At 36.6% G+C, this 144179-nt stretch overlaps 1 protein-coding gene across 4 annotated transcripts; it reads left to right on the forward strand.

Annotated features, from left to right (window-relative positions):
- Window positions 1–16255: 16255 nt before the first annotated feature.
- NCKAP1 (NCK associated protein 1) lies at window positions 16256–112420 on the forward strand (the record flags this gene model as incomplete). 4 transcript variants are annotated; one of them, XM_079710828.1, is made up of 32 exons in its annotated part: window positions 16256–16363; window positions 31494–31511; window positions 32562–32672; window positions 51014–51106; window positions 51302–51358; window positions 52089–52231; window positions 52319–52409; window positions 55029–55166; window positions 55983–56031; window positions 59845–60001; window positions 62998–63054; window positions 65275–65371; window positions 65751–65857; window positions 66589–66721; window positions 69140–69221; window positions 71401–71459; window positions 77733–77878; window positions 79971–80103; window positions 84514–84633; window positions 85276–85415; window positions 86277–86408; window positions 88720–88938; window positions 89127–89257; window positions 89488–89585; window positions 97232–97325; window positions 102840–102922; window positions 103374–103454; window positions 105688–105781; window positions 108257–108373; window positions 108961–109070; window positions 110173–110262; window positions 111504–112420. In XM_079710828.1, the coding sequence occupies 32 exons, from the start codon at window positions 16256–16258 to the stop codon at window positions 111618–111620; spliced, it is 3405 nt and encodes a 1134-aa protein (XP_079566954.1). In that variant the 3' UTR covers window positions 111621–112420. The 4 variants fall into 4 exon arrangements, with proteins under 4 accessions (XP_079566954.1, XP_079566956.1, XP_079566953.1 ...); XM_079710830.1 differs by having other exon boundaries at window positions 51020–51106; XM_079710827.1 differs by lacking the exon at window positions 31494–31511.
- Between the last annotated feature and the right edge of the window lie 31759 nt (window positions 112421–144179).

The following is a 144179-nucleotide window of genomic DNA, read 5'->3' on the forward strand; positions in this document are numbered from 1 at the left end:
ACGGATGATGTGCTGTTTTATAGTTGTATTTTTTTGTACTTTTTAGCAATTATAAAGTATTTGTTTACAAATCAAATATGTTAAAATAGCTGTCTTGGGGGAAAAAAGCAAAAACATATACTGATTTTGTTTATTTGATGTACATTTCTTATGTTTCTATAAAACAAGTCAAGGTGCATGGCTTCCTTTAAATATACTTCTAAATACATATGCTCTAATTAGCCTTGAAAAAAATTAACTCTGTTATAAGAAAAGAAACACAAATGATGTTGTGTAGCTTCAAAGCTAAATGTGGCTAAATCATCAGTGTATTAAATTCCTCGAATGGTTGAGGAAACAAGATTATTATTGTTATTATTCTAGCTCTAGTCATTATTACACTACTGAATTTAGTGCTTCATGTTGCACCCTATACACAATGAAACCTTTGAAATTTCCAAGAAAAGTAAAAAAAACTCCAAATTATGGAGAAAAAAAGGTTTTTTATTGGCTACTGTAATTATTCAAAATAATCTCTATCATGATGTTTTGTATTAGATTTAAAATGATGGGGGAAGGCAGGTAACCAACAGAACTGGCCTAATGGTTGCAGGTATTGAAGCTGGATGATGGATACATGGGGGGGTTGGGGGTGTTTGAAAATTGAAAACATTCACTATAAAAAATAAATAAATAAATAAAAAAAAAACTTTTAATCAAAACATATGCCTTTGTAATCCCCTGAAACTGGTCAGTCTCTCAGGAATTTAAGCATCTTAAAAAATATATTTATTGGGCTTCCCTGGTGGCACAGCGGTTGAGAATCTGCCTGCCAATGCAGGGGACACGGGTTCAAGCCCTGGTCCGGGAAGATCCCACATGCCACGGAGCAACTAAGTCCGTGTACCACAACTGCTGAGCCTGTGCTCTAGAGCCTGAGAGCTACAACTACTGAGCCCGCCTGCCACAACTACTGAAGCCTGCGTGCCTAGAGCCTGTGCTCTGCAACAAGAGAAGCCACCACAATGAGAAGCCCGTGCACCACAACAAAGAGTAGTCCCCACTTGCCACAACTAGAGAAAGCCTGCGTGCAGCAACGAAGACCCAACGCAGCCAAAAATAAATAAATAAATTTATTTTTTTAATATATATATTTATTGAAGGAAAAGAAAAGGCAAAAAAAGGAAAGGAAACAAAAGGAAAAAAAAAAAGAAATGACATAGCCAAAAAGATGAAGACAGAAAAACACTAGGCAAATAATTTTGCCTAGTATTATTGAAAGCTTTGGAAAAGTAACTCAAGAAACTTTCTGTAATATACTCTGGGGTTTTTTTAATGTTTTTATTTTTATATTTCCACTTGAAAGAGTAGTGATATCTAAGAAGTATATTCACACTGTTTATTTTACAAGTTAAATATGTTATTAGTCTTTAAGCTTGGTTTAGACTACAATGTTCTTAAAAAGCAATTTTTATATCATTATACAATATTACTTATTAAAATGTCTAGAATTTACAGATTCTTCCATCACTAGAGATCAGCACTACATGGAATTTTATTATTATTATATTACAAAAAGAGAGGAACAATGTAACTTCAGTGTGCATGTGTGCCTGGGCTCATGTGCATCTATGTGTATATATGGCTATTTATGTCTTCGTAACATAGAAGACTCTAACTGGAAAGCTATAGAGTCATGTAACATGTGCTCATCTCCATGGTAACCATTTCTAAGACAAATGCACTTCTGAACAATGGTCCCAAAATAATCTATTACCCATTTTTGTAGATTTCCATCATAGCAGCAAAAAATAATTTTGAAAAACTTTGTTCCATTTCTAACCAACAAAAAGAGAGACAACAAACATATAACCAAAACCGCAGAGAAAATATGTTTAAGTGTAATGACAATTTCTGTCGGGAAGTTATTCTTTCTGCCAGGAAGTTACTCAAGATTTCATTTGGTCTGATTTTCATTTTATGGATTATCTATACTTACTGCTTCTCTTGCAACGTTTTGGCTTCCTACATTTGAGCCATTTATCCTTTCTGAAATTGCTGTGCTATAAAAAGAAAAGGAAGAACTGATCTCCCAGGTCTATTTAGCTCTCAAATTTTACGATTTTCTGATTTCTCTACTCAATTTGAACCATTATGAGAACATGAGCTCAGGAAATAAAAATAATTGAAACCTAAGTCAGGCGATCTTTTCCCCTTACTAGGTTAGATAAAGGAGAGTTTTTAAACTACCATAATGACTGGATTGCCATTCCTACAAATCCTAAATATTTGTCTTGTTTTTCCTATGAAAATTGGCTACATTTTCTTTGCATTAGAATATCTTAACTTTCTAAAATGAGGACAGATTGAAAGGGGTTCTTACATGGGGGAAAACAACTTCTGTAGCTTTAAAGATGCTCGTTTTGCACTCACACCTCCACATCTCCTCTGATGGAGTTTCAGAGTCAAAACCCTCCAAGGAATTGAGAGAATCACGATGATCCTCGGATGGGCTGGGCCAGAGCCTGTGCCAATGGACAGAAAGGTAAAAAGCAGGAGTTGGTTCTACCCAACCCTTTTCAGTTCCAGGGAAATGGAAAGCTGACTCCCTGAGTTTTGGTATCTCTACTACTTCCCCTCCCATCACAACCTCCACTGACATTAAATTCTCTATGCTCCAAGATTTAGAGGAAGAGGGAGGACGCAGGTGTCCTAAACCGTTATTCAAGCAGCTTTAGGCAGAATTATGGCACCATACATTTCCTTTAAGAGCAGTCCTTACTTTAAGCCCAACTCTACATGTAAATTCCTTTTAAACTGCTTCCTGCCTTTGGAGTTCCACATCTACTCCCACAGCATTCTTGAATGCTGACTCTCCTTAGCGAAGGGAAACTTCCTCTTCTTCTTATCAGGGAAGACAGACTCCTTACAGCACAAACTGGCCAGACCACCATGAATATCATTGTCATTTTTTCCCTTAGCAAATATACTAAGTTCTCTTCTGTCTTACCCTCAGTATGAAGCTGCTTCCTGACCAAATCCATGCAAAGGAAAAAGAGGGACTGGAGAATTTGCATTTACCTTTTGATATAAGTACATTTTAAAAGCAGCTCTTTGTGGTCAGTGCGGCTACATTTTTGGGCTAAACTGAAGGATGATGGGGATTTTAAAAAGATAGAGCAACACCATGGAATGCCTATGAAAGGGAGAGTTTTGACAATGGCCTTTTCAGTCTATGAAAGGGATGGATTTGGCATTGGCTAACCATAGAAGATACGAAGAATCCAGAGTGCAAACTTCATTTTGGTCCCCAGAGGTTAGTGGATTTTAGGCTTCAAAAGTCCAACTCTATCAGCCATTGTCCAAAGTCCAAGTGGCTCTTAAAGCTGCTGTGCCTGCCTTGTCCTGACCCCTTGTTAGACTACCAAGGTTTCAGGTTCCCTTATTTGAAGGCCTATTTGTCTGAATAACTTAATCTTGGATTACGACCTTTAAAGGGGACTGAAAGATAGTTTAGTATTTCACTCACTTTCTCCCTTCTGCTGTAGAATCTGAGCTGAGGAAAAGTATCACTATAATACCTTGAGTACCAAGAGCTTATTGTGTTACTCATATCACATCAAGTTGGTGATGTACTTGGTTTCGGTATAGGGTCTACTCTACCTATAAAGACATACCTTTCAGTTCTCAAAAGCTAATAGAAGACCAAGAACTTTTATCAAAAGCCCCAGCTAGCAGGAGATATACAACAGGTTTTGGTTAAGACATGGATATCCATGTTTTCTTTCATTGACATGAAATTGCTTAGAATTTTCTTGGTGTGGATGTTCTATAACTCCTGTAACTATTCCTTACCATGAGAATTTAGGTTGTGTCTCATCTATTTTATTATAAAAATATCCTTATGCACAATTTTTTTATTTAGGATTTTTTTTCCTTAGGGAATATTTCAGGAGCTGAATATATTAGTATGTATTCATATTTAGAAGGCATGGATATTTTGAATGTTCTTTATACATATGCCCAAATTAATCTTCAAAGGGGTTACAGCGCTGTATGAAAGTGCTCTTTTCACTACAAAAGCAGTTTAGTTTTAAACTTATTTTTTCTTGTTTTCCAAAGCATGGAGTCTTGCTGCTCTAAATTTTAGAGACTTCTTTTTTTCGCACATTGTAAATTCATGAAGAAAATACAGTTTGGATTTTTGTATCTTATAGAGAGAAAAAGGCACTTGATATCACAAACAATACAAAATTATAAAGACTAATATTTCTCTATTTTATTACAGCTTTTTTCTTACAATGGATCTTAGGCTTAATTTAAAATTTAATAAACAAAAATTAAATGAAGAGTATATTAATCAAGCTTTTCAATATAATAAGTTAAATATCCCAAAGCTATAGCCAATACTGCCAGCAAAAATACTCTTCTATGATTCTTTGAAAATAAAAAAAGGATAAACTATTCTTAGACAGAATCAATCAAAATGATTTTGTAATTTTTCTTGTCAATTAGTGCAAATATCTAGTAAATGTTTAATACTAGCTGAAAAAGGTTTTAATAAATAAAACACTATGATTCTGAAAATTATCTAATCTTTTAAAAATTGTTTCTGTTTACACCGACATACCAGTCAGAGAGCTTTTTACATAATCAAATTCCCATAATCAAAGTTGCCTGAGAGCAAAATATATGAAACCAGCACTGGGTGAGTATTACTGTAGACAGGACAGGTAGCACAATGCCTGGTGGCTTCATGCCTGCCAGTCTTCAAAGAATTGTGAATCACCTAGAAGAAAAAAATGTGATTGTTCAGTAGGTGGTTTATCTTTCTCTCCTTCAATCCAGTGACTCAGCACAATGAATGCACTGAGTGCATTCTTCATTTGCTTCTCGAAGAAATCAAGATTTAGGAAGCCCAACTCATACAGTGGTGTATCACATGCTATTAGCTTAGCTTCAGTTTGATAGAGAGATATGTATTTAACTGATCTTAATAAGTTTGACCACTTGGTTTGGCTATTGCTAATATGTCACTTTGATATTTATTCTTACAGTCTCCTCTTTTAAAAATGTTTCTAAAAATTACCATCAAGCACCATGAAAATAAAATTAACTTCTGTTAAGAATTCTGTTAATAAGTCCAGTTCCTTTCTGAAGGAACAATTGTTGTCTTTTTAAAATAATTCAAAATGATCTCTTCCAAGAGTTTCTAAATATTTATCATTTATATTATTTATATTCTAATTATATATTATTTATTGCATAAATAAAAGAATTCTAGTTTTGTTTACAGACATATTAAAACCCTTTACTGTCAAGTTTAGGAAAATGTTAAGTGTCAAAGCTGAGTAATGAGTACATGGGACGTCATTATACTCTTTATTCTTTTTATGTTTGAAACAATTTGTAACAAAAAGTTAAAATAAAAAAAATCTTCCCACTAAAGGTAGGAACACCTCTTGAAATAAAAGAGACATAAAAGAAAAAGAAATCTTTCACATAAATTAAACTAATCTGTCTCCTATGGAGGGAAGAAAAAAAACCCTTAATCTTAGTTTTTTGATTATCTTTTTCACATGATCTCATTCCACAAAGAATTTGAGCCACCTCACCTAACTCTGATAATTGTAGTCAAGTACACTGTTTTGTGTCAAACAGTTATTTAGTGTTAAATGATGGTGGTAGTATTTACTATATATTTACTTTCTGCCTACCTGAAAAAGCAATAGCAGTATGAAACTTAGGGCATATCGTACAGTGTAAAGGGGGAAGTTGCCACTAGGCATCGAGGTCAAGAGAGGGGACATTTCACTAACAAGAGTACATTGTCAACATTCAAAGACATATAAATGTCTAGGTATTTGAAAACCTAACCAATACTGGATTTTCTTAGAATTTATTGTTTTTTGCATTTTTGTGATCCTTTCATATATCCTATGTCCCTTTCTTCTTCATGTTAAGTTTTACTTGTTATGAGTCCAGTATGAATAGAGTGTACCAGCAACAGAATTCCAAATGTGCTGCTTTATACAAAGCAGCTTTGAAAGCTGAAAAGCTGGCTGGCTCTGCTTTAGCACCAGACTTCTGAGACTAAATTTATAATTTTTCTGCAGTCATTCTGAGGCAGACTAACTATGGCTTATGTAATGTGCAGAAGCCATAGAATCCCTTTAAAGTACTGTATGTTTCATTAAGGAGGCAGCCAACCCTGAATTACACATAGCAGTAAGAGAAAGGGCTACGTAGGCAAATGATAACTTGCATGTAATTCAAAAATTTAGTGCTAAATAGCAGTTTCCTTTGCACTAAACTGTTTAGTCAAGGTATTCAATTGAAAATAAAACAACTTGGGTTGCATGCTTTCGGTTCTCTTTCCTACCTTCTGTTGGAGGTGACAAAGGTCTGGCAGCCAGACGGAGGCAGATAAAGAGGGAACTTGAGTAATCTAACTATGGTGGGATATTTTGTCCTGATAGAATGTAGATTACAAAGTCTACCCTATCACTTCTGTGGAAAGATTTCCATAGAGTCGGTTGTAATGCATTGAACTGATCAGGAAAGAGATACTTTTTGCATCTCTGGATTATGGTCTAAAAATTTGTTTTTCAACATCTATGTCAGGTTAAACCTGGACATTTAACACATGATTACTTTGGCTATACAGTTGCTCCTACTGTACCTTTTTGGATGGACACATTACAATCCAGAATGGTTCTGAATCTTGTGTCTATGGGTCTTTATACTGGCTTTAGTGAGATCATGAACTCTTTAAAATTGCACTAAAATTTTGTATAATTTTATGGATAGGATGCCTAGTTTTAGTAGACTTATATAAGGTCCATGAGCCAAAGCTAATTAGGAACTTTAGTTAGAACCAAGAATTAATTTGGCCTGTAAAGACCAGCATGTAAGGAAAAAATGATTGCAGCTTTGCTTTTGTTTCTGCTTCAACTCCTTGGGGGAAATGAGTAAAGATGAGTTGTTCGCTTCATTCCTTTCTTCTGATTCAATTCAAGAGCTTTAAGTCTATAACACCCTCTCTTAAAACAAGAGAGTGAGCTAGGCTAACTTTGTTATTTCCAGAATTGATTGACTACCAACCTTCCCTTCTGGTGTTTGGAAGTACTGTAGTTTGTAAACTAGTGGTTGCATTTTTAGCTAATCTATTAGATAACAGAATGACTACCATTTTTAAAGCTAATATATTAGATAACATAAATATTTTCTATTTAAATCGACTTACAAATATCAAACCATTCTATAATTAAAAGCTGACACAAGAAATTATTTATACGTATATGCTAAAGTTTGTGGGTTTTTTTTTTTTTTGGGTACGTGGGCCTCTCACTGTTGTGGCCTCTCCTGTTGCGGAGCACAGGCTCCAGATGCGCAGGCTCAGCGGCCATGGTTCAAGAGTCCAGCCACTCCACAGCATATGGGATCCTGCCCGACCGGGGCACGAACCCATGTACCCCGCATCGCCAGGCAGACTCTCAACCACTGCACCACCAGGGAAGCCCTAAAGTTTGTTTTAACATGCTCCTAATATTGTAAATGTGGAATCTATGATACGAAATAAGTAAAAAATTTGATACTAGCTGGGAAACATGGCTTTCCTCTCTTCACAAACTGAAAGTTAACTGTTCATCCTATCATTTCAAATACAGCACAAATAAAGACCATTGGGAATGGGAGAAATACACAAAGTAATAGTGGAAAATTTGAATAAATTCTGATTCTACAGTTTTGTTGGGAAAAGAGTAATCAGTTGAACTAATTAGAAATAATGGAAGAAATGGTAAAAATGTAACATGCAAATAATCTGGGTGGGACAGTGAATGTTCATAGTTTTAAAGCAGAGAAACAGTAGCAGTTTCGTATGATGGTGGTTAAGTAACACTGGATTTGAATTTAAGTGGGAATAGAAAGTTGAATTTAAGTATCAGTGAACACTTGACTTATTGTAAACATTTAGACTTCAGTGATGTTTTAATGGAGGGAAATCATCTTATAATGCATTTATAATATTTTAGCATAATGTATATTTTATAATAAGAAATTATTTAATGTCCCTAACATTTGCACATAATCAACACTTAGAAGCTTAATGATTATGCTGTGTGTCTAACATTTTCAGAAATTATTACTTTGAAATAGAATTTGTCAAGCAAAGCAATGTTAATATAATTAGGTAGGTTTTAAAATTTTTTTGGTTAAGTGCTAAAATACAGAGTTAGCTGTATTTTTCCCTAACCACTACTCTCAACTCCTTTGCCACTCTCGCTCTCCATGGCACTCAACTAAAAAAAGAAAAATCTACAACCCTCCATCTCTTTTGTGCCATGTACCAATGTAGAAAATCACACAACTGGGCAGACTGAGGCAGTAATAATAATCACCATAATAGTAGTAACAACAAACATTTATACTCACTGAATTACACAAGGTACAGTCTTAAAAATTATCCCATACATTCCTCAAACAATCTAGTGAGATAAGTACAATCATTTCCATTTAAGGTGAAAAACTGAGGTTTAGAGTGCTTTGGTCACATATCCAAGGTCCACTGTAAGTGGCAAAACCAGGATTCAGACCCTGTCAGTCTGACCCCAGAGCCTAGGCTTTTTTCTTTTAACCATTTAAATATATGACATCAAACTCAAATGAACATTCAACAGTTTCTGACACATGACATCCTGTTTAGGCTGATGAACTATTTCTAATTTATTGAGAAATACAAGATATGAGAAAACTTTCTGATCTTCCACAAACCAATTCTATTGACCTACATCAGTGTACACATCAAGTGGTTAATAGCCTGAGCTCCTCCCTTTACCAGTTGTGACCTTAGGTATAACTTCCTCATCTGTTTAATAGGAATGATATAGTGTTCCTATTTCAGAGTTTGTTATGAAGATAAAAACACATTAATACATGTAAGACACTTGGAACAGAGCATGACACATTGCAAGTACTCAATAAATGTTAGCTAGTGTCATTATCCTGTCTTTTCCTGAAACACCCGGTCAACATTAGTTTGGCTGTTTATCATCTGCTTCCCCTTCATCTCTTTCCTTCCTGTTCTGTCAAGGCTTCTGTACCTTTGATTATGCTTTCTCTCTGTACTGAGTTATAATTCTCTCCCTCTCTACAGGATAATCTGACAACTACTACTGAAAATAGATGAAGGACCCTCCCTTGACCCCTCCAGCTATTGCCCTAGTCTCTGGTTCCCTTCACACTCCTGTTCAGTCTTATTTGCTGACTACTCTTCTTGTATCTGATTCCTAAAAGTCAGAGTTCTTCAGGGCTTTGGACTAGGCCCTAGTTTCCTTTTTAAAATACTCTCTCCAAAAGTGATCTCATCTATTCCCTTGATTCCAAATACCACCCACTTTCTGATGATCCTAAATTTACATCTCTAGTCTAGAGCTCTTCTTGGAGGTCCAGTTCAGTATGTTCAATATTCTTCCCAATTTTTGAAAAACTGTTCATCTTTAAGGTAGACTAAACGTAAAATATAAATGAATTTTATGTTCAGCTGGAAGTTGGTTATCATCATAGGCTTAGCCTGTATTCTAACTCAAGTTTTGTTCTACCATTGTTTTTGCCAATTTTACATGTAGCATTCTAATATTTTAAAAATACTTAAGATCAAACTCCAAAGACCAACCAATAAGTGTAGGTATACACTGATACGTCATCTACTATTTAGGTATAAGTCTAAGCACAATAAATTTCTTTAAAAAACCCCAAAACTCACAAGTCCTTTGTACTGAGAAAAGAACCAAGAAAGTTTAAAACCAATCATAAACTGAAATTGTTCATTACATTAGAGTTTTTCCACAGAAAAACTGAAGTTCTTTGAGTGACTTTAAAAGGAAAGATAAATCTATCTTCAGTTTGCAGAGCAGAAGCAAATAAACATGTGTGAAGTGCATTATCAAGATCTGGCAGGCTGTAAGATGAATTTCATTGGATGTGAATGGTCAAGATCAAGGCTGTAATGAATTTTTCATTGTTTTCTTTTTGAACTTTTTGGATCAGTTCTATTTCTGGCATGTCTTCTGCTGACTACTGGAGACATCTTATGTTTCATTTAGACCTGTCTTGGTTACTCCTTTGCAATACCAAGTTGCAATCTCTGGCTAAGCCTTAACTCCTTATTCATTTACTACAGATACTGGGATACTGTTGCTCCATCTTTTCCCTATTCATTTTCTTAATCATTTTTAGTTGAGTAAATTTTCATACCCTGTGGTCTTTGGATATGTAGGAGAACAGAAGTTTAAGCATGGATTTAGCATATACCTTACTGTCTATCCTTTTTATGACCACAGTTAAACTACAGTGAAATCTCCTATTATCCTTTTTGACAGTTCTTCACCCAAAGTCGGTTCCTCTGTCTTCGGTACGGTCCAACTCTATGCAGTCTTTATTTTTTGTTTTATTTATGTATTTATGTATTTATTTATTTATTCATTCATTCATTCATTTCTTTTTGGCTGCTTTGGGTCTTCGTTGCTGTGCGCGGGCTTTCTCTAGTTGCGGCGAGCGGGGCTACTCTTCGTTGCGGTGCGTGGGCTTCTCGTGGTGGCTTCTCTTGTTGCGGAGCACGGGCTCTAGGCACGCAGCCTTCAGTAGTTGTGGGAAGTGGGCTCAGTAGTTGTGGCTTGCAGGCTCTAGAGCACAGGGTCAGTAGTTGTGGCACATGGGCTTAGTTGCTCCGCGGCATGTGGGATCTTCCCAGACCAGGGATCAAACCCGTGTCCCCTGCATTGGCAGGTGGATTCTTAACCACTGCACCACCAGGGAAGTCCATGCAGTCTTTAAAACAAGTTAAAAAGTAAAAATTCCAGGCTTCCCTGGTGGCGCAGTGGTTGAGGGTCCGCCTGCCGATGCAGGGGACGCGGGTTGGTGCCCCGGTCTGGGAGGATCCCACATGCCGCGGAGCGGCTGGGCCTGTGAGCCATGGCCGCTGAGCCTGCGCGTCCGGAGCCTGTGCTCCGCAATGGGAGAGGCCACAACAGTGAGAGGCCCGCGTACCGCAAAAAAAAAGTAAAAATTCCTTGCAACACTCCATTAATTTTCTTGTTTACATATGCCTGATCGTTTTCCCCACAGCCTGACCCATTTTTTGCTTTCTGCACTCAGTTTTGTCAGAAGGTAGCAGTTTCACAAAAGGAGGGGATGGAGGACAGACAAAACCAATATATGTCTACGATGCTATTTCTAGGCTATTTCTCAGAGAAACTTCGTCCTACTTTTCTAGTCATACATAGCTACCTGGTTTGAAGTCTGATGTGAGGAAAAATGTTGCATTTGTCTTTAAGAATTAGTGGAGAGAAAGAAAAAAAATTAGTGGAACATTAACTTTGGCAGGAGATATCCTAATCAAAGGGCTTTACCCTAAGAACCCAGGAAGAAGCTCTTCCTCAATCTTTCTTTCTTTTTGTCTTAAATAGGGAAGCAACAGAAGGCTGGGTGATTTAAAAAGGCAAACTGAAATATACTTCATGATTAGCAAAAAGTGTTACAGAAATAATTCCCATTCTAGTTTCTGAAGGAGGCAAAGCTAAAGAAAACCACCTAAAAGACTGGTATAACAGTCTGGGAAAAATATGGCAGAGTCTAGCTGTTAACTGAAGAAAATTTAATGAAGGGACTGTTTATGAAGGTCTAGGCAGAGTTAAGGAACTCTAGCAGAAACTAAGAATCATGTTCACTGATGCACGCCAAATTTATGCCATCCAACTTGTTGTCAGTTACATCACAGTGGTTAAGAATATGCCTGAACTTTGGAGTTAGACTGATAAAGAATCTAGTACCAGATTTATCACTTTCTATGAGTGTGACCTTCAGTAATTAAAAACAAAAAAACTGTATTTCAGTTTCCTCACCTACAAAATGAGGATAATAATAGCTCAAAGGATTGTTGAGAGAAGTGATGAGAAAATGTAGCTCAAATAGTAGCACCTGACACAGTGCAAAAACACTTAGTCAATATTAAATCTGATTATTAGTCCTTGTTTTATTCCTAGTAGTGATACTATAATGTTGACCTCAAAAACTGTTATCATTTAGGATAAGGTTTGGCTGTGAGTAATTTTTTAAAAAAGTCCCAGATAAAAGAAGCTTAAATAAAACTTTCTCTTTCAAACAAAATCCAGATGTAGAAAGGGCAGGTTTAGTATGGTAGTTCTGCTCTAAGAAGCCCACTTATACTTTCTATTTCTATGTTCTGCCATCCTTAGTGAGTGGCCAGTCTTCATAGCCTAAGATAGTGGTCATTGCATCCTTGTTTCATGTGGAAGAATGAAGTAAGAAGGGAAGACTGGCAAAAAGAGATCACAGCAGTCTCTTAAGGAAGGTTCCTGAAAGCTTACATCCTAATGGCCAGAACATTAGTCATATGGCCATACTAGGCTGCAAGGGAGACTGGGAGATGTAGTCTTTATTCTATGGAAGAAAGATAAATATACTGAAGGATAATTAGGAATCCTTGTCACAGTCAGCAACTATTTCAAATTTTCTTTATTAACCTCAAGTTCCCAAAAGTTACCTTTAGTTCTCCCATTTTTTTTGGATATTTCTTCTTCTCCATTGAATTTTTTTCTCCTGCTTTAGCAATCATAGGCCTACATATTTTCTGTTCTACCTCCAGCTTTATTTCCCATTGTTTCTTTCATGTACGTAATGAGCATTCCTATTACTTTCCTGCACTTTTTAAAAATCATTTTACATTTATTAAAGTTGAACCTTCTGCTTAGAATGTCCTTTTCTATAAGTTTTAAAGTCCAAGACTTACTTCTCATTCAAAGCCCAAATGTACGTTTTAGAATAACTCTTAGGAACTTCAGGAACTTCAGGTTGGAACTCGTCTCCCTAGGTTTCCCTTGTAGCCCTGTATCTCAGGCCTTACATATATTTCTATTCTCACCGAGAATGTGAGCTCAAGATTAAAATCTATATCTTATACAGTTTTATATCTCCTCCTAGAACAATAGCACTTTGTACAATTTAAGTATTTATTGTTCAATCAAACACATAAGTTTGATTATTATATAGAACAGAAAAATATTCTTTAAATCCATCCAGGATTGTTACTATGAATGATTGAACGTTTTCCAATTAGGATTTTCAAATGTTTACTTTCCTTAGAGTGGGTACCATTATACTTCTCTCAATAAAAAAATAAATTTTCAAACATAGATTTATAACTTTTAGTCAGATTTATTAAGATATACTTTATGTACAGTAAAATTCACATTTTTAAAGGTATACTGGTCTATGCTAGCTAACTTTCTATGATTACTACAAATATGAAGCTATCATCTACTTTCTAAATCTCTCTGAAGGCTTATGTTCTGAGACAAACGGCAGAAATCTCTTAACTGAAGAGAAACTATTTGAAAATCTTTAGTACCAAAGGAACTGTGAAGAGAGTGCTTTATATGATGAGGGAAATAAAATCTTCAATCATGCTTTTTAAAACTTACTTTCCTAATGTCTTTTTTTTAACTTTCCTAATCACTCTTAAAATATTATGCTTTTCCAGAAAACTATAGCAGGAAAAAAATCTACAAGAGGGGGCAATTCTTTTAATAACTTTATAGACTGATTCACATGGTGTGAAAACTGAGAGGAAATATAAAATGACACATACTAATTACACTTGCCATAAAATCATACATGCATGGCAAAATATATGATTATTACCTTAGCACTGACAGTATAGTTTATACTACACATATAGTCAAACTTCCAAAGGGTTGGCTCTTAATAACAAAATGCTTTTTGATGGAAAATGTAGAGAAATGCAAGAATTGTGAATACTTCATCTAGACCTAATATCTTTTACTCGAATAGACATGTTCCATTCAACCTAGGGCCAATATGTCTAAATGTTGGTTATAATAAAAATTCAATAATGGGACTAGAATCCACAGAGTTCTCCCTCTATTGGGTACTCTGAGTTATAAGCAGCTACAAATGTTCAAGTTCATACGGAAACATGACAGTGGCTTTTCTTGAGTGATAGTTGCGTTCAAATTTAATATGGCACCATTTTCTTGTTTTCTATACAACAGTTTTGAAAAAGTAGAAAATGATATAACCTTTCTTTGGTGTGATTCTGTAATTCTGTCTCTGGTTAAATTTGTCTGTGGTCCCTGAAAAGAGCACATCTTTACTCTCCAAGCCCCTCCCTGGACCCTGTCCTTCCCAGGTCTGCTCTCACTATCTCAGGCTCCAGACTCTTACCTCCTCTAAATTAATATTTAAACTATCAGGTTGGAATGTAACCAGATAAATTAATCCCCCCAACGTGCTAATGACTAATAATAGCTCAACAGGTGATTTCTCTGAGGTGTTTGCATTAAAAACCTTCATTCTAATTAAGTTCTGTGTACAGGATTCCAAGCACAAAGGCAGGTAGGACTTTTTGGTGGACTTAGGACTCTATTTAAAGCTTCTTAAATCAAATTCAGTCCGTCTACTGCCTTTCTCTCCTTGGCATATTAAAACGAAGATTTCTGTAGGAACTGTACGTATACTAGCTTAAAAAATGTTTCAAAAGATATTCGTCAAAGGGCTTCGGGGCTTCCCTGGTGGCGCAGTGGTGGAGAGTCTGCCTGCCGATGTAGGAAACACGAGTTCGTGCCCCGGTCCGGGAAGATCCCACATGCTGCGGATCGGCTGGGCCGGTGAGCCATGGCCACTGAGCCTGCGCGTCCGGAGCCTGTGCTCCGCAACGGGAGAGGCCACAACAGTGAGAGGCCCGCCTACCGCAAAAGAAAAAAAAAAATATTCGTCACAATTTTCTCTCCCTAAAGTGTTTTGATCAATGCAATGATATTTACTCTTACAATGTCGTTTATTGAGGGTGGCAGAATATTTTGTCATTCACTTAAAATTAATGAAGATAATATTATAAAAGATTAATATATCAGAGGAAATTAGGGCGGAAAAAACCATCAGAACAGCTTGACTCCTCTTTGCTGGAATTCCTCACCCCAGTCAACGACATAAATCCTTAATTTTGCTCACTTTTGGAACCACATCTAATATATTTGACCAGAGGGAGTAGCTTTCGGGTGTGACTGGGAGGAAATTGATCAGGAAAAAGAAAAGAAAGAGAGATGGAAAAGTAGAATGTTGCCAAGAAGGGGTGGGATTTGGGGTGGAGGCCAGAAAATAAAATGGGACCGTTCCTTCATTCATTGAACAAACATTTATTTCTGCCTCCCACATGCCAGAGCCTCTTCTACTGGCGTCTTCTCCGGAAGGGTGATCCTCGTTGACAAATTCCAGATTCTGATTATCTCAGGAACTTGAGCTGCCCTCACTTCCGACCTCCTCTCTCACGAACTGCCTTGAGGCGGGGGAGTCAGGATGGGATGGGGAGGGAAAGAGAGGCGAGGCCCGCCTCGCAGAGCACATCTGCTGTGTTCAGCCGGGAACGTCTGTCAAGCAGTGGGAGAGAGAAGAGCATGGAGCCACCAGCCCACTCTCGGGAGAAACTCGCCAGAAAAACACCCGCCCTACCCCCGCCCCACTCCTCCCCGCGGGCTTCTGCTGGTTTCTTTAGGGAGGTGGTGCGGAAAGTCAACTTTTGGGAACTTGAAGGAGAGGGCTGTGTGGCGAACAGAGAAACGTGACCTCATCAGGTTCCGGCTTAGACTCCCCTGCCGGGATCAGGGGCAGTGGGCGGGCCAGGCCGGGTCGAGACGGGTGTGGGGCCGAGGCCGCGTCCCGAGCGGCTGCAGCAGCGGGGCCGGGCGGGGCGGGCGAGGGCCGGGCGGGGCGGGCGAGGGCCCCCAGGCGCAGTTCCCTGTCCGGCCTCGCGGGGGCGCCGGCGCGGTCGATCAGGTGACCGAGCGCTCGTCCCGGGCTGCGGGAAGCGGCCTCGTTCTCAGCCGCCGGAGACGCCGCCGCCGCCGCCACACCTAGTGGAGGAGCCCGGGAAGGCGGCGCGGTGGGGGCTGGGGCGGAGAGCGCCGGGGGTGGGGACGGAAGGGCGGCGGGTGGAAGGCAGGAGGTTGCCGAGGCGCGGGCTGCTGAGGGGAAAGGGACCCCGAGGCGTCCGCCGCGGCTCGCTCTGTCACCGGCGCGGGTTAAAGGCTCGAGGGCCATGGGCGCGCTCCCCTGAGGCGGAGGTCGCGGGCGGGAGGGGAGGAGGCCCGACAGAGGTAGCTGCGGAGGCCGCGGGCCGGTGACTGGGCGCGAGGCGGCCGGCGGCGGCGGCAGCACCACCACCACCACCACCACCACCATGTCGCGCTCCGTGCTGCAGCCCAGTCAGCAGAAGCTGGCGGAGAAGCTCACCATCCTCAACGACCGGGGCGTCGGCATGCTCACCCGCCTCTACAACATCAAGAAGGTGCGCACGGGCCGGCGAGGCCGCGGTGGGGGCGGCGGGTGGGCTGAGGAGGGATGGAGAGCGGGGGAGGCCCGGGTGGTGGGGGCGGCGGGCGGCGCCCGGGACAGAAATCACCTCCTCGCGGCTGCAGGCCCGGCCGGGGTCGCCGGGATGCGCCGCGGCCTAATGCGGAGTCCCGGCGCCTCTCCTGCTGGCTCGCGGGCCGGCCAGGGTCGGAGAGGAGCCATTTCCTCGCTCCCAGCGGCCAGATCCGGCAGGCCCGGCGCGGGGTGAGGGGCGCCGCCGCCGCTGGCGCCCCCTCCTCGGCGCCCCGGCTTCTGGAACGGGCTCTACGGGAAAGAGAGGAGGGTGGGTGGGCGAGAGTCTAGGAGGGGGATAGGAAAACTTGGGTGTTCCATAACTGAGGCCGGGTGGTAGGAACCTGGCGGAGATGGAAGCAGTTTTCTGTTTTGGGTTTTTAAGTGTGGGAATGTGGGAAGGGAATGGCTAATCAGGATGAACCCCGCATCCCCAACACTTTTGCCATTTTATTTTAGATTGCCAAATAAAAGACATTTGAGAGCGTGTTGACGATTTGGAATTATTTCATTTTGAAGGTGGAGAGGAGGGGGAAGTGAGGGTGGAACCAGTTTTCTCCTGAAATACTTCTGGGTTGTGAGTCACTAGAACAGGAATAACAGCCTTCTCTCCCTTCCCTCTTTACTCCTCCTCATCTTAGTTTTTCCAACCATGTCTGGTAATACCAAAACATCATTTCTTAAAGTTCGGCGTCTATACAAAATAAAAACTGTGAATATGTTGCTATTACTGCTGATTTTATAGCGTATTCTGATAATTTGAGTAGATCTAGCTAATAGGCCCATTGAAAGTCTTTACGTGGCTTCAGCAGATTAAGGAATGAGGGGCTGAGTTGGAGTTAAGAAAAATAGATGTAAAGATAGAACAAATATTAATTTATCTTAGGAAAGAAAGACCAAAATCCTCTTTCTTTTAAGACAAACTTAAAGTTTTAAATAATTTGATAAAGAGAAAGTTAAGATTTTTTGTGACAACCTAGATCCTGACAGTTTCCAATGTGTATTTGATGTTATATCTTCGTAATTATTTTTGTTGGCTTTTTATGGCATCTTGAAGGTTTCCTTTTAGTTTAATCATAGCAGTAGAGTTGTAGCCCTTGTGAATTAGGACTTCTGAAGAAAGAATATTTTTAAAAACTTCATATCATGGGGTTCAGTGTAAAACTGACTTATTTGAACAATTTGATGTAGACACTGAATTCTAAAGGAGAAAACTGTCCTGGCATAATAGTGGTAACTTTTGTGTAAAGATAGCTATGTTCCAGTCGCTTACCTGGATGTGAGGATTGGTTGACTTTAAACACAGTGCAATCGGGGTAGTAACTGCAACATGCCTGTTCACTTTGTTACATTTTATGTGGCAGGAGCTCAGGGTCATTGTAAAGAAGCCCTCTGCATTTACCAAAGAGCCTTGGTTGTAAATTTATGTAAATTAGGAATAATTTAATTTTAGATAGTATTACTTATAGGTTGTATTGACCTGAACTTTTTTGTGAAATTATGCTCCTTAACAAACTTGGAAATTGGTTCCTATATGCCCTTTGTGCAAAAAACGAGCAAGTCAAACATTACTAAAAGTTTCTAGACATGTGGTATTGTGGTTAAAGGAAATGGTTATGATGGTTTCCAGAAGAGGAAGTGAGAGTAACATCAAAAGTGATTTGGGTATTTGGGCAAAATACCTTTTTTTTTAAAGCATTCATTGAACATTTTTGTGGCATAAATACAATCAAACTTTATATATTTCATCTTCATAAATGAAATAAGGTTGGACTAAATTCTAAGCATTTGAATGCTTATAATTCCAGTTCACTGCCTTTTCTCAAAAGCGTATTTTTTTTTCACTTCCTGTTTTGAGAAACTCCAGGCTCTTGTATTATTAAACTAGTAAAATTTAAAATGAGTTGAATGTGATCATTATATCCAAGTGGCTAATATTTTGAATTATTGAAATGTTATATTTCAGCACTTAACGCATTTATAATTTCTTGAGAAATATTTTTCTACCTTCCTTGATTGTGAGTTCTCTCTGGGTGGGGACAGTGTTACTTATTTTTGAATTACTGGTACTTAGGGTCCTACCTGGTCCATGAGGCCTTCAGTTAGGACTTGTTGAAAAGGATGAATACATTATAGTATATTTTATATATATGCAACATATATATGAATATGTGTATAATCTTGCTCTAATTTTAATAATAATAGCTTTTGCTCTGCTCTCCTTGTGTGATTTTGCATACAAATACATCAGATGGATTTTGAATCTTTTGCCCTGTATAGAGTTGTCTGTAAAGGCTGGCATAGCTTCCTGGCTGGCTAGGATTGAAACATTTGTTCAAAAATCTTGCCAAAAAAATGAGTGAGATGTGTTTACCATGTGTTTATAAGGTTCCTGCTGTTTACATTTTTATGACAGTATAAACCACATAATCTTTTCAATCTGTATCTCTTATACCTCAAAAAAAAAAACTTCTACCGCATAATACGTGCCTGCCAGTTATTATCACATTTTTATTAATGCACGTGTGCATTAGATTGTCTATCAGATCTGATTGCTCTGTTTCAATTGAAAGTCTGCAATGGCAATATTTTAGTGAGCATACACAGTGAAAAATACTTCAGTGACCTAGGTAAAATAACTTTTTAAGTTACTGTAATCAAGAGTAATAGGCTTTAATGCTTATTAGGGGAATGTAACATGGTTTCTGGAAAATGTTTTGCTTTTTTAAATAAAATTTCATCAATTGAAAAATTTTTGAGATCCTTATATGTACAGGTTATGAAAATTTTAAGGAATTTGTAGTCTAATCAGGGATGTAAGGACACATAAAGGAGGATTTTAGGGAAAAGAGGTGAAGGTGGTAGGTAGTTTCACATTTAAATTTATTTATTGCATAATTCCTTAATATTTTTAAAATTAAAAATATGTCTTCCCTTTTATGGACCTAATAATGCTACTCACTTATATAGTGATTTTTAACATTTTCAGGCTACTTTTATATCTGCTACTATGGCATGGCAGGCAGTGTGGTGGTGGTGGAAATAAAGTGTACTGGGCCAGGAGTTAGGAGACCTGCCTTCCAATGTTTCAGTCTGTCTCTGAGAGATTTGTAATATTGGGTAGGTGTCTTGACTTCCCTGAGCTTCATTTTTCCTCATCTGTAAAATGGGGGAAAATTAACTGTGAAAGGAACACTGAAGTTTGTTCCAGCTCTGATTATGTTATCTTTACAAGTAGACGTTAAGGCCTATTTTAAACAGTAACTGAGCTCAGTTTAGTTTTCCTTAATATAGGGATGGTAATGTGTGCTCTGCCTACTTCACAGAATTGTTTTTGTGAAGATAAAAGATAATAACAATGTGAAAACAGTTTAAAACTTCTCTGAATCTAAGATAGTATTTATTTAGGAGTCTCAGTAACTTTTTGGGGCAACATTTGTTTCTCTGAAATTTTACTGCTGCTTAGCAAACACATATGCCGAAATTCCAACAGAAGACATTTTAGCTGACCTTAAAAATATTTTTTTCTTGTTTACTCTTTCTTGTTTTTTCTATTTTTTCCTACACCATCACCAACATGAACTTGATAACAACTGATAACAAAAGGTATCAGTTAATACTTTCATATTTTTCATCTTGTTAGATTATTGCTTCAATTTTAAAGGATAGAAAAGACCTACCCAACTATTGCAAACTTCTTTTTAATGGAGTATTTTTGCAGGTTTCAGTGTACTTTTACTTCTTTATTTGAGGAGTACTTTTTTCCCCACAGTCTTCTCCCCGTGATTTTGGATGAATTTATTTCATGAGGAAAGAAATTAATAGAATAGCAGTGTAAAATTGCAAGTCTTTAGCTGGTATCTACTTATCTAATGGAGGAAAAAAAAATGTATGTGAAGGATGCAGTCGAAGTAAAGCAAGGGGAATCAGATTTAGTCTTCCCTTTCAGTGTTACGTTTCTCTTCATTTAGGGCCTTATTTTCTGTGTTGGTTGATCAGGAGCAGAAGCATGTTCCAAAGATTGGGATTCTGGCAAGTTGTAGACTAATAAACATTGTTAGTATGCATAAGATTTTTTTCCCCAGGGAGATTTCATTATCAAGATCCTTAAACGTGTTAAGAAGAAAACAGTCTCTTCATAAATCTGTATTTAAATAATATATATTTACAGAAACAAATCCTACTACATCTGTTTGTAACTTTCAAGGAAGCTGCTTGTAAAAATGAAGATTTGATCATTCTGTTTCTCGTTATGCTGGATGGTAGGCTGAGGGTTAAGGTCACTGAAAAATTGCATAGGAAAAAAAATTATTTTTTTAAGTGGCAGTGGTAGATTATCCATCTTGTGTTTCCTTTGTGGAATTGTTAGATAACTTAAATATTAATTTTTTTTAATGATTATAAAAGGAATACATGTTTATTGTCGAAAACTCAAACATGACTTCAAAAATTCTCTGCCTGCTCATCTCCCACTTTTAAAAATAAGCTGTATATAGTTAAACAATTTTCTGTACAAATGCTGACATATGTGCATGCATATTTTGTATTATGATTAAATTAGGTTCTTTCCAAAAATAAAATTGAAGAAGCAGCATGGTACGGTTTATATATCAATGAAATTAGGGTTCTTAATCTATTGCTTGTATACTTATATTTTAAGAAAATTACAAGGATGGACATATTTAGCTAGCTACATCCAATATGTTAAAAATGAGGGGAGCCAGATGAGAAAGTGTGTCAGTGTTGAAAATTCTTGTCCTTAACTGAATAGGATGATTAAAAATTTAATTTATATTCTTTGATAATTTACTAGCAGTGTTACTGTTAAGTAAAATTCTAACAATAATTTCAGATCACGTGCAGTAGATGTACATTTTATGTGTTAGAACTAAATAGTTTTATCTCTTTATTGTTCAACAGAAATAATGTGTAATAAAAGTAATGCTAGCTGCTATTTATTGAGACTCTATTATATGCTGAATTAAAAAAAATTTTTTTTCTTCATAGATCTGTGATGTAGGTACCTATTCTATAGATAAAGCAATTGCATTTGGAGAATTAAATTTGCCCAATTCTTACTCTAAAAAATAAGAATTGGAGTGGCACCTTTCTTTCTTAACCCCTAAGTTTGAGCTCTTAATTTATTTTTGCCATTAGATTTATAGTCATTAGTGAAATTTTCGTGGTAGACATAATTAGATTTTGAACACACAATAACCTTAAAGAAATATACAGTTATATTACAGAAATAATTTTCCTCTTGGACTACTTTTATATGAACTTTGTACGGATTTGTTATGAAAAGATCATTGAGCTCATAATTATCAGTATACCAGTGATTATTAAAGACTTCTGTTTAGCTTCGTAATGTATTAAAATGAGAAATAGTTTAGAATTAGGAAATTTAAAATTCAGTTTATTAGCATTTTTGAGGACATGTATTTTGTATTTACATTTCATATCATATGCATTTTTCCTTTGTGATTATTTCTAATATTTAGTTCATGACATATTAAAATATACAAACTGAAAGGACTGACCATACAAGTAATACTAAGAAAACTAACAGGAAATTTTGCTTTAAACTGGGGGTAGAATATATATAAAGCAGGAAGGAAGGTGTAAACTCAAAGAAACAGTGAAATAGCATTTATCTTCCTTAATTTTAAGGACGCATACAGTCATTTCCTCACTGAAGATATTGTCTTTAATTTTGAGATTTTAAATATACTTTTTTCATTTTACATTTTGATTTCTGAAGTCAAATGGTAACAGTTTTTTCATTGAAAAACCCTGCATGAATTATAAGAAATGCAATTAAGAAAGTGTAACCAGTAAGCGTGTTTCTTTCTGTCTTGGAGTTTACAAAAATAGCAGTATTCTTTTCTATTCCCAAGGCATGTTTCTCTGTTGACTGTTTTTAATATTGTCTTTATTAGTAAATGTAGTAAAATCTTCTTAATTTTGATCCTATTAGGAGTTTGCAGTACTGTAATTATTAGATTTTGATTTACTTAATCTGACAGTGATGAGAGAATCTCCTACTTAATCATTTTGTCACATACTATTGTACTGAAATGTTTTACTTAAATAAGTTAATAAGCTCTTGAATTGTTAGTTTGTCTATGTTGTTCAACTCCACTTGCAGTGATATAAACATCTTCTTGAGAATTGAATGGTAATTAGTAACTTTTATTTGAATCTTTAACATTTTTAATAGTGAATTTTGGAATATATATAATGGGTTAAAGGTTTCGAAGGAATCTCTTGTTTTAAGTAAAAGAGCCTGCCTGTACTGGAAAATACTTTCTTATTGCGTAGTTGATTATTTTAGATATTTGACAGTAATAAACCCGTGTCTTTATTTTATAAGTCACATGAACTATTCTTTTAGTCAGTACCAAAAACTGGGAGTTTCCTTTTCATTCATTCATTTACTCTTCATTTATTGAATGTCTTCCTGGACACTGAGGAACAGATAAATTAAGAAATTAAGATACAGTTTCCAATGCCAAGAAATTCATATTGTAGTGGGTGAGAGAGATGTATAGATAACTAACTAAAATGCAGTGTTTAAGTGTGGTTGTGGGTGTCTTGAGAAGGGAGTTAAAGATTCCTGTCTGGGAGAGATGGGAACAAGAGTTAGTGACTTTTGTGCTTGGTTTTGAAGTATGAATAGAAACTTTAGCTGGGCAGTGACAAGGAGTAGCCAGCCAGTCATTATTCAAGATTTCAGACATTTTTTCTATATACATTGGAGTATGTGAAGATACAAAATATAAAGTTATAAAATCCCCTAGTAATATCTAATGTCCTTCTTGCTGGCATATAGCCTCTAAACTTCTCTGTTATTTTCCCATACTTGTAGCATATTCTGTGGGTTGAGAGGGTTACATTCTAGGTAAAGCTCTGATCCTTTTTTTTTTTTTTTTTTTACTTTGGACTAGTTGTTTAGTCTTTCTGAACTAGGGTTTCTTTATTTAGAAATTGAGGGGGACCAGTGGTTCTTAGTCAGGGATACACGATACAATCATTTTAGAAGGTTTTTAAAAATACATACATCTGGGTCATGACCCAAACCTACTGAATAAGAAAAAGCCCCTGAAGTGGTTCTGATGTTAAGAACCACTAAAATAAGTAAAGTCTAACTTCTTAATACTTCTGATTTCTTTTTCTGATAATCGTTTGCTATAATGATTTAATTTTGTTTTTTGGGGATAACTAAATTTCTATAATGCTAAGCTGCATGTAGACCCTGTACTAGCAAAACCATCTATAGGGTACTTATTTGCTCTCAGCTTCTCTTATGCTTCAAGTTATATTTTTTGGTTTTCTAAGCCATATTAGTCTTATTGATTCTAATTCTTGCAATCTTAGATAGATATTTCAGTTTTCCCACATTTGTGGAATACTCTTTAATTAGCCTTATAAGGTTGAGAATTAAATGAGTTAATTCACATAAAGTGCTAGTATAGTGCCTGGCACAAGAGTAAGAAGTGAATAAATGTTAGCTATTCTATTTCTGGGGCTTGAAACATAGTGGACATTTACTAAGTGTTCATTTTTTTTCCTATTAATCAAGCTCAAGACCACCTTTAGGAAACATTTCTTAATTATTCCTTTTTACTGTCTGATATTATAGTTTGATATCTACTTACTGCTAATACAAAATAACTATTTGAACTTCAGAAGTATGTTTCTCAGCAGTCCTTTAAAGAGCAACTTCTTTAGAGTAGTAAAAATGTGACCACATATAACACTTTTAAAAGACTATAACAGAATGCCTTTGTTTTATAAACTGAAATGTTTCTGTATATGAGAAGCTGAAAAATGTTTGAGAACAACAAGGACATAGACATCTTCTTGAGAATTGAATGGTAATTGGTAACTTTTATTTGAGTCATTAAAATGTTTAACAATGAATTTTGAAATATATAATGCATTGAAATATTTCTTAAGTTTATGGTTTTCCCAGAACCTGTGCTTAGGAAACAGTAATCATAATTTATATACCTTTAAATCTGCTACTGTTGACTCTAATTAAGAGGTAATGTATAAAATTACATTAATTTTAAAGCATTTCTAATAATTTCAGTATACTTTCCTATCAAGCTTCTTAATCCAAACTGTAGAAGTGGGTTACTTTTTTTTCCTTCCTTTTTTTTTTTTTCACCTACCCCAGCTCAAGGGGGAAATTAAAAGCAGATTGGTTGGCCAAAATATAGGTGATACGAATGAGGGGAAAAAATGGAAAATTAATCAGTAATGATAGAATTTGAAGCTTGTTTTGGTCTTGATTTTCCAATACTTACTGACTGGAAAATTTCACACCGTATTTCATTATTTTTAAAATTAGAAAATAAAAGAATTATATACAAGTTCCTTTTACGGTCCATGATCTTATTGGGTGATGTCCATTTTTCCTCTAGGCATTAATTTCAATTTGCTGAAGACTCAAGGGAGAATCTTTGTCCCTTTATGCCTTCAATTTTGCAAAACCTGCTTTAAAACAGGTTTATTATTTCTTGTTTATTGAGTAAAAGTTAAATTCCTCTTTCTAGCATAAATTGGTCACATTTTGTATTTTTCTCCTCTTTCGTGATATGATTCAGATGAGGCTGATTTCTTTCCTCTGCTCTCAAAAATAGCATTCTCACTCTGATCCCTGGGATTTTGTTCATGGTCTTTTCAATTAAGTTATTGTATTAAAAGAAACCATTTTGTTCTATAGTATTTTGGCAAAGGAATGTGTTTTATTGCTGAGTTAGACTAGAAATTAAAAAATAAAATTTATTGAAATCATCGGAATTTTCCTTTAATAGTGATTACTCCAAGAAAAGTTTTGAGCAGCTGAGGTATTGAAAGAATGGAACTATTTTTTTTTTTTTTTTTTTTTTTTTTTTTTTTTTTTTTTTTTTTTGTGGTACGCGGGCCTCTTACTGTTGTGGCCTCTCCCATTGCGGAGCACAGGCTCCGGACGCGCAGGCTCAGCGGCCATGGCTCACGGGCCCAGCCGCTCCGCGGCATGTGGGATCTTCCCAGACCGGGGCACGAACCCGCTTCCCCTGCATCGGCAGGCGGACTCTCAACCACTGCGCCACCAGGGAAGCCCTGGAACTATTTTTATATACATTTTTTGGAGCATATATTTTTATTTTTTTAATTTATGTATTTTTAATTAATTTTATTGTAGTTGATTTACAATATTGTGTTAGTTTCTGCTGTACAGCAAAGTGGATCAGTTTTACATACACATATATCCACTCTTTTTTAGATTCTTTTCCCATATAGGTTATTACAGAGTATTGAGTAAAGTTCCCTGTGCTATACAGTAGGTTCTTCTTAATTATTTATTTTATATATAGTCGTGTGTATATGTCAATCCCAGTCTCCCAATTTATCCCTCCCTCCCTTCCCCCTTGGTAACCATAACTTTGTTTTCTACATCTGTGACTTTATTTCTGTTTTGTAAATAGGCTCATTTGTACCATTTTTTTAGATTCCACATATAAGCGATATCATATGATATTTGATATCATATGATATGATATCATATCTTTGTCTTACTTCACTCAGTATGACAGTCTCTAGGTCCATCCATTTGCCACTGCAAATGGCATTATTTTGTTCTTTTTTATGACTGAGTAATATTCCATCGTATATATGTACCACTTCTTTATCCATTCCTCTGTTGATGGACATTTAGGTTGCTTCCATGTCCTGGCTATGGTGAATAGTGCTGCAGTGAACATTGCGGTGTTCACCAAATTATGGTTTTCTCCGGATATATGCGCAGGAGTGGGATTGCTAGATCATATGGTAGTTCTGTTTTTAGTTTTTTAAGGAACCTCCATACTGTTCTCCATAGTGGCTGTACCAATTGATATTCCCACCAACAGTGTAGGAGGGTTCCCTTTTCTCCACACCCTCTCCAGCATTTATTGTTTGTAGATTTTTATTTTTTTTTTTTTGCGGTACGCGGGCCTCTCACTGCTGTGGCCTCTCCCGTTGCGGAGATGCGCAGGCTCTGGACGCGCAGGCTCAGCGGCCATGGCTCACAGGCCCAGCCACTCTGCGGCATGTGGGATCTTCCTGGACCGGGGCACGAACCCGTGGCCCCTGCATCGGCAGGCGGACTCTCAACCACTGCGCCACCAGGAAAGCCCTGTTTGTAGGTTTTTTGATGATGACCATTCTCACCAGTGTGAGGTGATACCTCATTGTAGTTTTGATTTGCATTTCTCTAATAATTAGTGATGTTCTGCATCTTTTCCTGTGCTTTTTGGCCGTCTGTATGTCTTCTTTGGAGAAATGTCTATTTTGATCTTCTACACATTTTTTGATTGGGTTTTGTTTTTTTGATATTGAGCTGGGAGCATATGTTTTTATTTTTATTTATTTATTTTTTAATTAATTAATTAATTAATCTATCTATTTATATCTTTGGCTGTGTTGGGTCTTCTTTACTGCACATGGGCTTTCTCTTGTTGAGGCAAGCAGTGCACTGCTGTGCACAGCCTTCTCATTGCAGTGACTTCTCTTGTTGCGGAGCGCGGGCTCTAGGCATGCAGGCTTCAGTAGTTGCAGCACGCGGGCTCAGCAGTTGCAGCATGTGGGCTTCAGTAGTTGCGGCATGCAGGCTCAGTAGTTGTGGCACACGGGCTTAGTTGCTCCGCAGCATGTGGGATCTTCCTGGACCAGGGCTCGAACCTGTGTCCCCTGCATTGGCAGGCGGATCCTTAACCACTGCGCCTCGAGGGAAGCCCATGGGAGCATATGTTTTTACTTATTTATTTATATTATTATTATTATTTAAATTTTTATTTTTTGGCCATGTTGGGTCTTCATTGCTGTGCGTGGGCTTTCTCTAGTTGCGGCAAGCAGGGACTGCTCTTCGTTGTGGTGCATGGGCTTCTTATTGTGGTGGCTTCTCTTGTTGCGGAGCACGGGCTCTAGGTGTGCGGCTTCAGTAGTTGTGGCGCGTGGGCTCAGTAGTTGTGGCGCACGGGCTTAGTTGCTCTGCGGCATGTGGGATCTTCCCGGACCAGGGCTTGAACCCGTGTCTCCTGCATTGGCAGGCAGATTCTTAACCACTGTGCCACCAGGGAAGTTGGAGCATATGTTTTTAAGTAAGTGTTTTTAGTGTTTTGGAATCTTTGGGTACTCAAAGTTAGTAACTGTAAAACCCTGAGCAAGTCACTGAATTTCGGATGCTCTTTTCCTCTCTGTTGAGTTATGGTTTAGATAATTTCTAAACAAAGGTGTTTTGCACACAACAGCTGCCCAGTAAATGTTCCTTTTATTCTCTACTCTTGTGTCTTTATTGTTTTCCTTTTTAATGATTGTTGCTTAATCTCTTATGAATAGAGAGAGGACTATTTCTATCTATATATTTTTTTAACATTGTGGTAAGGCAGTTCTTGAAAAAATACGTAACATTAACCATATGAAGTTAAGCTGTGGTACGTAATCTATATTGAGACAATCTAAGGAAAGGCCTTGGGAAGGAATTTTGATGGTAGATTGGCAGAAAGATTTGTTTTAAAGTCATACTTAAAATTACATAAAGTCTGATTTTGAGGTTTCTAATCAAAGATGTTTATTTTGTGCCCCTAATAAAATATTACGTGGTTTCCTGAAACATCTTTGTTCTTTATTTTGGGTAATAACGTTATATTTGTGTTTTGTGAAAAAACGAATTAGGAAATACTGAATTGACAATACTGGCATTGAACTGGTTAAATGGAAAATGTTATTTTGATAATTGGGAACTCGCTATAGATATCCAGGTGTTTTGAAAAGTTTTACTTAAAAAAATAGAAGATAATTGTTTAAAACTTGTAAGTACTTGTGTGCCAGGCACCTGAAATAAGCACTTTATGTGCATTTTGTCTTTTAAAAATCTGAACAGTCTACCCTATGAAGTAGGTAATAATAGTATCTTCAGTTTATGGGTTAGAGTACTGAGGCTTAGGTTAAGCAACTTGCCTAAGGTCATGTGGACTGTGATCCACTTAGAGACAAGAGTTGTTAATTATTATGTTTAACAGTATTTCCTTTAACACTTGTGTAATTTTATCTGCCACTTTAGTCTTAACTTTGTTGAATTTAAAGATAATTAGAATATTCATGGGAAATAAAGTTCCAATTCTGAAAACTGGAAACTTAAGTATATAAATATTTAAATTTGCTTTAGATCTTCTGGGATTTTAAATTATAGTATTTTATGCATTATGAAATCATGCTGAGTCAAGATAAAGTAAAACGTAAGGTTTTAGTGTGGTGCTTTTTAAAAAAAATCTGTAGTTCAGATATAGTTTCCTTTTTGTCTGGTGAAATAGCCCTTTTAGCCAATTATGCAAAAAAACCTTTGATTGTAGGACTATTAAGATTCAGGGGTTTAGACACAGTTTTGCCCTCTACTCACCTTTTCTTTTTTTCGGGGGGAGGCAGGGGCGGTGGTTTGCAGGTTAGAAGTACTCAAGAGCTTTATTTAACTGAATTGGTAATTTGTTAAACCTTTTGATTCAATCTTTTTGGTAGTGTTTCTGGAATGTATTAGTCTAGAATGTATTGATAACTAAATATAGTAGTCTATATCATTTTCTTAAATGTGGTATTTCAAAGGGCGATACTTTTAAGAATGAAAGATTAATTTTGTGTAATATTGCTATTGCAGTAGGATAGGGTTTTAGGTGTATCAAGTGCAGGCTGTGTTCTTAAAATATAAGTTGTTATCTTATGATTCCTTTGTCCTCAATGTCATCAAAATGAAATTTTTGAGTTAGAGTGGGAAAGAAGATTAATCTTTATAAAATGAGACATCTGGTTAGTTGGAATTTTGCTGTACTCTTTCAGTATAGTAGGACATTCTTCTTAACTGAATTATTCAGTATGGCTCTTTGCCAAGATGTACTTACCAAGATGACCTTAGGCAAGTTGCTTAACCTAAGCCTCAGTACTCTGACCCATAAACTGAGGATACTGTTATTACCTAGGTACTTTTAGTTAGGTTTTATTTTTTTCTTGCACTTTTTTTTTGTTTGTTTTGGCCTGAGTATTTGCAAGTGTCTGTGTGGGTGTTAAGTAAATAAATCAAGTAGGTTGATTTCAGAAAAAAATAAAATGTGCCTAGTACTTCTGTATAGTGTCTATTAATCTTATATTTTTTATTGGCATTTTTTGAGTGCTTGTGGTATACCAGATACCTTTAAGAATTCTGCTCATGTACACACATACAGACACTCATGTAATGGGCTTAAAACCTTTTTGGCTACATTGTAATTATTATCACCTAATTAACAGTTGAAGAACCTGAGGCACAGAAAATCACTTGGTTACGTTACAGTTAGGAGCCAGGATTTGAACATGGACAGCCTATATCCATGTTTTTAACTACTAGTCTAATCTTTTTCTATAAGTAAAGCAAATTTAGTATGTTTAGACTTGGAGTATATAAAGAAATCAGTGATTGGGGGAAGGAGTTGTAGTCATTATTACTAGTTCTGTATACTCTGATAAAGACTATTCTGTGGTTACTATTCATATGAGACTTTTACTTAGGTAATTATAATTATAGCTATTGTTAACAGTTAACAATAGAGCACTATGTGCCAGTCCTTTTGCTAAATACTGTACATGGCTTATCTATCTCTCTTTTAATCCTCATAATTAACTCTATGAGGTAAGTACTGATTTCCCCATTTACACGTGAAGAAACTGAGATTAGGAGATGTTATGTAATATAGTCAAGGTTCGATGGCTAGTAAGTGATGAAAATTGAAATTCAGCGAGTCTTATTCCAGAGTCTGTATTCTTAATCTTTATGGCATACTGCCTCCCAGTGTAGTTTGTTTAGTTATGGCTCACTGAGTAGTGTGGAAAAAGGTAAATTAATTCCAAGGAAAGACGATATAACCATTTATTTTTCCACTGAAATGAAATTCCATTCTTTATGTTTTCAGTGTAATAAGGAAGAGCCATTCATATATAGATATACGTTTAATTACTTGATTACATTCTTATATAATAAAATTTGTGATCTTTGGAAATGGGTATGATAGTCTATCATATTTTCATTTGTTGATTGCACTAATATTGTTAGGATGGATAACTGAATTTTTAAGTAATTAGAGTATGAAAGATAATACATATCATTTAAAAAGAATTTGGAATCACTTTGGGATTCTGCACTGCCTCAGGCATGTTTATGAAACTTGCTTTTCATTTTATCATTGATATAAGGAAATGCTAATATGTAACTATTTCTATTGGGACAAATTCTTAGTTATGTGGTTCTTAGTCATTCTTTATAGTATAATATTTTGGGGGAAGTAGATTAATTGGAAGATTAATTTATGAGAAATAATATTTTAAGCAAATGATAGTCTACTCTGAGGAAAAGTCAGATATATTTTAATATTTATGATGTTGAAATGGAATTTACAAAATAGCCTCTTATCGGTGTGGTTAAGGATTACAAAGTTCTAAATTTCTTACCTAATTATGTTTGAGAATTAAGATAATTCTTATTGCATTCCTATTTCCATTTGGAAAATATAGGAATGTTTGCATTGATTTTTATACTTTGGCTTGGAAAGGAGTTAGTTGATATTTGAAAAATAGCTTTAATTTGAGCTGAAGTGCAAAAGTCATCCAATAACGATTTATTTTTATTCTTGGCTACCGTTTCTTTTTAAGGTATGTAAAATTTCACTGATGGTTTTGCTCCTGTTTTTATAGTTGCATGTAGTTTTTATTTTTACTTCTAGTATTATTTTAAGTGGATTTAGAAGGAGCACCAAGAAACTGACATGGTTGTACACCTACACAGTAGTATTTAAATATATATAAATAATATAAACTCTATAAATCTATTGTATACTAAAACTTGCTACTTAAAATACCTTTAAAATTATAGCACCATATAGTTCTCATCTTGTTTTGTTATTCATAGTCTGCAGTGCATAAGTTCTCTACTGAAACGTATGTCATAGTTGGACAATCATTGTTTACAAGTAATTTTCTCTCTTTTTATTACAATGCTTCCCCAGCAAGGACAAGTTTGGAAGGTTTGCAAAGCTTTTCACCTTCCCTCTGCCCGCTTGCCCGCTTTCAGATCAGTTTCATGTTTCATAACTTCTCTTTCTGCAATCCACAACATAGCCATAGTAAATGATGAAAAAACATTAAATTGCAAAACTGTATTTCTTCACACATAATAGTTAACTTTTCAAAGGACACATCCTCTTTAAAGTGCAATAAAAAGAAGTTAAGAATGTTATAATTTTAGTAATTCCCTAAGAAATAGCATCTCACTAGAAAGCAGTTAATTAAATGCCACAGAATGAAACTGAACAGTATTGAAGATTATTCTGTATTGCTAATAGTTCAGATAAAAAGTTCTTTCTAATAATAATACCTTACACTTGTACAATGCTTTACAGTTCACTAGAGAGAATGCTGTACTGCTGATGTGGTCAAAATGTAAACATTTCCATTTGTTCTGTATTTAAGAGATATAGAATAGGTGTAGATTTCATTGTTTGAAGTGCTGCTGGTATGATGGAAAAAAATGTTGTAACTCAGATGTTCGGAGGAACAGGCAACACAGCTTTAGTGCTGTAAAGACAATTTTAGCAGCTTCCAGTTCTTTTGAACTAGGGCTCTTGTATTAAAATGTTTCAGGTGAATGAGGAAAACATTTTGGAAGAGACATTTAAACATAAGCTTTTATTATATAACACGTAGAAAGAAACATTTCCAGTACTCTACTGAATATTTAATTTTGTAATATTTTAATAGCTTCAAATGAATACAATACTACCTCAAACCAAGAATTTTTTTTTCTTTTTCTTTTTCTTTAGGTTTGAGCTTTTTCCTTCACTGCTGTTCTGCACTAACTGCTTTGAAACTTTCCATGCATTTTTTTCAGTAGAAGAACATCTCTGTACTGTCTCCCATTGCATATTTCAGCTGTGACAATCCCTGCACTTTGCCTATTCATTTTGTCACCTGCTCACCAAAAACAAATATCTCCTTAATTTCTGATTACAGATTTGCTATTATTCCGTGGTTTTAGAAGAAGGATGCATTTCACTTTTATTACTGTTGTTTTATAGGCTTGTGGAGACCCCAAGGCAAAACCATCCTACCTTATTGACAAAAACCTGGAATCTGCTGTGAAATTCATAGTCAGAAAATTCCCTGCTGTAGAAACCCGCAACAACAATGTAAGTCATTTAAATTTTTATATTACTTGATTTTAGCCATCTATAGTGGAAGTAGTGGTCAGTATAATGCTTGAAGTAGCTGTTATTTATCTACTTTATATTTAGACATACAAATTGCATACATTGATTAAGGGCTTTTAGAGATAATCTTATCTCTGAAACTGGAAAAAATGAGCTACGTTGCCATTTTATTATAGAAAACATATGATCTTAATTTCTTATATGCACTTATTACCTTTCAAATTGCAACAAAGAGTAAGGTAATAGATACATGTGTATTTCAAATATTTGCATGACTAGTTGGGGAGTTTTTTCTTATAGTCATAGACTTAACTTTGTCTTGAAGTTAGAAAATGTCTTCATAGGGCTTGTATTGTTTTTAGTAATTAACTGTTTAGCTTTTAAATGTATTTGTTTCTCTAGTTTTTTTTATAATTGAGAAAAACATTTTTGAAAAATAATATAACAAGCTGATGGTGTTAGGAACTTTATTATCCCATATTACTTTTCTCAGATGGGAAAATTTTTCATAGTACTCTTTTGAAATATTTAGTCTTCCCAATATGTTCACATATCTTTTGGTAATGCAATAACTGCTCTGAATAACTAATTTTAGGAAATTGGGGTTATTTTTCACCTTGCTATGGCCTTTTCATTTAAATTTTGTTGACTTGGAATCTTTCTGCATGTCTTCTCTTTTTCCTTTATTTTTTTCTTTGATGGTCTTATGTTATAATTCTTGCTATCTCTTTTCCTTAATGTACAAACTTAGTCTAGAAATTTCCTCTTACATGTGATTTCCCTACTTTTAAGAAGCTCTGCTTAAGAAATATTTTGTCATCTTTTGGTTTCCTCAAATCATGTATGTTCATTGAAGATTTGTATTAGCCTGTTGATTCATCTTTCACTTAAAAATATTTTAATGTAGAGGAAAAATACCAGTCACAATTAACAAAATACATCTGATAAAGTGCTTTTTAAAGAATTAATTTTAAAAAGTTTTTATGTTTTTTGTGAGTATGGGTTAATAGAAGTCTTTCTTTGTTTCACAGAAGATTGTGTTTTATCATTGGTGTATTAAGGTATCACAATTAGTTCCTGATTGCAAGTGAGTGATTCAAAGCACACATCCTTAAGAACACTGTTATTTGTGTGGAGAACTCTTTTTTAGTTATTGACATTAATTAGCTAACTCATCTGAGAGATTATATACTCACTCTAAATTAAAAAGATTTTATAATAAAATCTGTCTTACATTTAATTTCATATATGCTTCTCTTTCTCATGGCTCAAAATCTCTGTGATATGAGCTCTTCAGAGAATCTTTTCAGTTTAATTTATATACATATATATGTAAATTTTTGAGTGAGAATGAGCATTTTCTTAGAAAATTAGCGAGAACTGATTAAATATATATTCACTGTTTCATAGCAGTAAAATTTTTTGTTAAAGAATAAATGGAGAATCTTTGTTCTTGATTTGCTGGGCAAGCTGTTTACAATAATGCTGTTGGGGTTTTTTTTGCTTGTTTGTTTTTTAATAGTTTTACTTACCTTTTCAACTTTTGCAGTACAAAATTGATTTTTTAAATAACAGCTTTATTGCAATTTGATTTACATAGCATGCAGTTCACCCATTTAAAGTATACAATTCAGTGGTTTTTAGTATCTCCACACAGTTGTGCATCCAATGCCACAATCAATTTTAGAACATTTTCATCATCCCCCAAAGAAAGCCCAGACCCAATAGCAGTCACTCCTGCCAACATCCACACTCCCCTGCCCCCAGCCCTAGGCAAACATGAATCTGCTTTCTGTACGCCTGCCTATCCTGGAGATTTTATATAGAGTCAAATAACATGTCTTTTTTGACTGGCTTCTTTCACTTAGTGTAATGTTTTCAGTCTATTCAAGTTGTAGCACATATCAGTACTTCATTTCTTTTTATTGCCAAAAAATATTCCATTGTGTGGGTATATCACATTTTATTTATCCATTCATCACTTGATGGATGCTTGAGTTGTTTCTGCTTTTTTGACTATTATGAATAATGCTGCTATGAATATTTGTGTAAAAGTTATGTGGACATGTTTTTTATTTCTCTTGGATATATACCTAGGAGTGGATTTGCTGGGTCATGTGATAATTCTATGTTTAACCTATAAAATCAATTATACAGCGTTGCTGAATGTTATGACTACTTGTAGAATGTACACTGGTTGTTTTGTTTGCAAAACCTGAATTCTGTCATATGGTCTTTACAACTATTCTATGTAATGCTATTCTTTTTTTTTTTTTTTTTTAACCTGCTGAAGCACTGCGTAGTTTTTGAGTATTTGGGAAGTTTTGTGATCTTAGTTTTGATTTGGGCCTGCTAAAATCCTTTGAGAAGTTCCTAGCCAGTTTAGGTTAGGAAATGAGAAGTGAGGAGTTTAGTTTTATTGTTATTTTTAATTCTAGAGAAATAGTTAATAGAAGCTTAAGGACAGGTAATGACAGTAGCATCTTGTATTGATAGGAGCTTGCAGATTTCTGGCTACTAAAGCACACTGAAGAAATGGTATTGATATCACAGTTGGTTTTTTTCTTTCTTATTCCTTACTCTTTTCTTATTCTTTGGGCCACTGTATAAATATGTGCTTCAGAGCATGCTTACTTTATCTCAGGGATCAAGAAGATTACTGGTTATCACTTTTTTGTTTTGATGTATGTTATACAAGCACCACTTGTCCCCAATTTCAGAAAAGGCAGTCACGAAAATTAAGATTGTTTCAGTGAAAAATTCAGCAAAATTTTTGCTTTCAAGTTTCTAAAATAGATTCTTACAAAAAAGCCAGTCTTATTTTGTAGCCAAAAAGTTGTTGATTTTTGATTGTTTGTTTAGTAACTGCTCCTGCTTCCAGCTCCTCTATACTTTTAAATCCAGTAGAAGTTGGGAGCACTTAGACATCTAGTATACAACGAAGGAAGGCAGTGCCAACTAATAGCAGAATTGGTTACTAACATGGCTTCAGTAAGTGATGATGTTGGACTCTGTCGAGTCACTTTTACTGTCTTGCTTAGGCCCCTTTGTGACCAGTTATAAACTTAAAAACTTTTCCCCCCAATTCTGGACTTAGGGAGAGTCTATACCAAGGAATGTGATTCTGCTTTTTTCCTGGGTCATGGTGTTGAACTAAATGCCCTATAAGCTTCAAAGCAGGTTGATTAAGTAAAATTCATATGAATAAAAGCCATCCAGTTTTATAATTATAACAGACACTTAATTGAGTGTCTAATATGTGCCAGGCTATATATTTTAATAGACTTTATAGATTTTCTTATTTAGTTTAGATTAAGGAAAGCATTTCTGAGCTGAGAGAGTATCTAGTTTGTCTATAACATGATATCTTCCGTTATTTTGAAAGTGTAACTGTCAAATGGATTTATGATTTGTTTCTCATAGGTTTCTTATGAGCATATAGAGGGAAATCTGTTATTTCCCTGGATGGAGAAAATAGTAGAAACTCCTCATTTTATAGACAGGTAAAAATTGTTTTGCCCAAGAAATCCTAAAAGCTAATGTTCAGGTGTATGTTAAAACTTTTCTTAAGACATTTTTTTTTCTAAAATTTAAAAAACTTAATCTCCCTCCCCCTTTCTTCCTATGTTGTATTTACATCGAAAAGCTAGTTTGTGTTTTTAAAACAGTAAAAGTATCTGGCACAAAAGTGTCATTATGGGATTTTCCTCTTTATTGTCCATTTTAGTACAAAATTTTGGACTTGATTCCCAAATTAAGGGGGAAATGATATAAATTACTCTCCTGTATATGTTAAATTAGATCTTAACGCCCTAAGAATGAAGACATTGTGAGTAGAGTGGCACAATAATAATATAGGGATTCTGGACTTAGATACAGGCCATTATTGAAATAATTTGAAATTAAGCTTTCAGACTTAGAGGAATATTTTGTGTTATAGATATTGTTTATTTCCTCTTTCAAGGAGCACAGTATTACAAGATACTATGTAATAAATTATATTTTTTATTTAAGTAGCTTACAAATGTCACTCAAGGCAAGACAAAATAAAGCAACTCTAAAGGTGTCGTCATTGCAGTAAGGTTTGTTCAGAGATACAGCATTAGAGTCTGTTTTTAGACACCATTTTATCCCTAGTGCTTGGCAGATAAGAGGCACTAAATAATGATGAGTGAATGAACCTAACTGATATGATTTAATTTAGCTAGCTTTCATTTATTCAAACATTGTCTTAGAACTATGTCAGGATTCAAACTTACCAGCACTTTTTAAAAAAACTTCATTATGTTATTAGCTATAAAAATAATTGTACTTTTTATTTTTAGTAGAGTCCCAGCTTCCTGAAAACATAAATGTGTTCTGGGGGTGGGGTGGTGGTATTGGGGATGAGGATGGGGAGGCTCTTGACACATGCACTGTGGTTTAGTCAGGAGTTAGAAGGAAAGGCTAAGAAAACTTACTCGTTCCTAGTCTCTAAATGGGCATTACTTGTCTTATCATGGCTTCCATTATGATGGTAGTATACTGGTTAAGAGGATGGACAACAAACCAGAATTTGAATTTTGGTCTTTCCACTTAGCTGAATAATTTTGGACAGATCATTCAACATCTTAAGGTCTCTTTGTGCTTATCTCTAAAGTGGTGATAGGGACTTTCCTGGTGGACAGTGGTTAAGAATCTGCCTCCCAATGCAGGGGACACGGGTTCGAGTCCTGGTTCAAGAAGATCCCACATGCCACAGAGCAACTAAGCCCGTGCGCCAGAATGACTGACCTTGCACTCTAGAGCCTGTGAGCCACAACTACTGAGCCCACATGCCACAACTACTAAAGCCCGTGTGCCTAGAGCCCGTGCTCTGCAACAAGAGAAGCCACCGCAATGAGAAGCCTGTGCACCGCAACAAAGAGTAGCCTCCGCTCACCGCAACTAGAGAAAGCCCGCCTGCAGCAACGAAGACCCAATGCAGCCAAAAATTAAATAAATAAATTGATTAATTTAATTTAATTTAAAAATAGATAAAATAATAAATAAATAAATGGTGATAATTCCAATCTTAAGAAGCAGTTTAATATCTCCTAAAGCACTTAGCAGATTTGTGTAACAAATTGCTTTTGAAAAATGGAAGCTGTTATTTATATTACTTCTCTGACTTTTGGTCTACTTTACTGGCTTTTCTTCTAGCAGCTTTTTCAATGTGGGTATTTCTAAATGACCTTTTTTTTTCACACCCTGCAGTATATATGTATGAAAACATTTTACTTCCATGGCTTCAACAAAGTAATATACTATCAACTAAGTAATATACTAGATACTATACTATCTAGTAATATACTATCTGTAGTTACCCTTTGGACAGCTCCACAAGCTAAATACTAAACATTGTATCCAGTGTTGAATGCATGATTATCCTCCATTTTGTTTCTCTTCCGTGTTCTGTTTTGAGCCATCACCATTCACTTGGTTACCTAAACTAGAACCTTCGGAAACCCCTTTAACTTCTTTTATATAAATTTATTTTATTTTATTTATGTATTTTTGGCTGCATTGGGTCTTCGTTGCTGTGCGTGGGCTTTCTCTAGTTGCGGCAAGTGGGGGCTACTCTTCATTGCAGTGCGTGGGCTTCTCATTTCAGTGGCTTCTCTTGTTGCGGAGCACGGGCTCTAGGCATGCGGCCTCAGTAGTTGTGGCGTGTGGGCACAGTTGCTCTGCAGCATGTGGGATCTTCCCGGACCAGGGCTTGAACCCGTGTCCCCTGCATTGGCAGGTGGATTCTTTTTTTTTTTTTTTTTTTTTTTTTGCGGTACACGGGCCTCTCACTATTGTGGCCTCTCCCGTTGCGGAGCACAGGCTCTGGACGCACAGGCCCAGCGGCCATGGCTCACGGGCCCAGCCGCTCCGCGGCACATGGGATCTTCCCAGACCGGGGCACGGACCCGTGTCCCCTGCATTGGCAGGCGGACTCTCAACCACTGCGCCACCAGGGAAGCCCCAGCAGGTGGATTCTTAACCACTGCGCCACCAGCGAAGCCCTGTAACAGAGTTTTGATGATGTACTTTTGTGAAGAAGTATGTGTGTGTATCCTAATGGCAACTTTAAGAAATATTGGTTTTGACCAATTAAACTTTACCAAAATTCAAAGAATTTTAATACAGTGAGGACTAACTTGTATCAATATTCTTTTAAAAATGTATCTTCAACATTTAGTTAATATCTCTTCTACATGTAATAGTCTTTAATTCTGGCTTGAATAAAGAAAGTAAATATAAGAATGAACCCCTCATTAGAAGAAACAACTAAGCCTTGCTTTGATATATTTGAAAAGTATTTGAAATAGGTCAAGTGATGTCAGGGAATTGCATCAGCACTAATGACCTACCTAAACTGGTTTAAATCTTTTTATTTTTATTTTTAATTTTTACCATGCTAACATGAATACATGATAATGAATCGAATAGTCTAGAAGAATTTAGGATGAAAAGTGAGTGTATGTAATCCTACCCCACTCTCTCCCACCCTGGTCATATTTCTCAGGGGGAACTTCTGCTTTTAGTATATCTGGAGGTTACCTCCAGAACTATAAGGAATAGGCTAATTCTTTTATATATTCATTTGCCAACTTTAGACAGGATCTATTAATTCTTTGCTACAAAATATGAAGATTTAGCTCATTAAGTTTCTTCCCCTCATTTACCCTCTCCCCTCTTCCTGATGTTTGATAGTTTTTTTGTTAACATTTTTGGATCATTGGTTACTTCCTTTTTAAACTTTAAATAGTATAGTTCTTTATATTTGTACTCTTACCCTTGGTCATTTATACTTTTATGTTGTCAAAATTGTTAATGCTTTCCTTTGGTTCTGTAATCATGAAGTGTTCTGAGATTGAATTATATGCTGATTCTAAAAATTAAAATTAATAAAGACCTGAGTGTTCGGTTTGCATTGCTGCACTCCATTATCACGCTTTGCACTTTCTTATAAGTCCAAATAATATAATATGTTTACATTATATGTATTTTCATATACGTAATATCATATATTTATTATTAAAGTGAAATAGATTCTCTCTTCCAGAATATTTCACAGTTAAATTTGTTACATAGATACATTGACTTTCTTGAATTAGTTAAATGCCTTTATAGAATTTTAAAATTTATCCAGTCTAATAATCGTACCACCTTTCTGTAAGCTTTTTTTTTTTTTTCTGGAGCCCACTTTCCTCTAACCCTCTGTCTTCTAACTTCCCTCTGGACAATTTGCATAAGCCTGCTGCATAGCTCTCATCCTGGGATGTATTTCTCTTTATTGTCCTGAGTGTAATGGTTTTCACCTGAACTTTCACACTGAGTTTCATAGAGTTTGGAAATCCCCTGAAATTGTGTACGGAGTTCTTGTGTGAATGTAGTTTTCAGCTTTTGTCATGTTCCCAAGGGTGGTTCTTATGATCCCAAAACACATCTGTTTTAAAATCACCTTATGTTGTGAATCTTGCCCACTCTATATTCTAATCATACTAAACTGCAGTAATACCTTCTTCAGCTCAAGGATGCTGTCAGTTTTTCTGCAAATGAAATGGCCAATGAGCATTATACTGGGGTTTCATAGCATAGTCCCCAAGGAGATGCATTCCTGCCATTTGTAATCATTTATCCATTTTCTTCAAATTTCCTGAAGTTATATCTTGCCAGTTTTTCAGCTATCTTCCAAACGTTGTTAGCCAATCCGTTTGGCTGCAATGGTGATAATGATTTCCTTCATAATAGCAAAGGATGTTACCAGTACCTAATCACCTGTTGATCTTTAGGTTTTGTTTTCTTGGTCATTTCTTTGAAGGGGCCTTTAGCCATTTTTAACCTGGTATCCTTTTGAGTACCTTTGACATGGTATCTTATTATTGTTTTTCATGACCAGTCTGGTTTTACCTGTTGTCAAATCAAAAGTTATTTGCCCAGATCCAAAATTGAAGACAGCGAAAGAAACTATAAGGGAATGAATAACAGATGTTGTAAAATACTTATTTTCTTTTGTTCTTCCTAGCACTCACTCATCTTGGCTAAAAATGTTTTAAATACGTACAGTAATGGTCTTTGGCCAAGAACATATAGGATAGTATACTGTGTTAGTCCTCATTGTCTGGTGTAGGATAGAATGTAGAAAATGGGGAAATAGATTTAATTGCTTTATTTTTTAAAGAAATATTTTATTTTGGGAGAGTATACGCTTTCATGGCCATTCTTTCTCTTGCCTCTGGGTCTTTTGTTTATGCTGTTTTTACTATCTAGAACAATCTTTCTCTCCCATATTCTTTCACTAGGATAATTTCTACTTGTCTTTCAGGTCTATCCTTAGATGTCACCATTCCAGAGAAGCTTTTTCTAACTCTTTCAAATTAGGTTAAATGCTGCTTGTGTATGTTCTCATAGTCCTCTCTATTATTCATTTATTTATTTAAAACATTTACTGGGTGCCTTCTGTTAGCTAAGTCCTGTTCTGGGAGAGGGAATCCAGCAGTAAATAAACAAGTCACTGGGCTTTGTAGAGCTTACATTCTGCTGGACAGAGATAAACCAAAAAAACCCCCAAACAAACAAAAAAACACATAATGCCATATAGAGTTGAGTTCTAAAAAGAACAAAGAGTGATAGTGGGAAGATGCCAATTTACTTGACCTGGGGAAGGCCTTACTGAAGAGGAGGCAGTATAGCAAAAGATTTAAAGATAGGAGGGAGTGAGGTGAGCTGGGGGTGGAGCCTTCTGTGCTGAGGGAGCAGCAGTGGCAAAGGCTCAGGCAGGAGCATGCCTGTCTTGTTCATGGAACAGGAAGTAGACCATTATGAATAGAACAGAGTGGTTGGGGAAAGGGGCTGGGAGATAGTGGTAGGAGATGAGGACAGTGATTGAAGGGGTAGACAGATGAGATACGGCTTCCTAGGACATAGTAAGGACTTTGGCTAATTACTCTTGAGTTGAGATGTTATTGGATAAGAGTGGTAGAGGAATGAAATGATATACCTATGATCACTGTGGTTGCTGGGTTGAGAAATAGTCTACAGGGGAACAGAAGTAAAAACAAACTGGTTAGGAAATTTGCAGTCATTGAGAGGAGAGCTGATAGTCGCTTGGTCTAGGGTGGTAGAGGTGAGAAATGTTCAGATTCTGGATGTTTTGAAGACAGAGCCTACGGTATTTGCCAATGTATTGGGTATGGGATATATAAGACAGTGAGAAATTTAAGACCCCAAGGTTTTTGGATTGAGGAAATATCAAGATTTACTGGAGTGAAGAAGCAAGAGGAACTGGTTTGGGGTGGGAGTATAGAAGGGATAGTACTCAGTAGCTTGATATTAGATATGTTAAGTTTGAGAGACCTACTAGAAGTCTGAGTGGAGATGTTGAGTAGCCAATTGTATATATAAGCCTAGGGCTCAGGCTAGCATTAAGCTGGGAATCAAGTTGAAGAGGAATTATTGAGAGAGAGGAGAAGGAGTGGAATAATCACTGAGGAGAGTGGGAGAGTGTATTGATGGTGAAAATGGCATAATGTTGCTACTCAGTTATATTTAATGATCGTGAATTCAGGTTGAGATGGAGTCAGCATAGACATAGGCTTTCTCCTGCTGTGGGTTTTATCAGGTAATTATGATAGAGGGAAAGAGGGACAAGGGAGTAATATAATGATGGACCAAAAGAGGAAACCGAACAGGAGAGGGTGTGTTTCAATAAAAAGTTAGTAGGGTGAATGAATAGGAGCTCCCTCCAAGCTCAAAGAATTGATGAAGGTAGGGTATTAAGAGGGTATTAGAGATACCAAGTGGGAAGTATTCTTCCATTGATGCCACTTCACGTTATCTCCAAATCTCCCAAGAACAACGGATGTCCAAAAAGGCCAGAAAGAAGTCAAGACAGCTTAAGCATAAACTTTATTCCTCTTTACAGGCCTACTGATTGAGGCAATTTAATATGAGCCACCACTCTCTGTCAGTATGTAATCAATTAACAAAAATAATCCCTGAGTGCTCTCTGAGTTTTAGGCCCTCCTTTAATTTTCCCCATCTTGTTTCTCATCTTCACCACCCTTAGAAGCTCTGACCTTTCTTGTTATGGTCTTTCTCATACTATTTTGTGTGTGGGTTTTTAAAAATTTTTTATAAACCTCTTTCATGTTATTACAAATTGGTGAGGGTCTTTGTCTTGAAGGGAAGGTGGGAATTAATCATTGTAGTTTTTCACCATCTTTGAACCTTACACTTAGAAGTTAGTGTGGTGTAACCAGATTCTAAAACTGGATATTTATCTAAAAAAAGTGAGAGTTACCTGTATATCTAGATATACAGTCCTCACTAGATTGTATGCTCATTTAGGGGCAGGGTCATCATTTTATTCATAGTTTTATCCCCAGCTCTTCCAACAGTGTCTGACAATATAATATCAGGTTGGGGTATTTGTTGACTAAATGAATAATATAATTGTTAACTAAATAATTGTTAACTAAATGAATGAATAATATTATTACAGTAACTTGTCTCTTTTTAGAGGTTACTTTTCATATCACAAGCCTCTCTGAATCACATCTGGGAGCTAGGAAGCAATACCACTAGTAGGAATCTGCTCAAGAAAAATGGAAGTACATTACATGTCCACACATAGATATGTTTATAGCAGCATTCATTGTTCATAATAACTTAAAACTGGAAATAATTCAAATGCCCATCAACTGATAAATAAAGTAAATTGGTAATGTATGCATTTAATGGAGTACTATTTAGCAATTAAAAGAAACAAGCTACCAATACACGTTATAGCATGGATGAACTCCAGAAACATTAGGCTAAATGAAAGAAGCTAGATGTCGAAAGCTTATATATTATTTGATTTCATTTTATAGGGAGTGTCTGGAAAAAGCAAATTTATCGAGGCAGAAAGCAGATCAGTAATTATTAGGGATGGGGGTAAGAATGGGATTAACTGTAAATAGGCACAAGGGAACTTTTTGGGATAATGGAAATGTTCTAAAACTGGGTAGGGTTGGTGGTTGCACAACTCTGTACATTTACTAAAATTATTTAATTGTTCACTTACGATGAATGAATTTTATGGTATATAAATTATACCTCAGTAAACCTGTAAAAAACCAATGATTTTGAGCAACCAGAAATGGTAGTTTATAAAAAATGAAGTTTATTCAGAAATAAGCTTTTTGGTTCTCACTGTGCCCAAGCTTGTTGAGTTTGCTTAGGTAAAATTGTTAACACGTATATTTTCTAATGCATTGTACCTTAAAGGGTATTCTCATCATGAGCAAATGGTAATTGATAGGAAGAGAAATAAAAACTTTAAAAAGTAAAAAGTATAGCCAGCAAGGACTGTTTAATGTTGGCATGTTACCTTGCACATGTCAGTAGCACCTGAGGCCATCTTGACATAATTAGCTCAGTATAATTGATTACAATTATGATATCTAATCAGTAAGAAAAGCCTGACTTATTTCTCTGTACCCAGGTTGTGAAAGCAAGCTAATCACATATCTGAAAGACTTTTAAAAAATATTATTAAAATTGAGTGTAAAGGGACTAATAACTTCATTTACATTTTCATTCATAATGGAAAATGGTACCATTATATGAGGTAAATTATATTTTCGTTAACACAGTGTGATATCTTTCATACAAAGATGTTAGATCTGACCGACCACACTATACTGGGGCATATATTTAGTGCTTTTCTGATACTAATGATAAAATTAGTTTCATCAGTTTGCATGAATTTAACCATCTTGTGACCAGAAATCTTAAACTTCCAAGATTTTTCCTGGTGCAAGTTAATGTGCTCAGGTGGTGAAATAGAGATTATTTTAATTTCTTTTATTGAACTTTATATTAATCTTTGTTTCAGTTACCGAGTGCTGCATAACAGACCACCCCAAATCTTAATGGACTTAAAACAACAACAACTTATTTCATATTCTGGGGTTGATTGGGCAGTTCCTCTGCTGGTCTCACCAGCCTTAGGTCACAGCTGCGTTCATCTGGTGGGTGGTTGGGGCATGGGGCCTGTTGGGATAGAGGATGTGGAACCTTTCTTTCTGTGGGATATGTTAGCTTTCTCACACATGACACTTTAGGACAGTGTTCCAAAAAAGAACAAAATGTGAAGCTATAAGGCCTTGTAAGTTAAGAGTATCATTTCTGCTGCTTTCTCTTGGTCAAAGCAAATCACAAGGCCAGCTGAGATTGTAAGGGTGGGAAAATAAACTACATCTCTTGATGAGAGGAACAGTAAAGTCCTATTGCAAAGAGGCATGCATAAAACCTTTAATTTTTTTTTTTTGCCTTTCTGTTCTTTAAAAAACAAAACTCTTTGCTTTTCAGAATTAATTTAAACAGATGACAACAATATAAACTTGAAAAAGATCACTTTAGTATATAAAATGATGAGGTTGAATTAGAGTTCTTAGAAGCTTCAATCTGTGAGATTGATGAAGCTACAATTAAATAGAAGTATTTTCTGAGAAGAAAATAGCCTTAGCTTTGCTTATCCCTATACTACTTTTGTCATGGTGTGGCAACTTGAATTTTAAAGTGTATTGAAGAGGTGTTTTGTACTTTGAAATCTGATTGACCTGGATTAACAACTTACCCTTTTCTAGTCTGTTTCTATATCTGGAAAATGAGGATAAAAATATACCATGACTGGGAAGATGAAAAAAATTCTGGAGATAGGTGGGGTGATGGTTGCACAGCAATGCAGATATATTTGTACGTGTGAACTGCACACTTATAAAATATGGCTATAATGGTAGACTTTGTTATGTTTTACCATAATTTAAAAAATGAACCTTGCAAAGTTGTCATGAGGATTTAGTTGAGTAACAAATATGAAACATTCAGTAATGCTTATTTACTAGGCAAGTGTTAGGATAACTTTCCCTAAAATTTATTTTCTACCTTTTGCTCAGAAAAATGCATTTATGAAATATTGAATGCCAATAGAATCATTTGTATATAATAAAATGAAAGTTCGACAAGGTCCCATGAAACTTTTTTAAAATGACTAATCTTTGTGTTAATTTGGATTTTCATATAATCTTAGGAGATTTGCTTATATTTGATATGAATATGTCATTCTCTTTAAATGTTTCTCATTTCTTATCCTGTAAGGACATAATGAAGTATTTTATCCAACAGGGATTTATTCAAGGGACTAAATCACCACTCTGTGTTAGGATACATAAACTCATTTGAGACATGAATTGATACCTGATATTGCATTCATTGATAATTAGTACAATTTAAAAGTTGATTCTATGACTTATGTTGAGAAACTTGAAGATCATTTATTTATTCATTTAAAGTGCATCTACTGTGTGCTAGTATTCTAGACCTTGGATACAATAGCATGAAATAATACAAACCTCCTTGCCTCTGTGGAATTTCAATTCAAATTAGGATGTTAGACAACAAACAACTAAAGTGAATAAATATGTACTTTTATTTGGAGATAAGTGGCAGGAAGAAATAGAAAGCAGGATGAGGAGTAAGAGAGTAACGTGGGTGAGAAGACTATTTTAGGTAAGTGCACAACAATGGCTTCTCTGAAGAGAAGTGAAGTGAAGGACTGAGCTATGTGAAGAAGTAGAGAAGAGCATTCCAGACATGATAAAGAGCAAGTGCAAAGGCTCAGAGGTGGGACCAACCTTGGTGAATTTATTTGATGAACATAGCACGCAAACCAATATGACAACTACTGAGAGAGGCTGGAGGAGCATGAGGGGAGATGAAGTTGTAGAGACAGGCAGGGGTCCTATTCAGATTTTATTCTGAGACATTGGTAAGGACTTTGTATTTTAAGTGTTATGGGAAACTATTAAAACTTTTTTAAAACCCTTTATTTTGAAATAATATTAGACTAAAACAAAAATAATACAGTGAGTTCACGTATACTCTTCACCCAGTGTTAACATCTTGTATAACCTTCATTGGAATCATCTCTTCAGGGTAGTGTGTTACCTTATAATGTCCACTCTCCTGCTGCTATATGGAGAAGACTGAAGAGGCAAGAGCAGAAGTACAGAGATCAGTTAGGAGGCTTCCATACTATAGTTAGTATTCCACATGAGTGTTGATGAGTAGAGTGGTGGCTGGGCAGTTCCTTAAAAGAGGTTTACACAAATAGCCTCTCAGCACTCTTATTTTAAAAAGCCTGGTTTAGGGACTTCCCTGGTGGCACAGTGGTTGGGAATCCGCCTGCCAATGCAGGGGACACGGGTTCAAGTCCTGGTCCGGGAGGATCCCACATGCCGTGGAGCAACTAAGCCCATGTGCCACAACTACTGAGCCTGCAAGCCACAACTACTGAGCCCTTGCACTGCAACTACTGAAGCCCCCGGGCCTACAGCCCGTGCTCAGCAACAAGAGAAGCCACCACAATGAGAAGCCCGCGCACCGCAACAAAGAGTAGCCCCTGCTCGCTGCAACTAGGGAAAGCCTTCATGCAGCAATGAAGACCCAATTTAGCCCCCCCAAAATAAATAAATAAATAATAATAAAATTAAATAAAAAAGAAAGAAAAGCCTGATTTAGAATATCATACTAAGAAATTGAACAAAGCCTTCCCTGAACCAAACTTGGTTGTTTTTTAAGAGGAACACAATACTAGCATAGTTTAGGTCAAGAAAAATAATTTATTATGCATAAGCAGTTTCGATGATGAAAGACTATTTGAAATGGGTGAGTAAAGGACTTCAGCCACTTTCCTTTATGTTGAAAATCTGAGTTAGCTCTCTTAGTCATTGGTTCCTTATTGTAATTTGCTAGTATCTTTTCTTTGAAAGAATGAAAGCTAGTAAATACTAAATTTCAATCAGTTTTTTAGATACTTATATTTTGTGTAGAAAATGCTTAATTGTACAAAGATTAATTACCAAGAACTTTCATTGCAAAGATATCTTATTTTGTGATCTGCATGGCTATTTATCCTGTTTATTTTGTTTCTACACATTTTACTTAAATTTTAAGAATAATGATCCGCAGTTAGAAGCTTTAATGAAAGCATTGTACAGGTATTTTGCTCATATAGTTAACCCCTGTATCCATTATATGCTTTTAAAGTGTTAGCGAATATTGATAGAATCATTTCTCAAAATTGTACTTTTCTAATGTTCTGTTCTGTAGCATCAAACAATCTATTACTGATCTATATTCTTAAACCATTTCCTACTTTTTATTTACTATAAAACAAAGAGATAATGGGGAAAAAAACTTGCTCTGGATGTTGAACCTAGAAGTTAAATACTTTTTGGTAGTGTCTGCTCTACTTCACTTTAAAAACTAAAATGGAGCATTTTTTTGCAGCTGAAGCCCAGGAGTTGTAGACACTTTTATTCTTTGTTGTTATAGTTGAACTTTCATGCAGAGCTTTATAGAATTTATTTTCATTAAATAGGGAACATAGTTGTAACTATTTGTAGAGACGTTGAGGGGATTTTGTGAAATACTTGTATGTTATTTGGAGCACTGCCTGACAAAGAGAGCATGCTCAGTTAATATCAGGTCTTATTAGAAGCACTGTGAGTAGTATTGGGATTATTTAAAACAGCTTTATTCTTGCTTATTTTGGAGAAGTGGTCTGTGAGCATCTTCTGTTATTCACTTAATATTTAATGAGCAGCTTCTGGGTGCCAGGCACTGTAAAGTGTTCTCATATATATTATCTTGGCTAAACTGCCCATATCAGCTCCCATTTTGATAATGGGGGTATTAGCCATGATTTCACAGTAAGAGGTGGGTGTCACTTGCTAAAACATGTCATCTGACACTGACATATAAAGGTCTTTTAAAATTGTCCTGATCACTCATCTGATAGATGTTTATATTGTGTACTTCTTTATGTGCAGAGCTGTTTGATATGGGCTGTAGAGTTTGTTACACTGTCTCATAGTGTTGGAGGTAACTGATATAAGGTAGAAAGTGATATTATTAGAAATTATACACATTTAGAGTAGGGAGGTGTTATTTGCATTGAGGGAAAAAGTTCAGTCAGGGATGTTTTCTTGAAAGTCAACATTTAAATTGAGTAGTTTAGGCGTAGTAGGATTTGGACACACATGAGTGGTGGAATTTGGACATCTCAAGAGAGGAAACAGTAAAGAAAACATGAGATGTGTATAGAAAATAGTGAATAGTTTGTTTTGGCTACTGTGTATAGTGTGTGAATGGATGTAGGGGAAATTTAGATTGGAAACGTAAATTAGGACCAAATTATGTACGGTCTTAAAAACTTGAGTAGTTATTTTGAACTCAGATATCCTTTAGTTCAGTCAATTTGTTTTAGCCAGTGTAGAGGCTAGTTACATACAATTTGGGGGGAAATAAAATTGAATGAGAAATTGAGACCATAATGAGACTTTACTATTAAAAAGGAATATGGGGGGCATGTGGAATGGTAGAAAGAACACTTTATTAGGAGCATGGATATGAAATTTCTAATCCTGGCCTTGTCATATTAAGTAGTTATATAACCTTGGGAAGATTCTTTTAAGTTCTGTGAGCATTAGCTTCTTAATATGCAAAATGAGAATTTGTATAAAAGATCCTTAAGGCCCATAATAAGGTGGTGACTGTGTCATTTTTTGTCCAAACTAGGACACTGAAATTGAAAGGAGGCACTATTAATAATTAACCCAGTAGCAACCAAATTATACTTTTGCTTTTTATCCTATTATATTATGAGTTTACTTTCACCTGTTACCTTGCAAAGTTCAAATTTAAAGTACTGAAAAGTAGGGGAAAGGATTAAGACATCAATTGTAAATGTTTAATGTTATTGAACAAGGTAAAGGTAGTATAATCTGAGGAAACAGAATCATTTAAAAAGGTGTCTGCTTGATGTTGTGAGTGGTAATGATTAAAAGTGTGCATATAAATATAGAATTGTTTTGAAACATATATTGTTCAAAATAAAGTCAACTACTCCCACAGATAAAGCTAGAACAGTTACATACATCACTATAAGTATATATCTCAGTTTGCCTGGTATACAGGGGAAGTAGAGATACTTCGTTTACGCTTTTTTACATGTCCTCAGGGACTGCCGTGTCTAGGGCGCTTTATAATAGTTGGGTCTACCAGAATGCTGTGCTTGCTGTTTTTTAAATAGTCTTCTAATAGTTTTTTTAATCTCCTGATGTTATGCTCACTATTATAAATTTTCTGACATCATAATGGTTCAATACAATTATGTGTAGAGGCACCTCTCCCCCAACACTCCTGTGTAGGTATAAGTAAGAACTGATTGAGGGCCTCAAAACTGTATGGGCTTTGATAGCAAGTTTGATATTTTGAATCACTTTCTCATATTTTTTGGTTTTCTCATGTTCTAGGTGAATTATTTTATATTTAATGTGCATTCAGATCACCTGGGTATCTTGTTAAACGGCAGATTCTGATTTGGTAGGTTTGAGGTGGGCCTGAGATTCTGCTCTTCTAACAGAAGTGGAAGATGTGGAGTTTCTATTCTATAGACTACATTCAGAGTATCACATAGGTTCTAGATGTTTTTCTGGAATTCTGGCAGACTTATGATATATGATGTTAAATATGGCTGGATTCTTTCAGAAATTATATTACTCGTTGTTTTAAAGAGAAAACTTAGGACTTTTATAAATTTAATAATACAGTTGATTGAAATAATATTTGTTTTTTGTATTCACATTTCCTCCTTCATATGTTTACCAGTGTCTTAACTCTAGTTTTGCTTCTTTCTCATTTCTTTTTTGTTGTTTTGGTTTTTGCTTTTCTTTAATGTATTATTGTGTTTTGTGGATCTGGTCAGGGAACCGTTACTGTATTTTATGTTTGTATCTACATTTTATTTTGCATGCGTAACGTGGCTTTGCCTGGATGTTCTTTTTGGTAAGTTCCAAATTTATAAAGCATATTGTTTTTTGTAGTGTAAATTATAATGTTTTTCACCTTCTTTTCTCCCACTTCTAGTAATGTGGTCATGCTCTTGAGTTGTTTTTAGTTTTTTTAAAGAGTTCATTTGATAATTATTTTTTCCTAACACTTTCCGATTTTCCTTAATAGTAGTGCAGTTTGGTACTAATCTGCTTTGATTCGTTTTATAGCCTCACAATGTCAGTTGCTGGTCACTATTAGCAGTTGCTGTCTCAAGTATTTTGGTTTTTTAAAAGAGCCTTAATCATCTAGAAATATTGTCCTAAAAGCTTGTGCTTCCATTTAGCAATCATAAAAGAAGATAGTTTGTAGTAAAACTAAATAATTTTGTTCTCAGTAAACAATGCATTCTAATTTTGTTTTCACAGCAACAGCTTGCACAACTACAGAAAGAAAAATCAGAGATTCTGAAAAATCTGGCATTATATTACTTCACATTTGTAGATGTTATGGAATTTAAGGTATGTATTTTAATGTATAGAATTTAACATTTCAGAGATAGATTGATATTTGTTAATCATATAAATTGTTCTGTCACTTGTAGATAATTAGAATTCTTCTAGAACAAAAATTCAAAATACATTTTATTTGTGTGTGTTTTCTGAATTTAGTAGTATTCATATAGGTAAAAGGTTTAAATAAACTTTTATTTTCAGGACCATGTTTGTGAATTGCTGAATACTATTGATGTTTGCCAAGTCTTCTTTGATATTGTAAGTATTATTTTCAGAAAAATTTCCAATTCTTCTGTCTGTTTCTAGTAGAACTAAGGGAATCAAATGCTTTTCTTTAGAGAAAATTTAAATGATTAGTATATAAAGTTTCAGCATTGTTAATTTGGCTCATATTTTTTAAAGTAAGGAGTTATACTGTATTTTTGCTTGTTTATTTGATTGTCATTGAATATAAATCTTATACATATTCGGAAATAGTTGTTAATTTTAGTATTTATTTTAATAGGCCCAATTTTAAAAGGTTACACAAGTAATCCTTTTCTCTATAAAAAGCATACTTGATAAAAATCTTTCTTAATAAGTCAATTTCTAGATATAGGAAGTCAAAGTGAAAAATGTCTCCTGACTTAATGGTGAACTTATTTATTTATTTAATACTCCTTTTTTCTTGCTTAGTGAGATTTGCTTTCATGTTTATTATATTTCTGGTTTTGGTTATTCTTTTAAACTGTTAACAGTTTGAATAGGGTGATCACAGACTCTGTTTCATCCATAAAATTGTGTCACAAACACAAAACTATTATCTATAACTCCCAAATTTTAGGCATGTTTTTGGTGAAAGGAATTAGATAGAATTTCAGAAATGGGGATAAAACAAATAACTATAGAAAATTATTAGCTTTCAGTAGCTGCCATGAAGATTTTTGTGTGTGTGCTTAAAAGTTTGTGAAATAGGAAGGAGTTGAACTTAATGTTTTTTTTTCCCTAGACTGTAAACTTTGATTTAACAAAGAACTACTTAGATTTGATCATAACGTATACAACACTAATGATACTGCTGTCTCGAATTGAAGAAAGGAAGGCAATCATTGGATTATACAACTACGCGCATGAAATGACCCATGGAGCAAGGTAAACCTGCATTATAAAAATCTGTGTGAAATTCCCAATTAATTTTATGGCTTACAACTCAGTGATATTTGATATGTCTGTTTTAAGTGACCGAGAATACCCACGTCTTGGTCAGATGATTGTGGATTATGAAAACCCTTTAAAGAAGATGATGGAAGAATTTGTACCCCATAGCAAGGTAAGAGCTGGTTTTTAGGGGTGCTTCAATAGGCATATGAGATAGCTTAAGGGTGGATAGTTAGAGTGATAAACTACTTTTAAGAAAGAAAATTATAATGGGATGTGAGTAAAAGCTATGCATGGTTTTATCTAATTGTGAACCAGAGAACTCATTAATTAGATTCAGAATAGTGAATAGAGGCTCAGGAATATATTGATCCATTGTAGTTTTTAGGTTCAGTATAGTGTATAGAGACAGTGAAGTTTAGTATTTGAGAATGTCTATACTCATATCAGATTGCTTGGGTTCTAATCCCAACTCTGCCAATTACAGTGTAATATTGGGCAAGTTACTTAACCAGCTTCAGTATACCTCAGTTTTCTTACCTGTAAAAGTGCAGTATTAAATGAGTTACTTTGTAAAGAGTATTTCGGTACATAGTATTTAATAAATTTTAGCTATATTATTATAATTTAGCCTCTTAATGAGAGAAATACTACAGGAGTTTTGTGATAATTTGGCATGTCTTTTATGGTATATTAAAAAAATAGTTCTTAATGAAATAGTTTTGGTTTAGAGTCTTGCCTTTATGGCTTCTCTGAGGGAGGGCTAGTTCCTAAGCACATCAAGGAAATTTACAGGTATCCTCATTATTTATAGATAAGGAAATTGAGGCTGGAGAAATGATATGATGAAGTAAGCCATTTGGTAGCAATAGTGGCAAAACTAGAGCTAAAACCCAGGGTATTAGAATCTTGGCCCATTGTTCTCTTTGAATGATGAGAGTTAGACTTTTTTTTTTTTTTTTAATTTTATTTTTGGCTGCATTGGGTCTTTGTTGCTGTGTGCAAGCTTTCTCTAGTTGCGGCAAGTGAGGGCTACTCTTCGTTGCAGTGCGTGGGCTTCTCATTTCGGTGGCTTCTCTTGTTGCAGAGCATGAGCTCTAGGCACGCAGGCTTCAGTAGTTGTGGCACACGGGCTCAGTAGTTGTGGCTCGCGGGCTCCAGAGCGCAGGCTCAGTAGTTGTGGCACACGGGCTTAGTTGTTCCACGGCATGTGGGATCTTCCCACACCAGGGCTCGAACCCATGTCCCCTGCCTTGGCAGGAGGATTCTTAACCATGGTGCCACCAGGGAAGCCTGGAGTTAGACTTCTTAGTAATACAGTATTTTGTATGAATCTACGCTTTTTTTTTTTTTTAACATACAGTTGACAGCAAGAATTTTCCTTCAGTTTTCTTACTCCCATGAAAATTCTGAAGATGCATTTCCAGTTTAATTTCTTTGCATAGCTGTATTATACCTACAAATTTATGTAGGTTTAATGTCTTGGAGTTAGTTGAATCATTAGTTTGAAAGAGGCTAGTAGATGACATTAGTTTTGAAGTAAAACTCAGCATTGTAGATGAAAGTGTCAGGATTCCTCAAAGTGCTGAGCAGATCATTGTTGTCTGTCTCTCTGATTTTGATAGTCCTTTTTCCTCACCTAGAAATGTCTTCCCTACTCCTTTCCTATTTTTTCTCTGGATCTGTTTCTAACTTCTTGCCAATCATGTATGGCCTTGTTTTTAGTTAGCCACTTCAAATTTGGTTCTTTTCCCAGTTAGTTGATGAAAATTTCTTTTAAAGGCTGTTGGATCTCTATTTAAGTTCTCCATAGCCATTAGCATATATTAGACAATTAATAATTACTTGAGGAGAATTGTCCATTTGGATTAGACCAGTTTTTTCCTAATCTTGATTTTTCCGATGTTCTGTGATATCTCAAGGTTTTGATAGAAAGACCATCATGTATTTGCTAGGATTTGTTAAAATTCAGTTAATTTAATTTAAAAAGCTATTCTGAATCACTTGGTGAAGTGTGATAAGAACAGATTCCTGGGCTTTACTCCCAGAGGTTCTGGTTCAGGCAGAGCCCTGGATTCTCTTTTTCTGAACAGACTTCCCTGGCAATTTATGTGCAGCCAGATTAAAGAACCACTCTTACAGAATCTTTAGGAAGGAGGGGTGAATAGCAAAGAATAGTTAAAAGCAAGCAAGAATCAGATGAGATGAAAAATTAAATACCTAGATGATAAAGCTATAATTAATAGACCAAATGGCAAATAGAAGTTAAGTAATTTATTAAGATAAAGTACAGTGTGTTATTTTTTGTTTGTTTGTTTATTTTTATATTTTTTACAGTGTGTTATTTTTAGAAGGCATTCTTTGAAGAAATATGAAACATGTTGAGCTCATTAACACTTGGTCATGTAACGTTAATGTCTTTTTCTTTCAGTGAGAGCTATTGAGTAGAAAGTGATGCACAAAATGATTACCCTAGACTCTCTACCCTTTTTGAAACAAAGATCTCAAGGTTGCCAAACATTTTCACCTTAAGAAAGTAACATGATTTCTTGAGCTAAGCTTTTGCTGAGGAATGCAGAATCTATGTAGCTTCATGAAGTTAAAAAAAAAAATCTAGAGGAGGATAACTGGAACCCACCTCAAATATTATATGGAGCATAGTTGTAATTAGGCTCTTGTTTTACGATGATACAGTTAGAAACACACAGCAGTTGTGGCTGGAATTTAAATGGAAACTGAAAAAAAAAAAACGATTTTATTCCTCAACTTTCTTTTTTTTCTATTTAATTAGTCTCTTTCAGATGCACTGATTTCTCTTCAGATGGTGTATCCACGAAGGAATCTTTCAGCTGACCAGTGGAGAAATGCTCAATTATTGAGTCTCATCAGTGCACCCAGTACAATGCTTAACCCTGCACAGTCTGATACTGTATGGTTCTGTATTTTCTTTTTTGAATGAAAATAGTAAAGTTGATTTTTTAAAAAAAATATCAGTTAAGCAGTGCTATTGCAGTTTTTCTTCTAATTAGTATTAGCCTGTCAGTGAAGTTTATTTATTGTAAAATGCTCAGTATTTAAATCATACCATTTAGTTTTTGTATTTCTAGATTCTGATGCTAAGTTAGTAAAATTAATAGTACGAGTATTTTCTTTTAAGGTTTAAAAATTTGCTTTGCCTTATTATGGTAGAAAATTTGGAAGATTCAGAAAATTATAAAGAAGAAAACAAAAATCATCCCAAATCTCACCAACTAGAGAAAATCGCTGTTGTATTCTGTTACATTTCTTTTCAAGCTTTTTTCTGTGTATATGAACATAGATGTTATGCATATGGAGAATATACACACATAATTACTGATTTGAGTGAGACAGTGAACATCGAGGTACATAAATCTTTTCTTGACTAAAATTTTATCCTTTGGAATACTGCAAACTCTGCAATAGACTTGGGAAATTTGGAAGTAGTCATTTATCAGATTGAAAACAATTTAGCAACAGTATTTTTTAAAGAGAAGTTTCAGGGTGTGTAAATGTGAAAGAGGCACAGCTTTCATTGTCCTTTATGGACTGCAAGTATAAATATAGGTTATAAAACTTTCGTCCAACTTTTCAAATATGTTGTGGTGGTATTTGAACCAAGAGTTGAGTAGTCAGACTTCTCAGGAGGAAGAGGAGGAGTGACTCAATACAGAATATTTTTTTAAGAATTTCTTTAAGCCACAAATTTATATTTTCTCTTTTTAAGATGCCTTGTGAATATCTCTCTTTGGATGCCATGGAAAAATGGATTATCTGTAAGTAAAATTGGTTAGTTTTTGATTACCCCTCAGGTTTAAGTTTTAGAGAAAAATAACAGGTAACATGTATTACCTTTGTGCCAAGCACTGTGCTAAGCCTTCTATGTACATTACCTCATTCAATCCTTATACTCACCCTGTTAGGGTAGATGGTCTATTTTATAGATGAGGAATCTAAAGTTTAGTCCACACAGCTAGTAAGTGACAAAGACAGAGAACCCACACTAAGTCCAAGGCTGATGGTCTACATTATATTTCCTTTCAACACAGCCATCCAAACTAAATTTTTATTTTATTTTTAATGATTTTCTTCATATTGCATTTATTCAGTTATGGTTTTTGGTCTTAATTTACTTTAGTATATGTAATAGATGACTCATGTTTGCATGGGAGATAAAATTACTTGTTTGCACTCCTAGGAGGTTCACAAACTATGGGAGAAATAGACACACAGATATAATGTAAATGAGAATTGCTATAATATTTTTTCTACCACCCCAGGTCCACTGGCAGAGGGGAATAATTTTGAGCAGTTTGTGCTTTTTATTTCTTATAGTTCTTGTTTCTTAATTTATTAACATTTAGGTACTACTTGATGACTTTTTATTATACTGTTTCTAAAACTGGTGAAGGACCAATTTTTCTTTTTTAGTGATTTTTAGATTGATACTTTTATAAAATGCAGTGGAACTGAATTACTGGAATTATCAGAAATAAAGTAATAAGCAAAGACAAAATAAAAGCCCACATTTTAATCATTAGATTCAATTTAATCTAACAATTTGATTGTTATTAGGTTTCTACTTATAAATTGCTGTCAATGAAAAGTTTTCTGAATGAAAGTTTCTAAATACTCTCAGTTCTCTACTTAGTCTCAGTATGCACTGGCAGTTTGAGTAGCACTGTTGTTAGTATGAAAGAGGAAGAATTTAGCACACACTCCCTGCCCTTAGCCATTTTTATTAATTATAATGTTTACATTGATCAGGTTTGGATGTTTATATTTTCTTTTATAATGGTAGTTAAGGTTTTCGTGCTTTGTTGATTTAAAAACACAACTTTCAGAGTATTGATTTTGCTCAAAAGTATAGTGATCCTTGACTGTTTTATGTTTATGAATGTGTGGATAAAGAACTAGTGTGATTAGTGGAGTTAGGTGTCATGAGTGACCTCTAGCATTAAATAGGACTGTTTCCCCGCAGTCTTTACCTTAAAAGGGAATGCTGAATGCAGGCTTTGTGTAATGATCAGGGATGTGAGTCAGAAGGCAGACTACCCTAAGGGGAGGATACCTGGGCATGGAAAAGGCAAACAGATTTGGGATAACCACAATTGCCAAAAGTAAGGAATGTTTACTCAGTTTTGCTGCTTTCATTTATTTGAGCCTTGAGTAGAATTAATAGAATTAGGTCAAACTGTGCACTTCTCTTTGACACCAATTCCCACTCTAGGACTTTCTATAGAAGATGGTCTACTTTCTTTAGAGCTTTGCTCTAGATTAGTTCAAAGGCTAGCAGCATCACCTAGGAACTTGTTAGATATGCAGAATATTGATCTCTACCCTAGACCTACTGAATGAGAAACTCTGAATGGATCCCAGCAACCTGTGATTTAATACGCCTTCCCAGGGATCCTGCTAGAAAGCTGAAGTTTCAGAGTCACTTGTCTAGATTATAGCCTAGGACCAAGCATTGTTGAGGGTCTGGAATGTTGAGGACCCCGCTCTTTTGAATGCAGTTACACAATAACTTATCCTGATATTCTTTTCAGGGTCAGTTCTTAATCTATTAATTACACTAAGAGGACTCCTTGGGAAAGACCTCTTTTTAAATTGATAGTACAGTCTTTCTTTCTTCAAAGATTTTCTCCAACTTTCTTGTCTAGTATTGGTCTTCTATCTTGTTTTCTAATATTTTTATGGCTTAAAAAAATTTTTTTTCCTGTCCTTTTATTGAGACCTTAGTGGGGAAAGGAGGTTAATGTGTGCTTCAATTAATAAATTGTCTTCCTAATCTTGGGCTATTTTAAATTAATTTACCTTTTATTGATCTTATCATAAGCAAATGAATATATCTTAATGTATAATGTGACTCATATCTTAAAAAAGTAAAATATATAGTAACCCATAATGAAACTGATAATATTCTCAGAGAAATTTTATTATCAGCAGCAATCTTGTGAATCTAAGTATACATTGAGGTACAAGGCACTAAGTGAAATTTCATTGTACTAAGGGGATTAGAGTATAAAAAGTCAGTACATGGGACTTCCCTGGTGGCACAGTCGTTAAGAATCCGCCTGCTAATGCAGAGAACATGGGTTCGAGCCCTGGTCTGGGAAGATCCCACATGCCACGGAGTAACTAAGCCCGTGCACCACAACTACTGAGCCTGCTCTCTAGAGCCCGTGAGCCACAGCTACTGAGCCCGCGTGCCGCAACTACTGAAGCCTGTGTGCCTAGAGTCCATGCTCCGCAATAAGAGAAGCCATTGCAGTGAGAAGCCTGCGCACCGCAACGAAGAGTAGCCCCCCCACTCACGGCAACTAGAGAATGCCCGTGCACAACAATGAAGACCCAACGCAGCCAAAAATAAATAAATAAATAAACAAATTTATTAAAAAAAAAAAAAAAGTCAGTACACGAGGCAAAAATTTTTACAAAACTTCTTTTAAGGATTTTTAAAATTTTCATACAGTATGTTCTATGTCTTTGGTTACGTACTAGATCAAATAATTAGGCTTGCATTTAGGGGCCCTGTTGTATGAAAAACATCTTAATATATTTCAGGAAATTTAAGGAAGTTCAATGTACTTCTGTATGTATGACTTCTCAATATATGCTTAAGAGTTAGCTTGCTTGTATAGTGACCCTTTAAAAGGAAGTTTGAGCTAAGAATAAAAGACAAATGGCAAGTTAAATGTTAACGATGCAGGAGTTTAAAGATGAGAGTGACTATTGAGAATCAGAGGGAAATCTCACAGAAAATAGGATTGAATTTGTAACTGGCCAGTACGGTACCTAGTTTGTAATATGCACTCAGTAATGTTGAAGGAATGAAAGATGAGGTTTTATGGCCTAGAATAGAGCGCTAGGGAGGACATCAAACGTACAGCATTACACATTTATGTAGGATTTCTAAATTAGATGACAGAAGGTAAAAGATACTTCAATTCATATGATAGAGAGCAGCGTAATATATTGAAAGAATATTGGACTTTAACAGTAACTGCTTGAGGCAAAGTCTAGCTCTAATACTTTATTAGTATAACTTTAGTCAAGTCATTGACCTTCATTTCTTCAATTATAAGAAAAGGATACCACTGGTTCTTTCTACACTATAGGATAATCATGTCAAAGGACTTATTTAGTAAAAACTACAATTTGCTATGAAAATGTGAGGTGCTATTTAATTTCTTCTAGAGATTTAGCAGAGTAGATTAGCTTTCTTTTTCAGTTTTTGTAACAACTGTAATGATTATTGTATTATGTGTAAATTGGTAGCTTCTGATCTCTGGCTTAAAGTATCTTTTACTCATTTTTTAAAACCACTTCCTTCTCAACCCAGAAGTGACATTTTTTCCCATTTCATCAGTGTAGGTTCAAAGCACTGGTTTTGCAGAGTACAGAAAATTATAATTGAAAAAGAGAAATATTGCTGGCATCTTGTATGTATATGTATTATTGTCACTTAAAAGCCTCAGTTTAGTGATTTGTTAATGTTCCTTTACTTTTGAAAAGCTACCCTGTAACTGAAATAATCTAACTTTGGAATACTTTTATATTTGCACTTCTTTTTCATTTGTTTAAAGTTGGATTTATTTTGTGCCATGGGATCCTAAATACTGATGCAACAGCACTGAACCTTTGGAAGCTAGCTCTTCAAAGTAGCTCTTGCCTCTCTCTCTTTCGGGATGAAGTTTTCCACATTCACAAAGCTGCGGAAGACTTATTCGTAAACATACGAGGGTATGGCATTTTCAATTTCTTTGTCTTTTTTGGAGAAGAGTAGTGAGTGGAATATCTATTAAAATTTTGGAGATAGAGAAGGATCATATTATACAAGAAGATATAGCCTATACCAACTTACCAGTCACACGAAGTTGTTTTTAGCAATGATCCTGATATTTTTTACAGGTAATTTCACAGGTTAAAAAATCTAGTGTTCCTGCCCTTTCAAAATGTACATTCTAGGAGAAAGAAGATATGTACTGTTTTGCATATTGTAATATGGTTTTAGACATAAATATTACTAAAAGGACAATGTACATTTTAAGAGCTGAAATTTTTAGAAGTGCTATTTTACAAGTGTATTTTAGAATATCTTGCATTTAGAAAAGTATATGAATCAATCAAAAACACTTCATTAAATTATTTTAACAAGTACAGAAGTCAGACACTGCAAAAAGGAAATCATGTTTCCTTATAATAAGGAAGTATTCTAAGTGATTCATTCCCTGTAACACAAATGATCCTCAAATTTGTTTTCTTGGAATTTTTAATGCCTGCATTTGTTGAATTCAGACTTGGTTATAAAATGTTTTGAAATTAGGAGCATCTAAAATATCCTGGGGTCCCCCAAACCTGAAAATATTGAATAATTGTGTTGGGTTTGTCAGCTTCATAGAAGTGAGATTTACCTACATTTATTTCATATCCAATTCAGTAATGTCCTAAAGAAATTGAGATTTTAAAAAATCTATTAGTTATTAAAACATAAAGCTATGTCTAGTACTGACAGTTTAAGCCACTATACTATCTCAAATTTTAGTGTGCATGTGAAGTACCCTGGGATGCAAATTAAAATCCAGGTTCCTGGGCATCACCTCTAACCTTCTGTATCTCCTTTATCTGTATCTTAGAGAGATTAAAGAAATCTGCCCTTCCCCCACCCCCCGTAGTTTACTGAGGTAAATTTACAAACAGAAGAATGCATAAATTTTAGGTGTTCGGCTCAACAAGTTTGCATATGAATACTCTTGGTGACCACTTAGATGAAGATATGGAATATTTCTGTTATCCCCAGAAAATTCTCTTGTGCCTCTTTCTGATCAGTACTGCCACCCCTGATCCCTCTCCCTCTAGCCTTCTCAAGTGATCACTGTTTTGATTTTGTCACCATAAGTGATTCTGACATTCTCATGCAGGTAATCTCTCAGTCATAGTATGAGAAACAGTACCCTCTGTATTTTTCAACTCTTAGTTCACCTTTTATTATATAGGGTGGAGTACCTGGAAATATCCTGTGTCGTTGTGGGCGTTGTCATTTTCTGATTGATTCATTTCAAAAATCCTGAAACTTACGTGATGTCGTAGCATACTGACATCCTTTCTGTGGAATTATATTTAAATATATGTAAACATTTAGAACCAGACAGTCTCCATATATTGAGTGAGCATATGGTACATATGGTACAGATAAGTTTAATGGCATCATGAAACCGATTGTCTTTTTGTTACGCCTTTTTTTTTGTCCATGCCACATGGCTTGCAAGATCTTAGTTCCCTGACCAGGGATTGAACCTGGGCCCGTGGCAGTGAAAGCCCTGCGTCCTAACCACTGGACTGCCCGGGAATTCCCTTGTTACGCAAATTTTTGTTAAATTTACCATTTAAGAATCTCTGTGTTTAGGGACTTCCCTGGTGGTGCAGTGGTTAAGAATCTGCCTACCAATGCAGGGGACACAGGTTCGAGCCCTGGTCTGGGAAGATCCCACATGCCACAGAGCAACTAAGCCTGTGCGCCACAACTACTAAGCCTGTGCTCTACAGTCCCCAAGCCACAGCTACTAAAGCCCACGTGCCTAGAGCCTGTGCTCCACAGCAAGAGAAGCCACGACAGTCAGAAGCCTGTGCACAGCAATGAAGAGCAGCCCCCGCTCACCGCAACTAGAGAAAGCCCGCGTGCAGCAACGAAGAAGACCTGACGCAGCCATAAATAAATAAATAAATTTATTTTAAAAAAAAAAAGAATCTCTGTATTTAAAGTTGAAAAGTTTTAATTTTTTATTAAATCGTGAGTGATTGATCCAACTTAAAATGTGAATTATTATAGTAATTACAAGTCAGACCACAAGTATAAAAGCTCATTATTTATACAGGTCAGTGATTACAGAATTAGTGTATTTTGGACATTTCCCTAAAGAACACAAAAATCTTAGCGTACGTAATTTAGAAGTTGAAGTCCTTGGTCTAAGTGGTTTTAGCCAGGTTGTCAGGAAGATAATTTTTCTTTAACATTTTAGGAATTTTGAGTTTTTGCGTTTAGTAGTAAGGAAATTAACATATTTATTAGCGTTTATTTTTCAGATGGCACCTTTAAACTGTTTGATGTTGGTGTTCAGTTTCTTTTATTTAAATGTTTTTAATTTGAAAAAAAAAGTGCTTTTTTAAAAATGGTGAGTAAAAATCACCCATAATTCTGTTCCTTAAAATGATTTAAAGTAGTCAAATGCTTTCCTGCCCCAGTTTTCTCCACCACAAAAGCCGTATTCCCAAACAGTCACTAGTATTGATCACTAGTATATGTCCTTTGAGAAATTTTTTTATGCTTACGAGATAGCATAAAAAGTCAAAAGTGATAAAAAGCCAGAAATAATAGCTTTGTCAGTACTTCCAATTTTTGGAAATCACTGCTAATTATGTTAGAAGTATAATTTTAATGTCTCTATTGGGGGTTTAAGGAAGTGTATTTAATAAAATAAAAATCTGCATGGTAAACTTTAATTTTATTACTGGATTTTAATATAATATGAGATTTATTTTTCTAGGAAGAGTTGATTGGATACTTAAGGTGCTAGAAAAGGAAGTGGATAGACTTCTTCCGTGTATTTCCAGTTGGAAGGCCAGTTTTTCTTGTTGATAATAAGACATTTTTAATTGACCAGTATTTGACTAACTTATTTTTACTGCTATTGACCAAATTAAGATTAACATATTTCCTTTTTTTTTTTTTTTGCTCTTAGCTATAATAAGCGTATTAATGATATAAGAGAATGCAAAGAGGCAGCTGTGTCACATGCGTAAGTAGTTCTAACTTACCTGTGGAACTTTTAATCAAGAATTCTTAAAGCATTATTTTGTTGAAGTGAGTGCAGATTAATGGTGTGTAACATACGGTCGTAGAAGTGAAGGACTTTCAACCAATGAGGAATAAGTTTATAACCTCTATATCTGTACCAGAGTACAGTGTATTAACACCAACATCTCTGTATTGGTGCTAATGCAGACAGATTTTAAATATTTTTGAATTGTTTTTAAAAATGCTCTAAGGAATACCATACAGAGGACTTTATTTTGGTATCATTCAGTTCTCTTATTGCCACTATGCTTTGGTGCCAATACTTTGCAAGTTATGATGATTTTTATGATACTTCATGAAAATTGACATATCTTTACACTCTCCCAAATAATATTTACTTTTCAAAATATGTTAATCCCATATCTTTCCCAAATTTTAGTAAATATATTTTATTAGTAAATATATAGATAAATTAGAAATTAGTGTATTTAAGATGTTTGAACAACTTTTCAATTTTCTCATGAATAATTTGATATTTCATTTAATTGTTATGTATGATATACTTGTATAGAATAGTTTCTCCAGTAAGTCTAGGTAATGTAGAGATAACATTATCTGATCCATCAGTATTTCTATAAGGCAGAGAAAAGATTAGCACCATTGTCACAGGTAAAAATATAAAACCACAAGAAGTTTTAGAATTTAGGTTTAGGCTCTAAAATGGATATTGGGAATTTAAATCATCTTTATTCATTGCTAACTGTAGTATATTATTTCCCGTGCATTTTTTCACTTGAATAAAGTGCTTATATTATTATAAAATCATTCTCTAGTACAAATAACATACTTTGGAATGTGTTAGAATTTCTTTCCTGACATACAGAAATACATATGATTATGACTTATTCATGTGTTAGACCCTAGGCAGATATATGGTGTCTCAGCTATCTTTTATAAAGATTTTTTCAAAGTAAGGCATTTTTATTCCCTTTATTTATTATATAAAACAGTTATAAATAGTAAGGAGTAGTAATTCTTATCCTTCATTAACACGTGCCATAGTACTCCATATTTTCTCTCGATGTTAATATTCCTTGCAGCGACCCTGTGTAGTAAAATAATCAAAACATTTGCCCACTTTCTTCTTAGATATTACACCAGATGAGTTTATTATTGTCAGTTAAAAGAGAGCTTGTCATTAGAATTATACTGACATTGTAAAGGTACTGTATATTAGGCATCATGAAAGATGTATTTTTTGAGTCAGGTGTCATCATCCCTGCTTTATAGATGAGAGGCTGAAACTTAGAGAGGTGGAACCTCAGGTCACATAGGCAAAGATTGGGTTTTAATGTATCTTCTAAAATTAATCTATTGTGTCACAGCTTAATTTCTGGTGTTGCATATTTCTTCTATCAATACTTAGTTTTTTGGCATATGGTGTGTGTGGTGTGTGTGTGGCCATTTATTATTCGCAACTATCTAAATTTTAAAACTTTTTTGGAATGGTGTATATTTTGAATAGTATGAGGAATTGGAATTTTTAGAATATTCCGTGATTTTTTTTCCTTGTTAATGTGTGAGAATAAATTTTTCTAATTTGTATTTTATTTTTAAGATACCTAGTACATGAATATTTATGATTATCCTTTCCTCATCTTTCTGTTTTTGAACAGTAACACCAAATAGATTTCATCCCAGTACCTTAATTGAATATAGCTTTTATTTAGTCAGTTTTATATATTTAATAGGAATATACTTAATAAAGGAGGATATAGAGTATCAGATATTTATTAAGTTATATTTATTGATTCTCTGTGGGGGTGACAAGTGTATACAGTAGAACAGTGCTTACTTTTGAGGATTTCACAGTCTAGTTTATAGAGTGCTAGTCTATATGGTACTAAACTGGCAGAAATTATTCAGAAATAGACATCTGTATATTGGGAAATACTTCTTGAAGGATTGGTCTTGAAGTTTGGGTAGGATTTTGATAGCTAGAGAGAAGAAAATAAGCATAGTTTAAAAAGCAGCACAAGAAAGGCAGGGATAAAGATGAGATTGGAAAGTCACTTAATGACAAACACATAGAAGATATTTGTAAGGGCTTCTGTTTCCTAAGAACACTTTGGAAGTTGACCCTGAAATGATGTTATTTAATTGCCAATAATCAGTTTACTAGAAACAGATAAACTGTAATGGTGGGTGTCTTTCCCTGTAGTGGTTCAATGCACAGAGAAAGACGCAAGTTTTTAAGGTCTGCACTGAAAGAATTGGCTACTGTCCTCTCTGATCAACCTGGCTTGCTAGGTCCCAAGGTAATTGATTTAATTCTTATTTCAACTACAATAAGTGTCATATTAAAATTAAAAAAATTTTTTTCTTCTCTGTGAAATATTACTAAACTTTGAGTCAGGGACTACATAAGAGGATTTTATATTTAGCTGAGAGTGGATTTGCTGATTTGGCACTCGTAAATCATACCTTCCTGCATTTTCCTCACGTCTTGCTTATGTGCATGCTTTCCCTGATACGTACTTTGAAGTTTTCCTCTGTTTTCTCATTTCTGTCTTTTAAAGTTGGTATTATCAGTTTTGCTAATGACTTTTCACTTGGAGAAAGATTATGAATACGTTTTGTTTTTAATCTTTGCATGAGAGTAAATAATGTTATTATTATTTTTTTAATATCTATCAGGCACTTTTTGTTTTTATGGCATTATCCTTTGCCCGTGATGAAATTATCTGGCTACTTCGTCATGCAGATAACATGCCAAAGAAGAGTGCAGATGACTTTATAGATAAGTAAGTTAGCAACATTTAAAAAGTACATTTTTTGTATATTTTGATTTATGGGCTATGGAATTTGGGGACTAAAGTAACATTTTTAAAAACTTTTTTAAGGCTTTTCATATTTATTGTAATGGAGGGAATATTTATATCGTTAGGTGATATGAATTACAATGCAAAGCCAACTTTAGCTTTGAATTAGGGCTTTAAATGTTTTCTCTTTAGTACTCTAGGTGGTCATAGAAGTCTTGTTTGTTTTCTTGCTATAGTATAGTGTTTCTTATGGAATTCATGTTTCAAAATTATGTACTACACAAAAATTTGAATAAGAATCCTAATGGAGTTGCAACTGTGTCATCTGTAATATCTTTCTCTCATTTTAGTCCATGGTCCCTCAATACAAGTTAGATAAATGAATCCGAGAAATAAGAGCATACAGAAAAATCTTACTTCTCCCTAATACTGTAATCTTCTTTCATTTATGATTTTTTAATGATGTATTTATGAGGTGTCCTCTTTTTATTTTGTATTTTCCTTTATCAGTCTTTTATTCTTAGCTTTTTTTTTTGCTTTCCATGATTTCTTTATTTATATGAAATAATATAAAAAATTAGTTGACATTAAATATTTAACAATGCTCTTTCTAAGGAAAAAACTTAATGTAGCAATATCAAAGGCATTTCATATTTTCCTTGATAACAGTGAATTTAATTTTTGAAATATTTTTCTTGAATTTTTTAAAAAAGGCACATTGCTGAATTAATATTTTACATGGAGGAGCTTAGAGCACATGTAAGGAAATACGGACCTGTGATGCAGAGGTATTACGTGCAGTACCTTTCTGGCTTTGATGCTGTTGTCCTCAATGAACTTGTGCAGGTAAAAAATTATGTCATAATCTCCCTTTTGTTCCTTATTTCCCTCCTCTCTAATAACTGATTCGTTTGCTCAGTAAACATTTATGAAAGTAATCTTTTGCCAAGTGGTGAAGATACAAATGTAAATAAGTCATGGTCATATTTTGTCAAGGGGATCATCATCTAGAGGGGCAAAAACATTTTGTTGTAGTCCAATGTGATGGGCATTATGCTTATGTGTGTGTAAAGCTTATAGTGAACACATGCAGGGAATAATTCTTTATCTTGGGGGTGGAGGGGCACAGTAACCAAATTATAGAGGGTCTTGTAAAAGAGGAGGTTAGTCATAAATCAGATTTAATACTTAGGAAGATCACCCTGACTCAGTGTTGGCGATAGATTGCTGGGGGCCAAGTGAGGATGCAGAGAGATCAGAAGAAAAATTACTGTAGTAGGCTAAGTGAGAGCTATTGAGAGCCTGAACTTGGGCAGTGGCTATGGAGATAAAGAAGAGTTGATGGAGACATTACAATTGATAATTAAGTATTAGAGGAAAACAGAAGATAAATCTTTTTGCATAGTGTGTTAGGGAATGGCCAGTAAAAAAAAATTCATCTAGATGTTGTAGTTTAATAAAATGTCCTAATTTTATTTTCAATTTGGCTTTTCCTCTATTGATTTTTGGTCTTAGCTTTTTTTCATTTTTTTTGCTTTCCGTAATTTCTTGATTCAATCTTTTTAATCTTAATATAGATTTCTTTTTATTTTTATTCCAAATAAATTGAGTGTAAGGAAAATAATATTTCAGTGTTTTCATTTTAAAAAATCACAGATGTCTATAAACTACTATAAGCTAACATACGGTACAGAGGAAGAGCAGCACGAATTCTCCTTATATTAAGGCTACTCTAAAACTACTCGTTTTCCACATAAATAACCATACTTTGAAATCCGAATTTTCTTTCAAACCTACCTAAAAATGCAAATAAAAAAAATTGTTCATGTAATTGTTTACCCTGGATTATATACAGCTTATAGTTTACTATTCTAAACTAGTTTATTTCTTTTATCCACTAGATGGAGCTCATATGCTTCCTTTAATAATGTCTATTAAAAGGGGGAATAGAAAAGCTGATTTTATCCTTAGTGTTATTGCTTTGCTGCAGTTTTTTTTTGAATAGTTATTACTTACCAGATAAACCAAAGGCTACTGTGCTATCACAATCTAAAAAAGTAAACCAGACTCCTGGTTTCATGGCATTTTGAAACTTACTATGACTAGTTAGATATTTATTAATAAATTTTACCAATTTATGTTAAAGTGTTAGAATTTTTAAGTCACTCCATATCTTTTGGTGTCTTTTATATAAATTGGATTTTAACAATACTGAGAAAATTAATTTTTTATTTTTTCTGGGATTATAGTAATAGTAGTAGCAGCAGCAATAATAATACTAATATTAATAATTGGCAAATTTATTGATAGTATATTACTTCTGTACAACAACTTTGTGACGGTAGGTTTAGTGAAGAAAAAAGACCTTATGTAACTTGATCAGTATTGCACAGTTCATGAGTAATAGAGCCACTACTTGAATTCAAGTCTTAACTCAAATGTCTGAGCTTTTTACCACCCACTTCTGTTGTAAAGTATATGCATAGTGTTTTTAACCATTTGTTAGGATTTAAATTTAGAACTAAGATTAACCTGTTAAAATAGTTCATTGTAATAGGTATTAAATTTTTTTAAATTGTGGTAAAATATACATAACATAAAAGTTACCATTTTAACCGTTTTTAAGTGTACAGTATAGGACATTGTGTACATTTACATTGTTGTATAAGTCTTAATGTTTTGAAAATTATTTATGTTTTTTGTGAGCTAAGCATCCACTTTTTAAAAAGTTAATCATTTAGCATCTACTTTACATGCAGTTATCAAATATTCACTTTTTTTAGCCAGTTTGAGAGGGATTTTTTTGGCCGTAATTTTGTTGTTTATATATGATGAAAATCATCCATTTTTAGTGTACTGTTTGAATTTGGGCAACTGTATACATTCGTGTAACATCACCAGTCAAGATGTAGAGCATTTCCAACACTAAAAGTTTTCTTCTGCATCTTTGTAGTTGATTCCCTCTCTAGACCCCCAGCAACCCCTTGTCTGCTTTTTGTCACCTTTTGCCTTTTAAAAAAGTTTTTCCTATAAATGAAATTGTCATGATATAATTTTTTTTCATTTCTTTCAATTAGCATAATGTTTTTGAGATTCATCCATGTTATTGTGTGTATCAACCTTCCATTCCAGAAAGGAATGTTTATTGCAGAAAAATATTCCATACTATGGATATGCCAGTTTGTTTATCCATCTACCAGTTGATGGACCTATGAGTTTTTTTTTCCCAGCTAGATGTTTTTATCATTATTTTTTGATTTTCAGAATCTTTCTGTTTGCCCTGAAGATGAATCGATCATCATGTCCTCTTTTGTGAACACTATGACTTCTCTAAGTGTAAAACAAGGTAATAAGTCTTAAATAAAAACATATTTTCTTGTAATCAGGTTTCAAATTAGATTATTAAGGAGAGGATTTAGCAGTTAGTTTTTACAGAATTACTTATCTTATTTTTGGGCATATTTAACCTGTTCTCTTTTGTTTTAACTTTGTTCATTCTGAAGCAGAGGTTTCCAAAATGGATGTGTGATGATTATAAAAATCATAAGAAGTATAGCTTAACATTTCTTATTATTCAGCAGGGGGAAGAAAGCATTTTGTAATATAAAAAAAATAAAGAAAAATGAGCACCCCACATCGTAACAAAGTGCATATTTGGTCCAAGCATTACCTATGACAATAATGGATACCATTAATAAAATGGTTAATCTGGGCAGGCACTTTATATGTATTATCCTGTTTAATCCTCATCAGTGTTAAAAAGCTGTTATTGGGCCTCCCTGGTGGCGCAGTGGTTGAGAGTCCGCCTGCCGATGCAGGGGATACGGGTTCGTGCCCCGGTCTGGGAGGATCCCATATGCCGCGGAGCGGCTGGGCCCGTGAGCCATGGCTGCTGAGCCTGCGCATCCGGAGCCTGTGCTCCGCAACGGGAGAGGCCACAACAGTGAGAGGCCCGCGTACCACAAAAAAAAAAAAAAAAAAAAAAAAAAGCTGTTATTACTTTTATTTGACAGATTTGGAAACTTAAGGTTTGAGGGTTAACCTCTCAATTATTTAACATGGTTTGCCCACACTCTAACAGATGTTAAATACTACAGTAGGATCTTAAGTTCAGGTCTGTCCATCTCAAAAGTTGATGTCGTATAATAGACTGCCTCTCCATTAGTTGAATACTCTATTCCAGTAGACTGATATGATGTTTTAGTTTTATAATCTTTAAGTAAAAGGTATCAGAAACCTTGAAAATTTCTGAGTAATAAATTTATTTAGTTTTATTAACCTTTATAGTTATCACACTTAAGTAATGAATCTACGGTAACCTTGCCTGGTTGTGTTTGGTTTATGTAAAGTTATTTTGTGGAACTTCAGCGTGCTATCCAGAGTTTCTATTCACAGGATTCCTCATGCTCTATTTTAGGTCCTTTAAATTGACATGTAAGCAAAATGAGAGTCACAGGGTTTAGGAGAGAAGTCTGTACTTTACACTTCTCTTAGCATAACTGCCTCCTTTATCATCATCTTTATAGGATATGAGAATTATTTCACTCTTACCTATTAAATTATTTTTATTTTTAAATTGTAAAATAAACATAATATGAAATTTACTACCTTATCATTTTTAAGTGTACAGTTCAGTAGTGTTAAGTATACTCACATAGTTGTGCAATAAATATTCAGAACCTTTCATCTTGCAAAACTAAAACTCTAAAAAATAACAATTCCCCATTTTCCTTTCCCTCCAGCCCCTGGATCCACTATTCTACTTTATGTTTCTATGAATTCGACGATTCTAGATACTTCACATAACTGAATTGTACAGTATTTGTCTTTTTTTTCACTAACTTATTTTACTTAGCATAATGTCCTCGACATTTGATCCATGTTGCAGTATGTGGCAGAATTTGTTCCCTTTTTAAGGCTATATAATGTGCCATTGTGTGTTTATATCACATTTTGTTTATCCATTCACCTGTTGATGGACTTTTTTTTTTTTTAAGATGTTGGGGGTAGGAGTTTATTAATTATTTATTTTTGCTGTGTTGGGTCTTCGTTTCTGTGCGAGGGCTTTCTCTAGTTGTGGCAAGCGGGGGCCACTCCTCATCGCGGTGCGCGGGCCTCTCACTATTGCGGCCTCTCTCGTTGCGGAGCGCAGGCTCAGCAGTTGTGGTTTACGGACCTAGTTGCTCCGCAGCATGTGGGATCCTCCCAGACCAGGGCGCGAACCTGTGTCCCCTGCATTAGCAGGCAGATTCTCAACCACTGCGCCACCAGGGAAGCCCCTGTTGATGGACTTTTTGGTACTTCCACCTTTTGACTGTTGTGAATAATGCTGCTGTAAACATTAGTGTACATATATCTTCAAGACCCTGCTTTATTCTTTTGTATATATGTCCAGAAGTGGAATTGTCTTAGCTCTTAAATTTTAAAATGTGATTATAGGTTTGTATAATTACATTATTACAAATTATATTAATTACAAATTAATTACATTAATTTGCTTTGTAATCTTTTTTCTATTATTGTAGTTGAAGATGGGGAAGTATTTGATTTCAGAGGAATGAGATTAGATTGGTTTAGATTACAGGTAAGAATAATTTTCATTGTCATTCTGTTTTGTTATTGAATACCTTAGTTAACATGAAAACATAACTTAATATGAAAAAAGTATTCATTATTGTATACCTATCAAAAAGACTCCTTTTGTATAACTAACATAGTCTTTACTTCACGGAAGAAACTTTTTTTTATCGAGGTATAATTAACATGAAACGTTCTGTTAGTTTCAGGTGTACAACATAATGATTCAATATATAAGTATATTTTGAAATGATCACAGTAAGTCTAGTTAATATCCATTACCACATGCAGTTACAAAGTTTATTTTTTCTTGTGATGAGTGAGAACTTTTAGGATTTACTCTCATAGCAACTTTCAAATATATAATACGGTGTTACTAGCTATAGCCACCATCCTGTACATTACATACCCAGGACTTACTTATTTTGTAACTGGAGGTTTATATCTTTTGACTACCTTCACCCATTTCACCTAACCCTGACTCCCTGCCTCTGGCAACCACCAATCTGTTGTCTGTATCTGCAAGTTTGGTTTTTTCTTTTGTTCATTTTGTTTTGTTTTTTGTTATTTTAGATTCCACATATAAGTGAGATCATATGGTATTTGTCTTTCTCTGTCTGACTTCTTTCACTTAGCACAATGCCTTCAAGGTCCATCCATGTTGTCACAAATAGCAGCATTTCCTGCCTTTTTCATGGCTGAATAATATTCGTGTGTGTGTGTGTGTGTGTGTCCCACAACTTTTTTTTATCCATTCATCCATCAGTGGACACTTAGGTTGTTTCCATGTTGTGGATATTGTAAATGATGCTTCAGTGAACAAAGGGGTGTAGATATCTTTCTGCATTAGTGTTCTCATTTTCTTCAAGTAAATACCCAGACATGGAATTGCTAGATCATATGTTCTATTTTCAATTTTTTCAGGAACCTCCATACTGTTTTCCATAATGGCTGCACCCATTTCCATTCCCACCAGTGATGCACAGGGATTTCCTTTTCTCCACATCCTCACCAACGCTTGTTATTTATTGTCTTTTTGATAATAGCCATTGTAACAGGTGTGAGTTGATGATTAGTAATGTTGAGCATCTTTTTATGTACTTGTTGGCCATCTGTATGTCTTCTTTGGGAAAAGATCTATTCAGATCCTCTGCACTTTTTTAATTGATTCATTTGTCTTTTTGCTATTGAGTTGTATATATAGAAGACACAATTTGTATTAGTTGTTAAATCTGGATAAGTATATTTCTCACTTATACCAATATAAAAGTTTTGAATACAGTATCATAATTTTTACATAACTAGGTTTTTGGGCCACGTAGTCTTTGTTATAACTACTCTGCCATTGTAGTGTGAGAGCAGCTTTATTTAATAGGTAAACAAATGGGCATAGTTGTGTTTCAATAAAACTGTTTATAAAAGCAGGCAGCTGGCTCACAGACCATAGTTTACCATCCCCTGATCTAGTGCTAAAAGCTTCATTTTTCTGAAATGCAGAAATAAATGATATTAGACTTTAAAAGTTTTTATTCAATATATAACCATCACATAATTTTTAAGGACTTTTTAAAATTTGAGCCTGAAATTTTTGTATGTACTGTAAATTTAATGATAGCATTTAATTGCCCCTTAAATATTTCTAGTAATTATGGGGAAACTGTGGCATGGTATTTTCAATAACTGTATATTTAAAAATAATATGTTCTCATTATAAAAGTCAAAAGTATCCAGAGGTAAAGTAGAAAAGGAAAATTTGAACTTTTCCCAGTTTCATTCCCCAGAAATATTAACTTTTAATAATTGGCCTATGCAGTATCCTTTTAGGTGTTCAAACCTATAAATGAGGTTATACTGTATACTGTTCTGCAACATAGAAGATTTTTAAAGTGTTTTAATTAAAAGTGAAAATATAAGCACCATGTGTTTGAGGAAGAGATTTTTAGATGAATACAGTCTCAGGAAACACTCATAGAAAGAGCATAGTTTTCTGGCAGTCTGATTAGTTCCCTGAGGTGCCTTTGCTTTTGTTAGGTTCTTTCCTTCCAGTGTCAAAATATATAGGCACTTTTCTGTCTCTTGCTCTGTGTTCTACAACAGCATATTTTTAGAAATTAAGATTTTATAAATTAAGCCACAGTTTTAAGTAACTTGCCTGAGATTGCAGAGGTGGTTAGTGGGAGATCAAGGAAAGAATACTTGAGATACCACCATCCCAAAATGTTTAATGTGTATATATTATAGGTTATTTTCTTCCAGTTAAAAATAAAGTTTAGAAATTAACATTTTCTTGTTTTAAAAAATGCTCTGAAACAATACATAAGCAGTGCTTATAAAAGGAATGAAAATAGAAGTGGAATTACTCTGCCAAAGGATATACACATCAAACATTTTAAAAGTCATTGTCACAAAGTTTGAACTGCTTTCAGTCTCTTACTCTTAGTTTGTGGGAGTGCCTAAACCAACATTTAGGTTCAGAGAATTTTAGAGATTTAGATGCATTTCAAATTTACCCTTATTAAATACTTCCAGGACTCTTAAACTTATTCATTTGAAAAATTTACTTGAGAATTTTACCTTTGTCCAGTGCAATCATACAGCAGAATATAAAGCATTTGAGTGAGCATTAGAGATATAGAATTGATATATCCCTCTGTGAGATTTTTAAATTTTACTTAGCTTATAAATGCAACATTGTAATGACATTGCTATCTCTCTTCACGTAGTCTTCCTTCTTTGTTTACCTCTGTATCCAAATTTCTTTTTTTTCTTTTTTTTTTGCGGTACGCGGGCCTCTCACTGTTGTGGCCTCTCCCGTTGCGGAGCACAGGCTCCGGACGTGCAGGCTCAGCGGCCATGGCTCACGGGCCTAGCTGCTCCGCGGCATGTGGGACCTTCCCGGACCGGGGCACGAACCCGTGTCCCCTGCATCGGCAGGCAGACTCTCAACCACCGCGCTACCAGGGAAGCCCAAATTTCTTCTTTTTATAAGGACGCTGATCATATTGGATTAGGGTCCACTTTAATGACCTCATTTTAACTTGATTACCTCTATAAAGACTCTACATTCTGAGGTATTAGGGATTATAATTTGGGGGGACATAATTCAACCCGTAACATTGCTCTTAACCAGGATTGTGACATGCAGTCACTCAACCCCTTTCTATTGCATAATAGATTCTTATTTTTTAGTGATAATAGGTCAGAATATACCAAGGAAGGAAATAATGGGACATAAAACTAAGCCAGAGAAGTCTTAACTAGGAAAAGGGGGCAGAAGTGCGAGGTGGGTGGCAGTGTCCAGAATCTAGGAGGTTTGCAGAGATTATTAAGAGGAGGTCAACAGTGAGGGTTCTAAGACTACAGCCTAGACCATAGGATGCAGGAGATAAAATATTGACAGTAGTATCATATAATCTGTAGAAGAGTACAAATCCTCTGGGTATTTTATAAATCTGGCTATGAAGACAAGGCATAAAACATGAAAAATTAAATAGCAGTTTAAAAATCTAAAAGCTTAAGTTGAAATATGCCACCGACAGAGTATGATTAACAATTAATTATAGTTTTCTTAGGAAGGAGAAAGTTTTTTTCAAGTTCGAATTGCTAGTAATGGCTTTATAGAGAAAGCAACGTTTTAACCCAGACATTGAAAGATAGGTAGAATTTGAATAGGAAAATAGCTTACATAGGAAAGGGCAAGTAAAGAAACTTTTTAGTGTAAAGTATTACTACAAGAAGGAAAATATCAATATCTTCACAAAAGATATGAATGATCTGAGTTTGATCAGTGATCTGGTAGAAGGACAAGAGTTATTAGGTATAAACATATGGCCAGAGAGAGATGTCCTGAGCTCTATAGATATCACTTCTTGAGTAGAGCAGGGCTAGAAGGATAAGCATTTGGGGGAATGTTATAATATGCTTTGTGCCTTCACTGGAGTCTTTGTAGTCTTAAAAGAAGAGTTCTCCTTCTCTATATGTATTCTCTGCCATTTTTTTCTGCTTCCTAAGGCATCTCATTCCACTGTGTCTCATTATTCCCTTAAGCATCTTCAGTCACTCTTTCATTTAGCTTCTTCTCTTCTGCCTTCTAATTTACTTGGGTTGTTCAAACCTTAGACTTTTATTTAAACCAATTCTTTTTTAGTAATGTATGTTTCTTCTTCCATTGTTGTCAGGCATTTCAAATGAGTGTTTTAAATCAAATTATCTCATTTTGTCACCATCTATTTCATCTGAATTTATTTTCACAGTGATATTTTAATTCAGAATTTTTAAAATGAGGCTCAGTTAATGGAAGTCGTTGTTGAACTCATGGCCACTACTGGTTTCTCTTTATACTTTAAATCTGATGAAAGGTAAATTAAACTTCCGTTAGACTTAGTTTGTGATGAATGTCCAGAATATATCTTGCCATTAGATTATTGCCATCATATTCCTCATTCTCTCCCCTTTACTGGCAGACACAAACAACAAAATATAAAACTCTGCTTTGTGATGTGCCAGCCTCAGTGAATGGTAATTTCCTCCATGTAGAAGCTGAGATCTCCCATTGTAGAAGCTGAGGTTTGATTTTTATCCTACTTAAAAGGCAATAATTATTTAGTCTCTTAATGTTTCATGGGTACTAGCAGAAGACATAGGGGTCTTGGATCAGAAACAAAGGACTTAATTCACTGCGCAGGAAGTAGCATGAACATCAGTATATATACATCATTTTTCCCTTGCTTCCGTGTCTCATGTGGGTAGTACAGGGAGACCCAGATGAATGCTTTGCATTGGTCATGTCTTGCAGCTAAGGAGGACTGAGTTTGAGGAACCCTCTGTTTTGTCATCAACAGTAAGCATACTTGCTCTTTGTTACAGAGGGACACATTTCTTTATTTCTCAAGTTTGGTAGATGCAAATATAACCCCCAGAAATGGCCTGGATAGTGAGTGGTCTGGGCCTTGCGTTTTTGACATATCCAGCAGGGCGTGTAGGCACATATATGAGATTTATGAAAGAATGTCTCCCTAAAGCCAGAACCCTGGCCATCATCCATAATTCTCTGTTGCCCATCACATCTAGTCATTCCCAGATTAAACACTTTTGAACTGTACGACCCTAGAGCATAGCGTAATCCTGTCTGGATTATTGCCACCACTTCCTCCTAACAGATCTCTGCCTCCTGTTCCCTTTCTGCCCACCTCTCTCTGTTTCCCCTTCCACAAAGAATAATCTTTCTAAACAATAATTAGCCATCACACAGAACCTTCGGTGGTTCAACAAAAAGTTTAAATTCTTTAACATGGTATTCAAGGGTCTGCAGGATCTGGTTGAATCTCTTCTTTCACCATTTCCTTTCTCTTCTTTGCACTCTAACCACAGCCATAGTGAGAGGTGTTTTGTTCTGTAGGCACCCCTCCTATTCTTGTTCTTCACCCTTCTGAAATGTCCACCATCTGTGGGCAGGTTTCGCTTTCTGTGAGTTGGTACCTCTTTAGTGGAATTTCTTTCCCTCACAGCCTACCCTGATGGTTTCGGTTAAGACCTATTGCCTTTTTGGTCAACTTACACTAATTTTACCATCTTCACAGTGGTTTTCTAGAATCCATCAGTTAATACAGTGTGTTATGTTATCCAGTTTTTAATGGTTCAGTATAATCTAAAACCTCCCTGAATCAACATGTGCAATACCTACTTTCATCTTATTGTTTCCTATATATGTTTTCTCTTGAAATAGATTGAAAACCTCTTTTGGTAGGGACACCGTGACAGTTCATTGTTTTATACTTTTGATGTTGTAACTTCACTTATTTTGGGCATTCAAGATGAATGACCCATGTATTAGATTCTGTTTTATGGACAGTATTTCAGTTTATTTAAAGAAATTCTTTTTTTTTTTTTTTTTTTGTGGTACGCGGGCCTCTCACCGCCATGGCCTCTCCCGCCGCGGAGCACAGGCTCCGGACACACAGGCCCAGCAGCCATGGCTCACGGGCCCCACCGCCCTGCGGCATGTGGGATCCTCCCAGACCGGGGCACGAACCCACGTCCCCTGCATCGGCAGGCGGACTCCCAACCACTGCGCCACCAGGGAAGCCCCTTAAAGAAATTCTTGATAGGAATTTCAAGTTTGGGTCCCTGTAGACAATTTTTAAAAGGCAATGTTGCTCATAGTAAACTTTAAGTATTTTTCAGTAGTGGGTGTTTTTCTTTTTTTCTTTCCCCCCGTAGACTTGGTCTATACCTAAAGTCATTACCTAAACTACTTTTGTTTTTTGCTTTACTTTTACAGGCATATACTAGTGTCTCTAAGGCTTCACTTAGTCTTTCAGATCACAGAGAACTTGGAAAGATGATGAATACAATAATTTTTCACACAAAAATGGTAGATTCCTTGGTGGAAATGTTGGTGGAAACATCAGATCTCTCCATATTTTGGTATGTTGTAATTTTCTTTAAATCAGAATTTGAAATTTTTATTATCCAAAGGTATATTTCTTGATTATTTTATGTTAGTGTGGTGCTTAATACAGTTCAGTAATAGACTCTTAAGAATAAATGGAATAGTGGGCAACTTGCCAATAAAATGAAGTTTACCAAGTTGGGATTTTATATCTATTTTTCTCTATAAGAGCAACTCTTACTGATGTGAATTTATTTTTTACACTTTCTTTGAGGAGGTGAAAACAGTCACTTCAGATTGTGTCATTAGACTAAAGGAAAAAAGTTTTGGATTTGGGTTAAATAGAGCAAACATTGGAAATTAAATAGCACATAATTTCACTCTGCAGTATTAATTTAGACATTAATATTATGATGATGTGGTGACTATTCCCTCCATTGTGCTCCACTCTCCTTTGCTTCTTTCATTTAGCTCTTTTGTTATACTTAGTACTTTACAACTCTTTTTCTCCCCCACATAATATGGTTCTTTTTAAAATTTATTTATTTATTTTTGGCTGCATTGGGTCTTTGTTGCTGTGCGTGGGCTTCCTCTAGTTGGGGAGAGCAGGGGCTACTCTTCGTTATGGTGCGTGGGCTTTCCATTGTGGTGGCTTCTCTTGTTGCAGAGCACGTGCTCTAGGTGCACGGGCTTCAGTAGTTGTGGCACACGGGCTCAGTAGTTGTGGCGCATGGGCTCAGTAGTTGTGGCGCATGGGCTTTGTTGCTCTGCAGCATGTGGGATCCTCCCAGATCAGGGCTCGAACCCGTGTCCCCAGCATTGGCAGGCAGATTCATAACCACTGCGCCACCAGGGAAGCCCCATAATATGGTTCTTGAAGAAGGTCATGTTTTTGTTTCCTTAATGTCTAATATAGTAGGTACTTAATAAATATCTAAATGAATAAGTGAGCTTGATTGTAATAAAATTAATAAACAGTGGTGTCAGGACTCAAACTTAAGTATTCTTACTCCAGAGCTGTACAGTAACAACTCTGTTTCTGCTTCCTGACCTTTTTTCCTTTAGGGAAGCTGATAGGAATAGTCTAGTAGATCCCTTTAATTCTAAAATGCTGAGATAGTCTCAGTAGATAGTGATAGTAGTTTCTTTGTATTGAATAGAGATCATTATGAAAAGCTTCTCGTTGCTTTTATTTTTGGGGAAAAAAACAATCTACACTGATTTTTGCAGTTTGTAGTATGGCTTTAATTAGCAGTGTTACAGGAGAAATCCAAATCGCCAGGCGGGGAAGACATAGGGATCTCTTAATGCAACTCATGAAACACAATTATCACATAACAAGTTTGTAAGAATTTTAAGGATTATTTGGAACCCTATCCTATTGTCTGACCCAAAGGCTACCTTGGAAAGAAAATGGACCATTTTACGTTCAGGTATTTTTGAGGTACAGAAAGGTTCCTATTGCAAAAGAAGGATACAGCAATCAGAAATTCCTCTTCTCTTTCTTGGAAATAAAGGCACTTTGAATAATGTTTAAAATTTGCAAATTTTCAGTCATTTAATTAATTTTTATCCATATTTTCTCTTAACCACATTCTTACTTTGTCATATCCAAGATAAAGACATGTTTACGACTTCTGTTTGTCTTCATTATTCCAAGATGTACTATATTTTATCACCTCACATTCTTTTAGATTTAACATCTCTTAAATCCGGAAGCAATTTAAAATTGATGGTGTGTCATTGTTTAATTGACAATGTTTTTCTTTCTTAGTGGTACATAAAATAATGGTGTTTCTTACAATTGATAGTGACTTAGCTTTGATAAAATTTGATGATGTAAGATTTGAATGTCATAATTCATATGCCATAGATATGGTTTATCTTCTCTTTAATTTTTTTATTTAAAATGTGTTAATGTTATATAAATAATATTTTTATTACTCCGAAATGATGATTGGTGTGTAAGAGATAACTCTTTGGAAAAATAACTTTTCTCTTCCTAAGAGAATAAATGCTACAGTTGGTAATTTTTACTCACTTGAATCAAATTAAATTAATTATAAAGTACTGTTTCATAAAATTTTAACTATAAAAATTGTGATTCTAATTTTTGTTTCCTTATAGTTTTTATAGTCGTGCTTTTGAGAAGATGTTTCAGCAATGTTTGGAGTTACCCTCTCAGTCAAGATACTCAATTGCATTCCCACTACTTTGCACTCATTTTATGAGTTGCACACATGAACTGTGTCCAGAAGAGGTAATTTCAGAGTAGTATTGTGATTTATATGGTATGCAGAATAAACTACTCCAAACATAAAGCTGACCGAATGTTCACAAAGACTCACAAAGTCCTACTTATCTAATCTAGCTGCCCACTTAATGCATCTCTATGCAGAATCAGAAGAGTGCTTGAATAGATATATGATATAGACATGTATTTGAATAATCAGATAAATATACATCCATGTTTATAAGAACATATCATAAAGTCACTTGGAATTACCTTTATTAAAATAAATAGAGTCAGGTATTAATATTTATGGTAAAGTTATATAGTGATTGATTTTTGAATGCTTAGTTTTCCTCTGAAACGCTCACTGAAAAGACTTGAAAATTGGAGAGATTACTGACTAAACATAAACATTTCAAAGAAGAATTTCACTGACTTGTCAATATAATAGATACAGTAAGCAAAATCCAGATTTGCTGGTATTTGTAATATATTCACATACAGGCACACACAGTTACTGAGTAATTGAACTACTTAAGTTTTACAGATACCAAGTATCTATCAAAAATGTACTCTCAGTATTTCTTCTAATCTTGCAAGAAGAAATATCACTTTGTATGGTAAGAATATATATTAAAATTAAATAGTATTTTAAAAAATAATTTAACTTAGTGTTGAATCCCTTTACTTAGAGCTGCAGAACGTGTCGAAAAGAAACTTAACGAATAGCAGCATTATTATTACCTTTAAGCATTAAGTAGTATCTGTTGCAGATTGTTTTTCAACATTCCATTGGAAGCAAACTCAGACAGAAATTAGCCTGCAGGAAGTTTATTAGGGAGTGCTTTTAGGATTAATACCTGTGAGGATATAATACCACCAGTTTTAATAGATTTGTAGATTTTTTACAATTAAAAGATTTTTTCCCCCAATCGTGACACCTAAGATATACTGTCAGTTTTTCCTCACCATCATCCTTCCTATTAATTACCCATCAAGTCCTCTTAATTTTATTTGTGTGGTATATTGTAGTTCAGCTTTTCACTGTTTTTCATCTGTACTGCTAAATAATTTTTCTTCCTTCAATATCTGCCTTAAAGACTAACACAATGCCACCAGAGTGCCTCTTTCCTTCTTAAAGAGCCATCAGTGGTTCTCCATTGCATATGGAGAAAGTAAAAATTTCTTAGGCATTTAAAATCCTCAACAATTTGATCTCTACCCCCATTCTTCTTTTTTTCTTTTGTTTTTTTGTCTTTAAGAAAAAAAAATATATAAACATAAAAATGTCATTTTAAGTATTTTAAAATGTATAGTTCAGTGACATTAATTACCTTTACAGTGTTGTGCAGCCTCACCACTGTTCATTTCTAAAACTTTCATCACCCCAACCAGAGACTCTGTATACCCTTAAGCAATAACTCCCCATCCTTCAGCGTTCCATTGGAATGGTATACTCCAGTCTGCTTTCTGTCTCTATGAATTTGCCTCTTCTAGAGAGTTCATATAAGTGGAATCATACCATGTTTGTCCCTTTGTGTCTGGCCTATTTCATTTAGCATACTGTTTCAAGGCTCATCCGTGTTATAGATATATCAGAACTTTCTTTTTATGAATGATAATAATCCGTTGTATGTATATATCACATTTCGTTTATCCACGATATACTCACAGTCTTCTACTTTCCACTCCCTACTGTGACTATCCCACCTTAGGTAAACTGTACTAATTTACTAGTCTACTTTTTGGCATCTTAGAGGCTTTTTCCTCATACATAAAATTCATTTCACTACACCTCTACCTGTCGTACTCTTACTTTTTCTTCAGTGATCAGCTTAAATCCACCTCCAAAAAGATTTTCAGTATTTCTCCAGTTAAAATTTGTCCCTCCTTAACCATATTTTCATACCACTTTCATCATTATTTTATCTAGCGTCCTCTAACCCATATCATTTAATGTTTCTACCTCATTTTTTTGGTAAAGTTATGGTTCCTTAATGGGGTAAGACTCAATTCTTACCAAAAAATTATAACAGGTAATTAATAGTGTGTTTATATTTATATAGAGCCATAAAATTTATACAGCATTTCTTATCTTTTGTTGCATTTGATTATTACAACAAAGTAACAGCATAGTCAGAACTACTGATAATTTCTGGTGGACTGATCCCTATATTCATATAGCTAGTAAGTGGTACTCTTCTGTTTTTCATTTAGCTAACTTGTAAAGCCTGTTATATTCCAGCTGTGCCTTCTTAAACCTGTGATTGAAAGGATGCAAAGACACAGTCTTTACCCTAGACATATCCGTGATCTGATGATCTGTGTTGTGGTAGAAATATACATGGGGCACTCTGGGAACATTGAGGGAATTCACCTAAGGGTGATGAGGTAATTCACCTAAGGATGAGGAAAGAGTAAGTTGGTGTGCACAGTTAATAGTTCTCAGTGCAGCCTTGCTTTGTAATTTTAGTTTTAGCCATTCATCTCATTTAGATCAGAAAGGTCATAGAAAAGGCCTCTAGAACAACTTCTTAATTCTGAGCCTTTATTTTAAGCTGTAATACTTACAGTGAATTTGAAGAAAGATGGTACCTTTTGAACTAGATTTGAAATTCACACCCTTCTGGGTCAGCAGGATTCCCAGATAATGGTAGCCAGTACTAATGAGAAACTAATTATCGTGTTGCTATAACTGTACCATCCAGTAGAGTAGTTCACTCATCTTTTCGAGTTTCATTGTTTAAAAATCTTCCATATGCTAATGTCTCCTAAATCTATATCTGCAGCCCACACCTTTCCCTTCGAGTTAGATTTTCTCTATATCCTGCTGCAACTTAGGTATTTTTAGCCATCTGAAGTGTAACATGCCCAGAATAGAATTATTGATTTTCCACATCTACCCCAACTTGAAGCCTTTCTGTTTTTAGCTCTGCCTTTATATATGTATATATATTCAAACTCCTGCCTCTTCTCACCCTTGAACAAGCCACATCATCTTTTGCCTGGATGATTGTTATTGTCTCCTAAGTGGTCTCTTTGCTTCTGCTATTATCCTCTGTTCTCAGCACAGAGCCAGAGTTAAGAAATCTTAGTTGTTTTCCTTCCAGTCTTAGCATTTTTGAGCCATTGAAGGGAAGTAGTGAAATCAGATCTGTATTTTAAATAAGTTAGTCTAGTAAGTTTGAAGCAATGCTAGTTCAGAGTTCTTTTTTTCAGGAAGAAGGGATAGCAAGGGATGTTTTATCTTTCAGGAGTCAGAATTTGGTTAAATAAAACGCAAATGTTTATAATTTGAAATTTTTCCTTAAATAAAGTGAACCATTATTTAATTGTATCTGGTCTGTAGATCCCTTTAGGTTTTGCTTCCTATTCAAGTTTTAAAGGGAATTTAAAATACATTATAAGGTGGCATGGTACATCTAGGAACAGTTATTTTACATGTTTAAGTATTTTTATATTCTTTTATATTATCTTACATTTATTTCAGCATAGAAATAATGTTTGTAATGACTGCATATGTTTGTTGTATTATTATGGAAGATCAGGGAAGGAAAACTTATAAAAATCTGTCTCCAGAAACTAACACAACATTTTAAATCAACTATACTCCAATAAAAATTTTTTAAAAAGCTGTCTCTTTGTAAGTATTACAACTGTATAGTGCAAAGTTGTACAGCATTATATACTCAACATTCCAGTTACCATTGACAAGAAAATCCCATTAAACTATTGCAACACCCACCAAAACCAAAATGATACAGAATTCTGTAGGCTAGAGATAGATTGATTTGAGTGAGTGTATGTATCTACATATACGTATATAATCTCCCAAACATTAGATATAATGTTCTTTTTTCCCCTGTTGTGTTCAGAAAATGCATTCATGGTCAGCTTTTTTTTTTCTCTTCTGGGATGGGGAGTTTGATTTTAGAGAGTTGAATGCCTTGTGAATTTGTTTTACTGAGTTGATATCTAATGATTTTATTTAAATATTTTAACATTTCTTTTCTGTTTATACACTACAAAATTCTGTGTTTTCAAGGTTTTTGTATATAATCAGGTGAGATCAGAAAATATAACTCTAAATCTGATCTTTCGTATTGTGTGTTTGATATTTTAGTATTTAAGAACTGGATATAGGACATTGGAATTTGAAAATTAATAGTTTTTCATGTTAAGGAAGACACTGATCCTTTCAGATTCCTTGCAATCATAATTGTGTAATCACCAGGTACTTATTTTATGTCAGTTGTGTGCAAATACAATACGGTAGGTTAGTTGTTAAGAGAGATAAAAGAAATCTATAACATCTCCCATCCTCGCTCCTTATTGTAGAATAGATTTGAACCTTATTTTCCATGTTTATTTAAAAAGTGTTTTAATTCAAAGTACTTTCTTATAATTTTTATTATTGTTACTATTTTGCTTTAACAGAGACATCATATTGGAGATCGCAGTCTTTCCTTATGTAATATGTTCCTCGATGAAATGGCCAAACAAGCTAGAAATCTCATCACTGATATTTGCACGGAACAGTGTACGCTTAGTGACCAGGTGATAATTTAAATGTTTCCTTACAGATAGGAAAATTGTATAGGAAGGCAAGAAAATGATCTCTTAGCTAGTTTTTTTCCATTTTTTAATTTTATTCTCACACTCCCAGTAAATCTCATTACCTCATGTTGTGAAGCTCCATTATTAGGTTTTTTAAAAATTCCCTCTGTCCTTAGGATTACAGTTTAAAATTAAGCTTCTAGCTTGGCATTCAAGTCCCTTCCTAAGGTAGCTCAAACCACTCTACCCTGTACTTTATACTCCACTACCTAGTCATTCTAACTAGATTCTGAACACATCATGTCCTATCATAGTCTTGGTCTTCATAGGCCATTTTCCTTTCAGTAGAATGTTCTTTCTTATTCCTCATTTGCCTGGTATTTTTTAACTTGTCCTTTAACTGTAGCTTTGATATAACTACCTCTATGAAGTGTTTCTTCACACCAGATTTACCTGTTTCTGTTTTTCACCAAGCTGAGTGGGCTCTCCAAGCTGGCTAGGTAAACTCTACATCTCACCTATTACCTCTCTTCTTAGTGCTAGCATATTTGCCACATAGTCTGGATTTAGCTAAGGTTTGTTTCAGTAGTTAATGTTTTCAAAGTAATTGGTTTGTATGATTTCATTTCTTTTTAAATTTAGTTGCTGCCCAAGCATTGTGCCAAAACCATCAGTCAAGCAGTGAATAAGAAGTCAAAAAAACAGACTGGTAAGAAAGGGGAACCTGAAAGGGAAAAACCAGGAGTTGAGAGCATGAGGAAAAACAGGCTGGTAGTGACCAAGTAAGCCATCCACTATTATTGTATCTTGTTGTTACAGGTAGAGGAGATTTTTTTCATTTTTTGTATGGCATTAGTACTGAGGAAATGCTGGTAATTGTAAATTCTTCATTTCCCAGTTGTTAATTTTTTTGACCTTTGTGAACTTGATTAGCCAGTAAGTGCTTATTTCATCTCAAAATACATATTTTGGATTTTTGAAGAAAATACATGTAATAGATGTCATTTGTCTTTACGTGTTGAATATTGAAGGCCAAGAATCTATCTAAAAATTTGGGGGGTATACTATAAGCAGTCTGTAATTTTCAGTTTATTTAAAATCAGATGTCTGACACTATCTTGGCATCTTGTCATATATTAGAAAATACTTGATGTCCTTTTTTTTTAATGGGTATATTAGACTAGATAGCATTCAGTGCTGTTTGTTTGTAGGGGAGGTATAGATGAGCAATAATAGGTGAATACTTTTTGTCTAAAGTAAATTTCCTACTTCCTTGCTTCCTATGTTGAGCAAGCTATTGGCCATTTTATAGACAGCTTTCTTCCTCCAGAACAGAAAGTACAGCAGGAGTTGGAAATAATTCTTTATGAGTGCAGAATAAGCTCTTTCTTGTATATTAAGTCAGTATAGTCACCATCTGAATGAAGAAACGAATGGTGCCATCTTTAGACAATTGCTCTCAAAGGTTAGTGATACCCTTAGAGATTCTGAACTTCTCAGTTCAGATCTTAAGAGAGAAAAAATCGACTTTGCAGTTATTATTCCCAAATAAAGTCTGATATGTTTATAAAATTAATTTTGTATTGCTGTGATGAAATGCTAAAAAATTTTTTTTTATTTACTGTTTAATAATATTTTTTCAGCCTTGATAAATTGCACACTGCACTTTCTGAGTTGTGTTTCTCTATAAATTATGTACCAAACATGGTGGTTTGGGAACATACCTTTACCCCACGAGAATATTTGACTTCTCATCTGGAAATCCGCTTTACTAAGTAAGAAAGAGTATAAACTGTTTTTGTTTATTGGTTTAGTTAATGTGTTCGTTATATTTTTCTTCATATCTATGCAATGTTTACTTTTATGAGGGAAAGCATTAGTAGAAATGGTATATAAATGGTATATAAATTAGTAGAAACGGTAGTATAAAAAATAATGAACTGGGAAGTATAAAGAATAGTGAACTGGGAATTACTTAAATTATCCAGATTCTTATCCCATATTTATTAACTAGTTGTAACACTGGACAAGCCAGTTAATCTCTGTGAGTCTTAACTTCCTTGTAAGAAAAAGGGAGAAGATTAGAGCAAATCAGTGTACTTCAGCGGGCAGGTGGCAACCCAGTAGGATCATGAAATCAGTTTAGAAGGTTGTAGTCAATATTTAAAGGAAGAAAGAAGAAGGAGGGAAGTAAAGAAGGAAAAAGAAATAGGAAAAAAAATCAGTGCATTGCATGTAGTAAGTAGAAATACTGCTTCATGAAACTGTTTATGTATGTGTGTACTGTGTTGTGTTGCTTAGATACGTATCTTATAGTGGATCACAGTCAAATGTGTGAAAACCTCAGGGTAGATGAACACTTAAGTCTTGTGAATTCCAACGTATGCTGTTATGCCAGTAGAATTCTAGACTCTTGAGGCGCTCAATTCTAATTTTATAAGTTACATATGTTTCTTGAAATGATATTTTATGTAACAAGTCAGAAATCTTTTAATTTTGTAAATATTGCTTCAGCCTTTTTCTAAAATTACATACTTATTTATTAAAGAAAATATTGATTCAACATGTTTTTCTTGAAGGCCTTAAGGCAATTTATGAAACAAAATTTTGCCAAAGGTTTTTCAAAAAGTTTGGCAAAAGGTTGTAGTCAGTAACATGTGTTGGTGCCATATGCATAACATTGTGTTTGTTAAGTACTATGAGTAGTAATGAAACGGTATAAAGCTTAGAGCTTTGACAATTATAGAACAAAGTAGAATATTTAAATGGGCAGTAAATTGAGTGTTAAGTCATCAGCTGAGAACAGTCCGGTGTTGAGCAAAGACTATCTTTTGCTCTTCTTTAGTAAGGTAGGCATCCTGAAAGTGAAACCCAGACTGCTCCAGTATTTAGACCAAAGGGACATTACGCCTTCTGGTATTTATTGCTCTCAACTGGGTGGGGTAGGGAGTGGTGGGTGGAAGGTAGGGTTTAGTTTACAGCTCCCTTGTTTTCCTTCTGTAAACAGTCTGGTCCATTAATCCACGGAGAAGCAGATGTTCTTTTTACCAAACATCTACTTAGTGATCAGGATCAAGGCAAAGCTATATAAACTTGTTTACCTGGGAAAGATTTTTATGCCAGGACAAATAGCTTGTGAGTATTAGTTTGATGATTTTTGCTGATCACTTGAGCACAATCTTAGGACTTAGGGGCTGTGTACAAGGATAGCAGTTTTTGTCTTGAGTTGTTCTTCTGGGACTGTTACTAGTGATGGGGTTCGTCTGGTGTCTTTAAGGATTCATCCTTACAAATACAAGTCTAAGATCTTTGTAAATCTAATGCTCAGGGAGTTTTAAAGAAGGTGGCTAATGTGGGAAAAGATAGTTTAGGAAAGTATTTTCAACATTTGTTTCCTTTTAGGCTTATACAGTTTCTTGGGATATAAACCAAACAGATCTGTGTTTTATATGGTGTGAGTGATTATTGTACAATAAAGCTTTTGTTGTTGCCATGCTTTGATTGTCATGCATTTTGTTGAGAGGTAGCACTAAGTCAGGCAGGTGTGGGGTCAAATCCTAGACCCACTACTTCCAAGCAAAGTGACCTTGAGCAGTTTACTTGAATTCTACACCTTAGTTGTTTTTTTTTTTCCCCCTCTATGCAATGGTGGTGATAACTGCATAGTAGGGTTATTAAATATGAAGATTGCAGGTAATATATATAAAGCCTAAAAAACTACTGGCACATAACAGTGCCAAAGGAATTCAGGCTATGGACTAAATAGTCCACTGTACTTGCTGGAGACAGCATATCATGTTAAAGGAATTTTTTAAACCTCTTTATTCTTAAATAATTTTTATTACTGATGCCCTTAGTATTTTTTTTTAATCACTTGCATTCCCATTTCATTATACCTTTTAGGTGTATATTCTTTTTTAAAGTTGTTTCTTTGGAAGATAAACATAGTAGTAATTTCATGAACTTGTAACAAAGTGTATTTAAAATTTCATTGCTTATTTAATATTAGAGATCAGTAGATTGAATGGCCTGTTTATATAGATACAACAATTAGAACTTTTTAATTCTTTTTTTAACCCCCCCCAGGTCAATTGTTGGAATGACTATGTATAATCAAGCCACACAGGAAATTGCAAAGCCATCAGAGCTTCTGACAAGTGTAAGAGCATATATGACTGTACTCCAGTCAATAGAAAACTATGTGCAAATTGATATTACAAGAGTATTTAATAATGTGCTTCTTCAACAAACACAACATTTAGACAGTCATGGAGAGCCAACAATTACAAGTCTGTACACAAATTGGTAAGGAACATATTTAGAAATTTGGAGTGATATAAAGTTTATTTGTAATGAATGCCTTCTGAAAGTTTTTTTTTAATTGATAATTGCTCATTCAAGTTATTAGTCAACTTTAAAATTATATGCAGTAATGTATACCATAATAAATTTTGAATTAATTTCTCCATTTGTAAATTTACTTTTCACCTTAGGTATCTGGAAACTTTGTTAAGACAAGTCAGCAATGGTCATATAGCTTATTTCCCTGCAATGAAAGCATTTGTGAACTTACCTACAGAAAATGAGTTAACATTTAACGCAGAGGAATATTCTGACATATCAGGTGAATAATACTCTGACATGTTTTAGAGAATGAAGAAAGCTTGATTCTTTTGGTTTTGATTCTGTTATGACTATTTTCATTCAACTATATGGATACATTGTATCTTAGACTTAGCTTTGTATTTGTGTTCTTATTTATTCTACTGACTTTTCTTAGGGTTTTCCATTAATAATTTGCTTCTTAAAATATTTGCTCTGTCAAAGTATAAAATTAATTCCATTTCCTTTCAGAAATGAGGTCGTTATCAGAACTCCTAGGCCCATATGGTATGAAGTTCCTAAGTGAAAGCCTTATGTGGCATATTTCGTCACAAGTTGCTGAACTTAAGGTAATATAGTCTTTATTGATTTTAGCTTTAAAACATTTCAAGAATATGAGCAGCAAGCCTAGAAGCCTCAGGGGACAAATTTCTCATCTTTAATTTACTTTCTTGTGTTCCTTTCAGTATGAGATAATAGAAGAATTATGGTCCAGTAATTTAGCTTTTGCCAACGATTTTTTATTTCAGACTGAATAAGCAGATGCTTCTAGAACTGTTTGTATTTTTAGTGCTTCTTTGCCATTTAATGTGGTGGGTTGAGTACTATGATGTGATAACAAAAACTAGTCTGTTCATATCTATGAGAATTCAAGATATCTGATGTCCTTAACAATGCTGCAAGGCCCCTAGAGGATCTGGCCTTCCACTTTTTCTCACCTTTTACACTCCTCCATCCTGGCTGGCCTACTTGCTATTGTGTCATCTCAAAATACTCTTCACTAAGATACTGTCTCAGCTTGTCTTCTCATAACATTCATGTATTTTCAATTATCAGAATATCCCTCCTTGAACACACTTAAAAATAGCAACCATTACTTTTTATTCTTTTTATCCAGCTTTATTTGTATTTTACTTGTGACCTTTCATGTCATGCATCTTATGTCACTCACTAGAATAAAAACTCAATTATAAACTCTCTTAAAACCTTGGTGCTAGGGCTTCCCTGGTGGTGCAGTGGTTGAGAATCTGCCTGACAATGCAGGGGACACGGGTTCGAGCCCTGGTCCAGGAAGATCCCACATGCCACGGAGCAGCTAGGCCCGTGTGCCACAACTACTGAGCCTGCGCGTCTGGTGCCTGTGCTCTGCAGCAAGAGAGGCCGCGATAGTGAGAGGCCCGCACATCGCGATGAAGAGTGGCCCCCGCTTGCCACAACTAGAGAAAGCCCTCGCACAGAAACGAAGACCCAACACAGCCAAAAATTAATTACTTAATTAGTTAATTTAAAAAAAAAAAAAAAAAACCTTGGTGCTAAATTAGTGTCCAGCACATAGTAGTGCTTGGTAAATACCTGTTGGATTCAAAAATAAAAATAGGTAGCTTTCCTTACTCTTTACTTTGTTCTAGGACTTTTCTAAGCTCTTTATATATTTTTTATTAACTCCTTTAAATCCTTAAAACTGCTATTGTCCCTATTTTACAAATTAGAAAAGTAAGACCAAGAAAGATTAAGTAACTTGTCCAGGCTCACATGCTAATAAGTGGTGAAACTTTTAATTTGAATCTATATAGTCTATCTGGCTCCAGAGCTTATACTAGTACCCTACTACACTGTCTTGAGAAATGCAAGAGATCTTAGCAGTCAGCTAACCCACCCTTATCTGATGCCGAAATATACATTTTTCTGGGTGGATGATTTGGTCTTCTTGAAAATGAGGCAGTCTTATCAATTACTGCATATCTCTAGTTATGTTAATATCTAAATAGTAATTTTTGATTGGTCCTCATTCTTACATCAAGAGGTAGAGACTGCCTCTAACAAGATGACCCTTCACATATTTAAAAACTTTTGTTGGTATTACCTTTCTCTTCCCTAGGTGAAGTATATTCATATTTAGTCTCACTCTCTTCTGTTACAAATTCTATCTTACTGGTGTCACTTTTAGAGGCTGGTGCCCTGAACTGAGAATAAACTTCAGCTAGAGGTCTGAGTAGTGAGGGTGCATCTACTTACCCTGGACACCATACTTACTGATACAATTTAAGATAGCATCAGCACTTTACATAGCTATACCATCCTGTTTTCAACTTGGAATCATGTACCTTTTTTTCCCTTCCCCCTTCCTCCTTCTCCTTTCCTCCTTTCCCCTTCCTTCTTCCCCTGTCCCCCTCCCCTCTTATGTTTTCATATTCAGACCTGAACCAGGCTTTCTACATCTTGTATTTTGTGTGATTTCGTTTTTTAGACCTTTATTGTTGTTCCTTTAATAATTTATGTTGTTAGATATTGTTCATTATTTCTGGATATTTTTTCAGTTCAGATTTTGTCATAGTCTTTCAGTAATCCTTTTATAAACTTAGCTGTCTTAGCTGTGTCCTCAAGTATCAGTGTTATCAAATACATTCCTATTCTTTAAAAGAAATGGAAGGAGCTTATGTTTTAGCATTTCTCTTTCGTATCTTGGAATATGGAAACCATATTTTCTTTCTCAGATATTAAAATTTAATTTAAAGTTGATGTCATAATAGTATAGTGTTGACTTCCTTTTTAATACTATGAGTTTTCTGACTCAAGAGTGTTATTTCTTGGCTGGATTCTTTTTCAAATATTTGGTAATATTAAACCTGAGTTAAAAAACTAGACAAAAGAAACTTTTTGTGTAAGAGCTTAGATTTATTATCTTTGGAGATACATGGGTGTGAATTAGCTTGGGTTTCTCATTAAATGTAGTATACCCCCAAACCAAGATGGCTTAGGATACTAAAACATTTTTTTCTCTAAAACTTTTGATTTTAGTAATCTATGTGATTTTCCTTAACTTTTCTTTTTACCTTCATAAAAACTTGCCTATTTTATTAATGATTTAATGTTAGTTGTAAGACTTTTAGAAAATCACATGATTATGTTTTGGTATTTAAGGGCTTTTTATTTTTATTTTTTTGCTTCTCAAACACTAAATCCTGATTTAGTTGAGTATTTTTCAGAAGTCTTCTTCATGTGGTCAACCGTAAATATGAAAACTTTACATTTCTAGCATTGTGCCCATTATCATTTAGATTTCTGCAAAACAAAGCTAGTCCTGAGGATTTAGTTTTCTGGAATTGCACAGTGCTTTACAGTGGTTTTCTTAGAGATCCTTCTTAATAATCCCAAGTTGTAATTCAGATTTCTCTGAATTTATTATTTTTTTAAAATTAATTTATTTATTTTGGCTGCGTTGGATCTTCGTTGCTACGCGTGGGCTTTCTCTAGTTGTGGCGAGGGAGGGCTACTCTTCATTGCAGTGCACGGGCTACTCTTTGTTGCAGTGTACAGGCTTCTCATTGTGGTGGCTTCTCCTATTGTGGAGCATGGGCTCTAGGCACGTGGGCTTAGTTGCTCCGTGGCATGTGGGATCTTTCCCGACCAGGGATCGAACCCATGTCCCCTGCATTGGCAGGCGGATTCTTAACCACTGAGCCACCAGGGAAGTCCCTCTAAATTTAACTACTTGTATATTATTAAGAACTGGAGGTGTTATTTGTGACTTTGTATTCTCAGCCTCTGTGTACTGAGGCATACTTCAATGTGTATTCTTATAATTTATTCCATAAGAAATCTTATCATAATATAATGGTGTTTCATATAGACAAGTTCAGTGTGTTTTATACTGTTCAGTGTGTTTTATATCTCATTGAGATAAATCTCCAAAAGTACTTGTCTATCAGTGCTGATTCTAATTGCTTTGCATTTTTCAGTGTCCTATAAAATTACTTTCCTTAGAATAATCAAATTTATGAAATTACAGAAGTAAAATAACATACAGATTGCTGCTTCCAGTACTGGTAGGCTAGGTTATTTAGATCAACTTTTCCCTTAAGGACAACTTTTTTGAAATGTATATATACACATATATATATGTATATAAAGAGAAAATTTTCTAAAGAAGAGCTAAAAGGGCAGTGAGGTGTTTATTCTAGGCTAAAATCAAGGAAAGCCCTGGAAGCCACTGTGCTGATGTGAGGACATTCGCTGATCCAGAAGTAACATTTGTTAAGATTCAGCTGAGTCTTGGTGGTCTTGTGGAGCAAGGGGCTCCGTAATCAAAACCCAAAGACTGCCCAGAGTGGGAGTGGAAAGGAATTCTGCTTAAATTCCCTTTCACCCTCTTTACATAAATACCCCAAAGAGTTATACCTTCAGGGTAACAGTGAACTGGAAATGATTCACAGCCCCCCCACCCCCAAGATTTTCAGCCCTGTTTGTGTTACTCTTTTTGTCTTGAATCTCAAGTGTAGAACGTGGATTACAAGTGGTCCTAGATTAGTAGTGCCCCAAGGTGCTTGGCAGACGCTAAAAAAAATCCTCTCTGGAGAAAGGTATCTTCATCCTAGGATTCAAGTGATTCCTGCAAATAATTTTTCACATGCAGTCACCCCCAGCTGAAGAGTGGAACTCTGTTGGAGATTAGGGGAGGGAGGAGGGAGGAGGTCTAATACATCTGGCTGGCTATCATGATTCTTAGGTCGTTCTCCCTTTCTCTCTGGCCACCTTCTGTTCCTGATGTTCCTGAATGTAGAGTCCTCCTTGTCAGCATCACTTCTTAAGATGGTGAGGAGAAGTTGGGTGTGTAACGACCCCCTCCCCCTTACAGACATGTAATAACCCTCTTGTTATCAAGCCCAAGTCTTCCTTTCTATGCCACTGCCTACAATTTCTGAGTCCTACCTAGGCCCTGAGGCTTCCATTAGCTTGCCTTCTGCATAGTGCCTCCCCTACAGGAACTTAACTGCTCAAATTTCCCTTCTCCACTTATTCTTTGCTCCAGTTTTCATCTTCTAGAATTTGGTGGCATCTCTCATTAGGTCTTCTTTCTTCTGTTGTCTCCTTTGTTACCAAAGATTTATGCCTTTTTATTTTTTTCCTATCGCTTCAGTGTATTTCTGGAAGAAACAGAGTTTAGACATACATACAGGGTTCTCTACATTTAGGCAGCACTTCCATGTAGTCTACATACTTGTTTGAACATTTCTATACGACAAATTTCTGAAAGTGGATCATTTTTTTTCTGATATTGTCAGGTATCCCTCAGAAAAGATTGTAACTCACACTCTCCATATTAGAGCATGATGATGCCGAAATAACATTTTAATCTTTATGAAATTAGTGAATACAGTGTTTTGGGGGGAATTATAATATTTTTAAGATAGTTCTGTAACATCTTAGCTTTTAATTTTCTCTATTTTTATTTTTTATATTTAATCTAAACTGACATAAACTAAATATTATGTGGCTGCATCTTCTTTTTATCTTAAAGATTACCTTAATTGATTGTTTCAGTTCCTGTTTTAGCTGAGGACCTTTTTTATTTCAGAGTAAATGTGTGGGCCAATTAAAAAAAAGGAAATGTTCTTTATATTTAATGGTTGTGAGTAAATCGTGTGTCACACATAGTCAACACTATGCACATGTACTAATGATAAAACGTGTTTATTACTTTCTGGAGAAGAAAGCAACCAGTGTCTCCATTCCTACTAAAATTCTTGGGGTGTCTCATTTGGAGTTGGGCCCATCGAGTCAACTTCTTCCAGTCTTGCCAGTTCTTTCAGTTCTTGTAGTTCTTCAGAGTCCTAGAAGGATGAAGTAAGAAATTTAAATATGAATTGTGCCAAGAATTTAACACTTTCTAACAGAAAACCAACATTTTTTTTTTAGTAGTCTTGATTCGTTTCACTTGATTAATCTCAGTTTGTTCCAAACCATTTAGTTATAATTCCTAGTTCCAGCTTTTGGGCCATTTGTCAGAGATATTAATCAATGGCTTTAAATGTATAGAAAGCTCTGTTTCAGGGTGCAATCAAGGGAGAAAAGAAATTTATATAAACTATACTTTTAAGAGGAGACATCATTAACTTTTTTTTAAGAGTAATGTGCAAACAAATAATTCAGGGTAATCGTTCTTAAAGCATGGTCCCCAGATCAGCAGTGGCAGCCTTGCCTTGGATCTTAATAAAAATGCGCAAGTTTTGGTTCTACCTAAGACCTGCTAAATCAGAACCTGTGGGGCTAGAACCCAACAGGTCCTCCAGATCATTCTGATGCACACTGCAGATTAACAACCATTTCTTTAGGGATTAAGAGCATGGATTTTAAAATCAGGCATACCTGAATTCAAATTCCAAATTCCACTGTTTAATATCTATAACTTTGGGCAAGTTATCTAACTTCTCTGAGCCTTAGTTTTCTCAGTTGTGAAATTGGACTGTCACCTCCCTCATTTGGATCAGGATAAATGGGATTGTTTGTAAATTGCCTAGTAGAGGAGCTTAAAAATGATTACAGAATCTTACTATTAAATATATACAATAATTTATTGATTCTAAAACAATTATCCTATATTAGCATTTCTGAAATTATACATGTCTTATAGTCATATGATTAGAAAACATTGTGGCAGTTTAATTGGTAGAGTTTTTTTCTTTTTGTTAAAAATTTATTTATTTTATTTATTTATTTTTGGCTGCATTGGGTCTTCGTTGCTGTGTGCGGGCTTTCTCTACTTGCGGCGAGTGGGGGCTACTCTTCATCGCGGTGCACGGGCTTCTCATTGCGGTAGCTTCTCTTGTTGCGGAGCACAGGCTCTACGTGCGTGGGCTTCAGTAGTTGCAGCATGCGAGCTTCAGTAGTCGCGACATGCGGGCTCAGTAGTTGTGGCTCACAGGCTCTAGAGTGCAGGCTCAGTAGTTGTGGTGCACTGGCTTAGTTTTTCCGCGGCATGTGGGATCTTCCCGGACCGGGGCTCAAACCCATGTCCCCTGCATTGGCAGGCGGATTCTTAACCACTGCGCCACCAGGGAAGCCTGAGTTTTTTTCTTAATGGCACATTAGATAATGGTGCATTTAAAATTCATTGCTGTCTTTGATTCACTGATACATGATATTATGTTCAAAGTGCGTGAGCACAGTCAAGGTTGGGCATATATTTGAGCGTATACTGATTGATGGGACAGTATTGAATCGGCCTCAGAGAGAGCAGGTAGTCTAATTAGACACTGTAGAGGTTGAATTTAGCAAATAAATGTGACGGGAGCTGAACATCTGAATGAGAGCATAAACAGAAATGATCTCAAGTGGAACATAAGCAAAATTCATACTAATATAGGAAAAATTACTTTTATAGATTTTCCATGTAGTTTTTCATGCTCCCCTTAAATCAGTTGTCATCAGCCTTTGGCTTGTAACACAACCACTATGGCACTTTAACAATATGCTTGCTACATACATCTCCACACCCAGACCTGCTGAATTGAGATATCCAGGCTTTCCAAATACATATACCCACTATCTCTGCCAGAATAAAATTAATTGTATTTGTTTGAGTTGTAATTTTTAAATGAAATTACTTTTCCAGTATTCTTTTTAAGAAAAGCATTATTTAATGAGTTATTCTTAACTAGCTATCCTTCACTCTCTTCCCTTTTCTCAGTGGTCCCTGAAATAGGAGGTAGATAGTTGACATTTCCATTTTGTGCTAGGAAACATTGCTCTGTTCTCTGTGAAGTGGTACCATACCCCTACAAGTTTTTCTCCCTCTGATTATATATATATATCCAATGATGAACTCTAGGCTATCTTTAGCCAGCTTTAACTTTAGCAAGTTCTTTTTGTTTTAGTTGGAATTTATTGCTCTCTGTATCCACTTCAGTGTCTGCTTTTTATTACTGGTGCTGTTCTGTGTCTAAGTAGAAGATAATCCTTTATCCTACTACTTATCTTTATTGCTTTTTCCTGAACTCCTCCCTTCTTGAATTTGCAAACTGAAGGAAAACATTAATTTTATGTAAATAATTTTTAAATTCTTTTATGAAAACCATAACAAAAACATAGCATAGAGCATCTAGATTTCATGTATTATTTTTCCTACTTGCTAGATTGTAATTTCCAAGCATGTTCTTATCTCATCAAAATAAGGAGGTCTATGCCTGACCTAGGATCTTTCTTTTCTTTTCTTTAGAAACTTGTGGTGGAGAATGTTGATGTGCTAACACAAATGAGGACCAGCTTTGACAAACCCGACCAAATGGCTGCACTCTTTAAAAGATTATCGTGTGAGTAACTCATGATACTTTTTATGAGCATTCAGAACACCTTGACACTCAGTATTTAGCTTTTGCTCAAATTTTATAAATATAAGTAGTAAGTTATGAAAAGTACTCTTCAGTAATGAGGAGAACTAAAAAATTTTTGCAGTCAAAGGAACTTTTTTTAAGTGAATGGCTTACCTGTTTCATAATTTTTTTTCTTTACCATAGTCTTAGTACCATGTGTCAAATATTTGATATCATTATCAATTAGTTCATGAACCATTAAATTAAGTACAATAAATCTATATTAATTTAGACTGAAGGAGTTTAACTTTCGAGTCTGTAATTTTCTGAATATCAACTTTATCGAGGTATTGCTTATGTAAGTAAAATGCACACATTTAAGTGAACGGTGTGATGGATTTTGACAAGTGTTGTATACATCCACATAACCATTACCACAGTCAAGATGTAGAGCAGTCCCATCACCTCAGAAAGCTTCTCATGACTCTTTCTAGTCAGTTTCACACCACTAGACAGTGACTGATCTGATTTCTATCACTGTAGATTAAATTTGCCTGTTCTAAAACTTCATATAAACAGAATCACACAGTATATACTCTTTCGTATATATTGTTGAGATTCACCCCTCTGTGTTAAGTGAATCAGTACTTTGTTCCTTTTATTGCTAACTAGTATTCATTGTATGAAAACCTGAGCCTACAACTTAAAAAAATGTCTTCTTGATACTGATTCTTTGTGGGAGATATGTGAAATAGCAGTGAATCTTAAGTGTTTGTTAAAGTATGTTTAGCCAAGTACCTATTTTAGATGTACTTGAATTAATTTCATTTGATTTTTGTCCTTGAACTCAAAGTTGTAATTAAAAATTATTTTAAAGAAATCCTAAATAAAATATTCTCCGTGTTTGAGAAAACCAGAGAGTTTATTTTCCCAAATAAAAAATAACCCTGAAGTAAATTAAAGATGCATATATTTTATATACTTCCCCTTTGATGTTTTTCTTTTAAATGTTTAGCAGCTGTATCAAATTTTATAAAACTATAAAATGATTTAGAGAATCACTTTATTAGGCTATCTTATCCTGCTTTTAAAAATACAAACTTTGGGACTTCCCTGGTGGCACAGTGGTTAAGAATCCGCCTGCCAATGCAGAGGACACGGGTTTGGGCCCCGGTCTGGGAGGATCCCAGATGCCGCGGAGTGGCTGGGCCCGTGAGCCATGGCCGCTGAGCCTGCGCGTCCAGAGCCTGTGCTCTGCAGTGGGAGAGGCCGCAACAGTGAGAGGCCCGCGTACCACACACACACAAACTATACTATAGGTTGCCTTTTAGAACAGATCAGTGGTTGCCAGAACTGTAAAGGGAAAGCAGCAAAGGAGTTTTTTGGGGTGATGAAATTGGTCACCACTGTGGTGATGGTGGTAACACAGATCTACACATGTTGAATTTTTCCTAGAGCTGTACACTGAAAGGGGGAAAAGTCAAGTTTACTGTATGGAACTTTAAAAAATGAAATGAAAAAAAGGAAAAAGGAAAGATTGACTTGATAGCATTATAGGGAGGAGGAGTGTGAATAAATACTTAGTAAGGGGACTTCCCTGGTGGCGCTTTGGAATCCACGTGCCAATGCAGGGAACCCAAGTTCGATCCCTAGTCCAGGAAGATCCCACATGCTGCAGAGCAACTAAGCCCATGCACCACAACTACTGAGCCTGCACGCCACAACTACTGAAGCCCACGTGCTGCAACTGCTGAGCCCACGTGCTGCAACTACTGAAGCCTGTGTGCCTAGAGCCCATGCTCTGCAACAAGAGAAGCCACCGCAATGAGAAGCCTGTGCACTGCAACTAGAGAAAGCCCGTGCGCGGCAACGAAGACCCAACACAGCCAAAAATAAAAAATTTAAAAAAAAATCTTAGTAGGATATTATTTTTTAAATCCCTGTCTGATCTCTTTTGTTCATTGTTTTTTTTTAACGTCTTTATTGGAGTATAATTGCTTTACAATAGTGTGTTAGTTTCTGCTTTATAACAAAGTGAATCAGCTATACATACATACACATATATCCCCATATCCCCTCCCTTTTGCGTCTCCTTCCCACCCTCCCTATCCCACCCCTCTAGGTGGTCACAAAGCACCGAACTGATCTCCCTGTGCTATGTGGCTGCTTCCCACTAGCTATCTGTTTTACATTTGGTAGTATATATATGTCCATGCCACTCTCTCACTTCATCCCAGCTTACCCTTTCCCCTCCCCATGTCCTCGAGTCCATTCTCTACGTCTGCGTCTTTATTCCTGTCCTGCCCCTAAGTTCTTCAGAACCATTTTTTTTCTTTTTTTTTAGATTCCATATATATGTGTTACCATACGGTATTTGTTTTTCTCTTTCTGACTTACTTCACTCAGTTTGACAGACTCTGGGTCCATCCACCTCACTACAAGTAACGCAATTTTGTTTCTTTTTATGGCTGAGTAATATTCCATTGTGTATATGTGCCATATCTTCTTTATCCATTCTTCTGTCAGTGGACACTTAGGTTGCTTCCATGTCCTGGCTATTGTAAATAGAGCTGCAATGAACATTGTGGTACATGACTCTTTTTGAATTATGGTTTTCTCAGGGTATATGCCCAGTAGTGGGATCGCTGGGTGTATGGTAGTTCTATTTTTAGTTTTTTAAGGAACCTCCATACTGTTCTCCATAGTGGCTGTATCAATTTACATTCCCACCAGCAGTGCAAGAGGGTTCCCTTTTCTTCACACCCTCTCCATAATTTATTGTTTGTAGATTTTTTGATGATGGCCATTCTGACTGGTGTGAGGTGATACTTCATTATAGTTCTGATTTGCATTTCTCTAATGATTAGTGATGTTGAGCATCCTTTCATGTGTTTGTTGGCAATCTTTTGTTCATTGTTATACTATATACTTATATGTTCTAGTATGTTTTACTTTATTATTATTTTTATTATTTTTCACATTTCTTTAATTTTTAAATACTCATTTGATCACCCAGCTGGCCTTAACCCTACTTAATTTCATGCTAATAAAAAACATTTTGACTGTGTCATCTGGTTAGAAGCAACTAATCTACTACAATGTTCAATGCATGGTTACTGTTACTTTAACTCTTCTATTCGTGGATTTGAAACAAAATCTTTTTTGTGATTTGGAAAAAGAAAAGATCTGCTTGAGAGTGACTTATTTAGGGGAATAGAGAAAGCTACGCTTTGAGTTGAACTGTTTTCCAGAATACTCTCTTTTGTCTCTGATCTCTTCTTTACCTTTGTGCTGCCTTTATCCCATATACAGAAATTGATTTACTTTTGTAGCAGTTTGATTTTCATAGTCAACAAACACATTCTTTTAAGTACCGTAAAAAAGAGAAAGCAATATAATTTATTAAAAGTAGCTCTGGGGAATTCCCTGGAGGTCCAGTAGTTAGGTACTTTCACTGCCATGGCCCGGATTCAATCCCTGGTTGGGGAACTATAAGATCTTGCAAGCCACGTGGTGCGGCCAAAAAAAAAAAAAAAAGAAAAGTAACTCTGAATTGGGAGACAATCTGAAATTAACTTTTAGTTTTTTGGAATTTCTGACTATGTGACTTGAGCACATTTATTTATTAAAGCAATATGTTAAACAAGATTTCTTAATGTGAAGTTTCTCAGAACTTTTAATGCATTGTTATTGTGCATATTCAAGAGGAGGTTATAGATACAGTCTTTGCAAACTTCATTAAATTCTGGGTAACATCCTTTGGGAAGTGTATGATTATATCACACTACTTATTTTCTGATTGTTCACCTTATTCTCTGCATTCTTTTTTCTGGGCTTGCTGTCTTGGTTTTTGGACTGGAATGCCCTTTTGTTCTCACTCCTCCTTTATGCCCATAAATTGGATGACATATTCTCAGAGAAATATTTTCTTTTACCCTCGTTTCTTCTCTCCTTATCTGGATAGTAACAACTTTCTAGTCTCATTTCTTGAATACCCATTTTATTGAACATCTTCTGGTCTTGTGGGTCCTAAGCACTCTGCTGAGTGCTATAGATAGATAAAAAGATTAATAAGACTTTGCTCCTGTGGAATTTATAACATGTTTGTGCCTTACATGATTTTGTTAACACTTTTAATTCTCATCACATTTTGGCTTGTATTATGCCTTTCCATGTGTATTAATAAAAGATGCTTATGGTAAAGGTTTAAACAAACCACACAGGAGATAGAAAGTCAAAACAAAATTCTCTCCAGTCCTACTTCTCAAAGGTGTAACTACAGTTAACAGTTTTCTATACATCTGTTGAGAGATTTATTATATATATACAAATATGTGTGTGTGTGTATATATATATGTATATACATATATACCTTCTCTCATATAAATAGGATCATATTTTCTTAGTTTTCTTGACAGTCCATTTAGACTGTTATTAAGGTCTAGATTATTATTTTGTTTATATTTGTTTCTTATTATATAGTACAATGACTTGTATATGGGGAGTAATTCAATAAATTTTGTTTTTTTAAAATACGAAGGTATTGATCCTTCTGATTCTAACCTCTCTTGATTTTATTTAACCAAGTTTTGATATTGAATATAATAGCAATAAATTTCAGAATAATGTTCTCTAACCAAAATGTAAGAAGTGATCAAATCCATTCATAGTCTTCAGAAACCTGGTCTTACTGCTTATGATCTCAATAGTCATTTTTTGTTTCTGGACTCTCTAGACCTCAACAACTTAATTTAGCATCTCGAAGTTCCAGGGCCAGTTGATTTTTTTTCTTTTTTTTTTTTTTTTGGCTGCGTCGGGTCTTACTTGCGGCACACAGGATCTTCATTGAGTCATGCAGCATCTTTCGTTGTGGTGCACTGGCTCCTCATTGTGTCGCGTGGGCTTCTCTCTAGTTGTGGCGTGCAGGTTTTTTTCTCTGTAGTTGTGGCACGTGGTCTGCAGAGCACGCGGGCTGTGTAGTTTGTGGCGTGCGGGCTCTTTCATTGAGGTGTGTGAGCTCAGTAGTTGTGGTGCATGGGCTTAGTTGCCTGGAGGTGTGTGGGATCTTAGTTCCCCGACCAAGGATTGAACCCTCATCCCCTGCATTGGAAGGTGGATTCTCTACCCCTGGACCACCAGGGAAGTCCCGCCAGTTGATTTTTGAGGATCCACTCTGATCAGCTTCTTCTTTTTCCCCTAGTCTCTCTCTCCTTCCTCCTATCACTACCATTAATGTGATAGGATTATACAGGTGGCTACTTGCATGATTGTTTCAGGATTCTGATGAACCGTCTAAACCATTTTAAAGAACAGAGTGTACTCCACTGGAAGTAAACTATAATTTCCTAATTTTAATATCAGTTTTCAGTACCCTTGCCTCTTTAATCACTGGTTGTAATCAAATTGTTTTTAATTGTTCCTTTTATCATGGGGATTTTATGACTAAGAGTTTTCTCCATGGTTAAGAAAGAATCCAATTCACTCTCTTCTTTTCTCCCTTTCCTTCACATTTAGCTGTTGACAGTGTCTTGAAGAGGATGACAATAATTGGTGTAATTTTATCCTTCCGATCATTGGCACAAGAAGCACTTAGAGATGTAAGAAACCATTATGAGTACATATCCTATAGCCAAATAATCCTTTTTAATTTCCCCGAAATTTAAAAGTAACTTTAAAAATTTATAGTTGGCAGTAATATAATTAAAATTCCAGTTTTCATTGTTTATATGAAATAAAGCATATAAAAATTATGGTTACTTAAACTCATTTTTTGTTTTGGTATTGAAATTTAGGGGCTATAACTTGCCTGAATATTGTGCTACTTTTTCAACTTTTTCTTCATTAAAGCATTTTCCATTTTGACTATACTTGGTTTGACATCAAATACATTCCATTTATGTGTATTGTAGTACTTTAGAAAATCACTTGAAAATAGACAAAGTAAAATAATTTTTATGCAAACTAGAAATAATTGAATGGTAATATCTCATAAGTTAGAGGTTGCTTTTTAAAAATAATTCTGCATTCTTAATTTGTTTTCCTGCCTAGGTCTTGTCCTACCACATTCCTTTTCTTGTCAGTTCAATTGAAGATTTCAAGGATCACATTCCAAGGGAAACTGATATGAAGGTAATAAAACTTCTATTTGGATTTTACAGTTTCTAAAATGACATATTTAACTTACATATGAAGTAAAATTTAATAAATCCTAAGCTACTATAAAGTTTATATTTTAGAGTGATGGGTTAGCATGCTTGCCTTTGAAAATGCATCTTAGAGAGCTCAGCACCAAAATACTATATAGGCATTTTGAAAGTCAGTCTTCCTTGATCGCCTATAGCAATGTAAAATGGGTTAATATCAATCACCTTTTCCTTAAACTGATAGCTGTTTATACATGGTCATAAGCAGAATGAAAAAGATAAGCCAGTGAAATGAGAGTTGTTTTGTTTTAAATAAAGCTAATTTCAGTTTTTAAAAATTGATGTTAAAAAGTCTTATAAAAGGATGTTAATTATAGGCTATAATTTTTAAAAATAGTATCCTGTTTTAAACAAATAAATATAAGAAGGTTGGTAGCCTTACCAGAGTCCACAGGTTTTGTTTGTTTTGTAAATTTATTGATCATGAAATACAGCCACTGACTTAATCCCAGCAAAGATTTACCAGTGGTTACACATCTAGTAAGTGACCTATCATATCTATATTTTCTAAACTTTAATGTTTCTTGGAAAGATTATTTTCTGTTTTGCATATTTTGAAAAGCTCTGACTTGAAAAAGTTATTTCTAAACTTTTTGTATGGCGTTCAAGTCTCAAATTTATTTTTGTGGCTTATCTTCCATTACTTGTTCCATTCTTCTCTCTCTCTCTTCACTTTCTTACTCTATCCCTCTCTTCCATTGGGTCCTGTAAGATGACCAAATCTTGTGTGCATTCTCACATTTTCTACTTTGTTCTCTAATTTATTCTTCCTGAAAATACTGGCTTCTTCTATTTTTGCCTTTTGAAATCCTGCTCATCTTTTAATGCCTGATTCAATTGCCATCTTCTAAGAAATAGTGCTGGATCCCCAAGTGATCATTTCATCTCTTCTTTCTTTTTTTTTTAGTATTATCAGAGAACCTTTTGTTTGTTCATTGTAGAATTAAATATATTCTGCCCTGTATTATAGTTGTGTTTTTACGCTTAAATTTATACTAGATTGTAAACTTTTGTTGTTGTAATAATATCAGGGCTAACCAATTATGTAGGTAGTTTTTTGGTTTTTTTTAAGTTTTGGCTGCGTTGGGTCTTCATTGCTGTGTGCGGGCTTTCTCTGATTGCGGTGAGCAGGGGCTACTGTTTGTTGCGTTGCGCGAGCTTCTCATTGCAGTGGCTTCTCTTGTTGTGGAGCACAGGCTCTAGGCACATGGGCTTCAGTAGTTGTGGCGCACCAGCTTAGTTGCTCTGCGGCATTTGGGATCTTCCCAGACCAGGGATCGAAGCTGTATCCCCTGCATTGGCAGGTGGATTCTTAACCACTGTGCCGCCAGGGAAGTCCCAGGTAGGTAGTTTTTAACTGAGTTATTGAGCGGAGTATCCTTAAAATCCATATGTGATATCAAAAGAAATTAGTCATTTGAAATTGCTTTATCAGGTTTTAAATTAGTACTCCTTTAAAAATCTATTATAGTAAGTAATTTACTGTATTTATAGATACAATATGATTAGCCATTGAGCCACTATAATTTTTTTTTTTTTTTTTTTTTTTTTTGCGGTACGCGGGCTTCTCACTGTTGTGGCCTCTCCCGTTGCGGAGGACAGGCTCTGGACGCGCAGGCTCAGCGGCCATGGCTCACGGGCCTAGCCGCTCCGCGGCATGTGGGATCTTCCCAGACCGGGGCACGAACCCGTGTCCCCTGCACCGGCAGGCGGACTCTCAACCACTGCACCACCAGGGAAACCCATGCCACTATAATTTTTAATTAAACAAGTATGGACATAAAACGTAAGGCCAGTAATTTTGATTCACTTTTGTTGTTTTTTTCATATCTGTTGGTTTGATCTTGACCTTACACTTATACTTCCAAGAAAAATAATAGCTTTAGAATGATTCTGTTGGAATTGCCACAGAAAGTATACAAGTTTTGTTTGGCTTAGTAGTGTCAAGTTATAATCAGCAGTGCACACACACAAATACTAAATCAGCTTGTTCAGTGTAGTTAGTTGTGCTGTAGTTCCTTCTACAGCCAAGTTTCTGAAATTCTCTAGTGTTCTTGTAGGCAGACTCTAATTTAAACACTATACCTTTTCTTACTAAAGTGAGATTTCTCAGAAATTTGTTAGAATATTTCTTACTCTATAATTCTTGTATTTTTTAGGTTGCAATGAATGTATATGAATTGTCATCAGCTGCTGGATTACCTTGTGAGATTGATCCTGCCTTGGTGGTAGCTCTTTCCTCACAAAAATCAGGTAAAATGCAGTAGTAATTATGTAGTAGTCTTAGTAAATAACCAGGACAACACAGGTATAGGTATGATACTTATCTATTTGTTCAACTGCCTGCTTTATATCAAGGTTTTTTTTTGTTTGTTGTACATACAGATTAGATATTTAAGTCATAAGACTGTATGAGGTTATTAAGCCCATTTAGTGTGCAGAAATGAAGAGGATCAGAGTCTGAGTCCTGGTACACTCTCAAGTTTAAGAATTCAGGGAGAAGAGGAAGAACTACCAAAAGAGAAATTTGAGAAGGAAGGATCTGTGAAGGAGAAGAAAAACCAGTAAAGAATCGCTTCGAGGAGAGTGGAAAGGGAATGATCAGCTCTGTAGAATTAATACGTGTGACAAGAGCAGTGTCGGTGGAGTCTTAAGAGGCAAAAGGCTCATTAAAGAGGGCTTAGGAGAAAACAAATTAGAGATAATGAGTATAAAACAACTCTCTCACAGAGATTTACTGTAAAAAGGGGAGCAAAGAAGTAAAATTATAGTAGCAGGAGGCAAGAGTAAAATCAAGAGAAGGATATTTTTCAGATGAGGAAATAATAGCATTTGTATGCTGATGGAGATGGTCTAATAGACAGAAGCATTGTTATCTAGAAAAGGGTGTCTTGGGAATTCCCTGGCAGTCTAGTGGTTAGGACTCAGCTGTTTCACTGCCAGGGACAGGGTTCAATCCCTGCTTGAGAAACTAAGATCCCGCAAGCTGCTGTGCAGCCAAACAAACAAATAAATAAAATGTATAGAAAAGTAGAAAAGGGTGTCCTGTATTAATTGGACTAGAGCTACTTACCATAAAGAGTCTGTGCATTATTATGTAATATTAAATGTTCAGAATACTTTAAAATCAGCCCTTTGAAATGTGGTACACAGAATTCTCTAGATATTTCTAGATTTTTCTACAAAGTAAAAACATTTCATCTGCTTCTGGTACTAAAATACCTTCCCCTACTTCCTTGAATGTAACATGGTATTTGACTGAGTTCATCAGTTCTTTTTTGATTTGACATTACTTTTGTTTCATCATTCATGCAGTATGTTAATTATAGTCACATGGATAATTACTATAATTACTTGATTTGCCACAGCTATATTTTACATAATCAGCCAGACTTTTTTTTCCTGAAATATAGTTGATTTATAGTGTTGTGCCAATCTCTGCTGTACAGCAAAGTGACTCAGTTATACACATACAGAGATTCTTTTTTTTATATTCTTTTCCATATGGTTTATCACAGGACATTGAATATAGTTCCCTGTGTTATACAGTAGGACCTTGTTCATCCATCCTGTATATAATAGTTTACATTATAGTTTAATCCCACATTCCCAGTCCTTCCCTTCCCCACCCACCTCCCCCTTGGCAACCGGAAGTCTGTTTTCTATGTCTGTGAGTCTATTTCTGTTTTGTGGATAGATTGATTTGTGCCATATTTTAGATTCCACATATAAGTGAGATCATAAGGTATTTGTCTTTCTCTTCCTGACTGACTTCACTTAGTTTAATAATCTCTAGTTACATCCGTGTTGCTGCAAGTGGCATTATTTCGTTCTTTTTTATGGCTGAGTAGTATTCCATTGTATATATGTACCACATCTTCTTTATCCATTATCTGTCGATGGACATTTAGGTTGTTTCCATGTTTTAGCTATTGTGAATAGTCATGACCAGCCAGATTTTTTAAATATATTCTGGCTCTTTTCTTATGTTCAATGCTTAGTTATATGTGCTGATAAATAGTAAGGTGACTAGAAGTTCCCAGGTACCCGATAAGTTAAGTACCTAGATAACCCACAATTTTAGTATATGGATACAATAAATATTTTAGATAAATTATTTTACAATAAATATTTAAAACCTTAGGACAATACTAGTTATATTCATTTATGACTGGTTTCTCCTGTCTTCTAAAATGGAGAGGTTAGAAATCCAGTCTACTTTCCACATTTATCTCTTTTTAATAGTACATTTCACTTATATCTATTTTAGAAAAAAAACAAGAGTTTTTTGGATGATTTTGCAGAGTAAGTTATGACATAATTTTCTATACTGAAACATAGAATTTTCCTATAAAGTAATTTATTATTAGTTTTCAATTAGGAAATTTTAGGATTCCAGTTATTCTAAACATATTTTTAGTCCTGTAACTAAAACTGTATTTAGTTACAGGACTAATATTTTTAAATCTTACAGTTAAAAAAAATTTTTTTTTGCTTTATTGTTTTATTACAGGTCCTTGAAATATGCCTAAGGACTTGATAATAGCCAATAGTAATGTGTTTTATTTCTATTCATTCTGTATTTCTTGTAACAAAATTGTAATCAGTTCTATAGAGACTCAGTAAAATACACAAAAATTAAAATACGCTTTTTCTGGTTTAGATGATCAACTCTCAACTAATCTTGACAGAAATACCTTGACTTTATTTTTAATTTTTATCCCTTAGAAAACATAAGTCCAGAAGAAGAATATAAAATTGCCTGCCTCCTCATGGTCTTTGTGGCAGTTTCTTTGCCAACACTGGCCAGTAATGTGATGTCTCAGTATAGCCCTGCTATAGAAGGTAATAGTGGTTTAAAATTGTTTTGGCACTGGAAAAGTTATGAGTTTTGACATAGTAGGTACTTTTCAAGTAATTGATTTTTTTTATAATAAAAAGTGGGTTAAGTTCTGCCGCTTACTAGTTGTATAACCTTGAATAGTCAGTTTTTCTTTTTCTAAGCCCCAGTTTCGTATACACATATGAAATGTGTATATGTGAACCTGTGGGTGCCTGAATGTGTGTGGCAGGGGATGGTGAAGGGAGTATCCAACTCTTAGGATTATTTTAAGGATTGAATGAGGAAATGTTTGTAAAGCAGCTTAGCACTTACTTTTTAAGTTTCCAAGACAATATAAAACTGATATATGGTTTCTTTTAGGGGTTTTTGAAAATGTGCCTGTTTAATACAGATATAATTATTTGTTGTTCTCTTCTACACTGTTCTTAAAAGCACTAGTTCTCATGAAAGTGAAGGGAGAGTAAGCAAGGCAGGTTATGTTTCAGCTCTGTTTTTAATCATGGCACTATTTATGTAGATTATGAAGTCATTAAAGATTTGATATTTGGGGGTCACACAGAAACCACAAACCATATTTGTGCTTTCTCAGGGCACTGCAACAACATACACTGCTTGGCCAAAGCCATCAACCAGATCGCTGCAGCTTTGTTTACAATTCACAAGGGAAGCATTGAAGATCGGCTTAAAGAATTTCTGGCGGTGTGTATAATCAAACAAAACTCATGACAATTTTTAGAGAAAATTAAAAATCGTAACTATGAAGTGTAACAAAGTAAATTCTCTTAATTTATTTATTTATTTATTTATTTTTGGAATAAGGAATAGGTAATGATAGGGCATTGAAATCAAGGAACAGTTAGTTTAGCATTTTTTCCTTTTACTTAGAAGTCTCTCATTTCTACAGCTCTGCAATGTGACTTTTTTTTTTCTAAGCTGATGTTTGGACTGCCCTAGAATTTTGCCTAGAGTTTGAAAGAGGAAAAAACAAAACAAAGGAAAATTGAGGCAAAGGATGAATGTATCCCTCTAAAAGGATGTATTTTACTTATTTCCATTTATTTGGAGAAAGACTGTTAATGGAAACAAACTCAAAAGTCAGAATACTGTTCACTGCCAAAAGAGGGTAGTAGTGCTAACTCTAGCCTCATGAAGTATAGCTTTTACTTTCTATGGTAGTGTAGCTCTTCCTTCCCTTTATCAACTTACCTTTTTCATATTTTAATTAAAAGAAAGATGCAGTGTGGTATAAAGAACACTAGAATTTTTGCTTCTTTTTAAGTTATAAATCCTATTAGCTTTTTAAAAATATTTTTTTTATTTTTAAAGTAAATGTAGTAGCAAACTAACTTGAGGACAAAATAACATCTATTTCAAAGAGAACAGTATTAAGAGTTAAAATTTTTCTTTTCATTTTCTTTATTTCCTTTATTTAAGACTTAATGTCTTAATCTCATTGTGGTCCTGTTAACTCGAACTCAATGTGAAATTTTCTTCTTATTTGGGAATTAAGAAATATAGTTAATATAGTTACTGGTAAGAGAAAAAGCAACTTAAATCGTTTTTTTTAAAAAAGACTTATTCTGAAAAATATCAGTTTTAAAGACCAATAAGAATATTTGATTACATTTATTATCTTTGTATCTGTTTATACCTTGATAGCTCTTAAATTGTTGCTTGAATGTAAAGAACCTAAGCTCACCTTATGATTGAAATGTATTGCAAGTTGAAGCATACTGAAAATAAGTGGTGAACATTTTATTTTAAAAAACTTATTTATTTAAAATGTATGTACACTTTTAAGCTTGCGTCCTCCAGTCTACTGAAAATTGGCCAGGAGACAGATAAAACAACAACAAGAAATAGAGAATCTGTTTATTTACTGCTAGATATGGTAAGTCTTATTTTAATTTTTGCTAACAACAAAAAAGTTCCAGTCATTCCTGATAGTCTTTTCTTGATATTTTAGTCATTAAATTGTAATAAGAGCTGATGTATTTTTTTTAAATGCCTTTATTGGAGTATAATTGCTTTACAATGGTGTGTTAGTTTCTGCTTTATAACAGTGATGTATTTTTTTTGACCATTTATATTCACTCCACCCAAGCCACACACTTTCTAATAATTGCTAAATAGACTGATATCACTTGTACTTTACCATATGGTAATCGCATCAGAAAACAATAGAATAAAAGATCACCATTACATATAGAGTATTCTTTTTTTTTTTTTTTTTTTTTGCGATACGCGGGCCTCTCCCGTCGCGGAGCACAGGCTCTGGACGCGCAGGCCCAGCGGCCATGGCTCACGGGCCCAGCCGCCCCGCGGCATGTGGGATCTTCCCGGACCGAGGCACGAACCTGTGTCCCCTGCATCGGCAGGTGGACTCCCAACCACTGCGCCACCAGAGAAGCCCCCGAGTATTCTTTTATGAATAGTTTTTCAACCTATTGGGAAACACTCAGGTTTTGTATTTTCCTAGTGTATCAGTTTGAACTCTTTTCTGAATTTTCTGTTTTTTGACTTCATCCCACCCATCTAATAACATTTCCTGTAATTTTCTGTGCCTCGTCAGTTCCTTCTCTTTACTGCCATGAAGCCACCTGTGCTTGTTTCTACCATGTGATTCTTTCCTCACTTAGAATAATTTCCTTTATCTGCAGAGGTCTGTGTCTATCCTAATAATGATTCAGCATACCTCGAAGCTAGAATCTTTTTTCAGATAGACTTGCTTGATTACTTTGGCCTATGTTAATTTTTCTTCTCTTTTGAACTCTCTGGAACTTAACAGCTTTCCACTTAATCATAGATGGTCTCATGTTTGATTTGGTTTTTTAGCTTAATGTTGGGTTCCAGTTAGACTTGATGATATGGACCAGATTTTAAATGTGATATATTGTTGAGGGCAGTGCAAGTGCTCAGTATTTCCTGTTGATTTATTGATTTAATTGAAAAGTAGTGATTTAAAATGTTTTGATAGCATACACTGTGGCACATTCACATTTCAGATTTTAAAGTGAAAGGAAAATTTATGTCTGTTCCCAATAACGGCAATATAAAATTGTGCTTTACTAGTTGTCAGTAAATGTTCCTATTATAAATAAGTTGAATTGATGCATTTTCGGAATTTTTCAGATTGTGCAGGAATCCCCATTCCTGACAATGGATCTTTTGGAATCTTGTTTTCCTTATGTCTTGCTGAGAAATGCATACCATGCTGTCTACAAGCAAAGTGTTACATCTTCTGCATAAAATATCTACTTATTGAAGACAAGCACGCATTTTTGTTGCCTCGGTTTTACCTGTAAACTGTGGAACTATTTTACCTTAAGGCCTGAAAAACAGTTTTGTGGATTATAAATTTCTTTCATACAGTTGTGTTTTCTGATCATTGATTTCTTAATATCGTTGTACTTCAGTATACTTGGTTGATTTAGGTTGCACATTCACTGAAATTATTTCAATAATTTTAGAGTATCATTTGTTTGAAAAACATGTATTCTCTATGTTTTTGATATTTGATATGAAAAAAAAACCTTTGCTTGTTTATTTCTGAAAAAGAATTGTATTTAGTGATTATTTTAGATAGTGATATTATAGCATTCATCTGTGTGTAAATTATTTCATATAGGGAAGAGTTCTGACCTGTACCTATTATGGTTCTTATTGAAAACAAAACTGGATGTGCATTTCTGTGATGTTATGAATACATTTCTACTTTATTTTGAAACATTTGCCAAACTAATTACTATAACACTGTATAACATTAAAAATGTTAAAGGACTGCTTAGCATTAGAAGCAGGCTGTGTCCCAAAATTCTAAAACAGCAGCAAATGTTGTTGCTTGTATAAAGCCTAATGATAATTTTTAGACTAATTTTCATGGTGCCCTGTTGGCATTAGCACTACCATTGAACCCTGCTGTATAATAAACAATCTTAGACATTTATCAACTGTTGATACAAATGTTAGTCCCTAACCACTTTTTATATGTTTTAAATTTTTGAAATTCAAGTGTACCTGCCATAACATAAAATAAACACTAGACTGTATCACATTTTGAATGATTTCTTTAATTTGGGATCCTCAGAAATTTACTCAGTAATATGAAAGTTTTCATTTAAACTTAATTTAAAATAAACTTTAATTTATTCTAGGAATGTCTAAGTAGCATGTTGATACCAGGTCACCTATTATAAGATTTGTTTAAATGTTTTGAAAAACATTCCGCTAGAAAAAATACTAAAATTAGAAAATAAAATTCCATAGCTTTTTTGGTGGGGGGATGGGTGCGCTCCCCAGATCTTAGTTCTCTGACCAGGGATCAAACCCGCGCCTCCTACAGTGGAAATGTGTAGTCCCAACCACTGGACTGCCAGGGAAGTCCCTCCATAACATTTTTTAAAAATTAAGAGCTAAAAGGAAACTTGTGTGCCATCAACTTGCTAATTTTATCTGTGAGCAAGTGGACAGATATATTTGAAAGATTGGGGGAAAAAAATGGAATGATCATAGAATTAGTGAAAATGTTGAGAACTACTGCATCAGTCAGTAATGAATGGGAAAGACATAAAGGGCCTATTGCTTGGCAGTTATCACGGAGGGCAGAGAAGCTCATTTAGTTTGAAAACTAACCAGATGTTTTGCTCTTTGATTGGCATTGTAAAGACTGTTTCTCAACAGCTGTGTATCTGGATATCATATAGAGCTTCTGTTGTTCACAGCTTCTTATGTATACACCCTGGTAACTCATGTTAAGATAAAAGAAAGCTCCTGTGAACTTAGTTACAATTTTTTGTTGTTCAGATACTGGGATGAAATTGAAGTGCCACAGGATTATCATATTTCTACTTTGTGTTTGATTTCTCCAGTCTGTATTTAAAGCAGGGAATAGTTGTCACTATCTGTTGAAAATTTCCAGTGGTTCCATGAGGATTTTCTAAAAGGGAAGGAATTTTTAAATGGAATGTTTTAAACTTGAAATAGCCTAAATACACAGGTAACAGTTGAAACTAAGATTAAGTGCTGTTTGCTTTGAAATATTAGGATCCTAGAGTGGTAATAACTTGTCGGTAATGATATCCTCGGAGGTACAGTAGGCATTTGAGTATATACACTTTGATTGGGGTGATATGTTGAAGGGTATAAGGATGTACATAAGACATAATTTACCCCTCTTCAGGCCAAGAAAAAAATTGCTCTTTTATAGTCATGTGAAGTTTACCTTGCCCCAGTTTTTTCTCATATATTCAAACTGACTGACTGGTGTCCTGTGTGATTGCTTTCTGCAGAGTCTTTCTACCTCCAAAAAATAAATAAATTTAACATTTTTAAAAATAAAGTTAAAAGTAAATTGGCTACTATTTTTAACATCTTGTTTTTCTTAACTTTTCTTATTTTCTTCTGAATTTATACTACAACATACTGTTTTTATTTTCTCAACAGTGATGTCATCATACCATGTATGGTTGCCTGTAATCTACTTATTTCACTCAAGTAGAAAAGGATCTTTGATATTTATATTCTTTTTAAAGCCTTCATGTATACCATAACTAGTTTAAAAGATTCATCTGAATGAACATTTAGACAGATTTCTTCTTTTTCATTACAGGCGTACCTTGGAGATATTGTGGATTCAGTTCCAGACCACTACAATAAAGTGCATACCACAATAAAGCGCATACCACAATAAAGCAAGTCACACGAATTTTTTGGTTTTCCGGTGCATATAAAAGTTATGTTTACACTGTACTGTAGTACGTTAACTGTGAAATAGTATTATGTCTTAAAAAATGTACATACCTAAATTTAAAATGTTTCATTGCTAAAATAATGCTAACCATCATCTGATAATGCAGGGTTGCTACCAGCGTTCAATATACAAAAACCACAGTATTTGTGAAGTATAGTACAGCAAAGCGCAATAAAATGAAGTATTCTTGTATTACAGTATATTGTATGTTAGTGAACTTGGACTATTACCTCCTGAGGATAATTTCTCACCAGTAAAATTGCTTGGTGGAAGGGTATATACATTTTAAACTTCGATACCTATTAAATTTCCCTCCAATAAGATTATATCAGTTTTAGTCCTGCAATTGTGTGAGGATAATTTCCTCCTATAAGTAAACTAAATACCAATTTTACTATTGTTGATGCATCTTTTCCTCCTTAAAAGATGAAACATAAATCTTGTTTTAATTTGCATACGTTTGCTTATTAGTAAAGTGGAATATCTTTTTTTATGTTTACTGGTTTTTAGTGAATTATTCATTTTCATTCTTTTTGTTGTTTTCAAGTGGAGTGGTCAAAAGATTTTTTCTTAAAATACTAATAGAACACATTTGCATGTATAAGATTTTTTAGTGCATGTATTTAGGATTGAAAACACCCCCATACAATGTTGAGTATAGTGATATGACTATTCAAATATACTAACAGTGCATAGTAATTAAAGTTAGTATACAGCTACTTTGATTACTGAATTTTAATTGACTTTTAGAGGTAGAAAACATTTATTTCCAAATCCAAGTTAAGACCAGCATTGATATAAAAAGGGTATATACCTGTTAAAGACTGAAAAGATGTCCAGTTTAAATATATGAACTACAGAGTAGATTGAAATTATACCAAACTCTAATTCCTTAATTCTAAATTTATACTATTAAATAGGTGTTGTAAATGACATAATAAGCTAATTCCAAAAGCTGCTCTTTGTGTGTTTAGATACTGTATGTAGGAAACTATATACCAATTTTAACCTCATTTCTCAGAGATGTCATTTTGAAAGCTTTATCTTTCTCAAGTAAAAACGTCTACCAATCAGAAGGTTAAAAGTTGTAAGGCTTTCCTTGCCTTTCATACTAATAGCCTGGTATACATAATTTTCAAAAAAGAAAAAAATCATCTTCCCCCTAAATTGATGTAATTAATACTAACCTTTTAAATTACCAATAAAATAGCCAGTTAAATTACACCCTCTAAAGTTAATTTGTAAAACTCTTTATATTTTAATGTGCTTGCTAAAATTATGTTTGTATTACTCATTCCAGCCCTGACTTCAGTTTTTGGAAAGTTTTCCCATTTTACAAAATGTTTTGGAACCTAGGTAAAGTGACCTTTTTGTTATTAAATATACAGAGGAAATAGAAATCTATACCATATATTATTTTAAATGTAATTAAGAAAGGAAATCACTGCCCTACCTGTCCTTAATCCATCTTTATTTACTGTAATCATTACCTATTTAATAGATTGAACTAATGCAGGATCTCTGGTCACAAAGTGTCCTCTGTTCAGTCAATTTGAGAGCAGATGTCTGAACTGTTGGGGATGAAAAAGATGTATAAGATCTTGCCCCTGCCTTCCAGGAGCTTAGAGTGAACTTTGTACTGTTTTAAGTCATAATTTAGTCAGCTGTTTATTCTGTTGTGCCAGTGTTGCCAGTTTCTTAAACTACCCCCCCTGCCGCGCCCCCCCCCCCCCATAGGAAAATATTAGAAGTTCACTGCTATAGGACTAGGGCTCTGGTATCTGTTCAGGAGAAAAGACAGTTGGGAACTTAGAGGCAAGAGAAGGTTGGGTCCAGAAAAAAAACTCAGAGCCTGGCTTTATGGGTTATAATTGGCACAGTGCTGTGCTGATAGCTGTGAGATGCAGCTGTGCAAGTGTTGGCTGGGTGAGATCAATGTAGTTTAAGCTAGCAATACCCCTACCAAGTCTTTGTGTTTCCCCAGTTATTAAAACAGTACCTCAAGAGTTAAAAATGAGTTGCTCCTTCCTTTCTGCTAGACTCTCATTCCTTTTGTTTCTCCAACTTATCTCTTAATTTTTCCATCCTCTTTTCCAGAGGTAACCATGGAACTTGACACACGTGCTTCCCATGACTTTCATTCTGGATCTTGGAGTTATAGTCATTGTCACTTTTACTAATCATTTTCTTCTTTTCCGTTCATTCATTGATTCAGCAAATAGTTACAGATGCTTGGGTATAAGGGTGAGCAAAATAAAGAAGTTTCCTCTTTACACATTTTAATGATGGTAGACAGTAAAGGAGCAAACTTCTGTTAGTGATGGGGAAATATCCAGGATGATGAACTGAGGAGTGGAAGAGAGAGTTCCTTGGGGGCAGTACTTTAGAAAGTGTCATCTGGGAAGGCCTGTGTAAGAGAAACATGAAGGATGAGAAGGAACCAGAAGTGGACAGAACAGTGAAGGTAAAGGCCCAGAAGACAAAAACAAACAGTATATATGAGAAGTAGAAGTACACAAATTAGCATTTCTGTCAGAAGGAGCACTTGACAGAGCCTCATTTGGCTAGCTAGCACTTTTCCTTTTTCTGGTTTGCTCGTCTTCCTTTGCTCTTTGATTGTATATTAAGAGTTCACAGATCCAGTCAAGGTAGGTTGATTATAAAGAAGGAAATGAACTGAATTCACTGATGCTGTGGCATTGATCTGAGAATGGTAAGGTCTATTACACACCATCAGGTTTTCTAAACCAAGCCCAAGTTCTGTCAGGCAGTGAACCTTAACATTCTAGTTAATTTACATGAAATCATGCCCACCCTTCTATTATAATACTTGCCTTTGGGAGATTTCAGCTGTGCTATTTGTAAAGACTTGTGAATGAATAATCCTTAAAGTAGTGTAACTCCTTATATCTGTTCTTCATCTCTTTTATAGCCACTTGAGCATGAACCATCATTTCATTTGATGGTCTTGGCCTGAATTTCCAAATAGACATCTTGCCCTCTTTTTTTAAAGGTATACCATTACTTCTGTCTTTGGGGAAAATAATCGGTTTGAAATTTTAAATGTTTTAATCTTTAGTGAGAAATGATTTTTGAGTTATTTGGTCCTGTTGAATGGAAAGGAAAAATATTTATTGACTCTGCTCTGGTGTTATTTTCAGAGTGGAAAGTTTCTTTAAATGTATTAAAATTGCATTCTTTCTTTTATGAACCAAACTTTCCATACACGTTGCTGTAGTTAACATTTCAAGCATGCCTAACTGAAATGTTTCATTTCCAAGAAAAGTTTTCATTTCATTTTGACCTGAAAATAACAAAATAAGATAAATTAGTAATCTAAAGTCAGGAACCTAGCCATAGAGGGCCATATCTCATTTCTGATTAAGTGCACCCACTTGACCCTTACCTTTCTACTACTTTCTCTTCGGAAGTAAGATGGATGGACAAGTCTTGGTGTAGGTTCTGGTCAACCTCTTACATGAGGTTCACAAACCTGGAAAGTGGGTGAGCTGGAGATAGGGTATGCAACCTTGCTGACTGCCATGTCTTAACTGTGGTATATGGCTGAGTCACATTTATAGTGCACATATTGACCAAATGCTCAATGGTTGATTCTTGAAATTAATATTTGGCCAAGGCCTAAGTTGAAAAGTACCATCATAGTATACAAGTTCTAAAATACATGAATAAATTTTATTCAAAAATTATAATTTTATTACATCAATTATATTTTAAAATTTTAATGTAGTTCAGAATCATTAATTTCTCACTTTTGTCAACTGCTCAGTTGCTCCCACACTCATGTTAAACTACTTATTTAAGGTACTAAATAGTTACTTTCAAGTGTAGAGCAGAGACCAACTCATGAGGAAGTTTCTATCAAATTATTATTTGCTTTTTCTCCATTAGTAAGTTAAAAGGTATTTCCTCTTTAACTCCTGGATTTAAAGTTTTGGGGGTCAGTGGTGATGATACAATTTTATTAAAGTATTCTCACAAACTGAAACTTTATGCACAATTGGATAAAGTTATCAGAAACCTTAGATATGTTGCCCTTGTTTATTTTTTTTCTAATGTTTTTGCAGGGATTTACTGCATCACACATTTGCTTGAGAAAACAATTGTCAGTAAATGTTGGTTTTAGAAATCTGGCACTGGAGTGATGCGACTAGCTCTCAAGATAAAAATATTGCTTCTGAATTTCAAGTTGCATATCATCTTTAGTTGCGTGTATGTACACCAATTTCAGCATCTTCCCTGCAGTAGAAGGAGAATCTTTACAGCAAGCATCATGTAAGAAATACTTGCATTCTAAAGGCACATTCACACTTAAACTGGTGGATAGAATTCAACATGTAAAGCACATAGGGAGATTTTCACTCCCAAGTTACATCTAAAATGTTTATTTGAAAGTGAACATTCAATGATTCATTATAAATCAAGATGCCATACTAATTAGGTATGACCAGAACCTACGTAATCACATAGTCATTGATTATACACAAGCTGTGAGTGCCAGAAAGCAATCTGAAGTAGGCATTCAACTGTTAAACCTTGCAAAGGCTGAAGTTGAGGAGCAGATAATATACAAGTTCCCAGGCTGAAGCTGAGCTTCAGTTCGTTCCTAGTTCTTACCTTCAGCCAAAACGTACAAGGATCCTTGTATGCAGCATGAAGCAAGGCCCAGCTGGCAGAACTTGGGGTGGCAAACGAAGAGAAAATTTGATCTTGACTGTCAATAGGGGGTTTGTCCAAACTGAAAATGTTGGCTAGAGGAATAATGAGAGCTAATGTTTATTGAGAGTTCACTGTGTACTAGACACTGTGGTATAAGGTAAGTTTTATCTAATTTAATTCTCTGTTGCTCATTTCATTCTCAAAATAACTGTATGTGATGGTTATCCTCATTACCAGTGTGGAAACACAGACTCAGGGAAGGTAAGTAAGCTGTTCAGACTCACACTGCAAGGAAGTAGCAGGGCCAAGATTTAAATCTGGCCCAGAACTGTTCTTTTATCAGTACTTTGTCTCTCAGATACGAATGTGGGCTTTTTTTTTTAACCTAATTGTGTTTAAAGCTACTTTGCACTAATTGCAGCTCAAGGAGCAGAAGAATAACCCTTACTCAGTGCTTATATTGTGCCACTCTTGATACTAGGCATTTTCATGTCCCTTATCTCATTTAATCTCTTAAACCAAATTACTTAGTAAGGATTATTTTTTCAGTTTTCATAAGTGAATGGGAAACTGTTTTACAGCCTTAAATCCCTTGCCCCAGTGTCACAGAATTATTGAGTGACAGCACTGAGATTAAAATCTACAGCTGTTGGATTTCTAGCCCATACTACTACTGTATTGTGCTCTTTCCCAAAACACTGAAAAACAATCCCTGGGTAAATAACAGTGAGAAGCTAACCCAGCTGTTTTTTTTCATTTTTGTTTTTGAGTTTGTTTTTTTTTTTGCTGCGTTGGGTCTTCATTGCTGCACGCGGGCTTTCTCTAATTGTGGCGAGTGGGGGCAGCTCTTCGTTGTGGTACGTGGGCTTCTCATTGCGGTGGCTTCTCCTGTTGTGGAGCACAGGTTCTAGGCACACGCGCTCTAGAGTGCAGGCTCAGTTGTTGTGGCGCGCGGGCTTAGTCGCTCTGCATCATGGGATCTTCCTGGACCAGGGCTTGAAACTGTGTCCCCGGCATTGGCAGGTGGATTCTTAACCACTGCGCCACCAGGGAAGTCCCAAAGCTAACCCAGCTGTTGAAGTGAGGTCCTACTTTGGAATATTCAACACTTGGCCTAGCATTAGACTTAGTGTAGGGAGCTCTGTAAACATGACTGATTAAATGATTCTGCGTTTTTGAAAGATGACCTTATTTTTAAGATAATGGCTAATACTTGAATGAAAAACCCATTATGCAGCAGTGATTGTAAAGGAACGTTTTAGTATTTTACAACTGGATAGAGCCTTAGAAATTATCTACTTCACCTTACTCAAGGGTTAAGTAATTAAACCAAAGTTACTTAGAAAAAGACTATGGGATTAGAATACTATCTTCATGATTCTTGGTGTAGTGCTCTTCGTGCTGTGCAGTGCTGCTGCATATATGCTTGTAGTTACATAGTCATAAAGTCTTAATCATGATAAGCTTTCACTGGTTCTTGGTAGGATTTCAGGGGTGGATGTGAGGTATGATGCCATGTCATCAAATTAATCTGGGATTTGAATCCAACTCTGTCACTTAGGGATGATTTGCTTGACTCTTCTGAGTTTGTTTCCTTAAGTGTAGAATAGGGATAATACCTACCTCAAGGACTATTGTGAGAATTAAAGGAGATTATGTATATAAATCAGTGAGATTGGGGCCTGCCACATAGGCATTCAGTTAATGGTGGTTGTTTTTCTGATATTATTCGGCTATTTGGTTTTGCTTATAAAATTGCCTTCTGAGAGTTCCATCATGTTTTTATGAATAGTATAACATCACAATTTACATTTGTGAGAGTGGGACATCTTCGTGTCAGTCTATATTCTAGCTCTGGTTTGAAAGTTGTTACGTTGTCTTAAATGTGAAAGTTTTTTTTTTTTAAAGACTGCTCTATACTGTATTACTTTATACTGATTTTTATATACAACAGAGGTAAAGCTTGTACTTTCAGATATCATTGCAACATCCAGAACAGTTTCAATAATTGCTCATTGGAAGCCTCTGTACTTTTCCTCATGTTTCCTACCTCTGGAAATAGAATGTTCTTTTATATACTGGCTGCAAATCATCACCTCCCTTTTCCTTAGCACATCATCCTCTGTTTCTTTTGAACCTTTTAGGTAGCTTTATTATAGTACTTACTGAGTCACAGTGTATTTGTTACGTGTCTGTGTCTTCTTCAAGTCTGGGAATGCCTTAAGGTCAGGGTCCATGTTTATTTCACCTTTCAGTTTAGTCATCCCCCCAACCCTGCACAGCCCTCAGAAAATGTGCTGTGAGGTGGAAAAGACTGATGGCTAGACAGATACTATAGAACTCCATTGATAGTGATACCCATTGCTTCATCATGGGAGCAAGTGGTTATTTTTCTCTTTGTTATTGTGGAGGAGCAGGGCATCATTAGTTACAGGTAGGTGGGGTTTCTAGCACCTGGAATGAACATAGCTCAGTGATACAAAGAAGTGGTTTCTGTGATTTCTCCTAATGAGGTGATTCACATGTCTGGAGTATTTGGGGGGAAAGATGAGGGATCTGAGCTGCTTACATATCGATAAATAGGCATAAGGATGGGAGCATTGGTGGGAGATCAAAAAGGTGTTCCATGTTATAGGAAAATGATTTTTTTTAATTTGGAAATTAAGTGAAATGCCAAGGACAAAGAAGGACCATCAGAGAAATTACAGAGTGACTGCTCAGGTCACTGTTCTGAAACAGAGAAATGATCCTTTTATTCTGGTGACTTACCTCTAGCTAGAGTCTGTACTTCATAAAAGAGGCAGGAGCTTTGAGACACTTAATTGTAATCTTATCCCTTTGCAGAAATACCTCCCATACTCAAGCAGGTTTGATGGTCTTATGTCACTAGGCACAAGGATTAGCAGACCTTGAAATGTTATCCTATCAGTATAACTTCACATCTATTCTCAAGATTGCACTGGCAATTAATTCCCTTGGCAGCTGATCACACAGTGAGGACTGACCAGGCTCAGGCTTCCAAGACAGCCGAACACCCTTGAAGAATAAATGCCTCTGCCACTGGAGGTCACGGCACCCAGAAAGTGATTAGAGGAAGCAGCTGATGACCTCTCTAGTGAGTTCTGCTATTCCTGTCATATCCAAGCCCAAGTCCAAGGGTTGCTGGCAAGTTGACCAATACCATGACTCCCGTCTGAAAGACCACACAACCCAACTCTATTAGCCCTAAGCCATCCAGGCTTCTAGAAAAGCAGTCTGCATATTGATTCTATACAGCCTGTGACAGTTGGAAGATAGGTGTGGTGTTTCAAGAACAGCTTATGAATCCCTCAGGCCACACTATGTAAACCTATCATAGGAATTTTGCTTTGCTTCATGTATTAACCTCATTGTACCATTGAGGTTGAGATTCCTAAAAAAGTGTATACAAGGTGAACCCTATTAAAATAATGAGTTTAACTCTCTGCGTGTGAGAAGGAGGACACCGTGAGAGTACCTGTGTTCTTGGAGGAAACACCCAGGTGGAGGTGCTCACCACATGCTCTGACATAACTACTTGCTCCCAACATGAAGCAAAGGGCATCTTTACCAGCGGATTTCTGTAACATTTGTCTAGCCGTCAGCTTTTTCCTTCTCACAGCATATTTTCTGAGGGAGAAATGTGTTAAGAGGGGTTTGTTTCCTTACCTTTTCAATCTTGAAATTAATAGAGCCCTTCGTGTAATTCTAAATAGCTTAAGATCTAAAGAGAGTCAGAAAAGAGAGAATACTGTGGCACTTTTCAAATGTGTAGTATCGTCAACAATGGTTATTGTGGACAACGGGTTTCTGAGAGTCTCATTTTCTGTTTTAGCTGTTTTGATTTTTCAAAGATTAATTTGATAAGAGTTTTCATTTTAAAAGTAATGCTTGAGTCGGGAAATTAAAGAAACAAATTTCCAGCTTTAATTCTACTCCTCCTTGCAGCATTATATATCTTTCCAGAGTCCCAAACCTCAGCAACTATTATGTCATCTCTCTCCATTTTCCTTCTCAATGCCACATAATACTAAAATTAAAAGAAACAATGTATTATGTCATATCCTAGCAGCGGTTCAACAAATGTTCTTTACCTACTATGTGCCAGATAGCAGGGGCAGAATGATAAAACTAAAAATACAGTTTAACTAGTCTGTGGTGACCTACCCTACTCACAGCTTCATCTTGGAGAGATATTCCTAATGGGGGCTCCCTTCTTCTGTGATTATGCATATGTGAATGCATTAGAAAATTAGTTTGATATCATTAGCAAAACGTGTTAGGGTTAGGGTATGTGTTATGGCATGGGTTAGTGTTTGTGTATGGGTTAGGATTAGGGTACCGGTTAGGGTAAGGGTTAGGGTTAGGGTTAGGATTAGGGTACGGGTTAGGGTAAGGTTTAGAGTTAGGGTCAGGGTTAGTGAATGGGTAAGGTTTAGGGTACAGGTGAGGGTACGAAAACGTGTTAGTGTTAGGGTACGTGGTAGGGCATGGGTTAGTGTTCGTGTACGGGTTAGGATTAGGGTACGTGTTAGGGTAAGGGTTAGAGTTAGGGTTAGGTTTAGGGTTATGGTCAGGGTTAGCGAACGGGTAAGGTTTAGGGTACAGGTGAAGTTACGAAAACCTGTTAGGGTTAGGGTACGTGTTAGGGCATGGGTTAAAGTTCGTGTACGGGTTAGGTTTAGGGTACGGGTTAGGGTTAGGTTTAGGGTTCGGGTCAGGGTTAGTGAACAGGTAAGGTTTAGGGTACAGGTGAGGGTACAAAAACGTGTTAGTGTTAGGGTATGTATTAGGGCACGGATTAGTGTTCGTGTATGGGTTAGAATTAGGGTACGGGTTAGGGTTAGGGCTAGCAAATGGTTAAGGTTTAGGGTAGAGGTGAGTGTACAAAAAAGTGTTAGGGTTAGGGTATGTGTTAGGGCATGGTTTATTTTTTGTGTACGGTTTAGGATTAGGGTACGGGTTAGGGTAAGTTTTGGGTGAGGGTTAGGTTTAGGGTTAGGGTTAGCGAACAGGTAAGTTTTAGGGTACAGGTGAGGGTATGAAAACGTGTTAGGCTTAGGGTACTTGTTAGGGCACGGGTTAGGGTTAGGGTTAGAGAACGGGTAAGGTTTAGGGTACAGGTGAGGGTATGAAAACGTGTTAGGCATAGGGTACGTGTTAGGGCACGGGTTAGTGTTCGTGTACGGGTTAGGATTAGGGTACAGGTTAGGGTACGGGTTAGGGAACGGGTAAGGTTTAGAGTACAGGTGAGGGAACGAAAACGTGTTCGGGTTAGGGTAAGGATTAGGGTTAGGGTTAGGGTTAGGTTTAGGGTTAGGGTTAGCGGACGGGTGAAGTTTAGGGTACGAAAACGTGTTAGGGTCAGGGTACGTGTTAGGGCACGTGTTAGTGTTCGTGTACGGGTTAGGATTAGGGTATGGGTTAGGGTAAGGTTTAGGGTGAGGGTTAGGTTTAGGGTTAGGGTTAGCGAACGGGTAAGGTTTAGGGTACAGGTGAGGGTACGAAAACGTGTTAGGGTTAGGGTACGTGTTAGGGCACGTGTTAGTGTTCATGTATGGGTTAGGATTAGGGTACAGGTTAGGGTAAGGTTTAGGGTTAGGGTTAGCGAACGGGTAAGGTTTAGGGTACAGGTGAGCGTACGAAAACGTGTTAGGTTTATGGTACGTGTTGGGCATGGGTTAGTGTTCGTGTATGGGTTAGGATTAGGGTACGGGTTAGAGTAAGAGTTAGGGTTATGATTAGGGTTAAGTTTAGGGAACAGTTAAGATTTAGGGTATAGGTGAGTGTACGAAAACGTGTTAAGTTTAGGGTATGTGTTAGGGCACCGTTTATTTTTTGTGTACGGTTTAGGACTTGGGTACGGGTTAGGGTAAGGGTTAGGGTTAGGGGCAGGGTTAGGGTTAGCGAACGGGTGAAGTTTAGAGTACAGGTGAGGGTATGAAAACGTGTTAGGTTTAGGGTACGTGTTAGGGCATGGGTTAGTGTTCGTGTACGGGTTACTATTAGGGTACGGATTAGGGTAAGGGTTAGAGTTAGGGTTATGGTTAGGTTTAAGTTTAGGGTCAGGGTTAACGAACGGGTAAGTTTTAGGGTACAGGTGAGGATACGAAAACGTGTTAGGGTTAGGGTATGTGTTTGGGCACGTGTTAGTGTTCGTGTATGGTTTAATATTAGGGTACGTGTTAGGGTAAGGTTTAGGGTTAGGGTTAGGGTCAGTGAACGGGTTTAGGGTACAGGTGAGGGTACGAAACTTGTTAGGGTTAAGGTACGTGTTAAGGTACGGGTTAGTGTTAGTGTACGTGTTATGATTAGGGTACGGGTTAGGGAAAGGGTTCGGGTTAGGGTTAGGTTTAGGGTTAGGGTTAGGGTTATGGTTAGGGTCAGGTTTAGGGTTAGGGAACGGGTACGGTTTAGGGTACAGGTTACACTCTGACAACAGGTTAGGTAAGGGCACGTGTTAGGGTATGTGTTAGTCTTAGTGTATGGTTTAGGATTGTTCGCCTGGAATGGCGAACACGAACAGCAGAAATGGTAAAACGAGGTGCGCTTTAGAAACCTTTCCTGATCACACGGTGTACCAACCTCTGGGTTACCCATGCATGTTTTAGCTGTAGGAAGATTCCCTAAAACCTGGAGAGTTGGAACCCATGGAATGGATATCACACAGTATTGCTTTAAAGGGTCTGAATTTGCTCTCCCAACCTCACCAATCCTCTCAGCCCCAAGTGTCCAGCCTTATGTCTCATCCAGCTCTGGGTGTAGATGTGGTCAATCCAGGTTGCATCACAGCCCCTGAACGAATTTTGTAAGAATTTCTCACTCTTTCGCTGTCTTTGTGTTTTGTTTTTGAAATTTATTTTTATAATTGAGTTTAGCTGGTTTTCACTGCTGTGTTTATGCTGCTCTACATACACTTGATTCCCTTATGGAGACATATCAATACATAGGTTTTAATATTGTTACTAGTCAGATATATTCCTCTTCGGTGAATAGGGGTTGTTGTGTCCAGTTCATTGAGCAAGGAGTAGGTCTTGTCTATTACATATTTGGTATATGGAATGGTATCTGTGCTAATTTCAAACTCTGGTTTTACGCATCACCCCACATCACCTTTCCCCTTAAGCAGGCATAAGTGTGCTTTCTAAATGTGTAACTCTGTTCTCTTTTGTAATTCAGTTCATGTGTAGCCATGTTTACATTCCCTCTGTAAGTGATATCTTACGATAAGTTTCTTTTTCTGTGTGACTTATTTCACTTAGAATCATCGTACCTAAATCCACTCATTATGCTACTACTGGCCTTATGACATTGATTTTATGGCTGAGTGACATTCCATTGTATATAAGTACCACAACTTCTTTATCCATTTTTTTCTTTCCTAGGATATTTAAAGTGTACCGAAGTCGCGGTTCTTGTAAACAGAGCACCCCTAAATTTTGGGGTGGCTGTGTCTTGTGGATTTTTAGTTTCCCCAAAATATACGCTCATGAGTGGAAGTGAGCTATGCTCTGTAGCTCTGTTTTAGAAAGCAACATACAGTTCTACAGAGTGGCTATTGGCAGTTTACATCCTGCCCATCAGCATAACAAGGCTCCCTGTTCTCCATGGCCTGTCCTGCATTTGTGGTTTTTACACAATTTTTGGATGGCCCTTTTGACCGGAGGGAAGTGACACTTCTATGTAGTGTGGATTTGCATTGCTTGATTGCTTGGTTGGCCAAAAAGGGCGTATGCGTTTTTTCCCGAATATATTCAGGAAAAAAACGCATACACCCTTTTTGGCCAAGTGCAACATTGTCGAAGTTCTGCTGCTTTTCATGTGCTTTAAAGGCGACTCCAATCTACCTCTTGAAATCTGTTTTCTGCAATTCTGCCTTGCATTCAGATCCTCTTCGTTGCCTTACCTCAATATATTTTTGGACGTTAGTTATCATTTATAACTCTGCAGGTTTGTGAATTGCACTGCCCCTGAGCTCCATTTTTCAACTCGCTTTTTTGTGAGCTGGCTGCAAAACTGCAGGATTGCTTCAGGCCCTATTCTGGTTCCGGTGAGGCAGGCTGGGCCTTTGGGTAATCCTTCTTCCTTAATGGAAATCACAGTGACATGTGCCTGTCGAAACTCCTACAGCTAGTCTCTTATTGGTTTCCCCTCTTCCCGTTCATCCTCCACACAAATTGCAAACTGTGTGAAAAAGGAGGTTAAAGGTGCTGATTCTCCAAGTGGGGAGATTGTTATTAACGTGGCTGGAATGGCACCCCCGAGCACCAGGAGATCAAAAATGAGGTGCATTTTAAACACCTTTCCCGGTTACACGGTGTACAGTCCTCTGGGTTTCCCATGCATGTTTTCGCTGTAGGAAGATTCCCTTGAACCTGCAGATTTGGGACCCATGGAATGGGTACCAGGCAGTATTACTTTAAAAGGTCTGCATTTCCTCACCCAACCTCACTAATATATCTTAGCACAAATAGTTTCCAGCCTTATATCTCATCCTGCTGTGGGTCTAGATGTGTTCAACCCATGTTGCATCGTAGCCCTTGAACAAAAGTTGTAAGAATTTTTCTCTGTCTCACTCTTTTATTTTTTTTAATTTATTATTATATTGGTTACAGCTGATTTTCAAAGCTCTGTTTTTTGCTGCTGTACATCCACTTGATTCACGTACTGAGAGACATCAATAAATTCTTTTTCAGATTTTTACCAGTCGTATATATTATTTTCTGGTGAATTGAGTGTGCTGAGTGCAGTTCTTTGAGGTACCGTGTAGGCCTTGTCAATTATCAATTTGGTATTTGGAACAGTATCTTTGCTAATTTCAATCTCCTGGATAATGCCTCACCCCTCCCCACCTTTCCCCTTTAGCAGCCTTATGTGTGTTTTCTACATATTTGACTATGTTTCTGTTTTGTAATTTATTTCATGTATAGTGAGTTTTGATTCCACCTTTAAGTGACATCTTATGATATGTGTCTTTTTCTTTCTGACTTATGTCACTTAGAATGATCGTACGTAACTCCTCCGGAGTTGTTGCAATGGGCCTTATTTCATTGATTTCCAGGTGAGTAATATTCCACTCTACATAAGTACCACATCTCTTTTATCCATTTTATCCTTCCAGGGACATTTAGGTTATATCCAAGTCGAGGCTCTTTTTAACAGAGAGGTGGTAAACGTTGGGGTGTCTGTGTCCTGTCGATTTTTGTTTTTCCCAAGATATACGCCCATGAGTGCAAGTGCCCTATGCTCTGTAGCTCATTTTTTAGATGTTTTAGTAAACACAGTACACTTCTCCAGAGTGGCCGTTGGCAATTCACATTTCCACTCTCAGCCTCACAGGGCTCCCTTTTCTCCTCGCCCTGTCCTGCATTTCTGGTGTTTACACTTTATGAGGATGGCCCTTCTGACTGATGTGAAGTGATACATTTTGTAGTTTTGATTTCCAGTGCCCACCTGTTTTGTTGGCTAAAAAGAGTGTATGCCCTTTTCTTGAATATATTCAGAAAAAATGCATACGCCCTCTTTGGCCAGCTGCATCGTTGGTGATGTTCAACCCCTTTTCTTGTGCTTTAATGGTGAGTCCTTTCTACCTCTTCAAATCCGTTTCCTGCCATTCTCCCTTGCTTACAAGTCCTTTTCGGTGACTTACCCCAAGACATTTTTCGACAATAGATATTTTCAACTCTGCAGTTTCGTGAATTTTAGTGCCGCTGAGTTCCATTTTTCAACTAGTGTTTTTGGAAACTGGCCACAAAACAGTGGGATTTCCTCAAGACCTATTCTGTTTCCATGGGCAATCCTAGCCTTTGGTGAATTTGTCTTCCTGATTGGAAATTAGAGTGACATGTGCCTGTCCGAACACCTAGGACTTGTCTCTCATTGTTTCTCATCCTTCCGCTTCAACCTCTGGACAAATTCCAAACTGTGCGCAACAGGATGTTGACGGTGCTGACATCCCCAAGTGAGGAGATTGTTAGGAATGATGCTGGAGGGGTGAACCCGAGCACCAGGAGATGAGGAGATGAGGTGCCTTTTCCAAACTCTTCCCGATCAAATGGTGTATCATCCTCTGGGTGTGACAGGCATGTTTTAGCAGTAGGAAGGGTCCCATGCATGTAAGGAGAACACCAGGGATTTTTCCAAATCAGTGCCTCCCCAAACCCCAAACTGGGGAATTTTTAAGCTACGGCTACACGTATGTTCATTAAGGGCCTTGGGAAGTAGGCAGAGTCCAAACTTTAGATGATTGAAGTCTTCAGGGTCAGAAGCGCTCACCATCAGCTTCCCTTAGGTTACATTTTATCTGTCGTTGATAGATGATGTCGATAAAAAATATCTACTCTTTTTCAGATTATTTCCCCTTATAGGTTATTGCAAAATATTGAGTGTAGTTCCCTGTGCTATACAGTAGTTCCTTGTTGATGATCTATTTTATACATAGCAGTGTGTATGTGTTAATCCCAAACTGTTAATTTATCCCTCCTCCCACCTTTCCCCTTTGGTAATAATAAATTATAAGATTTTATACTTCTCAGAAATGGGGGAGCTGAAAGAGAGGTATCATTTTCAATGGAAAAACATCCAAACCAAGATTGAAACTTCAGCCAAGAGTATTAGATGTACATCCTTGGAAAGAAATCACTTCATTTCTCTAATGTTGACCTGACAAATAAGACAAACATCTTCACTGAACTTGCTTATAATAAAGTGATGGAAATATCAAATGGAAGTCTTAGAAACATCTTATTTTACCCGAGCCTTATACACTGCTCTATGTTAATTACACTTTGGCCCACACATCTGTTCATTGAAGTTACAATGTTCTCAATTTCTGTTACTGATCCTCCAGAGTGGGCCCCAACAAGGGTCCCCCTGCCCAGTGTCACTGGAGCCAACAGATCAAGACTGAGTTTTGTTTAGAAACAGAGGAAACTTTATATTTTGGTCAGAGAATGGAGAGGTGAGAGCAATCCCAGGATGGAGGTCACCTGGGCAGGTCTCCAGCAGCCAATGGGGCTCTCGTAGTCAGGGCAATCCCAGGATATGGAGTTCACCTGAACAACTACCCATCAGCACATGGGGGTCCCGTGGTCAAGCCCTTCCCAGAATATGGAGCTCACCTGGGCAGGTCCCCAGCAGCCCACGGAGCTCTCGTGGTCAGGCCACTCCCAGGTTATGGAGCTGACGGGTGCACCTACGCAGCAGCCCATGGGGCTCTCGTGATCAGGCCCCTCCCAAGATATGGAGCTCCCCTGAGCAGATACCACGGCAGGGCTGGACACACAGGAACCGTGCACATAGCCCTCATTGCAGAGTACCCCAGATAGCCTGTCACTCAGAGCTGACACAGAGCACCTCAGAGCAGGTCTTGATCTAACAAACAGCAGCTCCGACAGGTCTGTGACACTGGGCATCACTCTGTGCGGCCTCCCTCTGCCTGGTCTTCCAGAGACTTCCATTGCAGCTGGGGCACCAGGCCTCTGTCTCCACCCATCACCCCTCCTCTCCCTGACCCCTGGGTTCCTCTCATTAGGAGAGGGTCTTCTTGAAGTTGTCTCCCACTCATGGGCCAGATAAAATGATTAGAAAACAATCCGGAGCTGCAGCCCCTTGTCTATCCTGACTCCCAGGAGCCCACACCTGTTCCTTGGACCTGGCCTGTTCAGCGAGGTCCATTTTCTGCAATGTGAGCCCATGAGGGGTGAGGACTGGCTGACCTGGGCAGCCTGACACTGCCAGCCAGCCCCCCCCAGGTGTGCCTGGGTTGAGGTCAATATAAACAGCACACCAGGCAGCAAGAGCCCCTGCAGCTGTGCCTGATGCCATATTCTCTGCCCCATCAGCAGTCTCGGGGCTGTGCTGGTGGGATGGAGTGAGGGGCCACGGCTTTGTGGGTGGCCCGGTGTGAGTGGGGCTCTGTTGGACTTTCTGCAGGAGTTGCCAGGCTGCCACCTGCTAAAGAAGAGGATGTGTCACCCATAACTTCCGCTGGAATTTCTCCCCGGGCAGAGGTGAGGAAGGGAAAAAGCTGTTGGGTCTGGGACAGGAGGGGTATCTCAGGCAGGGAAATGGAAAGCTTCCAGAAGAGTGCCCAGGGCCAGGACCATCCTGGCTGGCCTGCAGGCAGCAAGTCGGCCTGCATGCTGTCGCTGGTGTGGCTTCACAGCCCTTCCTCTAGGCTTTCAAGTCCTTGTACATATTCAGGTGTTTTACTTGGGAAGGGTGGGAACAGTTCAGCAGCATCTGGCCTGGGGCTCAGCTCACGTTTACTCACAGACGCCTCGGCACGGTCACCCAGCTTTGCAATGAGGAAGCTCCTTGCGGGGGGGTTTCTGGCTGCATGGTAGATGATTCCCCACCTCTGACCATCTTTAGAATTGTTTACCACTGGAGCAAATGCCCTGATAGGGTTTTCCTCTGAATAACTGGTGGCTGGTTGCTTTTTTCTTTTTTTTGCTTCAAGGTAGATTTGATTCCTCTTTTATGTATTTATAGATATAAGCATGGACATAATTCATTCATATATATACATGTGTGTGAAGGCAAGAACTTTTTTCTCTTTTATTTTTAAATTTTATTTATCTTTTAAAATTTTGAAATTTAATTTTATTTATTTTTTTATACAGCAGGTTATTATTAGTTATATATTTTATACATATACATGTATACAGGTCAATCCCAATCTCCCAACTCATCCCACCACCACCACCCCATGGCTTCCCCCCCTTGGTGTCCATACGTTTGTTCTCTACCTCTGTGTCTCTGTTTCTGCCCTGCAAACTGGTTCATCTGTACCATTTTTCTAGGCTCCATATATATGCATTAATATACAATATTTGTTTTTCTCTTTCTGACTTACTTCACTCTCTATGACAGTCTCTAGGTCCATCGACGTCTCTACAAATGACCCAGTTTCATTCCTTTGTATGGCTGAGTAATATTCCATTTTATATATGTACCACATCTTTATCCATTCGTCTGTCTGTGGGCATTTAGGTTGCTTCCATTACCTGGCTATTGTAAATAGTGCTGCAATGAACATTGTGCTGAATGTGTCTTTTTGATTTATGGTTTTCTCTGGGTATATGCCCAGAAGTGGGATTGCTGGATCATATGGTAATTCTATATTTAGTTTTTTAAGGAACTTCCATACTGTTCTCCATAGTGACTGTATCAATTTACATTCCCACCAATAGTGGAAGAGGGTTCCTTTTCTCCACACCCTCCCCAGCATTTGTTGTTTGTAGATTTTCTGATGATGCCCATTCTAACAGGTGTGTGGTGATACCTCATTGTAGTTTTGATTTGCATTTCTCTAATAATTAGTGATGTTGAGCAGCTTTCCATGTGCGTCTTGGCCATCTCTGTGTGTTCTTTGAAGAAATGTCTGTTTAGATCTTCTACCCATTTTTGTATTGGGTTGTTTGTTTTTTGAATATTAAGCTGCATGAGCTGTTTATATATATTGGAGATTAAACCTTTGTCCATTGATTCGTTTGCAAATATTTTCTCCCATTCTGAGGGTTGCCTTTTTCCATTCCCGTTTTTGAACCCAAAAAATAAAGAAAGAAAAAGACGCAGAACACAAATGTGCGTAAAATATGCCTCTTGAAACTGTCGTTTTGAAATATGGACGTCTTTTGAATTTTTTGGTCGATATACGACCCCAGGATTTGTTTTCAGGCCAGGTGTCATTTACAGGCCTGCAATTATTTTGAATATCAACTGACCATTAGCGCTGGGATTAAAGCTGCTGTTGTGTGAAACGGCCACAAGGTGGCAGCAGTTCTCCTTTACCAAATCTGGTTACTAGGACAACAGAGCCTCAATGCAAGTCGTGTTCTAGGTTGTAATTTAGAATGGAATGTGCCAGGAAAGAGCCCCTTAAGTTTGTCTCACTACGTCTTGTTTGTGTTTTTAATTTAATTTTTATTTTTTATCACAGCAAGTTTGATTACAATGTTTGGCTTGTTGTAGGTGTGCAAGATGTGGTTCTTTTACACATATACATATGTCTGTTCTTCCTGGGATCCTTTTCCCATGTACATTATGACAGAATGTTGAGTAGTCTTCTCTTGGTATTCCGTAGGTGTTTGGTGATTATATATTTCGCCTGTGTTTGTATATGTCTGTTAACCCCAATATCCTAATGTATCCAATCCTCACACCTTTCCATTGGTGAACCATAAGTTTGTTTAATGAATCTGTGATTGCCCTTCTCTGTGGAAATATCTTCAATGGTATCAACTTTTCGGTAACACCTCTAAGTGATATCATACGATATGTGTCTTTCTCTTTCTGACTTACTACAAGTCACGTGATTACCTCTAGACTCATCTACGGTGCTGCAAATGGCATTGTGTCCTTTTTTTCCTTGGCTGATATTCTGTCTGTACATGTACCAGTTCTTCTTTGTCCACTCATCTGTTGATGGACTTTTTGGTTGCTTCCATGTCATGGCTATTGTAATGCTGTGGCAATGCACATTTGCCTGCCTGTGTCTTTCCAATTCTATCTTCTTAGGTTATAGGCCCAGGAGTGGGCCTGCTGGATCATATGGTAGCAAAATGTTTACCTTGTAGAGGCACCTCCATTCTGTTCTCATTAGTGGCTCTTACCAGCTTACGTCCCACTTAAAGTTGAGGTTATGCTCTTCTCCACAACACCTTCAGCGTTTATTGTTTGTAGTATTTTTGCTGATGTTTATTCTGACTAGTGTGAGCTGATACCACTTTGTGGTTGGATTTGCACGCGTCTCATAATCCCTTGAAATTGAGCTTTCAGGCATGTCCTTTTTTTCTTCAAACTGTGAGTACAGCTTACTTCTTCAAATGGTTTTCGTGAAGTATGTGTGACATTTAGAAATATTTTGGCCATTACCTCCCTCAAGACATTTTGAGGGCAGGTTTCATTTACAGCCCTCCAGTACTGGTGCATATGAAGTGACCCTTAGCACAGGTTTTAAAGCTGCTGTTGCAGGTAACGGCCAGAGAGCGGCAGCATTTCTGCTTTTCCCAATCTGGTAACTAGGGAAACAGACCATCCTGGCAGTGGTGTTCCTCAGTTATATATTAGAGTGGAATGTGCCCCCAAAAGCTGATGTCTCCTTACTTATGTTTGTTTTATAAATTGAATTTATATATTTTTTTAATTGGAGTCATATTGCATTGTGCACATGGACCACTTCTTCTTTGTGCATTCCTCTGTTGATGGACATTTTTGTAGCTTCCAAGTGTTGGATATGGTAGATATTGCTGGAGTGCAGGATTGCCAGCCTGTGTCTTTTTGTGTTTTTGCGGTACGTGGGCCTCTTGCTGCTGTGGACCCTGCCATTGCAGAGCACAGGCTGTGGACACGCAGGACCAGCAGGCATAGCTCACGGGACCAGCCGCTCCGCGGCATGTGGGATCTTCCCGAACCTGCGCATGAACCCGTGTCCCCTGCATTGGCAGGCGGACTCTCCACCACTGCACCACCAGTGAAACCCAGCCTGTGTCTTTTTGATTCTCATCCCCTCAGGTGATAGGCCCAGCAGTGGGTATGCTTGATTGAATGGTAGCTCAGTATTTACCTTTACAAGACACCCCATTTTTGTTTTCATTACTGGCTCTTACCATGTCCCACGTTGAACCAAGTGTAGGCATTTCTCCAAAACCCCATCAGCATTTATTGTTTGCAGAATTTTTGCTGATGGCCATTCCGACTGGTGTGAGCTGCTAGGATTGTGTAATTTGGATTTGCATATCTTTAATTATTCCTAATGTTCAGCATTTTTCCATGCCTTTTTAAATTTCTGGTACAGAAAAACACGGAGAGTACAATTAACCTCTTGAAATTGTCTTCTTGGATGGTTGCCCTCTTTTGAATCTTTGGGTCAATTTTCGACCCCAGGATTGTTTTTGAGGGCAGGTGTCATTCACAAGCCTGCAATGAGTGTGAATATTTAGTGACCATTAGCACTGTGTTTAAAGCTGCTGTTGTGGAAATGGCCACAAGGCGGCAGCATTTCTCCATTCCCAAATCTGGTTACTAGGGCAGCAGAGCCTTTCTGGGACCAATGGAATACAGAAGAAGGCATCCTTGAAGTCTAATACAGAATACAATGTCCTGGTGGATGGTAGAATGACCAGCAGAGTGTAAGAATTAGGAACTACTGGATGTATATCCTCGGTGGCTTCACTGACTATCTTGACATACTTTACCAGGTCCCCAGCAGCCCACGGGGCTCTCGTCGTCAGGGCAATCCCAGGATATGGGGCTCACCTGGGCAGGTCCCCAGCAGCCCATGGGGCTCCCGTGGTCAGGCCCCTCCCAGGATATGGGGCTCCCCTGAGCAGATACCACGGCAGGGCTGGGCACACAGGAACCGTGCACGTAGCCCTCATTGCAGAGTACCCCAGATGGCCTGTCACTCAGAGCTGACACAGAGCACCTCAGAGCAGGACTTGAACTAACAAACAGCAGCTCCGACAGGTCTGTGACACTGGGCATCACTCTGTGCGGCCTCCCTCTGCCTGGTCTTCCAGAGACTTCCACTGCACCTGGGGCACCAGGCCTCTGTCTCCACACATCACCCCTCCTCTCCATGACTCCTGGGTTCCTCTCATTAGGACAGGGTCTTCTTGAAGTTGTCTCCCACTCATGGGCCAGATAAAATGATTAGAAAACAATCCGGAGCTGCAGCCCCTTGTCTATCCTGACTCCCAGGAGCCCACACCTGTTCCTTGGACCTGGCCTGTTCAGCGAGGTCCATTTTCTGCAATGTGAGCCCATCAGGGGTGAGGATTGGCTGACCTGAGCAGCCTGACACTGCCAGCCAACCCTCCTCAGGTGTGTCTGGGTTGAGGTCAATATAAACACCACTCCAGGCAGCAAGAGCCCCTGCAGCTGTGCCTGATGCCATATTCTCTGCCCCGTCAGCAGTCTCGGGGCTGTGCTGGTGGGATGGAGTGAGGGGCCACGGCTTTGTGGGTGGCCCGGTGTGAGTGGGGCTCTGCTGGACTTTCTGCAGGAGTTGCCAGGCTGCCACCTGCTAAAGAAGAGGATGTGTCACCCATACCTTCCGCTGGAATTTCTCCCCGGGCAGAGGTGAGGAAGGGAAAAAGCTGTTCGGTCTGGGACAGGAGGGGTATCTCAGGCAGGGAAATGGAAAGCTTCCAGAAGAGTGCCCGGGGCCAGGACCATCCTGGCTGACCTGCAGGCAGCAAGTCGGCCTGCATGCTGTCGCTGTTGTGGCTTCACAGCCCTTCCTCTAGGCTTTCAAGTCCTTGTACATATTCAGGTGTTTTACTTGGGAAGGGTGGGAACAGCTCAGCAGCAGCTGGCCTGGGGCTCAGCTCACGTTTACTCACAGACGCCTCGGCACGGTGCCCCAGTTTTGCAATGAGGAAGCTCCTTGTGGGGGGGCTGCTGGCTGCATGGTAGATGATTCCCCACCTCTGACCATCTTTAGAATTGTTTACCACTGGAGCAAATGCCCTGATAGGGTTTTCCTCTGAATAACTGGTGGCTGGTTGCTTTTTTCTTTTTTTTGCTTCAAGGTAGATTTGATTCCTCTTTTATGTATTTATAGATATAAGCATGGACATAATTCATTCATATAAATACATGTGTGTGAAGGCAAGAACTTTTTTCTCTTTTATTTTTAAATTTTATTGATCTTTTAAAATTTTGAAATTTAATTTTATTTATTTTTTTATACAGCAGGTTATTATTAGTTATATATTTTATACATATACATGTATACAGGTCAATCCCAATCTCCCAACTCATCCCACCACCACCACCCCATGGCTTCCCCCCCTTGGTGTCCATACGTTTGTTCTCTACCTCTGTGTCTCTATTTCTGCCCTGCAAACCGGTTCATCTGTACCATTTTTCTAGGCTCCATATATATGCATTAATATACAATATTTGTTTTTCTCTTTCTGACTTACTTCACTCTGTATGACAGTCTCTAGATCCATCGACGTCTCTACAAATGACCCAGTTTCATTCCTTTGTATGGCTGAGTAATATTCCATTTTATATATGTACCACATCTTTATCCATTCATCTGTCTGTGGGCATTTAGGTTGCTTCCATTACCTGGCTATTGTAAATAGTGCTGCAATGAACATTGTGGTGAATGTGTCTTTTTGATTTATGGTTTTCTCTGGGTATATGCCCAGAAGTGGGATTGCTGGATCATATGGTAATTCTATATTTAGTTTTTTAAGGAACTTCCATACTGTTCTCCATAGTGACTGTATCAATTTACATTCCCACCAATAGTGGAAGAGGGTTCCTTTTCTCCACACCCTCCCCAGCATTTGTTGTTTGTAGATTTTCTGATGATGCCCATTCTAACAGGTGTGTGGTGATACCTCATTGTAGTTTTGATTTGCATTTCTCTAATAATTAGTGATGTTGAGCAGCTTTCCATGTGCATCTTGGCCATCTCTGTGTGTTCTTTGAAGAAATGTCTGTTTAGATCTTCTACCCATTTTTGTATTGGGTTGTTTGTTTTTTGAATATTAAGCTGCATGAGCTGTTTATATATATTGGAGATTAAACCTTTGTCCATTGATTCGTTTGCAAATATTTTCTCCCATTCTGAGGGTTGCCTTTTTCCATTCCCGTTTTTTTTTTTTTTTTTTTTTTTTTTTTTTTTTTTTTTTTTTGTGGTTACGCGGGCCCTCACTGTGCGGCCTCTCCCGTTGCGGAGCACATGCTCCGTCTGGCTGCGCAGGCTCAGCGGCCATGGCTCACGGGCCCAGCCGCTCCACGGCATGTGGAATCCTCCCGGACCGGGGCACGAACCCGCGTCCCCTGCATCTGCAGGCGGACTCTCAACCACTGCGCCACCAGGGAAGTCCATCCATTCCCGTTTTTTAACAAAATAAAATAAAGAAAGAAAAAGAAGCAGAGCACAAATGTGCGTAAAATATGCCTCTTGAAGCTGTCATTTTAAAATATGGACGCCTTTTGAAATTTTTCGTCGATATACGACCCCAGGATTTGTTTTCAGGCCAGGTGTCATTTACAGGCCTGCAATTATTTTGAATATCAACTGACCATTAGCGCTGGGATTAAAGCTGCTGTTGTGTGAAACGGCCACAAGGTGGCAGCAGTTCTCCTTTACCAAATCTGGTTACTAGGACAACAGAGCCTCAATGCAAGTCGTGTTCTAGGTTGTAATTTAGAATGGAATGTGCCAGGAAAGAGCCCCTTAAGTTTGTCTCACTACGTCTTATTCGTGTTTTTAATTTAATTTTTATTTTTTATCACAGCAAGTTTGATTACAATGTTTGGCTTGTTGTAGGTGTGCAAGATGTGGTTCTTTTACACATATACATATGTCTGTTCTTCCTGGGATCCTTTTCCCATGTACGTTATGACAGAATGTTGAGTAGTCTTCTCTTGGTATTCCGTAGGTGTTTGGTGATTATATATTCACCTGTGTTTGTATATGTCTGTTAACCCCAATATCCTAATGTATCCAATCCTCACACCTTTCCATTGGTGAACCATAAGTTTGTTTAATGAATCTGTGATTGCCCTCCTCTGTGGAAATATCTTCACTGGTATCAATTTTTCGGTAACACCTCTAAGTGATATCATACGATATGTGTCTTTCTCTTTCTGACTTACTACAAGTCACGTGATTACCTCTAGACTCATCTACGGTGCTGCAAATGGCATTGTGTCCTTTTCTTCCTTGGCTAATATTCTGTCTGTACATGTACCAGTTCTTCTTTGTCCACTCATCTGTTGATGGACTTTTTGGTTGCTTCCATGTCATGGCTATTGTAATGCTGTGGCAATGCACATTTTCCTGCCTGTGTCTTTCCAATTCTGTCTTTTTAGGTTATAGGCCCAGGAGTGGGCCTGCTGGATCATATGGTAGCAAAATATTTACCTTGTAGAGGCACCTCCATTCTGTTCTCATTAGTGGCTCTTACCAGCTTACGTCCCACTTAAAGTTGAGGTTATGCTCTTCTCCACAACACCTTCAGCGTTTATTGTTTGTAGTATTTTTGCTGATGTTTATTCTGACTAGTGTGAGCTGATACCACTTTGTGGTTGGATTTGCACGCGTCTCATAATCCCTTGAAATTGAGCTTTCTGGCATGTCCTTTTTTCTTCAAACTGTGAGTACAGCTTACCTCTTCAAATTGTTTTCGTGAAGTATGTGTGACATTTAGAAATATTTTGGCCATTACCTCCCTCAAGACATTTTGAGGGCAGGTTTCATTTACAGCCCTCCAGTACTGGTGCATATGAAGTGACCCTTAGCACAGGTTTTAAAGCTGCTGTTGCAGGTAACGGCCAGAGGGCGGCAGCATTTCTGCTTTTCCCAATCTGGTAACTAGGGAAACAGACCATCCTGGCAGTGGTGTTCCTCGGTTATATATTAGAGTGGAATGTGCCCCCAAAAGCTGATGTCTCCTTACTTATGTTTGTTTTATAAATTGAATTTATTTTTTTTATTCGAGTCATATTGTATTGTGTACATGGACCACTTCTTCTTTGTGCATTCCTCTGTTGATGGACATTTTTGTAGCTTCCAAGTGTTGGATATGGTAGATATTGCTGGAGTGCAGGATTGCCAGCCTGTGTCTTTTTGTGTTTTTGCGGTACGTGGGCCTCTTGCTGCCGTGGACCCTCCCATTGCAGAGCACAGGCTGCGAATGTGCAGGCCCAGCAGGCATAGCTCATGGGACCAGCCGCTCCGTGGCCTTTGGGATCTTCCCGAACCTGCGCATGAACCCGTGTCCCCTGCATTGGCAGGCGGACTCTCAACCACTGCACCACCAGTGAAACCCAGCCTGTGTCTTTTTGATTCTCATCTCCTCAGGCGATAGGCCCAGCAGTGGGTATGCTTGATTGAATGGTAGCTCAGTATTTACCTTTACAAGACACCCCATTTTTGTTTTCATTACTGGCTCTTACCATGTCCCACGTTGAACCAAGGGTAGGCATTTCTCCAAAACCCCATCAGCATTTATTGTTTGCAGAATTTTTGCTGATGGCCATTCCGACTGGTGTGAGCTGCTAGGATTGTGTAATTTGGATTTGCATATCTTTAATTATTCCTAATGTTCAGCATTTTTCCATGCCTTTTTAAATTTCTGGTACAGAAAAACACGGAGAGTACAATTAACCTCTTGAAATTGTCTTCTTGGATGGTTGCCCTCTTTTGAATCTTTGGGTCAATTTTCGACCCCAGGATTGTTTTTGAGGGCAGGTGTCATTCACAAGCCTGCAATGAGTGTGAATATTTAGTGACCATTAGCACTGGGTTTAAAGCTGCTGTTGTGGAAATGGCCACAAGGCGGCAGCATTTCTCCATTCCCAAATCTGGTTACTAGGGCAGCAGAGCCTTTCTGGGACCAGTGGAATACAGAAGAAGGCATCATTGAAGTCTAATACAGAATACCATGTCCTGGTGGATGGTAGAATGACCAGCAGGGTGTAGGAATTAGGAACTACTGGATGTATATCCTCGGTGGCTTCACTGACTGTCTTGACATCCTTTACCAGGTCCCCAGCAGCCCAAGGGGCTCTCATCGTCAGGGCAATCCCAAGTTATGGAGCTCACCTGCGCAACTCCCCAGCAGCCCATGGGGCTCCCGTGGTCAGGCCCCTCCCAGGATATGGGGCTCCCCTGAGCTGATACCACGGCAGGGCTGGGCACACAGGAACCGTGCACATAGCCCTCATTGCACAGTACCCCAGATGGCCTGTCACTCAGAGCTGACACAGAGCACCTCAGAGCAGGACTTGAACTAACAAACAGCAGCTCCAACAGGTCTGTGACACTGGGCATCACTCTGTGCGGCCTCCCTCTGCCTGGTCTTCCAGAGACTTCCACTGCAGCTGGGGCACCAGGCCTCTGTCTCCACCCATCACCCCTCCTCTCCCTGACTCCTGGATTCCTCTCATTAGGAGAGGGTCTTCTTGAAGTTGTCTCCCACTCATGGGCCAGATAAAATGATTAGAAAACAATCCGGTGTTGCAGCCCCTTGTCTATCCTGACTCCCAGGCGCCCACACCTGTTTTTTGGACCTGGCCTGTCCAGCGAGGTCCATTTTCTGCAATGTGAGCCCATGAGGGGTGAGGATTGGCTGACCTGGGCAGCCTGACACTGCCAGCCAGCCCTCCTCAGGTGTGTCTGGGTTGAGGTCAATATAAACACCACTCCAGGCAGCAAGAGCCCCTGCAGCTGTGCCTGATGCCATATTCTCTGCCCCGTCAGCAGTCTCGGGGCTGTGCTGGTGGGATGGAGTGAGGGGCCACGGCTTTGTGGGTGGCCCGGTGTGAGTGGGGCTCTGCTGGACTTTCTGCAGGAGTTGCCAGGCTGCCACCTGCTAAAGAAGAGGATGTGTCACCCATACCTTCCGCTGGAATTTCTCCCCGGGCAGAGGTGAGGAAGGGAAAAAGCTGTTGTGTCTGGGACAAGAGGGGTATCTCAGGCAGGGAAATGGAAAGCTTCCAGAAGAGTGCCCGTGTCCAGGACCTTCCTGGCTGACCTGCAGGCAGCAAGTCGGCCTGCATGCTGTCGCTGGTGTTGTTTCACAGCCCTTCCTCTAGGCTATCAAGTCCTTGTACATATTCAGGTGTTTTACTTGGGAAGGGTGGGAACAGTTCAGCAGCATCTGGCCTGGGGCTCAGCTCATGTTTACTCACAGATGCCTCGGCATGGTCCCCCAGTTTTGCAATGACGAAGCTCCTTGTGGGGGGGCTGCTGGCTGCATGGTAGATGATTCCCCAACTCTGACCATCTTTAGAATTGTTTACCACTGGAGCAAATGCCCTGATAGGGTTTTCCTCTGAATAACTGGTGGCTGGTTGCTTTTTTCTTTTTTTTGCTTCAAGGTAGATTTGATTCCTCTTTTATATATTTATAGATATAAGCATGGACATAATTCATTCATATAAATACATGTGTGTGAAGGCAAGAACTTTTTTCTCTTTTATTTTTAAATTTTATTTATCTTTTAAATTTTTGAAATTTAATTTTATTTATTTTTTTATACAGCAGGTTATTATTAGTTATACATTTTATACATATACATGTATACAGGTCAATCCCAATCTCCCAACTCATCCCACCACCACCACCCCATGGCTTCCCCCCCTTGGTGTCCATACGTTTGTTCTCTACCTCTGTGTCTCTATTTCTGCCCTGCAAACCGGTTCATCTGTACCATTTTTCTAGGCTCCATATATATGCATTAATATACAATATTTGTTTTTCTCTTTCTGACTTACTTCACTCTGTATGACAGTCTCTAGATCCATCGACGTCTCTACAAATGACCCAGTTTCATTCCTTTGTATGGCTGAGTAATATTCCATTTTATATATGTACCACATCTTTATCCATTCGTCTGTCTGTGGGCATTTAGGTTGCTTCCATTACCTGGCTATTGTAAATAGTGCTGCAATGAACATTGTGGTGAATGTGTCTTTTTGATTTATGGTTTTCTCTGGGTATATGCCCAGAAGTGGGATTGCTGGATCATATGGTAATTCTATATTTAGTTTTTAAAGGAACTTCCATACTGTTCTCCATAGTGACTGTATCAATTTACATTCCCACCAATAGTGGAAGAGGGTTCCTTTTCTCCACACCCTCCCCAGCATTTGTTGTTTGTAGATTTTCTGATGATGCCCATTCTAACAGGTGTGTGGTGATACCTCATTGTAGTTTTGATTTGCATTTCTCTAATAATTAGTGATGTTGAGCAGCTTTCCATGTGCATCTTGGCCATCTCTGTGTGTTCTTTGAAGAAATGTCTGTTTAGATCTTCTACCCATTTTTGTATTGGGTTGTTTGTTTTTTGAATATTAAGCTGCATGAGCTGTTTATATATATTGGAGATTAAACCTTTGTCCATTGATTCGTTTGCAAATATTTTCTCCCATTCTGAGGGTTGCCTTTTTCCATTCCCGTTTTTTAACAAAATAAAATAAAGAAAGAAAAAGAAGCAGAGCACAAATGTGCGTAAAATATGCCTCTTGAAGCTGTCGTTTTGAAATATGGACGTCTTTTGAATTTTTTGGTCGATATACGACCCCAGGATTTGTTTTCAGGCCAGGTGTCATTTACAGGCCTGCAATTATTTTGAATATCAACTGACCATTAGCGCTGGGATTAAAGCTGCTGTTGTGTGAAACGGCCACAAGGTGGCAGCAGTTCTCCTTTACCAAATCTGGTTACTAGGACAACAGAGCCTCAATGCAAGTCGTGTTCTAGGTTGTAATTTAGAATGGAATGTGCCAGGAAAGAGCCCCTTAAGTTTGTCTCACTACGTCTTATTCGTGTTTTTAATTTAATTTTTATTTTTTATCACAGCAAGTTTGATTACAATGTTTGGCTTGTTGTAGGTGTGCAGGATGTGGTTCTTTTACACATATACATATGTCTGTTCTTCCTGAGATCCTTTTCCCATGTACGTTATGACAGAATGTTGAGTAGTCTTCTCTTGGTATTCCGTAGGTGTTTGGTGATTATATATTCACCTGTGTTTGTATATGTCTGTTAACCCCAATATCCTAATGTATCCAATCCTCACACCTTTCCATTGGTGAACCATAAGTTTGTTTAATGAATCTGTGATTGCCCTTCTCTGTGGAAATATCTTCACTGGTATCAATTTTTCGGTAACACCTCTAAGTGATATCATACGATATGTGTCTTTCTCTTTCTGACTTACTACAAGTCACGTGATTACCTCTAGACTCATCTACGGTGCTGCAAATGGCATTGTGTCATGTTTTTCCTTGGCTAATATTCTGTCTGTACATGTACCAGTTCTTCTTTGTCCACTCATCTGTTGATGGACTTTTTGGTTGCTTTCATGTCATGGCTATTGTAATGCTGTGGCAATGCACATTTGCCTGCCTGTGTCTTTCCAATTCTGTCTTCTTAGGTTATAGGCCCAGGACTGGGCCTGCTGGATCATATGGTAGCAAAATGTTTACCTTGTAGAGGCACCTCCAGTCTGTTCTCATTAGTGGCTCTTACCAGGTTACGTCCCACTTAAAGTTGAGGTTATGCTCTTCTCCACAACACCTTCAGCGTTTATTGTTTGTAGTATTTTTGCTGATGTTTATTCTCACTAGTGTGAGCTGATACCACTTTGTGGTTGGATTTGCACGCGTCTCATAATCCCTTGAAATTGAGCTTTCAGGCATGTCCTTTTTTTCTTCAAACTGTGAGTACAGCTTACTTCTTCAAATGGTTTTCGTGAAGTATGTGTGACATTTAGAAATATTTTGGCCATTACCTCCCTCAAGACATTTTGAGGGCAGGTTTCATTTACAGCCCTCCAGTACTGGTGCATATGAAGTGACCCTTAGCACAGGTTTTAAAG

The sequence above is a fragment of the Hyperoodon ampullatus genome (assembly GCF_949752795.1).
Source record: "Hyperoodon ampullatus genome assembly, chromosome: 8".
NCBI lineage: Eukaryota > Metazoa > Chordata > Mammalia > Artiodactyla > Ziphiidae > Hyperoodon > Hyperoodon ampullatus.